The sequence below is a fragment of the Nicotiana tabacum genome, chromosome 6 (genome assembly GCF_000715075.1).
Source record: "Nicotiana tabacum cultivar K326 chromosome 6, ASM71507v2, whole genome shotgun sequence".
NCBI lineage: Eukaryota > Viridiplantae > Streptophyta > Magnoliopsida > Solanales > Solanaceae > Nicotiana > Nicotiana tabacum.
In genome coordinates this window covers 194,889,709-195,002,242 of record NC_134085.1, presented here as the reverse complement: position 1 = coordinate 195,002,242, position 112,534 = coordinate 194,889,709, and the positions used below count along the sequence as shown (strand labels likewise).

Here is a 112,534-nt window from a genome sequence, read left to right as displayed (position 1 = left end):
TATGTGGAGTTATGATCTTGTGGGTTAGATTCGTGTGTTCTATTTCTATGATGAGAGACGGGTTCTCAGCCTTGTGTTGTGATGGTATTGGTAATCTTGAGGGGTAGCTCTTTCATTAGAGTCATTTTCATGATTTGAGTATGTTCGAACCGTTGCTTATTGGTGCGTGTATTATGCAAGTTGTGGTTTAAGCCTGTATTGATGTGTCATGTAACCAGAGTAGTGTGTTGGATCAGAGGAGATCGTTGGGATCATTAATGAATACGAACAGATGCGATTTCAGCATGTTGGAAGGATAATATCGAGGTTTGGCTCAGAAATTGCTATGGTTTTTGTCAAAGGAGAAGTGACTTCATGAATGGTTGATATGAGGAATGGTTATGGCTTACTGTGTGGTTTATTTATCATTGGCAGCATATGGAAGTGTTGGGAATGAGACTTTGGTTGATAAGAGGTTTTCTACCGGTATTTGGTTGTTGTGTGCAGCTGTTGTGATTAGAAGTTATCGCTACAAGTGGTTGAGGTATGTGGTATACCATATAATTGCACCTGAGGTTGCAGGTATGGGTTATTACACCAGTTCGTGCTTATTCAGAGTATGGATGTGAGATTTTGATCTTGTGGATGATCTCAGGAGTGGAAATGTGGTTCTAAGGTTTATGGGCTAGGTCGGATTGTGAAATATCAGTTGCATTGTGTTATCGAACCTATATGAGATAGAGTGACGTGGCATCAACCCCGAGTATATGCATGGTAAAGTTATTCAGTTATTGGTTGGCTTCTAGAACAACTTTGGGTACGTTCGAGGACGAATGTGTGTTTAAGTGGGGGAGGATGTAACGACCCGACCGGTCATTTTGAGCTTTTGCACTTTGATCACCAGTTCTCGGGCATGACTTGCCCTGTGTATGGTATTATGATTGATGTAGATCGTTGGAGCATGCCGCAACAAAAGGATTTTGGTTTTCTGGAAAATCGGAATGAATTTGAAAGAACAGTCTCAGATGAAAGCTTTGAATTTGAAAGGTTTGACCAAGAGTTGACTTATTTATATATGAGCTCGGAATGGAATTTTTATGATTTGGTTAGTTTCGTTGGGTGATTTATGACGTAAGAGCGTGATCAGAATTGGTTTTGGAGGTCCGGAATAGAACTAGGCTTGAATTGGCGAAGTTGAGATTTTGGTGATTTCCGGTTGGTAGGTGAGATTTTGATCCGAGAGTCGGAATGGAATTTCGAGAGTTGTAGTAGCTTCGTTATGTCATTTGGGTTGTGTGTGCAAAATTTCAGGTCATTCGGACGTGGTTTGGATGGGTTTTTGATCGAAAACATATTTCGGAAGTTTTTAGAAAACTTAGGCTTGAATTCGATGAGTTTCGGGAAATTTAATGTAGTTTGAGGTGTTTTGATGACTGGAATAAGTTCGAATGATGTTATAGGTTATGTTGGTAGGTTTGGTTGAGGTACCGAGGGACTCGGTTATGTTTTTAAACGGATCAATTTCATGTTTTGAGAACTTCAGAAATTGCAGGTTTCAGTTGCAGGCATTTTGGCCTTCGCGTTCGAAAGGGGATCTCGCGTTCGCGAAGGGCCGGGGTTCGTAAGCATTGCATTCGCGAGGGTCCATGCCGCATTCGCGAAGGTTTGTGAGAGGACCGCATCGCATTCGCGAGGGTGTATACGCGATCACGGAGGAGGAATTGGGTCTGATGGTCAGTTAATCATCGCATTCGCGATAGAGCAAACGCGTTCGTGAAGGTCAAGGCTATGGAAGAACTGCGTTCGCGACTGGCATGTCGCGTTCGCATAGGGTAAAGTTTGTCAACACAATTTTTGTGCTACGCGTTCGTGGGTGGTTGACCGCGTCCGTGAGGAAGGTAAGTTAGGCCTAGGCATAATGTTTTTAAGTCGTCTTGTCTGCGATTTTGGGTCTAGTTTCACCCATGGGTGCTCGTTTTTGGAGATTTTTGAAGGAAATTAAAGAGGCATTCAAAAGGAATCGACTTGAGGTAAGAATCTTGATCTTAAAACTCGATTATATTGTGAAATCCACCTAGAAATTCATGGAAAACTAAGCCTAGAATTGAAGAACTAGGGCTTGAGAAATTGGACTTTTGATTTGGGATTTGAAGGACCATTTGGGGTCGGATTTGAGAAATTTTTATATGTATGCACTCGTTAGGATATAAGAAATCTAATGATGTGAAAAATTTTGAGTTTCAAGAAGTGGGCCCGGGGCTCGGGTTTTGCAAATTTCGGGATTTTTGATATTTTTCGATCGTTTTCGCTTGGGCTTTGTTCCCTTAGCATAGTATGACGTATTCATTCTGATTTTGGATAGATTCGACGCGCGTGGAGGCTGATTCGAGGGGCAAAGTCATCACGAGCTAGAGTTGTAGCCGGTTCGAGGTAAGTAATGATTGTAAATGCTGTTCAGAGGGTTTGAAACCCCGAATTACACATCGTTGTGCTATGTTGAGGTGGCTTACATGCTAGATGACGAGCGTGGGGTAGAGCACCGCTGGGGATTGTGATTTAGTCCATTCCGAACGATTATTTTAATGCGTAATTGATATTTAATTGTTTGATGTTATTATATTTTGGGTTATATACCATGTTTGGGGCCTTGTGCCGACCTGCTGAGACCCTTAGGGGAACTTCCACTATTTTTCCTCAATCTATTTGTTTTGAAAGCATATTCTCAGTCATGTTTTACCTGTTTATTGTTTAAATCTGGTTTATCACTTTATTTCTTAAAAATATGAAAACTGGTTGAGCCGAGTTCCCTGTTTTACTGATGGTCTAATTGTGAGGTTAATGACTGAGAGAGGCCGAGAGCCTGGTTGTGAGGATTATATAGTTATGGATCGGGCTGCACGCCGCAACAATATATATATATATATATATATATATATATATATATATATATATATATGTATGTATGTATATGGATCGGGCTGCACGCTGCAGCGATATGTTGGATCGGGCTGCACGCCGCAACGATATAGCGCTTGGGCCGTAGGAGCCCCTCCGGAGTCTGCACACCCCCAATGAGCGCGTCGACGAGATATATGGATTGGGCTGCACGCCGCAACGATATATGGATCGGGCTGTACGCCGCAACGATATATGGATCGGGATGCACGCCGCAGCGGTTACTATATGGTACCTATTGAGTGTGAGTGCTGATTGGTGAGTTGAGTCACGAGTGACTGAGATGCTTGACCGAGGGGCGATAGATATATACATGCACATGAGTGATGCTTTGCCTAAGGGGCATGTTTATGAACTTATTGATTTTCACTCCTCTTTAAAATGAGTTTCTATCGAATATGTTGATTTATTGACTGTTTTCACTCATCTTTATATTGAGCCTCTGTAGAAAGTGTTGAACAAATGTTTTAAAACAACTTTCATTTAAGCTGGGGTTCATGAGATGTTCAGAATTTAATCACTGATTTGACTTTGTTATTTCCACTGAGATTTTCATGTTATGAGGTGTTTATGATTCCAGTTTTACCCGAGGGGCTGTTTACGAACTATGTTTTTCCCGAGGGGCCGATTATGGTTTTTCATCTCTTTTATTATAAATGGTATTGAACTCCAACTGAAACTGTCGGAAAGCATTTTCAATTGATTTTTACCAAAAGACTGGATTTTAATAAGACGATCGACTCGTATTCTGAATTAGCAGCCAGTGTGCTTATTGAGTTATCATGAATGTGGATTCATTGTTTCCTACTGCTCAATCTTTATTTACTCTTATTACTTACTGGGTTGGAGTACTCACATTACTCCCTGCACCTCGTGTGCAGATTCAGGTATTTCAGAACCCGGTAGCGGGTATTGATTGCTCAGACGCGGAGTCATTAGAGTTAGCAAGGTGGCTGCACGACATTCGCAGCACTGTTTCTTCATCTCATTTCCATTTATGTACTTAGTACACTTGACTATTTTGTTGTATTCAGATCTTGGTAGATGCTCATGACTAGTGACACCCCGATGTCGGGCTTGTGTAATTATTCCGCATTGTTCTTTTAAATGTTCATTATGAGATTAATGGTTTATAAATGGTATAAAAATCACTTTTAAATGGAAAATGGTTGATTTGGGAATTATGTCGGCTGGCCTTGTCTTCATGAGAGGCGCCATCATGATCGGGTCCGGTTTGGGGTCGTGACACCAAAATCGCCCAAGAAACAAGCTCCAAAAATTCCAAAACGAAATGACAAAGTGAGTGATTTTTGTGATTAAATATTTCTGCCCATCCGTCACTAAAAGCCATTTTCATCACTAAAAGTCGTCACTAAAAGTCTACTAGAAATAGCTTTACCAGCCCTTATTCAATTGACTACAACTTTCTATACAAATGTCCAAATAATAAACGGTTTAATATTCTGAAAACTAGAATGCAAGGGCTACAACTTTCATGTTTTTTGCATATTTTCAGATTCCTTATATATTTTGAGACATAAGCTTTCAAAGTAGCCTCCTCGCATCAGAAAGTTCTAAAAATATTTCAATACAACATTATCAGCCTTTATTCAATCGACTATAACTTTCTGTACACATATCCAAATGATCAATGGTTTAGCTCTCCAGAAACTAGAATGCAAGAGCTACAACTTTATTGTTTTGTAAATTTACAGATTCCTTATGTATTTTGAGATATAAGCTTCCGAAATAGGCTCCATAATTGCACAGTTGCTGTACAAGACAACTTCTGCAGCAGAAAATTCCAGCAACCCTTTTTGTCTGATTTCCATTCCGTTAACCTTCCGAAATCCACCCGAGGCCCTCAGGACCTTAACCAATTATACCAACATGTCCCAAAATACTACGAACTTAATCAAGGCTTCAAATCATGTCAAACAACAATAAAATTACGAATCACTCATTGAATTGAATTATGAGTTTTCAAATCTTCCAACTTTTACTTTTTGCGCTGAAACATATCAAATCAATCCGGAATGACTTCAAATTTTGCACACAAGTCATAAATAACATAATGGATCTATTTCAATTTTCAGAATCAGATTCCGAACCCGATATAAAAAAGTCAACCCTCGGTCAAACTTTCCAAAAAACTTTTATTTTCCAACTTTCGCCAAAATGCATCAAATTGTCCTACGGACTTCCAAATCCAAATCCAAACATGCTCCTAAGTCCAAAACACCATACGAAATTATTGGAATCAACAAAATTTTATTCCGGGGCCGTTTGCTCAAAATTCAAATCTCCGGTCAAACTTAAGAAATCTTTAGCCTTAGATTTCTAGATTCTGTTAAATGACGATAATTTGAGCTAGGGACCTCCGAATTCGATTTCGGGCATATAACCAAGTCCCAAATCACGATACGGAACTACCGGAATGGTCAAAATTTGGATCCGGGTTTGTTTGCTCAAAGTGTTGACCAAAGTAAAGTCAGTTGAGTTTTAAAGCTCTAATTCACAATTTAATCCATTTTTCACATAAAAACCTTCCGAAAAATTATATGGACCGCGCACACAAGCCGAGGATTATTGATACCGCTTTTCAAGGTCTTAAAATACCAAGATAATTATTTAATCTAAAGATGACATTTTGGGTCATCACATTCTCCACCTCTAAAACAAACATTCGTCCTCGAACGTACTAAGAATTATTCTCAGGTTGCCAAATTGACGATTTTACTTTTACACAAATATTCACGATTGATCCCACATTACCGCATTCAACATAAGTCTGACAATACCATTTCAATTGAGATTATTTCCTTTATCCATATTTGTAAACTTGAATACCAAATTTCTTACACTCCAATCATTTCCCGAAAGGTCTGATTTTCACGTCAATACACGATATTAGTCTCGACCGGCTATAGCAACTCGTGCCTACGCACCCATCAAATACGGGGTATTACATTCTCCCCCACTTAGGGTCATCCGTCCTTAAATGAGAAGTAGAGCATGTCCTTAAATACATAATGTAACTTATCTCTTTCTTTGCACATCTCAATATCCTAGATTTTTCTAACTCTCAAATTTTTCAGAAATTTTGGTAGAGTCTCCCTTGTAATTGGGCCTATCCACTTGCCAGAGTAACACCAAAAGAACTCCTAACAACATGTCAACAACCCAACAAAGCACCACCAAGTATATATTAATAACACTAATCTCCGCATTACAAGCACGACATTATCACAATGATATCTTGACATGAAACACATCATATGTATGACCATAACCACATCTCTGGTCTTAATAGTTGTTCATAATAGATTACAACATCACCAATTAACCTCATGTTAATAAAATTTCGTTTCGAACCTCCAGATTAATAAAAACAAGGCATGAAGATCTCATAATTACTTATCCGAATTAACGAGTAACAATTTACATCCCTGGGTACTCACCTCGTAGTCTAAAACTCAATAATTACAATACAAATCTGGCAAATTATGCACAAAGATATTCATACAAGATTTTTTTTCCAAATAAGTCTAATAGGCATGACTCCCTATAAGTACTATAGTAAAAATTTTAATTTCACAAAGGGAGTATTTAAACAGAATTTTTTTTCTTTCACCACAAGGACCTTAGCCTTATATAACATCTATCGTAGCTTGTAGCCAGGTTTAAATATTTCTAATTATATTAAAACATAAGGATCTCATCCTCAACTCTGTACCACAAGTAATATGCACATCGTGCCAAATTGGAACATTCCATTTTCTTCTTTTGAATAATTTTTCGTTTAACAAAATTTTAACATATAATGATAGACATAACTATCTCCATCAAATCTCCCAACATGAGTATTCACATGAGCAAATTTTAGAATTAAGAAGCTCACTCATAAGTGGAGCATAATAGGAGGACTTGTCTCAATACTCAGAACCAAATCAAGTTAAGAAAATTGTTACTTTGTAATAATTCGAGAACGTACTTGTAACGACACCATCTAGTGTTGCGACCTCAGCCATACCATAGAAAATATATCAGTGGCTCGGTCTCCACTTCTAGGAGTCTCACCTCCATCTCTAACATCATGACCCCTACCTCTGGTTGGTCATGTAAGTGGAGTAGTAACTGTAATGGGGCACATAGCCTGAGTGCTTTTACAAAATATGTTTCTCCCAAGTCTAGGACAATTTTCCCATGATGTGCCTAGTACTACCACATTCATAACAATCCCTTTGAGGGTTCGGCTGCTCATACTGAGTCTATGCTAGATAACTGGAATAACCATTATACGAACCTCGTGGTGGTGGTGCATTAAAAGAAATTTCTGGAGCACCTCAAATAATCAGATATATTGACTAAGCTGCCCGGCTGCCCGAGCTCCTGTCGTAATGATTTGTAGTTGTAGAGTAGAATCCGCTGAATTCTTTAAAACCTCGAGAACTCTTGGTCTTCTTAGCTTCCTCTTTTCCTCATCCAGAACACATTCTAACATTTTGGAAATTTCTACCACTAGCCGAAATGAAGCATCAACCCATAGCTTCCCGGGTTTTTACTAAATTTCAAGATCATAATTGAGTTCTTTAATAAGTCTGGGGACTCGCTCTCTAGCTTAGGAACCAAAGTAGGAGTATGACGGCTAACTTATTGAACATGATGACATATTCTGACACTGTCATGGTAACCTGACACCACCATTCAGACCCCATATACCACATATTACGGAGAATCTATGAGACAAACTCCTTCAAAAACATTTCTGAGAACTGAGCTAAGTAGGCGGTATTGCATTGGCTAGTCTGCCCTCTTCATAGCCTTGCCACAAACACCGGCGGCTAATTTCTTCTTTTGCTATGTTGACTCAACACTGCTGAGCTAACCTATTTATTCATATACTCTTCGATTCTTCTTTGGGGTAACTCTTTCCCCTAATGATGCACAATACTCACAAAAGTATAGCTCCATCAAGATAAATCTTGGCACGAACTACATAGTCCAGAAGATCGTCAACCATTGTACTTTCTCTGAAGCACCCCAAAATTTGCAACCTTGACTTCCACACTGAGCAAACCTTCTGTAAATGTAAAGTTTTTTTTTAACTCCTTTCAAACTGAAGTATTGGATTATTAAGGAGGCAGACATACCGCAAGTCCTAACCTTATCCCCTACATGTCTCAAGCCTTAAATATGTGTAAATTATTAGGGAGCCTTTAAGTACCACCATATATATATATATATACATTTCAGGTCAAGACTGATATAACATATGACCATTCAATCCATTCATTAATAGTAGACATCCCCATTTGGCGCGAAGTCATGGGTCACAACGTCCAATAATCCATAATGTTGACCTTTGTAACTCATATAAATCAACTAGACGCCAAGGTCCATTGCACCCCTACATGATTTAATGGGTGATCTTCTCAATGCGTCCGCATCTTCAGACACAACCATAACGGGTCTAGTAAATACATAATCTTTCCACCACCTCTTGGCGAAACCCGTCATCTGAAACACAGTAAAATCAACCCCCTTTGTTTTCAACTATTCCCATGTTCTACGATACTTCATAGCAGCGGTTGAGAAAATCATATGGGTACTTAAAAGATGTACCACTGAGATAGATTGGAAATAGCTAGGTAAACTTATTCAATCTTAGCAAAGCCTCAAAAGACAAGGCCGGCCTGTCATCGGCCTATGCCATAATAACTGGTTGAGCTGCCCCAACTGGATGAGATTAAGCTAAATACTTCATAAGTTCATGCAACACAACCCATCTAATTCCTCAAACCATTTGCAAATCTCGCATTCACCCTCGTAACAGTCAATCTAACTCTCATACCCGATCCAAACTCAAACTGTAGCACATGCAATTCACTGGTAAAAGAGGACTCGCTACAAAACAACATAGGGTTGACACAAACCTCGGCACACCCCGCAGGAGGTAACCCACCTGCTTAGCCTCAAACTAGTATCTCTATACATTCTTCCATAATCATACTATTACGCAATCACTTAATCTCTCCCTTAGTCTAAACTCATAACACAACATGAAGATTTACTGCTCCACAACTAATCTACATGAGAGGTCCTTCAACACACCCATAGCTCGAGGTCATACATCAACTCAAGACGGAAGTCAAACACCCAATAGTCCTTACTACATCCCCAATTAACTCTTCTTGTCACATTCGAATAATCTAATACATCTCAAAATCAAATCATACTCGCCCCATAGTTATCCAATCACAAATCCCACCAATAAGGACATAAATGGACATATAAGTCCCAAATGCACGTGCTCACACAATCAAAATCTTAGTACTCAAGCCATAGACAAAACCTGGCCTCAAGTCCTCCAGATTGGCCCAACATCACACACAGAAATCACATCTCTCACTTCAACCAGGGAATCACAAGCTGTTAATGCATAGTAGATACTGGGTGCTCATGTGCGCAAATGAGCGTGGAAGGAATTCAAGGAATTATGCTTCAAGTTTAATCAATGTCGCACGATAAGAATTCAAGAATGTGGAATTTCCTAAAGGGTTCTGCAGCCTCTCGAAGATAAGTACAGACATCTCCGTACCAATCCGCAAGATTCTACTAAACCTGCTCATGACTCGTGAGACCTATGTAACCTAGTGCTCTGATACCAACTTGTCACGACCCAAAATCTCACCTGTAGTGATGGCGTCTATCGTGGTACAAGGCAAGCCTCAACTCAACTTCTCAGCATAGTAGAACTTTTAAATAAAGGAGGAAGCAGTTAATATTAAATAAAACCTTTAAGAATAGAATATAACTCCAAAAGCACTAAACAATCCATCCCCAAAACCCGGTGTCACTGAGTGAATGAGCATCTAAATGATAACAACATCTGACTGATAAAAACACTGTCTGGAAATATAGAACAATACAACATGAAAGGAAATGAGAGTCAAGGTCAGCGAACGCCATGCAACTACCTCAATAGTCTCCTAAGTATGACTCCTCAATCAGCAACCGCCGTGACCAGAAGTGTCTAGATCTGTACAAGAGGTACAGGGGGTAACATAAGTACACCAACTCAGTAAGTAACAGAAATAAATAAGGAATTGAGAAGTAGTGACGAGCTATACAATAGAGTTATCTCAATAACTTTCAAATAAGAGTAGTCATACTTTCAATTAACAGTTTAAGTCACATCAGTACGTATTCAATAAACCAGATATCAAATTTGACTGAGCAGTAAATAATATCTTTCAATAATTTTCAAAACAGTGATATGACGTCTACGATGCAACAGTAATGAAGTAAATATATTTTCTTAGAATAACAGTCACTCTTTCCTCCCATTTACTCCAACCTCACAATCACTCATTCCTCACATTCACTCATTCCTCGCAGTCGCTCAGCACTCGTCACTCGCACTCAGTAGGTACCTGCGCTCACTGGGGGTGTGTACAGACTCTGGAGGGGCTCCTTCAGCTCAAGCGCTACAACAAGCCACCTCGTGGCATAAATCACTCAGGCCCTCGGCCTCACTCAATCATAAATCAATAACAACATGCTGCGGCGTGCAGCCCGATCCCATAAATATCCTCACAGATCAGGCCCTCGGCCTCACTCAGTCATAAATCAGTAACAACATGTTGTGGCGTGCAGTCCGATCCCATAATCATCCTCACAATTAGGCCCTTGGCCTCACTCAGTCATCAATCTCTCCAGTCTCTCGGGCTCAAAATGTCATGAAAATCAGCCCAAAAATGATGATATAATGTATCAATAATAACAACTGAGACTGATATTAAATGAATAAATGAATATGACTGAGTATGAAATATCAATGAAATCAGTGAGATGACAGCAAGAAACAACCACTATGGGTCCCAACAATATCGGCATAAAGCCTAAACATGATTTCTAACATGAAGTACAATAAATTTCTATGAAACAGAGGGAACATGTATTAAACAGTAGGCCAATTAATTCCATAGTCTCGCGGGACGGACCAAGTCACAATCTCTACGGTGCATGCCCACACGCCCGTCACCTAGCATGTGCGTCACCTCCAAAATAGTCATACAACACAATGTCCGGGGTTTCATACCCTCAAGACCAGATTTATAACGTTACTTACCTCAATCTGAGCAAAATCTTACTCCGCAATGCCTTTTCCGCTCAAATCGGCGTCCAAACGTCCCGAATCTAGTCACAATTAACTCGATTCATTCAATACATATTATAGGAATTAATTTCATACGAAAATACTAAATTTCCAACAAAATCCGAAATTAACCCAAAAAACGCTCGTGGGGCCCACATCTTGGAATACGACAAATGTCATGGAATATGAACCCGCATCCAACCACGAGTCCAACCATACAAATTTTACAAAAATCCGACATCGGATTGGTACTCAAATCTTAAATTTTTCGTTTTTGGAAGATTTGCTAAAAATCTGATTTTTCTTCCATAAATTCATGGATTCATGATGTAAATGAGTATGGAATCATGAAATATAATCAATATAGGATAAGGAACACTTACCCCAATGTTTTCATGTGAAAATAGCCCAAAATCGCCCAAGAACCGAGCTCCAAAAATTCCAAAACGAAATGACAAAGTGACTGATTTTTGTGATTAAATGTTTCTGACCATCCGTCACTAAAAGTCGTCACTAAAAGTCTACTAGAAACAGCTTTACCATCCCTTATTCAATTGATCATAACTTTCTGTACAAATGTCCAAATGATGAACGATTTAATATTCTGAAAACTAGAATGCAAGGGCTACAACTTTCATGTTTTGGACATTTTCAGATTCCTTATATATTTCGAGATATTAGCTTCCACAGTAGCCTCCTTGCATCAGAAAGTTTTGGAAAAATTTCAATACAACATTATCAGCCTTTATTCAATCGACCATAACTTTCTGTACCCATATCCAAATGATTAATGGTTTAGCTTTCTAGAAACTAGGATGAAAGAGCTACAACTTTCATGTTTTGTAAATTTACAGATTTCTTATGTATTTTGAGATATAAGCTTCCGAAATAAGCTCCACGATTGCATAGTTGTTGTCCAAGACAACTTCTGCAGCAGAAAATTCCAGCAACCCTTTTTGTCCGATTTCCATTCCGTTAACCTTCCGAAATCCACCCGAGGCCCTCGGGACCTTAATTAATTATACCAACATATCCCAAAATACAATACGAACTTAATCAAGGTTTCAAATCACATCAAACAATACTAAAATTATGAATCACGCATTGAATTGAATTATGAGTTTTTAAATCTTCCAACTTCTACTTTATGCGCCGAAACATATCAAATCAATCCGGAATGACTTCAAATTTTGCACACAAGTCATAAATAACATAATGGAGCTATTCCAATTTTCAGAATCGGATTCCGACCCCGATATCAAAAAGTCAACCCTCGGTCAAAATTTCTAAAAACCTTCTATTTTCCAACTTTCGCCAAAATGCGTCAAATTGTCCTACGGACTTCCAAATCCAAATCCAAACATGCTCCTAAGTCCAAAATACCATACGAAACTATTGGAATCATCAAAATTCCATTCTGCGGTCGTTTGCTCAAAAGTTAAATCTCCGGTCAAACTTAAGAAATCTTTAGCCTTAGATTTCTAGATTCCGTTAAATGACGATAATTTGAGCTAGGGACCTCCGAATTTGATTTGGGGCATATGACCAAGTCCCAAAGCACGATACGGAACTACCGGAATGGTCAAAACTTGGATCCGGGTTTGTTTGCTCAAACTGTTGGACGAAGTCAACTCAATTGAGTTTTAAAGCTTTAATTCACAATTTAATCCATTTTTCACATAAAAACCTTCCGGAAAATTATATGGACTGCGCACGCAAGCCGATGAATTATTGATACTGCTTTTCAAGGTCTTAAAATACCAAGATAATTATTTAATTTAAAGATGACATTTTGGGTCATCACAACATCAAATTATAATACTTACATTTGTATTTTTTTCCCCTAAAAGTTTGTTCTTTTTTTTTTTTTGGTTTCTGTACTTATTGTTGTTGTATTATTCATTACTTAATATTGTTATATTATCATATGACTTTTTATTAGCTTACCACTTTGTTAGTATCCTTAATTGCTCCCTTTTTAGTATAATACGATGAATATAATTTTGTATTATTCCTGAAATTTTGATTTAACTTTGGCATTTTGCTCTGTAGCTCCAATTTTAAGTATTATTCATTATTTAGTATTGCTATATTGCTATGTGGCTTTTTATTAGCTTATCACTTTACTTAATATCCTTATTTATTGCTCCTCTTTTAGTATAATACGATGAATATAAGTTTGTATTACTCTTGAAATTTAATTTAACTTTGTCCTTTGTTCTGTACCTCCAATTTTTTTGTTTAAATTTATCAAAAATATTTTTTTCTTGTTTAATTATTTTATTAAACAAATTTAAAGTGTAGATACCTTCACATTATTTCTATTCTTCTCTATATACATTATGTTCTATCATATAAATATTTTAATTATTTTTGTCACATTTTGTGTTGTATCTATAATATAAAAATTATTGTATTATATTTCTAATTCTTTTGAAAATAGGCCAAAGTTTAAACGAAGAAGGTTTTTTATTATTTGTCATAAATCTACTAATACTTTTAGTAATTATTATTTAGTATTACGTGCAATAATCAATTAAACCTTTTTTTCCTTTTGTTTTCCATATAGAGTTTTGACTTTAAGTTTTTTTTAACTTAACTATATGAAAATTTTAATTACATCTTTATATTGTTAATTTGTTTCTTGGAATTATTTTATTGTAAATGTTTTAAATTTTAGTTTTATCAATTATATTTTCAATTGCGTGATATTATTCATATAATATGTTTTTTCTCGTAATAATTCAAAAAACTTTCTCATATCAAATTTAAATGTTTAATCCTTCTATATATCTACCATTATATTATCCGTTAACAAAAAAAAATCTTTATTTTTTGTTCTTTCTCTATTGTTACTGTGTTACCCATTACTTAATATGGTTACATTATTACATAACTTTTTATTAACTTGTCACCTACTTTATATCCTTATCTGCTACTTCTATTAAAATATACTATAATGAATCTAGTTTTTCTTTCTCTTAAAATAATTTTTTTATTTTAAATCTTTCACTCTACTTGAATTTATCACAATATTTTTGAGTATTAATTATTTATTTGCTTTATTTATCATTTAAATTAATTCAAAGTATAAATTCTCTCACAATATCTTTATCTCTTTAGTCACAACACATCAAAACTAATCAAATTCTGCGTCAAAGACCAGACATAAATGAACCGAGAAATGGGATGGACTATCGACTTGCCTCTCCTTCATAAACTTCCTTATTTTCCTTGATACGGAGACCAATAGCTCGTCGGAATTTTTCCATCAAAATCTTAGTTTTCTTCCGATGAATACACTTCAGAGCCAACCATTGGGCAAAATGGAACCTACAACATTGAAGTCAATGCCACCAGTTATCACACAAGCTACTATAATTTGGATTTCTAACCCTAATAAAAGTAAGTAAATTTCATACTAACAAACAAGGAATATTTACAATGCCTAATCAGCTCAAATGTTATTAATATTCATTCAATAAACTGCACCTCAACTCTAAACTAGTTGAGCTCGGCTATTTTGAATCATTGAATCCTTTATATGAATTCCACTCTGCTTGATCCCATTTCATTCCAATACTGGTAAATAAAGCTCAAAACATTATAAATATGATAAAAGAGAAGCATTAAATCCATAACTAAAGAGAGTAAAAAGAATGCACCATGCTTCCAAGTTCTTGTGATATACCAAGAGCAAGAGTTGTCTTTCCGGTACCAGGCGGACATGACCAACAAGCAAAAAAGCCCGACCCGCCATCTTCTTTTGGCGTATCATATCAACCACAAGCCCTGCAGCTTCTCTAGCTGCTGCCTGACCCACAAATCCAGCTGCCAGTGGTATTGGCATCCCATTAGGCTACAATATAATACAATGTAGTCACATTCAAGCAACCATATGTTGGCAATTTCAGTATAAACATACATAAGAATTAAACATCAAATGCAGGAAACCTCTTGGTAACTAAAGAACCAACAATAACATACTAGCACCACAAAAAAGTAATACCAAAGGCCAAAAACCCTAAAACCTAAAAAAAAAACATTAACCCAAAAATTTGTCTAAAAGATAAAAAGGGTACAAAGAGTAGACTAAGACAAACAGGGGGTTGGTTAGACCCAGCAAAAAATTAAAGCTTTACACAAACTTAATACCAAAGGTCTAAAACCCAAAACCCCAAAAAAATACATTAACCCAAAAGTTTGCTTAAACGGTAAAACAAATAGGGGGCGGTTTGTGACGACCCGACCCGTCGTCTCATGAGTTACTGTCTCGTTCGTCCCATTTTCTGCTTCCTCATATTTCATTATCGGTATTGGGTGCATTAGAATTTATTTGGAGCGATTTTGATAAGAAATGAGACATTTAGTCTCTTTTAAGGAGGTTTAAGTTGGAAAAGTCAACCGAACGTTGACTTATGTGTTAGAGGGCTCGGATTTGAATTCTGATGATTCAGTTAGCTTTGGGGGATGATTTTTTACTTAGGAGTGTGATCGGAAGTAATTTTGGAGGTCCGGTGTAGAATTAGGCTTGAATTGGCGAAGTTAGTATTTTGGCAATTTCCGGTTGATAGGTGATATTTTGATCCGAGAGTGATAATGGAATTCCAAGAGTTTATGTAGCTTTGTTATGTCATTTTGTACTTGTCTGCAAAATTTGAGGTCATTCGGACGTGGTTTGGTTGAGTTTTTGATCAAAAATGGAATTTGGAAGTTCTTGAGATTCATAGGCTTGAATCCGATGATGATTTGATGTTTTGATGTTATTTTGGGTGTTCCGAAGGTTGGGACAAGTTTGAATGATATTATGGGACATGTTGATATAATTGGTTAAGGTCCCGAGGGCCTCGGGTGGATTTCGGAAGGTTAACGGAATGGAATTCGGACCCAAAAAGAAAAGAAAAAGCTGCTGCAATTTCTGCTGCTAAGCTGTCTTTGGACAACAAATGTGCAGTCGTGGAGCATACTTCGGAGGTCTATACCTTTTGATCTACAAGGAATTTTGAGATGATTCAAAAACTAAAGTTGTATCCCTTCACGTCCAGTTTCCAGAAAGCTAAGGAAATCGTAATTCGGACATCTGTAGAGAAAGTTATGATCGATTGAAGATGACTGGTGGAGCAATTTCTCCAGAATTTTCTGATTTCATGGAACCGATTTTAGAAGCTCATATCTCGGGATATATAAAGAGTTATATGGTGTAAAACCTATCAAATTAAAGATCTTCTAGTCTATTTTCTAAATCTTCAAACCGTTTGTAATTTGGATATTTATACAAGACGTTATGGGTGTTTAAACAAAAGGTGTCCGACAAGGAAATTTTTTAATTGGATGTACAACCTGTATAGCACAAGTGCAAGGTACAACTCAACGAAGCATGGACAGATTCTTTAAACACGGATTTGGCTTATTTCTTTCATTTCTTTCATTTCTTTCATTTGGCTTGGATGATTTTGGAGAGAATTTCAAGGGGGATTTTATCAAGCATCAAAGGTGAGTTGTTTCTACTTATTTCGAAGTTAAATACAAGATTATATGTGAATTAGAACATGAAAATCAGTAGAAAAGTGGAGTTTTAGGGCTTGTGCTTTTGAGATTTTCTAGGGTCGATTTGAAGGGTCAAACGAGCTCCGATTTTTGTGTTCTTTATATGTACGAACTCGTGAGAGGACGAAGAACATTTTGGTATAAAAATTTCTGGATTTCAAGACGCGGGCTCGGGTTTTGCAAATTTCATGATTTTTGATATTTTTCGAGTCTTTTCGATTGGGTTATATTCCCTTAGCCCATTGTGATGTATTCGTCGTGGTTTTGGCCAGATTCGACACGCGAGGAGGTCGATACTAAAGGAAAGGGCATCGCGGAGTAGTATGTGGCCGGCTAGAGGTGAGTAATAGATGTAAATGATGTCTTGAGGGTTTGAAACCCCGGAATTTCACATCGTAACGCTATATTGAGGTGACTTGCACGCCGAATAATGGGCGTGGGGTAGAGAACCATTGGGGATTGTGACTTGGTCCGTCCTGAGAGATATTTTACTACATTTTTTGTTGAGACGTATACTTTATTATTGTGAATTGGGCTTGTTGCCATGCTTGGGGCCTTGTGCCGATCTATAGAACCTTTAGGGGATTTTTGACTGGTATTCCTCGCTTATTTTGTTAAAGAATTTATATACTCAGTCATGTTTCCAATTGTAGGCTTCTTGCCAATCCTTCAGGGATTGATAACACTGCTTTCGCATTTTTTGCATATCATTTGACCTCAGTCCAAGGTTTTAAATACTGTTTTGCAAACTCAGCCATCTTTCTAAGATTTGAAAACTTAAATGATATTTCTAAATGATATTTTAGGCTGAGAACTACTGTTTTACAAATGCCCAAGGGGCCTATGATGATTTCTGGACTGAGCATGGATCGGGCTGCGCGCCGCAGCAGTGACTTAAAACAGTGGTAACAATGGCACTGTGTGATGTGACTTGAAACATTATGGGTGGCTCGGGCTGCGCGCCGCAGCAGGAACTTGAAACAATGGTAACAATGACACTATATGATGTAAATGGGTCAGGTAACAATGACTGACCAGGATTTGATTGATACCACGAGATGGCTTGATATTGCGCTTGGGCTGTAGGAGACCCTCCGGAGTCTGTACACACCCCCAGTGAGCGCCGTCGATGATAAATAAATATGGATGGCTCGGGCTGCACGCTGCAGTGGGTACTAGAGGGTATTGTCATATGCATTGAATTGCACTCATGCATTTATTCCTTATCTGCATTATCTGCCATAATAATTATGTGCTCTTATTTCATTGACTGGTTGCTTCATACTGTTCTGAGCCTGAGGGGCTGATACTGTTCTGAGATACTGAGCCCGATGGGCCGATTTTTACTTATTATTTTGATACTGAGCCCGAGGGGCAGATTTCTAATTACTATTTTGATACTGAGCCCGAGGGGCAGATTTCTACTTGTTATTTTGATACTGAGCCTGAGGGGCAGATTTCTACTTGTTATTTTGATATTGAGCCCGAGAGACAGGTTTCTACTTGTCATTTTACTACCAAATTACCTGTTTTACTGGTTTAAAAGAAATTTCACATGATATTTCACTGAATTGTTATTTTAAATGATTTCACTGCTTCTGTATAGAATGTTGTGTGCCTTAACGTGTTTTCTTACCTTCAGTCATTATTTATATTTATTACTCACTGAGTCGGAGTACTCACATTACTCCCTGCACCATGTGTGCAGGTACAGGTATTCCTGAGGCATAAAGCGAGTTTTCTGCTGTTCAGTTTTTATTGGAGTTATCGAGGTAGCTGCATGGCGTTCGCAGACCCGTTTTCTCCCTTATCTTCTGTTATTTATGATATCTTCAGACTTTGTTCCTAATTTCATACTTTGTAGAATTTTAGTAAACTCTGTAGTAGCTCATGACTTGCGACATCCCGGTTAGGGCTGAGTTGGTTTGGATTTCCGTATTTTATCTATACTTTCCGCTATTGGATACTATTAAACCATGTTTATAATATAATTGTGTTAATTAATTGTCTTAAAAGGATGAATTGGGTTGAATGGCTGACCTTGTCTTCATGAGAGGCGCCATCACGACCAAGTTCGGGAATTGGGTCGTGACACGGTTAAAACCAGCACAAAGTTGAAGCTTTACACAAATTAAACACCAAAAGTTAAAATCCAAAAAAACACAAACAAATAATTAACTCAAAAAAATTGCTTAAATGGTAAAAAGAGGTATAAATAATGTACAAAGACGAGAGGAAGTTGGTGTAAAAAGACGAAGTTACCTCAAGGCCAAGGCCTTTAATGTGAATATGAGTGGCGATTCTCTATTTCTTAGTGGTCGATTAAACCTCTTCTATCTTCATATTTTTTTTCTTTAATATATCTCTTTAGCCTTCTTTTTCTTTTTCTTTGTTTGAGGTTTAAGAGTAGCTTCTCTAATGGAGGCGATGGTGGGGTTTTTGAAGGGGTAACATTTTTAATGCGCCATAAACCCCAGCATGTTCATATTATTTGAAATAAACCCTCGAAATTTTAAAAAAGTGTCACTTAAGTCCTTTTTGGCACCTTCATTATTGTTTTTCTTTCTTTCTTACTTTTCTCCTTTTTTACCTTAAGGCCAATTGTACTTTCTTAAAACAAAAGAGAATTCTCATCTTCACTCTCTAAATAATATAAAGCATTTCAACTTTTAAGTATGAGGATCAAAACATCTAATTTACATTGTGAAATTGAATGTCTAGCCTTTTCTTTGGATTAAAATCTACCTATTCAAGAACTACAAGAAAGCACAAAAGAATCAGTAACATATTATTTTTATAATTAAAGATATGGAAAATGTTTGAAAAAAGTCCTAGCTAGAGAAAGCATTTGACTTCTCAAATGATAATGATATTACATAAAATGAGATGAAAAACGTACGTAGTATTTTGTCTAATATGACCGTCTTCAATTGACAAAGTCGTACACAGTTTGACACCATTTTTTCATCTTTTGTTTTTGGTTTCCCACCCGGTGTTCGGTACCCGTATTGTAGCCCGACTATATCCGGATTCGCACCGTGTAGGTCCCCATTCGGGGGAAGCGTTCCCTACCAAGTATTTTTCCATACCCAGGGCTCGAACCCGAGACCTTTGGTTAAAGGAAGAGCAGTCCCATCCACTGCACCATATCCTTTGGTAGTTCCACAATATTTTCTGATTTGTGTCTATCTTTTCTTTCTCTTTTTCTTTCTTTTTATTCCCTCTCTCCATTACACCAAATTCTGTAAGTAAAAGAAATTGATACTACGAGATGCGATACTATACCTGTTGATATATGAAAAGGAAAGACAATTTAAATTGAGGTGCATCTAAAACGTTTGCCATCATTTGTAAGATGCAAGACACTATGAATCTTAAAAGTCAAGAAGTTCCAAATATGACTTTTACGTCGATTAGATTATTCATTACATTAAGTTACCAAATAGAAAACAATACACACATTTCGGATCCTATTTAGTAAGTGATTGCAACTTCCATAACAAAGATAAAATCAAATAAATATACACGCGAACAAATGCGTGCTTCTCAGTGTTTCTCAAGTGATTTGCACTTCAAATAGAAGCAAGAAAGTTTTCTGAAGACAGCAACGGGAGCACAATCTCGTCATGTTTTTAGGAGGCATGCTTAAAACTCAGGCACAAGTCCTACTATTCTGGTGAGCATCTTCAACTTGACAATAGCTTCCTAATCTCCAGTTCCATCTTCCAGTAAGGAGTGTCTTTCAAGGATAGCAACAGTCTCTTCCTTGGTACTGTCATAAGATTAACAATTCATCAAATTACGCACAATAGTCTTATGACTTTCTCGTCCCAATGGTCAAACACCAAGAAAATTTTCGACAATACAGTCATAGTTGTATACAACAACAACCCAGTGTAATCCCACAAGTGGGGTCCGGAGAGGATAGGATGTACGCTGTCTTACCCCTACTCTGGAAGGGCAGAGAGATCAGTTGATCAAGTCATGAACATTATTTAGAGCATTACCCCAGATAGAAATCTAGAAGGCAAAAAAAATCCAATAGCTAATATTCCATGTGAAGGCTCTGTGCTAAAAAAGGATAAAATATTATTTTGTCCCTCAAACAAGAAATGATTTGAAAATAGAATAAAAAGGGGCAAAGTCATAGCTACAACCAACAAAACAAGAACTAGAAAGCATTAAAAAAAAGGCATGACAAATATTGTATTTCTTAATCTTATTGTATCTATTGGAGAAAGGGAATTGACTATGACTAATTTAGCAAACAATATAAAAATTATCATGCACTTTCTTACTCATCAAGTATTTTCTGGTAAATTTTATTAATTTAAAAGTTAACTCCTTTGAAGCCTTCTCAGAAGGTTATGATCAGTTCAACTCGACAACAGTTACAATCCTAGATAATGGAAGCTTACCTCCCTGGTCTAAGAATCTTTTACTTTCCCAACTTGGTAAGATCCATCATAGTTAATCCTGCTTGCCAAGCCGGAAGAATTCCTCTATCATAGACATATGCACAATGCTCCCAAAGGTTCTCAAAATATTTGATGTTTATGCTACTGGGTTGTCCACTGAGGTTAGCGCTAGTAAGTGCAAGGGCACTTATAGAACCACGGGCATTTTTTCTAATGAAGTTATAGTCAGGAACTCGAACCCCTATGCTTTCTAGTCCGGGGTCTAATGACTTCTCAAGGATACTTGACTCACCTGCAAAATATCCATATTAAGCTGTTAAAACAGAAGATCACTAGTGTATTTACAGTGTCATCAATCATATCTGAAAGTCCAAAAAGAGCTCTTAAACTTCCACTAACAGCCCTCAAAATATTATCAATTTTAGTGTTTGGCTTAGAAAGTATGTTATAATAACAGTAGAAACAAGAAATTTCCCAGTTAGTTGAAACATGACAACTAAATTAATGAAGTTGAAGATTTTAGAACTGAATGGGTACAGAAGCAACCATTGCAGCTTCAATACCTAAGACAACATTCAGATCACAGCCCCATCGGAGGTCAATGTCCTTTTTTTGGGAAAACAGGAGGTGTCCCAGCTTGGCGCACTTTGACTATTCAACCGGATAGCAATTACCTATGGGTTCAATCTCTAAGCTTTTTAGCATTGAACTCATTATATTTTTAAAGTTATGGGTTCATATCTACTATTTGTTGTAACAACAACAACAACCCAGTATAATCCCATAAGTGGGGTCTGGAGAGGGTAGTGTGTACGCAGACCATACCCCTACCCTCGGGTAGAGAGGTTGTTTTTTGATAAGGTAAATTATATTAATCAAAAGGGAGAAAACTCCCGTATACAAGAAGTATACCAAAAAGTAGAGAATATACATCAGAACATGATTCTCTACAAAAGACGCCTAATCTTCTATACAAATGGGGGCTATATGAGTGCACCAAAAAGCGATCAAAGATAAAAGACTATTCTTAAGATGTGAAAAAGGAGATTCAATTCACTCAAAAGCTATCCTATTTATCTCCCCCCAAACTATCCACATGAGAGCTAACGGGGCGAACTTCCACGCCTTTTGCTTTTTTCGTCTACGGAAACCGGACCAGCTATATAGCATTTCCTTTACAGTGCTTGGCATCACCCATTGAACACCAAAAAGGTTCAGGCGCCCTCCACAAAGCTGAGGACACAGGGCAATGCAACAAAAGATGATCAACTTTTCCCCCTGAGCTTTTACACATATAGCACCAACTAACAAGTGTAATTCCCCTCATTCGCATATTCCCAGCAGTCAAAATCACTCCCCTTGCCGCTGGCCATGCAAAAAAGCACATCTTCGTGGGCGCCTTAAGAATCCATTATCTATCTAAGGGATCTGTTTACTCACTCCTCCAAATGATATACAGAATTTCACACACCCTTCAAGTGTTCAAGTGAGTTTGTTAAGACAAACTATGATCTTTGGTAATCCATTACTAAGCTATAGAAAATATTGACCATGTGGAAAAAAAGCACAGAAATCAGCTACATGCATACAATGCCAGGGTGATCTTCTATTTGCGCCATATCAAAATAAGAAATGCGACTGCATGGGAAATAAGACAAACCTAGACTATCTCCTTCTTTTTGTGAACCTCTCCTTTAGGAAGTGGAACATACTCCTCTGTCTCAAGATCAAATTCTGTGGCAAAAGCATCAGTTCTACCCACTCTTTTAACCGCTCCACTTTTTGATTCAATGTAAATGACATCACCAACAGCTACCTGCACATATATCGTGGAGACAGGAGATATCAACAGAGAAGATTAGGCTCCCTTGCAAAATAAGCGTATATGGGACAGAAGTAAATTAAAGACAAATATAATTCTCGCAATGCCTTCTGAGAACATGATTCAATAAGAATGACATGAAAGTTAATGAATTTACTCAAGAGAAAATATGCTTCAATCTAGATTCAAATGTTGGATGTTAAAATAAATTTCATTATTATCCTATTTATTGAACATATTAACAAATTGATACTTCACTGGCTTACCTTCTCTTTAATTAAGGCATCATATATTGTGGGGTTAAGCTTTAATTGTTTGGTACCTTTGACAGTTGTCAACCCAATTATAACATGGCTAATACTTTTACCATATCCGCCTGTCATGCTCTCACTCTCTTCTGGAGATAGTTTAGTCACCTGCATTAAGAATTGTTTAAAAATGAGATCAACTTCACAACGCATCAACATCGCAGAATTACTGTGTCAAGGACCGGACACAAATGAAACGAGAAATGGGATGGAGTATCGACTTGCCTATCCTTCATAAACTTCCTTATTTTCCTTGATACGAAGACCAATAGCTCGATGAAAATTTTCCACTAAAACCTCAGTTTTCTTCACTTCTGATGAATACACTTCAGATCCAACCAACGGGCAAAATGGAACCTGCAACATCGAAGTCGATGCTATCGATCACATACAAGATATATTTTGGATTACCAATCCTAATAAAAGTAAATTTTCATAACAAACAAAGAAGATTTACAATGCCCAATCAACTCAAACATTATCAATATTCAATCAATCAACTACCCTCAACCCTAAATCATTTGGTCTCGGCTATTTTGAATCATTGAATCCTTTATATGAATTCCGCTATGCTTGATCCCATTTCATTCCAATACTGGTAAATAAAGCTCAAAACATTATAAATATGATAAAAAAGAAGCATTAAATCCATAACCAAAAATAGTAAAAAGAATGCACCTTGCTTCCAAGTTCTTGTGATATACCAAGAGCAAGAGCTGTCTTCCCCCATACAAGGCATACCAGAAGCAGTAAAGCCCGACCCGCCATCTTCTTTTGGTGTATCATATCAACCACAAGACTTGCAGCTTCTCTAGCTGCTGCCTGACTCACAAATCCAGCTGCCAGTGGTATTAGCATCCCATTAGGCTACAATATAATACAATGTAGTCACATTCAAGCAACCATATGTTGGCTATTTCAGTATAAACATACATAAGAATTAAACATCAAATGCAAGAAACCACTTGGTAACTAAAGAACCAGCAATAACATAGCACCTCTACAAAAAAGTAATACCAAAGGCCAAAAACCCTAAAACCTAAAAAAAAAACATTAACCCAAAAATTTGTCTAAAAGGTAAAAAGGGTACAAAGAGTAGACTGAGACAAACATGGGGTTGGTTAGACCCAGCAAAAGATTGAAGCTTTACACAAACTTAATACCAAAGGTCTAAAACCCAAAAACCCAAAAAAATACATTAACTCAAAAGTTTGCTTAAATGGTAAAACAAATAGGGGGCGGTTAGAACCAACACAAAGTTGAAGCTTTACACAAATTAAACACCAAAAGTTAAAATCCAAAAAAACACAGACAAATAATTAACTCAAAAAATTGCTTAAATGGTTAAAAGGGTATAAACAGTGTACAACGACGAGAGGAGGTTGGTGTAAAAAGATGAAGTTACCTCAAGGCCAAGGCCTTTAATGTGAGTGTGAGTGGCGATTCTCTGCTTCTTAGTGGTCGATTGAACCTCTTCTATTTTCATATTTTTCTTCTTTAATATATCTCTTTAGCCTTCTTTTTCTTCTTCTTTGTTTGGGGTTTAAGAGTAGCTTCTCTAATGGAGTCGATGGTGGGGTTTTTGAAGGGGTAAAATGTTTAATGCACCATAAAACCCAGCATATTCATATTATTTGAAATAAACTCTCGAAATTTTAAAAACGTGTCACTTAAGTCCTTTTTTGCTCCTTCATTATTGTTTTTCTTTCTTACTTACTTTTTCCTTTTTTACCTTAAGGCCAATTGTACTTTCTCATTAAGACAAAAGAGAATTCTCATCCTTACTCTCTAAATAATATAAAGCATTTCAACTTTTAAGTATGAGGATCAAAACATTTAATTTACATTGTGAAATTGAATGTCTAGCCTTTTCTTTGGATTAAAATTTATCTATTCAAGAACTACAAGAAAAGCACAAGAAGAGTTAGTAACATATTTTTTTTATAATTAAGGATATGGAAAATGTTTGAAAAAAGTCCTAGCTAGAGAAAGCATTTGACTTCTCAAATGATAATGATATTACATAAAATGAGATGAAAAAAGTACGTAGTATTTTGTCTAATATGACCTTCTTCAATTGACAAAGTCGTACACAGTTTGACACTATTTTTTCATCTTTTGTTTTTTTGGTTTCCCACCCGCTATTCGGTACCCAAATTGGAGCCCGACTATATCCGGATTCGCGCCGTGTAGGGCCCCATTCGGGGGAAGCATTCCCTACCAAGTATTTTTTCATACCCAGGGCTCGAACCCGAGACCTCTGGTTAAAGAAAGAGCAGTCCCGTCCACTGCACCACATCCTTTGGTGATTCCACAATTTTTTCTGATTTGTGTCTATCTTTTCTTTCTCTTTTTGTTCTTTTTATTCTCTCTCTCCATTACACCAAATTCTGTAAGTAAAAGCAACTGATACTACGAGATGTGATACTATACCTGTTGATATATGAAAAGGAAAGATAATATAAATTGAGGTGCATCTAAAACGTTTGCTATCATTAGTCAGATGCAAGACACTATGAATCTTAAAAGTTAAGAAGTTCCAAATATGACGTTTATGTCGATTAGATTATTCATTACATTAAGTTACCAAATAGAAAATAGTACACACATTTCGGATCATATTTAATAAGTGATTACAACTTCCATAACAAAGATAAAATCAAATAAATATACACGCGAACAAATGCGTGCTTCTTAGAGTTTCTCAAGTGATTTACACTTCAAATAGAAGCAAGAAAGTTTTCTGAAGACAACAACAGGAGCACAATCATGTCATGTTTTTAGGAGGCATGCTTAAAACTCAGGCACAAGTCCTATTATTCTGGTGAACAACTTCAACTTGACAATAGTTTCCTAATCTCCAGTTCCGTCTTCCAGTAAAAAGTGTCTTTCAAGGATAGCAACAGTCTCTTCCTTGGGACTGTCATAATATTAGCAATTCATCAAATTACGCACAACAGTCTTATGACTTTCTTGTCCCAATGGTCAAACACCAAGAAAAGTTTCGACAATACAGTCATAGTTGTACACAACAACAACAACAACAACCTAGTGTAATCCCACAAGTGGGGTCTGGAGAGGATAGGATGTACGCTACCTTACCCCTACCCTAGAAGGACAGAAAGACCTGTTGATCAAGTCATGGACATTATTTAGAGCATTACCCCAGATAGAAATCTAGAAGGCAAAAAAATAAATCCAATAGCTAATATTCCATGTGAAGACTCTTTGCTAAAAAAGGATAAAATATTATTTTGTCCCTCAAACAAGAAATAATTTGCAAATAGAATAAAAAGGGACGAAGTCATAGCTACAACCAACAAAACAAGAACTAGAAAGCATTAAAAAAAGGAGGCATGACAAATATTGTATTTCTTAATCTTATTGTATTTATTGGGGAAAGGGAATTGACTATGACTAATTTAGCAAACAATATGAAAATTATCATGCACCTTCTTACTCATCAAGTATTTTTTAGTAAATTTCATTAATTTAAAAGTCAACTCCTTTGAAGCCTTCTTAGAAGGTTATGATCAGTTCAGACAACAGTTCCAATCCTAGATAATGGAAGCTTACCTCCCAGGTCTAAGAATCTTGTACTTTTCAAACTTGGTAAGATCCACCATAGTAGATCCTGCTTGCCCAGCTGGAAGAACTCCATCATAGACATATGCACAATGCTCCCAAAGGTTCTCAAAATCTTTGATGTTTATGCTACTGGGTTGTCCACTGAGGTTAGCACTAGTAAGTGTAAGGGCACTTCTAGAAATACGGGCAATTTCCCTGATGAAGTTATAGTCAGGAACTCGAACCCCTATGCTCTCTAATCTGGGGCTTAATGGCTTCTCAAGGATACTTGACTCACCTACAAAATATCCGTATTAACCCGTTGAAACAGAAGATTCATAATAGAAAGATAAAAGCTTCCAAAACTACTTAACATTAGCCAGATTTTGCCTAGGGGAGTGACTCTTCCTGGTCCTTATTCAAGTGTCTTACTTGAGAAGTTACATACAGTTACTATGTAAAATAAAGTAGTACTAATTTGAGATATTTAACTGTGATGATCCAAAATGTCATCACTTGTTTTAGAAATGAATTATGCATTTTGATGTCTTAGAAACCTCTCTTAGCATCACCTTGATTTGCGTGCACACTCCAGACGCATAGTCGGAACGCCTAAATGTGAAAATCTATGAAAAATAATAATTTTTGACTATAAAATTAATTAATTTGACTTTGGTAAACATACCCAGAACCGTGATTTGACGGTCCCGAAGGGTCCGTAGGAAAATATGGGACTTGGGCGTATGCCCGCAATCAAATTCCGAGGCCCCAAGCCCGAGAAATGAATTTTTGAAGAAAATTGTTTTCTGAAATTGTTTTTAAGGGTTGGAAATGAATTTTGATTAGAACACGTTGGTATCAGGCCCGTATTTTGGTTTCGGCGCCCGGTACATATCTTATGTATGATTTAAGATAATTCTATGAAGTTTGGTAAGAAACAGAATCCGTTTGACGTGATTCAGACCTTAAATGCAAATTTGATGTTTAAAGGAGTTTTGAGAAATTTCATTGATCTTGAGGTTTAATTCGATGTTCATGATGTTATTTTGGTGATTTGAGTACATGAATAAGTCCATGGGATGTTTTTGAGGTTGTGTGTATATTTGGTTTGGAGCCTCGAGGGCTCGGGTGAGTTTTGGATAGGCCACGGGGTGCATTTTGAACTTAGAAAATTGCAGGTTTTTCAGGTGTGCATGGCAGGCCTGCAGGCTTCGCATTGGCTCGCAAATGCAATATCGCAAATGCGAGCGGCTTGTCTCATTTGCGAAAGAAGCCCAGGCTAGCTCCCTCTCGCAAATGCGAGATTATCTTCGCAAATGCGAAGTTTCCCATTTGGCCAGTGATCGCAAATGCGGCCTATGTGTCGCAAATGCGACATTTTGTTCGCAAATGCGAAAGCCCAGCATTTATAAAGGGTTCGCAAATGCGAGCCCTGTTTTGCATTTCCCAACTTAGCAGAGGTCGGGGTTCGCAATTGCGAACCCTTGTTCTATGACGACCCGGTCAGTCGTCTCATGAGTTACCGCTCCGTTTCCCCCATTTCTACTTCTTTATGCTTCGTTATCCGTGTTTTATGTGGTCGAGTTGATTGGTTTGCGTTTGGTGTGGTTTTGGTAAGAAATGAGACACTTATCTCTTTTAAGAAGGCTTAAGTTGGAAAAGTCAACCGGATGTTGACTTATGAGTTGAGGGCTCGGATGTGAGTTCCGATGGTTCGGTTAGCTTCAGGAGGTGATTTGTGACTTAGGAGCGCGATCGGAATGGGTTTTGGAGTAGTAGAGAAGATTTAGGCTTAAATTGGCTAAGTTGATATTTTGGCGATTCCGGTTGATAGGAGAGATTTTGACATAGGGGTCGAAATGGAATTCCGAGGGTGACAGTATCTTCGTTGTGTCATTTGGGATGTGTGTGCAAAGTTTTAGGTCTTTCGGATGAGATTTGATAGACTTTTTGATCGAAAGCATAATTTAAGAGTTCTTGGAGTTCGTAGTCTTGAATACTATGTTAAATTGGTGATTTGATGTTGTTGTAAGCGTTCCGAAGTGTTGAACAAGTTTGAACGATATCATGGGATGTGTTGGTACAATTAGTTTGAAGTTTCGGGGGTTTCGGGATGTTTTAGGCCGAAAATCATAGCTATAGCAGGTCCAGAAGGGTTGCAGGCCTCGAAAACCACCCGCGCGGTCCGCACAAAAAGAAGTGTGGCTGCGGTATGTGCTTTTCGGACCGCACAAAAAGAAGTGCGGCCGCGGTAGGTGTCATGCGGACCGCACAAAATGGTGTGCGGCCGCGGTGGGGAATGATTCGCTGGTCCTACTTCGGAAGCTCATATCTTTTGATCTACAAGGAATTTCGAGATGATTCAAAAACAAAGTTATAGCCATTCGTGTCTAGTTTCCAAAAAGGTAATGATATCGCAATTTGGACATTTTAGAAAAAGTTATGGCCAAAATACTGTTCCCTTTCCATTCAATGACGGGTTCACCCGGAAATTGGAACCTAACCATCTTCGTACGACAGTCAACATTTGCATAGCATGAGGCCAACCAGTCCATTCCCATTATCACATCAAAATCAACCATTTCTAAATCAAATAAATTTGCCGAGGTTTGACGACTACAAATCATCACAGTGCAACCTCTATATACCCTTCTAGCAATCACAGAATCTCCTATCGGAGTAGATACCGCGAGGGGTTTACTTATCAATTCAGGTTCAATGCCAAACTTATTAGCCACAAAGGGTGTAACATATGATAATGTAGATCCCGGATCAATTAGCGCATATACATCATAAGAAAACACAGATATAATACCTGTAACAACATCTGGAGACGACTCGAGATCCTGTCGACCTACTAGAGCATAGGTTCGATTTTGAGCACCACTCGAACTCGGCACTGCACCTCTACCCCTACCACGACCTGTCGACTGCTGAAAACCCCGTGCTGGAGGTCGAACTAATGAGGAAGAACCAGACACAGATCCAGTCGGCTGAGCCATACCATCACCTCCTTTATTAGGACAATCCCGCATAATATGGCCAGGCTGTCTACACGAATAGCACGCATCAGAACCTCGACGACACAGTCCGAAGTGGGCCTTGCCGCACTGATCACAATGTGGTGTTGGGGGTCTCATCTGACTAGTATCCCTGTGATGTTGCGAGCCAGATGCCCGCGAACTCTGACCTAGACCAGAATAGGATCGATCATATCGAGGCCTCTGAAACTGTGAAGGAGCACTAGCTACAGGTGGCGCCGAACTCCTCGAAAACTGTGGCATGATGCTGCCTCTGAAGTCATCAGAATACCCTGCAAATCTCGCCCTCTTATGCTGGCCCCTATCCTGCTCCCTAACTGCCCTCTGCTGGCACTTACGATTCTCTAGGGTCTGGGCATAAGCTTGAATAGGTAAATATCCATGCCCTCCACCAAGGAGGCTATCTTACACTCATTTATCAGATGTGGTCCCAACCCATTCACGAACATATGCACCCTATCACTCATCTCGGCTACCATATGGGGAGCATACCTTGCCAAAGAATCAAACTGCATACTGTAATCTCGCACACTCATATTACCTTGTCTAAGGTTCAAGAACTTATTAGCTCTAGCTCGTCGTATCTCAACTGGCAAGTAGTGACGAAGAAAGGCCTCAGAAAATTCCTTCCACACAGCTGGAGGAGGGTTCGGACCCCTGGATCTCTCCCAACTATCATACCAGAGAACCGCTAAATCCCGTAGCCGATAAGAAGCCAACTCTACTGCCTCTGTATCACTAACATGCATAACCCGAAGTGTACGATGAACCTGGTCAATAAAAGTCTGTGGGTCCTCCTTGGGGTCTGATCCGGTAAACACTGGAGGGTCTAAATTAATAAAATCACGAACTCTTGTACTAACTGGTTTCTCAGCAGCACCTGTATTTTGCCTCTGAGCCTGAGCAGCTACCAAGCTAGTCAATAACTGCAAAGCACTCCACATATCCTGGTCTGGAGTGCCAGACGGAGGAACTGGAGGCGCTGGGTGCCTTCTAATATCCTCTGGAGGAGATGGAGTAGATGAGGTATGAGAGGGCATCTCACTTTGAGCCTCACTTTGTCCTGCTCTGACTTGGGGCACCTGACTGGTACCCTCTCCCGCTGCTGTATCAAGTTGTCTACTAATCGTTTGCTTCCTAGTCGAAGGCATCACTGAAAAAGAGGTGAATATTAGAGAAGAACACTTACGACTCAACTCTACACACGATCTAGATTCAGGAAGAAGGTAACAACCCTAGATGTCATGTAGCCTCCTGATTATAAATGTGGCGCGCTACACATCCATAATCAAGACTCTACTAGACACGGCTCATAGACAACCCCTAGGACAGACTTGCTCTGATACCAAGTTTGTCACGACCCAAACTGGAGGGCCATGACTAGCACCCGACCACACTTGCCGAGCACCAACGTACATTTCATCTAACCTTCATTATTATCTTTTAGGGCTGACGAGATCAATATAAATGGTAGACCTGGATCATGGACAACCAGCAATAAAATATGACGGCATGAACATACATAGCAGGGGATGACCAGACAATCAAGAAACTACATATAAGGTATGAGCTACCACGCTACTATGAAAGACTATACAACAAAAACTAGCCGACAAGGCATGCCAAACTATACATGAGTCGACACTTGTCTATGAGCCTCTAAAGGAACATAAGTGCTGCAACATAGCCGGAACAGGGCCCCGACATACCCATAATGTCTATAACAAAAATGCATACCAAGACCAAGGCAAGTCCGAAGAAGGGATCTCGCCAATCACCGCTGAACTAGACAGCCTACTGTGGTGGGGGAGCTGCACCTGCCTGTCTATCAGGACCTGCAGCACGACATGCAGCGTCCACAAATAAAAGGACGTTAGTACGAATAATGTACTGAGTATGTAAGGCAGGGAACCATAAATACGATCAGTAATGTAAGCAAGGATAGAGAATATACAACCTGTAACATCTTAGTACCTCTGAGGGCTACTTACATGAAATGCATGATACATATGTATAAATACATAAACCCTTAAAACATTCGCCTCTGTGGGCATCATCATCATCATATTGTCCCGGCCATCATAAAGCTCAGTAGAATCGTACCCGGCCACGTGGATCTCGGTAAAACCCAACTGATCAGTGGTTGCACAATAGGTGTCGTACCCAGCCAACTATAGTGTGGTTCGGTAGAGTAAAATAGATACATATATATAATGCATGCTCGACTTATGGAATCACATTCTAAACCTTTTGGAGTGACGTAAGGTCGGTATCCTTTGTACACGTTATTAGGACTAACTCTTCACTATGAACTTTATAAGAATCAGGAAGTACCAACAACATTGATAACATAAGAATAAGAGAAGCAACATTAACATCAATCGTTCCATAAGAGGGAAAACAATGTAAGTACTGCTAGCTTCTAAGAGTAGAGTATCTTGGAAGCTCGTTCATTACATTATGTACAATCGGAGTCGTGCAAAAGAAGGAAAGGGATAGCCTCACATACCTTGTATATACTGCCCCAATCTCAAGCTATGCAATTGTCAAAACTCCTTAGTCTACAATAAGAGAAATGATACTATCGTTATCATTTAAGCGTCATAACTATTATGTATCGACCACAACCTATTATAAGAGAAACGATACTATCCACTATATATATGACCTCACACCATTCAAAGTAGTCACAAAACAGCCCAAACAACATCAATAATAAACATATTGAGCCTCCCAAAATAGTCCACACACAGCCTAATCACTCCATACATACGACGACCACCGTAGTCGTGTCAAACAACCTGGAAATGTTACGAATAACTATCAGCCCATAACCTACATATATATGGTGTTTATCCACACCCTTCCTCCTCCAAAACTCCACAAAACAGTAGTAAAATATGCAGCACAACAACAACGCAAAACAGTCCACAAAATAATAACATTACTACCAAGCCTTTCGATATATATTTGACAAGTTCTAGCTTCAATGGCTTAGCCGCAACTTGGATAATCTTAAATACATATAGAGTAAAAGGTTACTTACCTTTATACAGAAATAACAACTCCAATTTGACCTTAAATTTCCATGAAATATCCCTCCAATGCTGCCACAACAACAAAAAAGCGAAACTAGCGATCAATTAGTATTTTTCGGCACTAGAATCACTTTAAAAGGCTTGAAATCACCTAGGATTGATATTAAGAACATGAGGGAGTATTTACAGAACATAAACCCTTTAAAAAACTTCCCACACGAGCTGGAACGACACAAAAATTAGCAACAACAAGAAGAACAAGAGACTTACTAGCGCCACGGAATTCCCGACACTTGATTTGTGTTGTTTGCCCTTTTTGGGTCTTGAATCTTGAGAGAACCTTGAGAGGATGTTCCTAGGGTTCTATGGTTTAAAAATAGTGAGAATAAATGACTTAAAACGGGTTGGAGGAATCCTATATAGGTCCAAATATCTTAAACCGCCTTAGTGGGCCCCATAGAGAGGTGTTTGGCGCAGTCTCGCGAAAACGCGAATATCTCTCTACTCCGAGATCGTATCGATGAACGGTTTAGTGAGTTGGAAACTAGACTCATAGATATTTAATTTGGTTGGTATATAACCCCGTAATTCCTTGTAAATTAGGAGAAAATATTAGAAACATTTGACCTAATATTTAAGTAAAATTATGAACCTAAGTTGCGACAACGTTTGTCAACTTTTGTTTCATAACTCGTTTGACTTCAAGACTTATGATACGGATATTATATGGTTAAAATACCTTAATAAATGAACTCCTTAGTGTATTAAGCACCGCTAGATTACCTAAAAATACGAGTTACATCAACCTTGATTCATTTAACTTCTAATACTTGTTAATCACCCTTATACACTCTTGTATCACTTAAGACCAATATGATTGACTTCTTATCATCTCAAAGATAATTCCTTCTTGGATTTATGTTAACTAATATATGGCATGAACTAACACATGTGGATATGGGTTGTAACACCCTCCCCCCTTAGGAACATTCGTCCTCGAATGTAAGGGTTTATGGGGAGTTTAAATCATCGTGGATTCCAATGGAAATTTCCGATCAATTTTCCCCTATAAAATGGTCACTAGCAAAACTTGCAAGTAATTAAGCCCAACATATGGCTTCACAAGGCTACACAAAGCATTATGCATATTTACATTATCTACATATCACCATTTTGTATTAAGGAAGAGTATTCTCAAATTATTGCTTACCTCATAGAGCCGTTTCACCTTCCAATGTATCCTGTCTTCCACCAGCATCCTTGTTATCTTCATTCTGGAATAAGTAAAGGTATTTAGACTTCATCTCCTCTTCTACTTCCCATGTCATTTCTTCCATATTTTTGTTCCTCCACAATACTTTGACGGAAGTTACATCTTTTGTTCTCAGCTTGCGGACTTGCCGATCTGATATCGCCACTGGCACTTCTTCATATGATAGGTCCTCTGTAACTTGTACATCTTTGATAGGGACGACTCGAGAAGGGTCTCCAATACATTTTCTCAACATAGATACATGGAATACCGGGTGGACAAATTCCAATTCGGATGGCAATTCTAACTCATAAGTAACCTGTCCAATTCGTCGAAGAATTTTATACGGCCCGATATACCTTGGACTCAGCTTACCTTTCTTCCCAAAACGCATAATACCCTTCATTGGTGAGATCCTCAGGAAAACCCAATCACCAACCTCAAACTCTAGATCACGACGTCGGACATTAGAATAAGATTTTTGCCTGCTTTGTGCCGTCCTCAATCGCTCCTGTATCACTTTCACCTTCTCAATAGCTTGGTGAATCAAATCTGGCCCATATAATTCTGTTTCACCGACTTCGAACCATCCAACTGGTGATCTACATCTCCTCCCGTATAGTGCCTCGTATGGGGCCATTTTAATACTGGAATGGTAGGCAAATTCTATGGGGCCATTATTGTAGGCAAATTCTATGAGTGAAAGATGATCATCCCAATTCCCCTTAAAATCTAGAACACATGCTCGTAGCATATCTTCCAGTGTCTGAATGGTACGTTCAGCCTGTCCGTCAATCTGCGGATGAAATGCAGTACTGAGATTTACTTGTGTGACTAAACCCTTCTGGAAAGACCTCCAAAAGTTAGCCATAAATTGAGTTCCTCGGTCTGATATAATAGATACAGGCACACCATGAAGCCTAACAATCTCCTTGATATACAACTTCACATAATCTTCAGTTGTGTAAGTTGTCTTCACTGGAAGAAAATGGGAACATTTTGTAAGTCGATCAATTATCACCCAGATGGAGTCAAACTTATGATAAGAGCGAGGTAATCCAATAATGAAGTCCATATTAATCACCTCCCACTTCCAGGTCAGAATCTCTATATTTTGAAGCAATCCACCGGGTTTCTGATGTTCTATCTTTACTTGTTGACAATTGGGACACTGGGCTACAAATTCTGCAATAGACTTCTTCATATTATCCCACCAATACTGCTCCTTGACATCATGATACATCTTTGTCGAGCCGGGATGGATGGAATATCGGGATTGATGAATCTCATTCATAATCTTCTCTCGCAACCCTGCCACATTAGGCACACACAATCGGCTCTGGTATCTCAGTGACCCGTCTTTTCCAATCCCAAAAGCCATACTTTTACACTGTTGAATGCTTTCTCTTAATCGTACTAAGATAGGATCGTCATATTGTCGTGCTTTTACCTCGGCTACCAAAGATGATTCTGATGTATTCTGTACAGTAACACCTCCGTCATCAGAGTCTAACAATCTGATTCTCATATTGGCTAGCTGATGAAGCTCTTTAATCAACCCCCATCTACCTGCCTCAATATGTACTAAGCTTCCCATTGATTTACGGCTGAGATCGTCTGCCACAACATTGGCTTTACCGGGATGATACAATATCTCGACGTCGTAGTCTTTCAAAAATTCAAGCCACCTACGCTGCCTCAAATTCAACTCTTTCTGCTTGAAGATGTATTATAAACTCTTGTGATCTGTGTAGATGTCATCATGGACGCCTTATAAGTAGTGCCGCCATATCTTCAAAGCATATATTACTGCAGCCAATTCCAAATCATGGGTTGGATAATTCTTTTCATGCTTCTTCAATTGTCTTGATGCATAAGCAATCACATTCCCACGCTTCATCAATACGCACCCCAAACCTATACCTTATGCATCGCAATATACCACATAACCTTTTGTTCCTTCAGGAAGAGTGAGCACTGGTGCGGATGTCAATCGATTCTTCAGCTCCTGAAAACCACGTTCACAAGTGTCAAACCACTGGAATTTGGTAGCTTTCTGTGTTAACTTAGTCAATGGTGATGATATAGAGGAAAATCCTTCTAGAAACCGCCTATAATATCCTGCTAGCCCTAGGAAGCTGCGGACTTCTGATGGTGTTGTAGGTCTCGGCCAATTCTTTACTGCATCGATCTTCTGAGTGTCGACACTAATACCCTCATCAGATATCACATGGCCAAGGAATGCTACTGAGTTCAGCCAGAATTCACATTTGGAGAGCTTAGCATATAACTTACGATCCTGAAGCATCTGTAATATTATCCGCAAGTGGCCACATGTTCCGCCTCCGAACGAGAATACACTAGAATGTCATCAATGAATACAATCACGAACACATCAAGATAGGGCCTGAATATAGTATTCATGAGATCCATAAAAGCTGCTGGGGCATTTGTTAGCCCGAACGACATCACCAAGAACTCAAAGTGCCCATATCTTGTCCGGAAGGCTGTCTTTGGAATATCCTTCTCCCTAACCCTCACCTGATGATACCCTGAACGTAAATCAATCTTGGAGATATACTTGGCACCCTGGAGTTGGTCAAACAGGTCATCAATTCTTGGAAGTGGATACTTGTTCTTTGTAGTAGACTTATTCAATTGTCGATAGTCGATACACATCCGTAACGACCCATCTTTCTTCCGCACGAATAGGGCTGGTGCACCCCAAGGTGAAGTGCTAGCCCTAATAAAGCCCTTATCCAGCAAGTCCTTCAACTGCACCTTCAACTCTCGCAACTCTGCCGGGGCCATTCTGTAGGGAGGAATAGAGATTGGTTGAGTGCCAGGCAACACATCAATGCTAAACTCAATCTCCCTTTCAAGAGGAAGGCCTGGGAGTTCAACTGGGAAAACATCTGGGAATTCGTTGACCACAAGGATTGATTGTAAAGTAGGCGGTTTTGCCTCCGCATTCCTAACGCGAACGAGATGATAAATGTAACCTTTTGAGATCATTTTCCTTGCCTTAAGATAGTAAATAAACCTACCTTTTGGTGTAGCAATGTTCCCTTTCCATTCAATGACGGGTTCACCCGGAAATTGGAACCTAACCATCTTCGTACGACAGTCAACATTTGCATAGCATGAGGCCAACCAGTCCATTCCCATTATCACATCAAAATCAACCATTTCTAACTCAAATAAATTTTCCGAGGTTTGAAGACTACAAATCATCACAGTGCAACCTCTATATACCCTTCTAGCAATCACAGAATCTCCTATCAGAGTAGATACCGCAAAGGGTTTACTTATCAATTCAGGTTCAATGCCAAACTTATTAGCCACAAAGGGGGTAACATATGATAATGTAGATCCCGGACCAATCAGCACATATACATCATAAGAAAACACATATATAATACCTGTAACAACATCTGGAGACGACTCGAGATCCTGTCGACCTACTAGAGCATAGGTTCGATTTTGAGCACCACTCGAACTCGGCACTGCACCTCTACCCCTACCACGACCTGTCGACTGCTGAAAACCCCGTATTGGAGGTCGAACTAATGAGGAAGAACCAGACACAGATCTAGTCGGCTGAGCCATACCATCACCTCCTCTATTAGGACAATCCCGCATCATATGGCCAGGCTATCCGCACGAATAGCATGCATCAGAACCTCGACGACACAGTCCAAAGTGGGCCTTGCCGCACTGATCACAATGTGGTGTTGGGGGTCTCATCTGACTAGTATCCCTGTGATGTTGCGAGCCAGATGCCCGCGAACTCTGACCTAGACCAGAATAGGATCGATCATATCGAGGCCTCTGAAACTGTGGAGGAGCACTAGCTACAGGTGGCACCGAACTCCTCGAAAACTGTGGCCTGATGCTGCCTCTGAAGTCATCAGAATACCCTGCAAATCTCGCCCTCTTATGCTGGCCCCTATCTTGCTCCCTAACTGCCCTCTGCTGGCGCTTACGATCCTCTAGGGTCTGGGCATAAGCTTGAATACAGAAATATCCATGCCCTCCACCAAAGAGGCTATCGTACACTCATTTATCAGATATGGTCCCAACCCATTCACGAACATATGCACCCTATCACTCATCTCGGCTACTATATGGGGAGCATACCTTGCCAAAGAATCAAACTGCATATTGTACTCTCGCACACTCATATTACCTTGTCTAAGGTTCAAGAACTTATCAGCTCTAGCTCGTCGTATCTCAACTGGCAAGTAGTGACGAAGAAAGGCCTCAGAAAATTTCTTCCACACAGCTGGAGGAGCGTTCGGACCCCTGGATCTCTCCCAACTACCATACCAGAGAACCGCTAAATCCCGTAGCCGATAAGAAGCCAACTCTACTGCCTCTGTATCACTAACATGCATAACCCGAAGTGTACGATGAACCTGGTCAATAAAAGTCTGTGGGTCCTCATTGGGGTCTGATCCGATAAACACTGGAGGGTCTAAATTAATAAAATCACGAACTCTTGTACTAACTGGTTTCTCAGCAGCACCTATATTCTGCCTCTGAGCAGCTACCAAGTTAGTTAATAACTGCAAAGCACTCCGTATATCCTGGTTTGGAGTGCCAGACGGAGGAACTGGAGGCGCTGGGTTCCTTCTAATATCCTCTGGAGGAGATGGAGTAGATGAGGTATGAGAGGGCATCTCACTCTGAGTCTCACTTTGTCCTGCTCTGACTTGGGGCACCTGACTGGTACCCTCTCCCGCTGCTGTATCAAGTTGTCTACTAATCGTTTGCTTCCTAGTCAAAGGCATCACTAAAAAAAACAAGGTGAATATTAGAGAAGAACACTTACGACTCAACTCTACACACGATCTAGATTCAGGAAGAAGGTAACAACCCTAGATGTCATGTAGCCTCCTGATTATAAATGTGGCGCGCTACACATCCATAATCAAGACTCTACTAGACACGGCTCATAGACAACCCCTAGGACAGACTTGCTCTGATACCAAGTTTGTCACGACCCAAACTGGAGGGCCATGACTAGCACCCGACCACACTTGCCGAGCACCAACGTACATTTCATCTAACCTTCATTATTATCTTTTAGGGCTGACGAGATCAATATAAATGGTAGACCTGGATCATGGACAACCAGCAATAAAATATGACGGCATGAACATACATAGCAGGGGATGACCAGACAATCAAGAAACTACATATAAGGTATGAGCTACCACGCTACTATGAAAGACTATACAACAAAATCTAGCTGACAAGGCATGCCAAACTATACATGAGTCGACACCTATCTATGAGCCTCTAAAGGAACATAAGTGCTGCAACATAGCCGGAACAGGGCCCCGACATACCCATAATGTCTATAACAAAAATGCATACCAAGACCAAGGCAAGTCCGGAGAAGGGATCTCGCCAATCACCGCTGAACTGGACAGCCTACTGTGGTGGGGGAGCTGTACCTGCCTGTCTATCAGGACTTGCAGCACGACATGCAGCGTCCACAAATAAAAGGACGTCAGTAAGAATAAAGTACTGAGTATGTAAGGCAGGGAACCATAAATACGATCAGTAATGTAAGCAAGGATAGAGAATATACAACCAGTAACATCTTAGTACCTCTGAGGGCTACTTACATGAAATGCATGATACATATGTATAAATACATAAACCCTTAAAACATTCGCCTCTGTGGGCATCATCATCATCATATCGTACCCGGCCATCATAAGGCTCGGTAGAATCGTACCCGGCCACGTGGAGCTCGGTAAAACCCAACTGATCAGTGGTTGCACAATAGGTGCCGTACCCGGCCAACTATAGTGTGGCTCGGTAGAGTAAAATAGATACATATATATAATGCATGCTCGACTCATGGAATCACATTCTAAACCTTTCGGAGTGACGTAAGGTCGGTATCCTCTGTACACGTTATTAGGACTAACTCTTCACTATGAACCTTATAAGAATCAGGAAGTACCAACAACATTGATAACATAAGAATAAGAGAAGCAACATTAACATCAATTGTTCCATAAGAGGGAAAACAATGTAAGTACTGCTAGCTTCTAAGAGTAGAGTATCTTGGAAGCTCGTTCATTACATTATGTACAATCGGAGTCGTGCAAAAGAAGGAAAGGGATAGCCTCACATACCTTGTATATACTTCCCCAATATCAAGCTATGCAATTGTCAAAACTCCTTAGTCTACAATAAGAGAAACGATACTATCCACTATATATATGACCTCACACCATTCAAAGTAGTCACAAAACAGCCCAAACAACATCAATAATAAACATATTGAGCCTCCCAAAATAGTCCACACACAGCCTAATCACTCCATACATACGACGACCACCGTAGTCGTGTCAAACAACCTGGAAATGTTACGAATAACTATCAGCCCATAACCTACATATATATGGTGTTTATCCACACCCTTCCTCCTCCAAAACTCCACAAAACAGTAGTAAAATATGCAGCACAACAACAACGCAAAACAGTCCACAAAATAATAACATTACTACCAAGCCTTTCGATATATATTTGACAAGTTCTAGCTTCAATGGCTTAGCCGCAACTTGGATAATCTTAAATACATATAGAGTAAAAGGTTACTTACCTTTATACAGAAATAACAACTCCAATTTGACCTTAAATTTCCATGAAATATCCCTCCAATGCTGCCACAACAACAAAAAAGCGAAACTAGCGATCAATTAGTATTTTTCGGCACTAGAATCACTTTAAAAGGCTTGAAATCACCTAGGATTGATATTAAGAACATGAGGGAGTATTTACAGAACATAAACCCTTTAAAAAACTTCCCACACGAGCTGGAACGACACAAAAATTAGCAACAACAAGAAGAACAAGAGACTTACTAGCGCCACGGAATTCCCGACACTTGATTTGTGTTGTTTGCCCTTTTTGGGTCTTGAATCTTGAGAGAACCTTGAGAGGATGTTCCTAGGGTTCTAAGGTCTGAAAATAGTGAGAATAAATGACTTAAAACGGGTTGGAGGCATCCTATATAGGTCCAAATATCTTAAACCGCCTTAGTGGGCCCCATAGAGAGGTGCTTGGTGCAGTCTCGCGAAAATGCGAATATCTCTATACTCCGAGATCGTATCGATGAACGGTTTAATGAGTTGGAAACTAGACTCATATATCTTTAATTTGGTTGGTAGATCACCCCGTAATTACTTGTAAATTAGGAGAAAAGATTAGAAACATTTGACCTAATATTTAAGTAAAATTATGAACCTAAGTTGCGACAACTTTTGTCGACTTTTGTTTCATAACTCGTTTGACTTCAAGACTTATGATACGGATATTATATGGTTAAAATACCTTAATAAATTAACTCTTGAGTGTATTAAGCACCGCTAGATTACCTAAAAATATGAGTTACAACAACCTTGATTCATTTAACTTCTAATACTTGTTAATCACCCTTATACACTCTTGTATCACTTAAGACCAATAGGATTGACTTCTTATCATCTCAAAGATTATTCCTTCTTGGATTTATGTTAACTAATATATGGCATGAACTAACACATGTGGATATGGGTTGTAGATCCACCAACTGCCCTAGCTCCGGATCAGGCTCCAGCTATGGATGCTCCAGCAGCACCAGTTCAGGCACCAGCTATGCCCATCGTGATTTCGGGTCTTTAGGAGGCCTTGGCCCAGATCTTATCAGTTTGCACTGGCCTGGCTCAGGCAGTTTCAGCCACTACAGTAGTAGCTACTTCATAGGCAGGGGGAGGCAATTAGACCCCTACTACTCGTACACCTGAGCAGGTAATGCAGGGACTACAGACACTAGGGGCACCTCCAGCTCAGCCGGTTGCACCAGCTCAGGAGTTTGTTGTGCCAGTTATGCCAGATGATGAGCAACATCGTTTTGAGAGGTTTGGTAGACTATATCCTCCGTCATTCAGTGGTGCTGAGGGCGAGACTGCCCAGGGTTTTCTTGATAAGTGTCAGCGGATGCTCCGTACAGTAGGGATTCTTGAAACTAGTGGTGTGACATTTACCACCTTTCAGTTTACTGGGGTTGCCTTCACTTGGTGGGAGGCGTATGAGAGGCGTAGGCCGGTTGGAGTAGCGCCCCTTACTTGGCATGAGTTCTCCACTATTTTCTTGGAGAAGTATGTACCGTAGTCCCGTAGAGAGGAGCTGTATAGATAGTTTGAGTGGTTGGAACAGGGGGATATGACTGTGTCACAGTATGAGTCGAGGTTTTCTGAGTTGGATCGTCATGCCATTTGGATGGTTTCGACAGATCGTGAGAAGATCAGGAGATTTGTTGATGGCCTTAACTATTATCCCCGTATTCTTATGACCCAAGAGAGGGTGTTGGGTGCTACGTTCAAGGAGGTCGTCGATATCGCTTGCAAGATTGAGACGGTTTGCCGTCAGGATCGAGAGGAGAGGGAGGCCAAGAGGCCTCGAGGATCTGGCAGTTATAGTGGTGCTCCTTCGAGGGGCCACTTTCAGTATGGTAGAGGTCGTTCTTTCAGGCCTGCTCAGTCAGCTCGCCCAGGTTATCGTGGGGCATCTTCGGGTCATGGTTATCATGGTACTTAGCAGGACCAGTAATCACTTAGTGCCCTTCCAGCCCAGAGTTCATCTCGTGCCCCATCAGCTCAGGGTTCTTTTATACCGAGTGCATCAGCTGGTCACTCCGGTGCAAGGGGTTCCCTTCATTCCCCTTCTCCAGCACCTGGGAGTCATTTTGAGTATGGATATGTGTGGATGCAGTGTCCTCTTCGTATTGCTAGTTCATCTCAGCAGAAGGGTCAGCCCTCGACTTCTGCTCCAGTTACCTCACCACCCGCCCAGCTAGCTAGGGGTGGAGGTCAGGTAGCCAGGGGTCTCCCTAGAGGGGGAGGTCGATCAGGGGGCGGTCAGGCCCATTTCTATGCACTTCCAGGCTGACCAGATGCTATTGCTTCAGATGCTGTCATTACAGGTATTGTTTCAGTCTACCACAGAGATGCCTCTGCATAATTTGATCTCAGTTCCACCTTTTCTTATGTGTCATCATACTTTGCTCGTTATTTGGGTACGCCCCATGAGTTTCTTGCTTTACTTGTTCATGTATCTACCCTAGTGGGCTATACTGTTGTTATAGACCGTGTGTACTGGTCATGTGTGGTGACTATTAGGGGTTTGAAGACCCGAGTAGATCTATTGCTATTGAGCATGGTGGATTTTGATGTCATTTTGGGCATGGATTGGCTATCTCCGTGTCGTGCTATTCTAGACTGTCATGCTAAGACAGTCACTTTGGCTATGCCGGGGTGTACCACAGATCGAGTGGCGTGGTGTGACTGGTTATGTTCCTAGTAGAGTGATATCTTTCTTGAAGGCCCAACGTATGGTTGGGAAGGGTTGTCTTTCATATCTAGCGTTTGTGAGGGATGTTGGAGCTGAGACTCCTAGTATCGATTCTATCCCAGTTGTGAGGGATTTTCCCGATGTGTTTCCTGCAGACCTATCGGGCATGCCACCAGATAGGGATATTGATTTTAGTATTGACCTAGTGCTGGGCACTCAGCCCATTTCTATTCCGCCATATCGTATGGCACCAGCAGAGTTGAAGGAATTGAAAGAACAACTTTAGGAACTCCTAGATAAGGGGTTCATTCGGCCTAGTGTGTCACCTTAGGGTGCACCAGTTTTGCTTGTGAAGAAGATGGATGGCACGATGAGAATGTGCATTGATTATAGGCAATTGAACAAAGTAAAAATTAAGAACAAGTATCCTATGCCTCGCATTGATAATTTATTTGATCAGCTTCAGGGAGCGAGGGTGTTCTCTAAGATTGATCTCTGTTCAGGCTATCACCAGTTGAAGATCAGGGATTCAGATATTCTTAAGACTGCTTTCAGGACTATATATGGTCACTATGAGTTTCTTGTCATTTCTTTCGGGCTGACTAATGCCCCAGCAACGTTCCTGTATTTGATGAACAATGTATTTCGACCTTATCTGGATTCATTCGTTATTGTATTCATTGATGATATTCTGATGTACTCACGTAGTCAGGAGGAGCACGCAGAGCATTTGAGAGTTGTATTGTAGAGATTGAGGGAGGAGAAGCTTTATGCAAAATTCTCCAAGTGTGAGTTTTGGCTCAGTTCAATGGCTTTCTTGGGGCACGTGGTGTCTAGCAAGGGTATTCAGGTTGATCCGAAGAAGATAAGGCAATTCAGAGTTGGCCTAGACCGTCCTCAGCCACAGAGATTTGTAACTTTCTTTGGTTGGCAGGCTATTATCGCCGGTTTGTTCAGAGATTCTCATCTATCGCATCACCCTTGACCAAGTTGACTTAGAAGGGTGTTCCATTTGTATGGTCGGACGAGTGTGAGGAGAGCTTTTAGAAACTCAAGATAGCCTTGACCACAACTCCAGTATTGGTTTTGCCATCAGCTTCAGGTTCATATACCGTGTATTATGATGCTTCAAGAGTTGGGATTGGTTGTGTATTGATGTAGGAGGGTAGAGTTATTGCTTATGCTTCTTGTCAGTTGAAGCCCCATAAGAAGAACTACCATGTTCATGATTTGGAGTTGGCTGCCATAGTTCATGCATTGAAGATTTGGAGGCATTATTTGTATGGTGTATCTTGTGAGGTATTCACCGATCATCACAGTATTCAGTATTTGTTCAAGTAAAAGGATCTTAATTTAAGGCAGCGGAGATGGTTGGAATTGCTTAAGGATTATGATATCACTATATTGTACCATCCGGGAAAGGTCAATGTGGTGGCCGATGCGTTGAGCCGAAAGGTAGTGAGCATGGAGAGTTTGGCATTTATTCTAGTTGGGGAGAGACCCCTTGCAGTTGATGTTCAGGCCTTGGCCAGTCGGTTCATGAGATTGAATATTTCGGAGCCTAGTCGGGTGTTGGCATGTGTGGTTTCTCGGTCTTCCTTAGATGATCGCATCAGAGAGCACCAGTATGATGATCCGCATTTGCTTGTCCTTAAGGATAAAGTTCAGCATGATGATGCCAGAGATGTGACCATCAGTGATGATGGTGTGTTGAGGATGTAGGGATGGATTTGTGTGCCCAATGTGGATGGGCTTAGAGAGTTGATTCTGGAGGAGGCCCATAGCTCGTGGTATTCTATCCATCCGGGTACCGCGAAGATGTACCAGTATTTGAGGCAGCACTATTAGTGGAGAAGAATGAAGAAAGATATTGTGGGATATGTATCTCAGTGTCTCAACTGCCAGCAGGTAAAATATGAGTATCAGAGACCGGGTGGCTTGCTTCAGCAGATGGTTATTCCCGAGTGGAAGTGGGAGAGGATCACTATGGACTTTGTGGTTGGATTTCCTCGGACTTTGAAGAAGTTTGATGCTATTTGGGTGACTGTGGATCGGCTGACCAAGTCCGCGCACTTCATCCCTGTGTGTACTACATATTGTTCAGAGCGATTGGCAGGGATTTATATCCGGGAGATTGTCCGGTTGCATGGTGTTCTGGTTTCCATCATCTCAGATAGAGGTACTCAGTTTACTTCCTAACTTTGGAAATCTATTCAGCGAGAGTTGGGTACTCAGGTGGAGTTGAGCACAACTTTTCATCCTCAGACAGATGGACAGTCCGAGCGTACGATTCAGATATTGGAGGATATGTTGTGTGCTTGTGTTATTGACCTTGGAGGTTCATGGGATGAGTTTCTACCACTTGGAGAGTTTGCTTACAACAACAGCTACCGGTCGAGTATTCAGATGGCTCCGTATGAGGCTTTGTATGGGAGGCGGTGTACATCTCCAGTTGGTTTGTTCGAGCCCGGTGAGGCTAGACTATTGGGGACAAATTTGGTTCAGGATGCCTTAGAGAAAGTGAAGGTGATTGAGGAGAGGCTTCGTATAACGCAGTCGCGTCAGAAGAGTTAAGCGGACCAGAAGGTTTGAGATGTGTCCTACATGGTCGGTGAGAAGGTCTTACTGAAGGTTTCGCCCATGAAGGGTTTTATGAGGTTTGGGAAGAAAGGGAAGTTGAGTCTGCGGTTCATTGGGCCTTTTAAGGTGCTTCGGAGGATTTGGGAGGTGGTTATGAGCTTGCTTTGCCACCCAGCCTGTCGAATGTGTATCCGGTATTTCATGTTTCTATGCTCCGGAAGTATATTGGGGATCCGTCTTATGTTTTGGACTTCAGCACAGTTCAATTGGATGATGATTTGACCTATGATGTGGAGCCAATAACTATTTTGGGTCGTCAGGTTCGGAAGTTGAGGTCAAAGAATATAGCTTCAGTGAATGTGCAGTGGAAAGGTCGGCCCATGGAGGAGGCTACCTGGGAGGCCGAGCGGGAGATGCGGAGCAGATACCCTCACCTGTTTGAGGCTTCAGGTATATTTCTTGACTCGTTTGAGGATGAACGTTTGTTTAAGTTGGGGAGTATGTGACGACCCGGTCAGTCGTCTCATGAGTTACCGCTCCGTTTCCGCCATTTCTGCTTCTTTATGCTTCGTTATCCGTGTTTTATGTGGTTGAGTTGATTGGTTTGTGTTTGGTGAGGTTTTGGTAAGAAATGAGACACTTAGTCTCTTTTAAGAAGGTTTAAGTTAGAAAAGTCAACCAGATGTTGACTTATTAGTTAGAGGGCTCGGTTGTGAGTTCCGATGGTTCAGTTAGCTTCGGGAGGTGATTTGTGACTTAGGAGCGCGATCAGAATGGATTTTGGAGTTGTAGAGAAGATTTAGGCTTAAATTGGCGAAGTTGATATTTTGGCGATTCCGGTTGATAGGCGAGATTTTGACATAGGGGTCGGAATGGAATTCCGAGTGTGACAATATCTTCATTGTATCATTTGGGATGTGTGTGCAAAATTTTCGGTCATTCGGACGAGTTTTGATAGACTTTTTGATCGAAAGCATAATTCAAGAGTTCTTGGAGTTCATAGGCTCGAATCCTATGTTAAATTGGTGATTTGATGTTGTTGTAAGCATTCCGAAGTGTTGAACAAGTTTGAACGATGTCATGGGATGTGTTGGTACAATTAGTTTGAAGTTTCGGGGGTCCCGAGTAGGTTCCGGGATGTTTTAGGCCGAAAATCATAGCTGTAGCAGGTCCAGGAGGGTTGCAGGCCTCAAAAACCACCCGCGCGGTCCACACAAAAAGAAGTGTGGCCGCGGTATGTGCTGTGCGGACCACACAAAAAGAATTGCGGCCGCGGTAGGTGTCATGCGGACCGCACAAAATGGTGTGCGGCCGCGGTGGGGAACGATTCGCTGGTCCTACTTCGGAAGCTCATATCGTTTTATCTAAAAGAAATTTCGAGATGATTCAAAAACAAAAGTTGTATCCCTTCGTGTATAGTTTTCAGAAAGGTAAAGATATCGCACTTTGGACATCTATAGAAAGAGTTATAGCCAAAATACTAAAGCCTGTCACTGTAGAGGAAGGCCTGTGTGGCCGCGGTTGTTTTTGCGCGGACCGCACTGGCTTGTGCGGACCGCGGTCGATTTGGTGCGGCCCGCAGAGGCTGAAATCTGAGGGGTACTCTATAAATACGAGGTTTTGGATTTTATTTAATATTTTGACCTAGAGAGCTCGGATTTTAGCGATATTTTGAAAGTTTTTCAAGAAATTTATCGGGGTAAGTGATTTTAACTCAGATTTGACTAGAATACATGAATCTATCACTAAATTCATCATTTGATTCATGATTTGGGATGGAATTTGGGAAGAAAATTGTGAAACCTTTCAAAAATGTAAAATGATGATTTGAAGGACCAAATGATATCGGAATTGGATAATTTTGGTATGGTAAGACTCGTGAGGGTATGAGGATTACGAAAATATAAATTTTACCCGATTCCGAGACGTGGTCACGGGGCTCGGGTTTTGCTAATTTTGGGATTTTTGATATTTTTCGAATGTTTTCGCTGGGCTTTGTTCCCTTAGCATATTGTGACGTATTCGTTCTGAGATTTAGCCGGTTTGAGGTGAGTAATGATTGTAAATGATATCCTGAGGGTTTGAAACTCCGGATTGCACATCGTAGTGCTATATTGAGGCAAGATACGCACTGGATGATGAGTGTGGGGTCTTTTACTACTGGGGATTGTGACTTGGTCCGTCCTGATTGATGATATTACCGCGTATTTGATTGAAATTCATTTGTTATCATCATGGTTTGTGCTGATTGCCATATTTGGGCTTCTTTGCCAACTATTTGAACCCTTCGGGGATTTTTATCACTATTTCCTCACTGCTTGACTTATTATTTGAACTCAGTCCTGTGGATATCTACTGTTTTACAAACTCAACAACTTTTACTCAGATTTGAAACTTAAATGATATTTCTACATCATGTTTTGGGCTAAGAACTACTGTTTTACTAATTCCCAAGGGGCTTGTGATGATTTTTGGACTGAGTGAGGCCGAGGGCCATATATGAGGATATGCTGAGTGATATAAGTCCTAGGGCCTGAGATACTTTATATGCCACGAGGTGGCTTGAGTGATGTGAGGACGAGTGCCGAGTGATGTGAGGCTGAGTGTCGAGTGATGATGCCATGAGGTGGCTTGATATAACGCTTGGGCCGTAAGGGGCCCCTCCGGAGTCTGCACACCCACAGTGAGCGCGGGTACCCATTATAATCTGAGAGTGAGCCCGAGGGACTGATACTGTTCTGATCGATTGATACTGTGCCCGAGGGGTGAATTTCTACTTGTTATTTACCTGTTAAATTACCTGTTTTACTTGTTTTAAAAAAGAATATCATTTGATTTCTTCACTGATTTACTGCTTTAAATAATTTTACTGCTTGATATGGAATTATTTTGTGCCTTTACGTGTTTTCATACTTTCAGCCATTATTTATAATTATTACTTACTGAGTCAGAGTACTCACATTACTCTCTACACCATGTGTGCAGATTCAGGCATCGCAGAGTCCGCTCCTGAGTACTGATTCTCCCAGTTTAGGTAGTGATTCGGAGACTACGAGGTAGCTGTTGGCGTTCATAACCCCGTGCCTCCCTTATCTTATCCTTTTTCATTTTTAGAACTATTGTATCAGAATTAGTGTTTAGTAGACTTGTATCAGGATTTCTTCGTTGATCATGACTTGCGACACCCCGGTTTGGGCTATGTCGGAATGTTTTCCACTGTTGTTATCGTTAAATTTTCGCAATCTATGGATATTATATTATGTTTATTACTATTTATGATAATTAACTGCTTAAAAAGGTGTTTCGTTTTGGTCTGGCTGACCTTGTCTTCACGAGATGTGCCATCACGATCGGGTTCGGGAATTGGATCGTGACATGTTCGCATTTCCCATACCTGCGATCTACAACTTTATACTTAGACGATTTTAAACCCATTTTTCATATCTTTTCAAAACACAAACTCCTTTGGGCGATTTCCCAAGAATAACTCTTCTTCCAAATCGATTATAAGTTAAATTTTACTCATTTCTTTCAATCATTAGCATCTTTTAACATGATTTTAACCCAAAATCAATGATTTTCATGGGGGAAATTGGGTGTTTTGGGTTGAACCTAAGTTTTTAAAAAATTGGAGATTTGGACCTTGATTTGAGGTCTGATTTCAAAACAAATCATATATTTGGGTTCGTGGGGGAATGGGTAATCGGATTTTGGTTCAAACCTTGGGTTTTGACCATGTGGTCCCAAGGGCAATTTTGACTTTTTGGGCAAAACTTTGGAAAACTCATTTTCATGTATTCAAATCGATTCATTTAGCATTTATTGATGTAATTAAGTAATTGGTGACTACATTCGAGCGAATTAGTGGTGGAATCAAGGGGTAAAGCTATAATTGAATTGTGAATTGTGTTTGAGGTATCGAGGTAAGTGTTTGGTCTAACCTTAGCTTGAGGGATTAGGAGTTGTGTCTATTTGCTACGTGTTAATTGTGGAGTACAATGTATAAGCATGGTGACGAGTATCTATACGTTGGTGTCAAGCATGCCCGTGAGTCTTGTGTTATAAATTGTTATGACTCTGTTGTGGTTTATTGTGCCTCACATATTATTATCATTATTGTTCCCTTGCCGGGACGTTTGTTTGATATTATCGTTCCCTTACCGGGATATTGTTGAGATATCATTGTTCCTTTGTCGGGATATTTGTTGATATTATTGTTACCTTGTTGGGATATTGTTGAGATATCATTGTTCCCTTGCCGGGATTTTTGTTGATATTATTGTTCCCTTGTTGGGATTCCTTGTGATTATTGTTGGCTTGTAACTGGGAGCAGGTGGTACACCTACCACAAGATATGATGAAAAGGGAGTGGGTGGTACGCCTACCACAAGATAAAATAAAAAGGAGCGGGTGGTACGCCTACCACAAGATAGATGAAAAGGGAGAGGGTGTTACGTCTACCACATGATATAATGAAAAGGGAGCGGGTGGTACGCCTACCACAAGATAAATGAAATGGGAGCGGGTGGTACGCCTACTACGAGATAAATGAAATGGGAGCGGGTGATACGCCTACCACAAGATATGATGAAAAAGGGAGCGGGTGGTAAGCCTACCACTAGATATAATAAAATGGGAGTGGGTGGTATGCCTACCACGAGATAAGTGAAATGGGAGCGGGTGGCACACCTGCCACAATATACATGAAATGGGAGCGGGTGGCACGTCTGCCACAAGATATGAGAAATGGGATCGGGTTGCACGCCTGCAACAAGATGTGAACTGAAAGTGAAATCTGCCTTTATTTTCCTTAGCCTTGTTAGTAGTTGGATTTTGGTTCCCTATAATTCTCTTGATATTCTGTTTTACTTGTTATTCCCCGAAGCATGTTTCCCCTTCCCATCTTTATTTGGTTATTCCTATATTTTTTTCGTTGTATATATCTTTGAACTGCACAGGTTTATTTGGTAGTTTGGTCCTAGCCTCATCACTACTTCGTCGGGGTTAGGCTGGACACTTACCAGCACATGGGGTCGGTTGTGCTGATACTACACTCTGCACTATGTGTAGATCCCGGAGCAGCTTTTGGACGGTAGCTTGGAGGCTTCCTTCAATCCATCCGGAGACCCAAGGTAGACCTGCAGGCATCCGCAGGCCCTGACGTCTCCCTCTGTCCTTATTTACTGTTTCATCTTTTTGCTTCAAAAATAGGGTATCTTTTATTCTCGGACCCTGTATTTAGCAGTCTTAGACCGTCTGTGACACTGCGACACCAGGTTTTGGGTAATTAAGGCTTAAGTAGTTGTAATAGCTACAGATTTAGATATTTTATTATTTTTCTTCCGCTTAATTAAATATTCCTGTGTTTATAAGTTATTGCTTTATGTTTGTTAGAAAGAATTAATTGAATAATGAAGTAATTAGTTTAAAGGATTGGCATGCCTAGCTCACATTAGTAGGCGCCATCATGACTCCCAAGGTTGGAAAATCCGGATCGTGACATTAACTTTGTGATCCGAACAGATCTTGAATAAGGATAGCCATCCCTGCCACATTTGTTGGACATAACATACAATAAGCTACTTTGATTAACGTTATAGGTCCTGGAAGCAGGCAATCAAGCAAGCCACGAGGCAGATGATCTGTCACAGCGTAACGTTATATATCATGAACATCACCAACACAAATTTCCAGAGGACTTGTATGCTTACGATTCACTGCCTCAACAAAACTACATCAATGCACCATATAAAATTAAACCAGACTTCCCATAAATATGACATAGAGAAATAAACAACAAATAAAATTGTCTCCTTGATTGCTAGGTCAAATGAATAAACAGTGAACGATAAGAATGTTTCTTTTTTCTAAAAGTTAAATCAATCTGGAGCCCCAATAAATTTCAATGGGAAGTATATTATCTTCTGTTTTCTAGCAACCTAGGTTCAAAAGATTCCTTTCTAGTTCACAGAACTAATCAACACTTGCAGGTTTTGAGCATATCAAGTTTTGGCAGTAATTTTAATTCAATCCGTACCAGGCTCTGCTGCTAGCTCATTCAAAGGCAACTTAGCGACATCCATTCGATGGTCTTGCCCAATGTCATTATGAAGACCTCCAAGATGAGAGATTGGATCTCTTTGTGTTCTGCAATTAACTCAAACTTCTGATTCTAAATGGGAATTAGGTTCTTCTCAATAATTTTGGTTAACCTTGAAAAGTGGATGAATGTATACAACCACAAATAGATCAAATTTTCCTAACATTTAATGGTTCATTAAGCCATTAGCCTTTACTTCAGTTACTATGTGCTTCCCTGTGGCGTAAGCTCCAAATTGCTATTATCGATAGACATGCCGTCAATCGGAACAACAATTTTGGCGGGGCCATTATAGCAATATCTATCACTAGTGTATTTACAATGGCATCAATCATATCTGAAAGTCCAAAAAGATCTCTTAAACTTCCACCAACAACCCTCAAAATAATATCAATTTTAGTGTTTGGTTTAGAAAGTATGCTATAATAACAGCAGAAGCAAAGAATTTCCCAGCTAGTTGAAACATGACAACTTAATTAATGAAGGTGAAGATTTTAGAACTGAATGGGTACAGAAGCATCCATTGCAGCATCAATACCTAAGACAATATTTAGATCACCACCCTATCGGAGGTCAATGTCCTTTTTTGGGAAAACAAGAGGTGTCCCAGCTTGGCGCAATTTTACTATTCAACCAGATACTAATTACCTATGGGTTCAATCTCTAAGATTTTTAGCATTGAACCCATTATATTTTTAAAATTATGGGTTCATATCTACTATTTGTTGTAACAACAACAACAACCTAGTATAATCCCATAAGTGGGGTCTGGAGAGGGTAGTATGTACACAGACCTTACCCCTACCCTAAGGTAGAGAGGTTATTTTTTGATAAGGTAAATTGTATTAATCAAAAGGGAGAGAACTCCCATATACAAGAAGTATACCAAAAAGTAGAGAATTACATCAGAACATGATTTTCTACAAAAGACGCCCAATCTTCTATACAAATGGGGGCTATATGAGTGCACCAAAAGCGATCAAAGATAAAAGACTATTCTTAAGATGTGAAAAAGGAGACTCAATCCTCTCAAAAGCTCTCTTATTTCTCTCCCCCCAAACTATCTACATGAGAGCTAACGGGGCGAACTTCCACGCCTTTTGCTTTCTTCTTCTATGAAAATTGGCCCAGCTATATAGCATTTTCTTAACAGTGCTTGGCATCATCCATTGAACACCAAAAAGGTTTAGGATAGCCCTCCACAAAGCCGAGGACACATGGCAATGCAACAAAAGATGATCAACTTCTTCCCCTAAGCTTTTAAACATATAACACCAACTAACAAGTGTAATTCCCCTCATTCGAAGATTCTCAGCAGTCAAAATCACTCCCCTTGCTGCTAGCCATGCAAAAAAGCACACCTTCATGGGCGTCTTAGGAATCCAGTATCTATCAAAGGGATCTGTTTCCTCACTCCTCCAAATGATATACATAGTTTCACACACCCTTCAAGTGTTCAAGTGAGTTTGTTAAGACAAACTATGATCTTTAGTATTCCATAGCTAATATATAGAAAATATTGACCATGTGGAAAAGAAACACAGAAATCAGCTACATGCATACAATGCCAGGGTAATCTTCTATTTGCGCCATAGTAAAATAAGAAATGCGATTGCATGGGAAATGAGACAAATATGGACTATCTCCTTCTTTTTGTGAACCTCTCCTTTAGGAAGTGGAACATACTCCTCTGCCTCAAGATCAAATTCTATGGCAAAAGCATCACTTTTGCCCACTCTTTTAACCGCTCCACTGTTTTATTCAATGTAAATGACATCACCAACAATTACCTGCTCATATATCGTGGAGACATGAGATATCAACAGAGAAGATTAGGCTTCCTTGCAAAATAAGCGTATATGGGACAGAAGTAAATTAAAGACAAATATAATTCTCGCAATGCCTTCTGAGAACATGATTCAATAAGAATGACATAAAAGTTAATGAATTTACTCAAGAAAAAATATGCTTCAATCTAGATTCAAATGTTGAATGTTAAAATAAATTTCATCATTATCCTATTTATTGAACATATTAACAAATTGATACTTCACTGGCTTACCTTCTCTTTAATTAAGGCATCATATATTGTGGGGTCAAGCTTCAATTATTTGGTACCTTTGAAGGTTTTCAACCCAATTATAACATGGCTAATACTTTTACCATATCCACCTGTCATGCTCTCACTCTCTTCTGGAGATAGTTCAGTCACCTACATTAAGAATTGTTTAAAAATGAGATCAACTTCACAACGCATCAACATCGCAGAATTACTGTGTCAAGGACTGGACACAAATGATACGAGAAATGGTATGGAGTATCGACTTGCCTCTCCTTCATAAACTTCCTTATTTTCCTTGATACGAAGACCAATAGCTCGACAAAAATTTTCCATTAAAACCTCAGTTTTCTTCACTTCTGATGAATACACTTCAGATCCAACCATCGGGCAAAATGGAACCTGCAACATTGAAGTCGATGCTACCGATCACAGACAAGCTATATTTTGGATTGCCAATCCTAATAAAAGTAAATTTTCATAACAAACAAAGAAGATTTACAATGCTCAATCAACTCAAACATTACCAATATTCAATCAATCAACTACCCTCAACCCTAAATCATTTGGGCTCGACTATTTTGAATCATTGAATCCTTTATAAGAATTCCACTCTGCTTGATCCCATTTCATTTCAATACTGGTAAATAAAGCTCAAAACATTATAAATATGATAAAAGAGAAGCATTAAATCCATAACCAAAAAGAGTAAAAAGAATGCACTTTGCTTCCAAGTTCTTGTGATATACCAAGAGCAAGAGCTGTCTTCCCCCGTACCAGGCAGACCAGCAAGCAGTAAAGCCCACCATCTTCTTTTTGCGTATCATATCAACCACAAGCCCTGCAACTTCTCTAGCCGCTGCATGACCCACAAATCCAGCTGCCAGTGGTATTGACATCTCATTGGGCTACAATATAATACAATGTAGTCGCATTCAAGCAACCATATGTTGGCAAATTCAGTATAAACATACATAAGAATTAAACATCAAATTCAAGAAACCTCTTAGTAACTAAAGATCTTGAAATAACATACGAGATCTACAAAAAAGTAATACAAAAGGCCAAAAACCCTAAAACCTAAAAAAATATCAACCCAAAAATTTGTCTAAAAGATAAAAAGGGTAAAAAGAGTAGACTGAGACAAACAGGGGGTTGGTTAGACCTAGCAAAAGATTGAAGCTTTACACAAACTTAATACCAAAGGTCTAAAACCCAAAACCCCAAAAAAATACATTAACCCAAAAGTTTGCTTAAATGGTAAAACAAATAGGGGCGGTTAGAACCAGCACAAGGTTGAAGCTTTACACAAATTAAACACCAAAAGTTAAAATCCAAAAAAACATAGACAAATAATTAACTCAAAAAAATTGCTTAAATGGTAAAAAAGGGTATAAACAGTGTACAAAGACAAGAGGAGGTTGGTGTAAAAAGACGAAGTTACCTCAAGTCCAAGGTCTTTAATGTGAGTATGAGTGGCGATTCTGTGCTTCTTAGTGGTCGATTGAACCTCTTCTATCTTCTTATTTTTCTTCTTTAATATATCTCTTTAGCCTTCTTTTCTTCTTCTTTGTTTGGGGTTTAAGAGTAGCTTCTCTAATGGAGGCGATGGTGGGGTTTTTGAAGGGGTAAAATTTTTAATGCGCCATAAACCCTAGCATGTTCATATTATTTGAAATAAACCCTCAAAATTTTAAAAAAGTGTCACTTAAGTCCTTTTTGGCTCCTCCATTATTGTTTTTCTTTCTTACTTACTTTTTTCCTTTTTTACCTTAAGGCCAATTGTACTTTCTCGTTAAGACAAAAGAGAATTCTCATCTTCACTCTCTAAATAATATAAAGCATTTCAACTTTTAAGTATGAGGATCAAAACATCTAATTTACATTGTGAAATTGAATGTCTAGCCATTTCTTTGGATTAAAATTTACCTATTCAAGAACTACAAGAAAAGCACAAGAAGAGTTAGTAACATATCTTTTTATAATTAAAGATATGGAAAATGTTTGAAAAAAGTCCTAGCTAGAAAACGCATTTGACTTCTCAAATGATAATGATATTACATAAAATAAGATAAAAAAAGTACGTAGTATTTTGTCTAATATGACCTTCTTCAATTGACAAAGTCGTACACAGTTTGACACCATTTTTTCATCTTTTGTTTTTTTGGCTTCCCACTCGGTGTCCGGTACCCGCATTGGAGCCCGACTATATCCGGATTCGCGCCGTGTAAGGCCCCATTCGGGGGAAGCGTTCCCTACCAAGTATTTTTCCATACCCAGAGCTCGAACCCGAGACCTTTGGTTAAAGTAAGAGCAATCCCGTCCACTGCACCACATCCTTTGGTGTTTCCACAATTTCTTCTGATTTGTGTCTATCTTTTCTTTCTCTTTTTCTTTCTTTTTATTCTCTCTCTCCATTACACCAAATTTTGTAAGTAAAAGCAACTGATACTCCAAGATGTGACACTATACCTGTTGATATATGAAAAGGAAAGATAATATAAATTGAGGTGCATCTAAAACGTTTGCCATCATTAGTCAGATGCAAGACACTATGAATCTTAAAAGATAAGAAGTTCCAAATATGACATTTACGTCAATTAGATTATTCATTACATTAAGTTACCAAATAGAAAATAGTACACACATTTCGGATTCTATTTAGTAAGTGATTGCAACTTCCATAACAAAGATAAAATCAAATAAATATACACGCGAACAAATGCGTGCTTCTCAGTGTTTCTCAGGTGATTTGCACTTCAAATAGAAGCAAGAAAGTGTTCTGAAGACAACAATGGGAGAACAATCGCGTCATGTTTTTAGGAGGCATGCTTAAAACTCAGCCACAAGTCCTACTATTCTGGTGAACAGCTTCAACTTGACAATAGCTTCCTAATCTCCAGTTCCATCTTCCAGTGAGGAGTGTCTTTCAAGTATAGCAATAGTTTCTTCCTTGGCACTGTCATAAGATTATCAATTCATCAAATTACGCACAACAGTCTTATGACTTTCTCGTCCCAATGGTCAAACACCAAGAAAACATTCGACAATACAGTCGTAGTTGTACACAACAACAACAACCCATTGTAATCCCACAAGTGGGGTCTGGAGAGGATAGGATGTACGCTGCCTTACCCCTACCCTGGAAGGGCAGAGAGACCGGTTGATCATGTTATGGACATTATTTAGAGCATTACCCCAGATAGAAATCTAGAAGGCAAAAAAAATCCAATAGCTAATATTCCATGTGAAGACTCTGTACTAAAAAAGGATAAAATATTATTTTGTCCCTCAAACAAGAAATGATTTGCAAATAGAATAAAAAGGGGCGAAGTCATAGCTACAACCAACAAAACAAGAACTAGAAAGCATTAAAAAAGGAGGCATGACAAATATTGTATTTCTTAATCTTATTGTATTTATTGGGGAAAGGGAATTGACTATGACTAATTTAGCAAACAATATAAAAATTATCATGCACCTTCTTACTCATCAAGTATTTTCTGGTAAATTTCATTAATTTAAAAGTCAACTCCTTTGAAGCCTTCTCAAAAGGTTATGATTAGTTCAACTCGACAACAGATCCAATCCTAGATAATGGAAGCTTACCTCCCAAGTCTAAGAATCTTGTACTTTCCCAACTTGGTAAGATCCACCACAGTTGATCCTGCTCGCCCAGTCGGAAGAATTCTGCCATCATAGACATTTGCACAATGCTCCCAAAGGTTGTCAAAATCTTTGATGTTTATGCTACTGGGTTGTCCATTGAGGTTAGCGCTAGTAAGTGCAAGGGCACTTCTAGAACCACATGCAATTTCCCTGATGAAGTTATAGTCAGGAACTCGAACCCCTATGCTCTCTAGTCTGGGGTTTAATAACTTCTCAAGTATACTTGACTCACCTGCAAAATATCCATATTAAGCCGTTAAAACAGAAGATTCATAAGAGAAAGATAAAAGCTTCCAAAACTACTTAACATTAGCCAGATTTTGCCTAGGGGAGTGACTCTTCCTGGTCCTTATTCAAGTGTCTTACTTGAAAAGTTACATACAGTTATTATGTAAAATAAAGTAATACTAATTTGAGATATTTAACTTTGTGATCCGAACAGATCTTGAATAAGGATACCCATCCCTGCCACATTTGTTGGACATAACATACAATAAGCTACTAACCTCGCCTTAAGACCACAGTTACAGGTCCTGGAAGTAGGCAGTCAAGCAAGCCACGAGGCAGATGATCTGTCATAGCGTAACGTTGTATATCATGAACATCACCAACACAAATCGCCAGAGGACTTGTATGCTTACGTCCTTTGATCTCATAAATACGATTCATTGCCTCAGCAGAACTACATCAATGCACCATATAAAATTAAACCAGACTTCCCATAAATATGACTTAGAGAAATAAAAAACAAATAAAATTGTCTCCTTAATTGCTAGGTCAAATGAATAAACAGTGAACGACAAGAATGTTTCTTTTTTCTGAAAGTTAAATCAATCTGGAGCCCTAATAAATTTTTCAATGGGGAGTATATTATCTTTTGTTTTCTAACAACCTAGGTTCAAAAGATTCCTCTCTAGTTCACAAAACTAATCAGCACTTGCAGGTTTTGAGCATATCAAGTTTTGGCAGTAATCTTAATTCAATTTTCGTACCAGGCTCTGCTGCTAGCTCATTCAAAGGCAACTTAGCGACACCCATTCACTGGTTTTGCCAATGTCATTATGAAGACCTCCAAGATGAGAGATTGGGTCTCTTTGTGTTCTGTAATTAACTCAAACTTCTGATTCTAAACGGGATTTAGGTTCTTCTCAATGATTTTGGTTAACCTTGAAAAGTGGATGAATGTATACAACCACAAATAGATCAGATTTTCCTAATATTTCATGGTTCTTTAAGCCATTATCCTTTACTACAATTACTATGTGCTTCCCTGTGGCTTAAGCTCCAAATTGCTATTATCGATAGACATGTCGTCAATCAGACCAACAATTTTGGCGGGGCCATTCTTGCAATATCTATCACTAGTGTATTTATCGTGTCATCAATCATATCTGAAAGTCTAAAAAGAACTCTTAAACTTCCACCAACAACCCTCAAAATATTATCAATTTTAGTGTTTGGCTTAGAAAGTATGCTATAATAACAACAAAAGCAAGGAAAGTTGAAGATTTTAGAGTTGAATGGGTACAGAAGCAGCCATTGCAGCTTCAATACCTAAGACAATATTCAGATCACCAACCTATCGGAGGTCAATGTCCTTTATTTGGGATAACATGAGGTGTCCCAGCATAGCACACTTTGACTATTCAACCGAATACCATCTACCTATGGGATCAATCTCTAAGATTTTTACCATTGAACCTATTATATTTTTAAAGTTAGAGGTTCATATCTACTATTTGTTGCAACAACAACAACAACCCAGTATAATCCCATAAATGTGGTCTGGGGATGGTAGTGTGTACGCAGACCTTACCCTTATGCTAGGGTAGAGAGGTTGTTTTTTGATAAAGTAAATTGTATTAATCAAAAGGGAGAGAACTCCCGTATATAAGAAGTATACCAAAAAGTAGTGAATTTACATCAGAACATGATTCTCTACAAAAGACGTCCAATCTTCTATACGAATGAGGGCTATATGAGTGCACCAAAAAGCGATCAACGATAAAAGACTATTCTTAAGATGTGAAAAAGGAGACTCAATCTCCTCAAAAGCTCTCCTATTTCTCTCCCCCCAAACTATCCACATGAGAGATAACGGGGCGAACTTCCAAGTCTTTTGCTTTCTTCTTCTACAAAAACCGGCCCAACTATATAGCATTTCCTTTACAGTGCTTGGCATCACCCATTGAACACCAAAAAGATTTAGGATCGTCCTCCACAAAGCTGAGGACATAGGGCAATGCAACAAAAGATGATCAACTTCTTTCCCTGAGCTTTTATACATATAGCACCAACTAACAAGTGTAATTACCCTCATTTGCAGATTCTCAGCAGTCAAAATCACTCTCCTTGCCACTAGCCATGCAAAAAAGCACACCTTCGTGGGCGTATTAGGAATCCATTATCTATCTAAGGGATCTGTTTCCTCACTCCTCCAAATGATATACAGAATTTCATACACCCTTCAAGTGTTCAAGTGAGTTTGTTAAGACAAACTATGATCTTTGGTATTCCATAGCTAGGCTATAGAAAATATTGACCATGTGGAAAAGAAGCACAGAAATCAGCTACATGCATACAATGCTAGGGTAATCTTTTATTTGCGCCATAGCAAAATAAGAAATGCAACTGCATGGGAAATAAGACAAACCTGGACTATCTCCTTCTTTTTGTGAACCTCTCCTTTAGGAAGTGGAACATACTCCTCTGCGTCAAGATCAAATTCTGTGGCAAAAGCATCACTTATGCCCACTTTTTTAATCGCTCCACTATTTGATTCAATGTAAATGACATCACCAACAGCTACCTACACATATATCGTGGAGACAGGAGATATCAACAGAGAAGATTAGGCTCCCTTGCAAAATAAATGTATATGGGATAGAAGTAAATTAAAGACAAATATAATTCTTGCAATGCCTTTTGAGAACATGATTCAATAAGAATGACATGAAAGTTAATGAATTTACTCAAGAGAAAATATATTTCAATATAGATTTAAATGTTGGATGTTAAAATAAATTTCATCATTATCCAATTTATTGAACATATTAACAAATTGATACTTCATTGGCTTACCTTCTCTTTAATTAAGGCATCATATATTGTGGGGTCAAGCTTCAATTGTTTGGTACCTTTGACAGTTTTCTTCCCAATTATAACATGGCTAATACTTTTACCATATCCACATGTCATGCTCTCACTCTCTTCTGGAGATAGTTCAGTCACCTATATTAAGAATTGTTTAAAAATGAGATCAACTTCACAACGCATCAACATCGCAGAATTATTGTGTCAAGGACCAGACACAAATGAAATGAGAAATGGCATCGAGTATCGACTTGCCTCTCCTTCATAAACTTCTTTATTTTCCTTGATACGAAGACCAATAACTCGACGAAAATTTTCCATTAATACCTCAGTTTTCTTCACTTCTGATGAATACACTTCAGATCCAACCATCGGGCAAAATGGAACCTGCAACATTGAAGTCGATGCTACCGATCACAGACAAGCTATATTTTGGATTGCCAATCCTAATAAAAGTAAATTTTCATAACAAACAAAGAAGATTTACAATGCTCAATCAACTCAAACATTACCAATATTCAATCATTGTTATAACTATGCGCCAACGATCAGTGGTACCACAAAGGGGTTATAAGGGAGCCATGATTGCTCAATCATTGTTACCACGTGTTGCCAAGATTGAAGATGCGTAAGTATTGAGAGATCACCTAGTGAATCATGTATGGGTGCAATGGGCCCTGGCATCTAGTTGACTTATATGAGCTGTGAAGGTTAACATTGTGGATTATCGGATGTTGTGACTTATGGCTTCATGCCAAGTGAGGGGAGTCCACTATCAACGATCAAATTGCGGGGTCATGTGTTATACCAATTTGGGCCTGAAATGTATTTATATGGAATTGTAAGGTTTTCCAAAACTTGTATATGATCAAGAGCTGAGATTTGAATGGGATGATGATGAGACTTGAGATATTCCCGCGTCCTTAATAATTCTACATTTCAGTATCAGCGGGGTCATGGAAACATATTCAGTATACTCGTAGTGCTTAAGTTAATCACAACACTCGCGTGGGGCAGTCATCTTTTAATGTACCAGTGGCATGGAATTTCCTGCAATGGTTATTTAAGTTATCCGGTACGGACTCAGTATGAGTAGTCGAACTGCGGATGGGTTGTTATGAATATGGTGATAGTAGGAACATCCTGAGAAATTGTCCTAGACTCGGGAGAAATCTGTTCCATCAGAGCACATGTGCCACGTACTCCATTACAGTTACTACTCTACTTACACTACCAATTTGGGGTGGAGGAAAAGCGGGTAGATGGCGCCTAAGAGGTAGAGGCTCGACCCCTTTGATATATTTGCTATGGTATAACTGAGATCGCTACACTAGATGGAATCGTTACAAGTACAAACTCGAGTTATCATAAAGGAACAATTTTCTTAACTTGATTCGGTTATGAGTATCGAGGCAAGTCCTCCTAATATGCTCCAATCATGAGTAAGTTTTGTAATCTTAAAATTTCTTATATGGATACTTCTATTGGGAGATTATATGGAGATAGCTATGTCTACCATTATGTGTTGGTCACTAAAAATAGTTGTGAGGCTAAAAGTGACTTTTGTTAATCAATTCGATGAATTTGATGTAATTTCTAAATAATTGATTTCAGTTGTAAATTATATGCCCTACCGGTATGAGGGATCATTGTATGTTATGATTTTTTTTAACGGAAATTATTTGAAAGAAGGAAGAAAGGAAATGGAAAATTTTAGTTAGCAAAATGTGCAAAATACTTGTGATTCAGAGTTAAGGACGAGATCCTCATATTTTTATATGATATGAAATATTTAAACTGGGTTACAAGCTGTGGTGGATGTTATATAATGACGAGGTCCTGGTGGTAAAAGTTTATGTGTTCAAATTCTCCTTTTACGAAATTAAAATTTATACCTTAGTACTTATAGAGAGTCATGCCTATGAGGCTTATTTGAAAATTCTTGTATGAATATCCCTGTACATAATTTATCAAATTGTAATGTAATTATTGAGTTTTAGCCTACAAGATGAGTGCCAAGGTGGCGTTGTGACTCATTAATTTGGGTAAGTTATTATGAGGTCTTCATACCTCGTTGTTAGTAAATGGAAGTTTGAAAGAAGATTTTTTTTTGACATGAGGTTAATTGGTGATTTTGTAATCGATTATGTACAACTATTAAAACCAAAGATGTGATTAAGGTCATGCATATGATGTGTTTCATGTCCAGATATCATTATGATAATATTGTACTTGTAATGCGGAGATTAGTATTATTGATATATACATTGTGGAATATTGTTGAGTTGTGTATGTGTTGTTAGAAGTTGTCTTGGCGTTACTCTGACAGGTGGATAGGCCTAATTACATGGGAGACTCTGTAGAAATTTCTGATTTGGTAGTTAGAAAGATTTAGGACATTGAGTTGTGCAAAGAAAGAGATAAGTTACATTATGTGTTTGAGGACGGACTCTACTTATTATTTGAGAACAAATGACCCTAAGTGTGGGGATAATGTAACACTCCGGATTCGAGGGGTGCAAAGGCACAAGTTGCTATAGCCAATCGAGATTAATATCATGTGTTGATGTGAAGATCGGACCTTTATGAAAATGACTGGAGTGTAAGAAATTTGGTCTTAAAGTTTGCAAATATAGATAAAGGAAATAATCTCAATTGAAATGGTGTTGTCGGACTTATTACGAATGCGGTAATATGGGATCAACCATGAGTATATGTGTAAAAGTAGAAACATCAAATTTGAAACCTCAGAACAATCTTAGTACGTTCGAGGATGAACGTTTGTTTAAGAGGTGGAGAATGTAACGACCCGATTGGTCGTTTTGAATAAGTACAACCTCGTCTCCCCACATATTGCTAAATTCATGCTTCACGGTTCTTATGTAACTTGCTGGGGAAATTGGTTCGGGTTCGGAAAAGTTTTTGAAAGGAATTGAGATACTTAATCTCCAAGAAGAGAGTTTAAGTTGAATTAAATTGACCGGTAGGAGAAATATGAGTAAACGAATCCGCAATAGATTTTTGATGATTCCAATAGCTCCGTATGGTGATTTTGGATTTAGGAGCATGCCTGAAATATTATTTGGAAGTTTGTTGTTTAATTAGGCTTGAAATGGCGAAAACGAGAAGTCGCAGTTTGGATGTTTGACAGAGGGGTTGACTTTTTGATATCGCGATCAAAATCCAACTCAAGAAGTTGGAATAGCTTCATTATGTCATTTATGCGCAAAATTTGGGGTCAATCGGACTTGATTTGATAGATTTCGGCGTTATTTGTGGAATTTGAAAGTGTCTAAGTCCTTAGGCTTGAACCCGAGGTGGATTTGGTGTTTGGAGTAATTCGAAGGCTCGACTAAATTTTGATGATGTTATGGGATGTGTTGGTACATTTGGTTGAGGTTCCGGGGGCCTCGTATGTGTTTCGTGGTGAATTTCGAGCGAGTCCGGGCATTTCGGAACTCTGAGATGGGTCTGGCACTTTTGGGAGTGCAGACCGCACCAAAAATATGCATACCACAGAGGGGAGTGCTGACTGCACTAAATGGTGTGCGGACCTCAGTGCGGACCGCACAAAATGGCGTGCGGCCGTACACCAAAAATGGTTTGCAGGATCGCTGATCAGACTTCGGAAGCTCATATCTTTTGATCTACAAGGGATTTGGGGATGATTCAAAAACGAAAGTTGTGGAATCTGGGAGGTGCACTATAAATATGAGGTTTAGGGTTTTATTTCATATTTTGACCTAGAGAGCTCGGATTTTGGTGATTTTCGAAGGTTTTTCAAGAAATTTATCGGGGTAAGTGATTCTAACTCGGATTTGGCTAGAATACATGAATCTATCATTGAATTCATCATTTGATTCGTGATTTGGGAAAAATAATTGTGAAATCTTTCAAAAATGTAAAATGATGATTTGAAAGACCAAATGGTATCGGAATTGGATAATTTTTGTATAGGTGAACTCGTATCGGAATGGGTATTCGGTTTTTGTAAATTTTATCAGGTTTCGAGGTTCGGGCCCGGGGAGTTGACTTTTGTTGACTTTTCGCAAATTGTATAAGAATCATAACTTTGTTAATTGGAATTATTTTCTCTTGCATTGTTAGATGTATTCAAGTTGTTTTGGCTAGATTGAGTCGAGCATTGATGAACTGGAAAGAGGAAAAGCTAAATTGAGTATTGAATTGGCTGGATTGACGTAAGTATCTTGCCTAACCTTGTGTGGGGGACTATCCCTTAGGATTTGAGTCCTCTATGCTAATTGTAATCCGTGCATGCGAGGTGACAAGCGTGTGCTCGGTCTTATCTATGGAAGAATTGCCCTTTAAGATTCTTAGGTCCTTATGTGGAAAGTATCCTGTTATGATTGGGTTTCCTAGTTGCTTAAATTGCCTCTATATACTCCATATGATGTTGTTAGCTTTCCTCTAATTCTTACGTGTTACATTGATCCTAAATTGCTTTAATTGAAGTGATTGCCTTCCTTATTGTTTTGATACTTCTTGGTTGTGAGTTCTTCTATGACTTCGTGCAAATAGGTTACATGTCCAATTGTTGTGGTTGCCGGTGTAGTTATCATGTGCTTATTATGTCTTGTTGTGTAGTTGAGGTTTTATTGTGAAGTTAATTGTTGGTACAAGTTTGGTTATAACTGATTCTCTTGATGGGACATATTTAATTCTTACTGTTGGTTCTCTTGCTGGGACGTGTTTATTCTTGTTGTTGACTCCCTTGCTGGGATATTGTTGTTTCCTTATTATTCCCTTGCCGAGATTCTTTTATAATTGATGATGATTTGTAAATGGGAGCAGGTTGCACGCTTGCAACAAGATGTATGAAATGGGAGCAGGTTGAATGCCTGCAACAAGATATATGAAATGGAATCAGGTTGCACACCTGCAAAGAGATATATGAAATGAGAGCGGGTTGCACGCCTGCAATAAGATATATGAAATGGACGCCTGCAATAAGATATATGAAATGGGATCGGGTTTCACGCCTGCAACGAGATATATGAAATGGGAGCGGGTTGCACGCCTGCAACAAGATATATGAAATGGGAGTGGGTTGCACGCCTGCAACAAGATACATGAAATGGGATCGGGTTGGAGTAATTCGAAGGCTCGACTAAATTTTGATGATGTTATGGGATGTGTTGGTACATTTGGTTGAGGTTCCGGGGGCCTCGTATGTGTTTCGTGGTGAATTTCGAGCGAGTCCGGGCATTTCGGAACTCTGAGATGGGTCTGGCACTTTTGGGAGTGCGGACCGCACCAAAAATATGCATACCACAGAGGGGAGTGCGGACTGCACTAAATGGTGTGCGGACCTCAGTGCGGACCGCACAAAATGGCGTGCGGCCACTCAAATTCTGTGGAAAAAGCATTACTTCTGCCCACTCTTTTAACCGCTCCACTGTTTGATTTAATGTAAATGACATCACCAACAACTACCTGCACATATATCGTGGAGACAGGAGTTATCAACAGAGAAGATTAGGCTCCTTTGAAAAATAAGTGTATATGAAATAGAAGTAAATTAAAGACAAATATAATTCTCGCAATGCCTTCTGAGAGCATGATTCAATAAGAATGACATGAAAGTTAATGAATTTACTCAAGAGAAAATATGCTTCAATCTAGATTCAAATTTTGGATGTTAAAATAAATTTCATCATTATCCTATTTATTGAACGTATTAACAAATTGATACTTCACTGGCTTACCTTCTCTTTAATTAAGGCATCATATATTGTGGGGTCAAGCTTCAATTGTTTGGTACCTTTGATAGTTTTCAACCCAATTATAACATGGCAAATACTTTTACCATAACCACCTGTCATGATCTCACTCTCTTCTGGAGATAGTTCGGTCACCTACATTAAGAATTATTTAAAAATGAGATCAACTTCACAATGCATCAACATCGCAGAATTACTGCGTCAAGGATCGAACCCAAATGAAACGAGAAATGGGATGAAGTATTGACTTGCCTCTCCGTCATAAACTTCCTTATTTTCCTTGATGCGAAGACCAATAGCTCGGCAAAAATTTTCCATTAAAACCTCAGTTTTCTTCACTTCTGATGAATACACTTCAGATCCAACCATCGGGCAAAATGGAACCTGCAACATCGAAGTCGAGCCACCGATCACATACAAGCTATATTTTGGATTGCCAATCCTAATAAAAGTATATTTTCATAACAAACGAAGAAGATTTAAAATGCCCAATCAACTCAAACATTATCAATATTCAATCAATCAACTACCCTCAACCCTAAATCATTTGGGCTCGGCTATTTTGAATCATTGAATCCTTTATATGAATTCCACTCTGCTTAATCTCATTTCATTCTAATACTGGTAAATAAATCTCAAAACATTATAAATATTATAAAATAGAAGCATTAAATCCATAACCAAAAAGAGTAAAAAGAATGCACCTTGCTTCCAAGTTCTTGTGATATACCAAGAGCACGAGTTGTCTTCCCCGTACTAGGCGGGCCAGCAAGTAGTAAAGCCCGACCCGCCATCTTCTTTTGGCATATCATATCAACCACAAGCCCTGCAGCTTCTCTATCTGCTGCCTGACCCAAAAATCCAGCTGTCAGTGGTATTTTCATCCCATTGGGCTACAATATAATACAATGTAGTCACATTAAAGCAACCATATGTTGGCAATTTCAGTATAAACATACATAAGAATTAAATATCAAATGCAAGAAATCTCTTGGTAACTAAAGAACCAACAATAACATATCATCTCTACAAAAAAGTAATACCAAAGGCCAAAAACCCTAAAACCTAAAAAAATATTAACCCAAAAATTTATCTAAAAGATAAAAAGGGTACAAAGAGTAGACTGAGACAAACAGTGGGTTGGTTAGACCCAGCAAAAGATTGAAGCTTTACAAAAACTTAATACCAAAGGTCTAAAACCCAAAACCCCCAAAAAAATACATTAACCCAAAAGTTTGCTTAAACGGTAAAACAAATAGGAGGCGGTTAGAACCAGCACAAGGTTGAAGCTTTACACAAATTAAACACCAAAAGTTAAAATCCAAAAAAAATATAGACAAATAAAAACTCAAAAAAATTGCTTAAATGGTAAAAAAAATGTATAAAAAGTGTACAAAGACGAGAGGAGGTTGGCGTAAAAAGACGAAGTTACCTCAAGGCCAAGTCCTTTAATGTGAGTATGAGTGGCAATTCTCTGCTCTTAGTGGTCGATTGAACCTCTTTTATCTTCATATTTTTATCCTTTAATATATCTCTTTAGCCTTCTTTTTCTTCTTCTTTGTTTGGGGTTTAAGAGTAGCTTCTCTAATGGAGGCGATGGTGGGGTTTTTGAAGGGGTAAAATTTTTAATGCGCCATAAACCCCAGCATGTTCATATTATTTGAAATAAACCCTCAAAATTTTAAAAAAAGTGTCACTTAAGTCCTTTTTGGCTCCTTCATTATTGTTTTTCTTTCTTACTTACTTTTTTCCTTTTTTTACCTTAAGGCCAATTGTACTTTCTCGTTAAGACAAAAGAGAATTCTCATTTTCACTCTCTAAATAATATAAAGAATTTCAACTTTAAGTATGAGGATCAAAACATTTAATTTACATTGTGAAATTGAATGTCTAGCCTTTTCTTTGGATTAAAATTTACCTACTCAAGAACTATAAGAAAAGTACAAGAAGAGTTAGTAACATATTTTTTTTATAAATAAAGATATGGAAAATGTTTGAAAAAAGTCCTAGCTAGAGAAATCATTTGACTTCTCAAATGATAACGATATTATATAAAATGAGATGAAAAAAGTACGTAGTATTTTGTCTAAAGTCGTACACAGTTTGACACAATTTTTTTTTGGTTTTCCACCCGTTGTTCGGTACCCGCATTGGAGCCCGACTATATCCCGAGACCTCTGGTTAAAGGAAGAGCAGTCCTGTCCACTGCACCACATCCTTTGGTGGTTCCACAATTTTTTCTGATTTGTGTCTGTCTTTTCTTTCTTTTTATTATCTCTGTCCATTACACCAAATTCTGTAAGTAAAATCAACTGATACTACGAGATGTGACACTATACCATTTGATATATGAAAAGGAAAAATAATATAAATTGAGGTGCATCTAAAACGTTTGCCATCATTAGTCAGATGCAAGACACTATGAATCTTAAAAGTCAAGAAGTTCCAAATATGATGTTTACGTCGATTAGATTACTCATTACATTAATTTACCAAATAGAAAATAGTACACACATTTCAGATGCTATTTAGTAAGTGATTGCAACTTCCATAACAAAGATAAAATCAAATAAATATACACGCGAACAAATGCGTGCTTCTCAGTGTTTCTCAAGTGATTTGCACTTCAAATAGAAGCAAGAAAGTGTTCTGAAGACAACAATGGGATAACAATCGCGTCATGTTTTTAGGAGGCATGCTTAAAACTCAGCCACAAGTCCTACTATTCTGGTGAACAGCTTCAACTTGACAATAGCTTCCTAATCTCCAGTTCCATCTTCCAGTGAGGAGTGTCTTTCAAGTATAGCAATAGTCTCTTCCTTGGCACTATCATAAGATTAGCAATTCATCAAATTACGCACAATAGTCTTATGACTTTCTCGTCCCAATGGTCAAACACCAAGAAAATTTTCGACAATACAGTCGTAGTTGTACACAACAACAACAACAACAACCTAGTGTAATTCTATAAGTGGGGTCTGGAGAGGATAGGATGTACGCTACATTACCCCTACCCTGGAAGGGCAGAGAGACCAGTTGATCAAGTCATGGACATTACTTAGAGCATTACCCCAGATAGAAATCTAGAAGGCAAAAAAAATCCAATAGCTAATATTCCATGTGAAGACTCTATGCTAAAAAAGGATAAAATATTATTTTGTCACTCAAACAAGAAATGATTTGCAAATAGAATAAAAAGGGGCGAAGTCATAGCTACAATCAACAAAACAATAACTAGAAAGCATTAAAAAAAAGGAGGCATGACAAATATTGTATTTCTTGATCTTATTGTATTTATTGGGGAAAGCGAATTAACTATGACTAATTTATCAAACAATATGAAAATTATCATGCACCTTCTTACTCACCAAGTATTTTTTGGTAAATTTCATTAATTTAAAAGTCAACTCCTTTGAAGCCTTCTCAGAAGGTTATGATCAGTTCAACTCAACAACAGTTCCAATCCTAGAAAATGGAAGCTTACCTCCCAGGTCTAAGAATCTTGTACTTTCCCAACTTGGTAAGATCCACCACAGTTGATCCTGCTCGCCCAGCCGAAAGAATTTCGTCATCATAGACATATGCACAATGCTCCCAAAGGTTCTCAAAATCTTTGATGTTTATGCTACTAGGTTGTCCACTGAGGTTAGCGCTAGTAAGTGCAAGGGCACTTCTAGAACCACGAGCAATTTTCCTGATGAAGTTATAGTCAGGAAGTCGAACCCCTATGTTGTCTAGTCTGTGGTTTAATGACTTCTCAAGGATACTTGACTCACATGCAAAATATCCATATTAAGCCGTTAAAACAAAAGATTCATAAGAGCCAGATTATAGCCAGATTTTTCCTAGGGGAGTGACTCTTCTTTGTCCTTATTCAAGTGTCTTACGTGAGAAGTTACACACAGTTACTATGTAAAATAAATTAGTACTAATTTGAGATATTTAACTTTGTGATCCGAACAGATCTTGAATAAGGATACCCATCCCTGCCACATTTGTTGGACATTACATACAATAAGCTACTAACATCGCCTTAAGACCACAGTTACAGGTCCTGGAAGTAGGCAGTCAAGCAAGCCACGAGGCAGATGATCTGTCACAGCGTAACGTTGTATCTCATGAACATCGCCAACACAAATCGCAAGAGGACTTGTATGCTTACGTCCTTTGATCTCATAAATACGATTCACAACCTCAGCAGAACTACATCAATGCACCATATAAAATTAAACCAGACTTCCCATAAATATGACTTAGAGAAATAAACAACAAATTAAATTGTCTCCTTGATTTCTAGGTCAAATGAATAAACAGTGAACAACAAAAATGTTTCTTTTTTCTGAAAGTTAAATCAAAGTGGAGCCCTAATAAATTTTTCAATGGGAAGTATATTATCTTCTGTTTTTTAACAACCTAAGTTCAAAAGATTCCTTTCTAGTTCACAGAACTAATCAGCACTTGCAGGTTTTGAGCATATCAAGTTTTGGGAGTAATCTTAATTCAATTTCCGTACCAGGATCTGCTGCTAGCTCATTCAAAGGCAACTTAGCGACACCCATTCGCTGGTCTTGCCCAATGTCATTATGAAGACCTCCAAGATAAGAGATTTTGTCTCTTTGTGTTCTGTAATTAACTCAAACTTTTAATTCTAAACGGGATTTAGGTTCTTCTCAATGATTTTGCTTAACCTTGAAAAGTGGATGAATGTATACAACCACAAATAGATCAGATTTTCCTAACATTTCATGGTTCTTTAAGCTATTAGCCTTTACTACAGTTACTATGTGCTTCCATGTGGCTTAAGCTCCAAATTGCTATTATCGATAGACATGTCGTCAATCGGAACAACAATTTTGGCGAGGCAATTCTAGCAATATCTATCACTAGTGTATTTATAGTGTCATCAATCATATCTGAAAGACCCAAAAGAGCTCTTAAGCTTCCACCAACAGCCCTCAAAATATTATCAATTTTAGTGTTTGGCTTAGAAAGTATGCTCTAATAACAGCAGAAGCAAGGAATTTCCCAGCTAGTTGAAACATGACAACCAAATTAATAAAGATGGAGATTTTAGAACTGAATGGGTACAGAAGAAGCCATTGCAGCTTCAATACCTAAGACAATATTCATATCACCACCCCATCGGAAGTCAATGTCATTTTTTTGGGATAACAGGAAGTGTCCCAGCTTGGCGCACTTTGACTATTCAATCGGATACCAATTACCTATGGGTTCAATCTCTATGCTTTTTAGCATTTAACCCATTATATTTTTAAAGTTATGGGTTCATATCTACTATTTGTTGCAACAACAACAAGAACAACCTAGTATAATCCTATAAGTGGGGTCTGGGGAGGGTAGTGTGTACGCAGACCTTACCCCTACCCTAGGGTAGAGAGACTATTTCCAAATGACCATCGGCATACTTCCCTCCAAGAACTCCCTACCTTGCTCTTGGAGTGACTCAAACTCACAACCTCTTGGTTGGAAGTGGAGGGTGCTTACCATCAGAGCAACCCACCTTGCTACTATTTGTTGCAATATTAATGAATATTTACACATAAATTACGCTCCACATCAAGAATACTGGGTTCAGATGAACCCGACACTATATGGCTAGATACGTCCCTGGTAACTTTGTCTACCAAGGCTTAGGCAGATAGGAAAAACACCTAGTTTTTGTTATCTCCGATAAAATTTGAATGTTTGTCTTCAAAGTTTGCACCCACTTCACTGACCACTAGGCTGTGGGGTACTCGATCCCGAGCCAATATCCATAGTGCTTTGACCTTTATAAGGTTGTGAACACGAATACTTTCTATTTTAGGTGCCAAAGTTCCCAATGATAATTTGCTGAACTTCAATGAAGTAATTCCAGGAGGTCAATAAGTTTCTAAAAGTGGTTCAATAGATTCTCTTATAATTGCCTTTCTTGCTTAGGCAATAAATGGCCACAATTTTCTCGATTGTTTGTTCAACTATTTGACCTGTTCATAAACTAGGAATAACATACATTCAAGAAAGTTATGGCTACACATTTTCTTTAGATCGTCTCTGTTGAGGGAGCCCATTAGTTTTACATCAGCTGCCTTACCGATTCGCTTGTTGTTCCTGTACCTCAAATGTCGTCAACGTATCATTAAACTGATTCCGAAGATTATCCCCATCAGAATCCAGAAATCAACCACATTCTATTTCAACCCAATTCCCTCTTTATTCTGAAAATAATAACAACGTATATGATAAATACTGAAACAACTTGCTTCTCAAACACAAAATTATTACTTCTTCCTTCATTCTTTACTCTTTTCAGGAACGATCTCCACCAAAATGGTGTTTCTTGGCATTCCCTTTCCTCCACAAAGCTTTGAGGCTAAAGAAGAAAATGTATATTACTTATTTCATTGTACAATGAAATGAACGAGGGTTGGATGATTAAGCATTACTAACTACCCCGCTCCTAAGAGTGGTCTTTCTGTTTGTTCTTCCAACAAAAATGTTTGAAACTTCCTGTTCAGTCAATATGTTATTGCAATACTCTAGGAAAGCTGGGTTTCTTAAGGTCTAATCTATTAGGTGTACTTCTTTCTTTGAGTTAGATTTTATCATTTCCAGGGAGACAGGTGGAAGGAGATACAGAATATGAGAAAGTAGCTTTCTTCACATGGTGTGGAACAGGGAATACAAACCTTATAGCACAACTGCAGATCAAGAAAAATCTGCAAGAATGGAGAGTGACTACAGATATCATTCCTTTAACTTATCTAGTTCCCACTTCAGGCACACAGTGTCCTTTTCACAAGCCAAATTTCCCAAGTACCTAAACAAATGACACTGATTCCGGGTCAAAAAAGAATAATTCCTCATTAAGTTGACATCCTATGCTCAATTAGCTTACCACGTGTTGTGATAGTTTAACTATCACGGTGAAGAAACCTCCAAAAAAATTTCCCCGAAACTTCACCTCATTTTTGGGTAGTAATAAATATGTTAACCTAACAAAGCCAAATCCCAAATAAGATAGTCTTCGCGTAACTGGTAAAGTTGCTGCCATGTGACTAGGAGGTCACGAGTTCGACCCGTGGAAACAGCCTCTTGTAGAAATGCAGGGTAAGGCTGCGTATAATAGAACCTTGTGGTCCGTCCCTTCCCCGAACCCCGCGCATGGCAGGAGCTTAGTGCACCGGGGTGCCCTTTTTTAGTATACCAAAACATCATGTTTGCCTATTTCACATCTTCCCTGTAAGCTTCTCAACTAATTTCTATTTGCTAGTGTCTAAGAAAAATCAAAGCTTTACTCCATTAAAATGTCACAGTTTAGAACTACATTGAATCGAAAGGCAAAAATATCAACAAGAAAATTTAGAATACTTTGCAACAGAATTTTGGTGTTTTACTGTACAAGCCTACTTATTAATTCAAGCCTACTCTTTCCTCTCCAATCTATTTCCTTTATCCAATACAAAATAGACCAAAACCCAAGAGTACTAACAGTGTATTAGTATAAAGTATACTCAAAATATTACATAACTATATATTTCTATGGCAGTTCATTTCTCTAGTGTGTGTGACATGTCATCAAAATTAAAGGCATATCAAGCATCACAAGCAAAACCATATAATGTATCAGTGGGCACAGTTATAACTTTTCCAGCTTTGATAGCTTTAATTGCCTCTTCGGCACAATCTTCTGTTGCAGGACTCACAGAAACTACCTTAGTCTCCACATTCCCATCACTTTTCTCCAAATTTCAAGCCATGTTTTTCACACTAAAATCCCTCCTACTTCTTGTCCACAATTTAAAAAATCCAATCTTTTCCACCCTGCCAAAAAAAGAAGGAACAAGAAGCCAAAAAGTTTAATCTTTGTTATGTCTAAGCAAAACTGGAAACAGAATTTATAATTATAAGAAGAAAAGGGAAGAAAACTAACGATGAGTGTTAATATCAAAGAGCACCTCGAAAAGGGTGAAATAGAGAGGTGAAGTAAGGGAGAGTTTGGGCTATTTTCGTGAGTGTGGTGGCGTTCATCAGTCTTCTCTCCTCTGCAACTTTGCTCTATTTATGTTCTCTGCAGCGTTTTATCTCTTCAAGAAAATACATGCCCTGTTTGGTTGGAGGCCTAAGTCTGAAATTCAGTCGCCAATTGACACTTAAGGCTACCGGGTACTCTTTTTTGTTTTTGTTTTTGTGAGTACTCTATTTATTTCCTTTTTCTTTTCTTTCTGCTTAACTAAAAATCAAATGGGAATTGGGATATTTACAACTGTTACAAATTCTATATACTAGTATTAGTACCCGCACGATGCGCGGTTGATATTAAAAAAAATTATCATAATAAATTTTATACTCAAAGTAACAAATATGTAAAATTATCACTATTGAGTTTTAAAGCTCAACTATTTGTCTGCTTGCATTGTGTTTAATTAATACAGTTTCTTGTATTAAAATTTTATCACTTAAGTTAAAAACATATTAACTTTACCGCTATAGCATTTTAACGATATGAAAACACAAAATAAATATATATAATTTGTGATACAAATAATTTGAATTGATCAATTAAAAATACATAATAATTAGATGAAAAATAGATTCAATGACGCATCAAAAAAATACAAAATTTATTTATACACCTCGTATATAGGTTCATTCTTATTTGTCTATCATCTATTATACTAAAATCTTCAGCTCTTCTATTTGTAAACTGTGAAAGAGCAACATAATATTGTGCTTCTATTAATACTGATTTCTTCAAAACCAATCCCATCTAAGACAATAATTGACCTCAATTTGTATTATGATAAGCCTCTTTTTGTTTTAGTTTTGGGTTTTTTGGGGGGTTTTCAAGCAAACCTTTTTTATTTTTGACTAAATTATTTTCTCAAGTTTGAACTTTTATGTTGTTACTACTACAAAATGCATTTTTTTTCACTGTTGTTTCTTTTTTTCTTGTTCTTTTGTTAATTTTATTTAATTTTTTATACTAATAAACTAAACATAATCGTTATTGCACCAAACATCAACTTCATTCCACTTCAAAAATATTTTTCTTGACTTTTATTTTGCTAAGATTTAAGTTATGTGATATATTATACCAATTTTCTTGTCTTGTATCAAATTATAATACTTACATTTGTATTTTTTTTCTAAAAGTTTTGTTCTTTTTTTGGTTTCCGTACTTATTGTTATTGTATTATTCATTAGATAGTATTGCTATATTACCATATAACTTTTATTAGCTTACCACTTTCTTAGTGTCCTTGATTGCTCCCTTTTTAGTTGTGACGATCCGACCAGTCGTTTCATGAATTACCGTTCCGTTTCCCCCATTTCTGCTTCTAATTGCTCTGTATTTTGGTTCTATATGTGATCGAGTTGTTTGGTTAAGGTTCGGAAAAGATTTGGTAAGAATTGAGACAATTAGTCTCTTCAGAGTGAGTTTAAGTTGGAAAAGTCAACTGGATATTGACTTGTGTGTTAGAGAGCTCGGATGTGAGTTCTGATGGTTTGGATAGCTTCGGGAGGTGATTTGGGACTTAGGAGCGTGATCAGAATGGGTTTTGGAAGTTTAGAGAAGATTTAGGCTTGAATTGGCGAAGTTGTTATTTTGGCGATTTCCGGTTGGTAGGCGAGATTTTGATATAGGGGTCAGAATGGAATTCCAAGAGTTGCAGGAGTTCCGTTGTGTCATTTGGGATGTGTGTACAAAATTTCAGGTCATTCGGACATGGTTTGGGTGGGTTTTTTTATCAAAAGCGTAATTTTGAAGATTTTGGAATTCTTAGGCTTGAATCAGATGCGATTCGGTGTTTCGATGTTGTTTTGAGCGTTCTGGAGGTTGGTACAAGTTTAAATAAGGTTTTAGGATATGTTGGTGATTTTGGTTGAGGTCCCGGGGGCCTTGGGTGAGTTTCGGATGGTCAATCGGTCCATTTCATGCTTTAGAGAAGTTGCAGAATTGCAGGTTCAGTTGTTGCAGAGATTCCTTCTCTGCGATCGCGTAGGGGTTCCTGCGATCGCATAGAAGCTTTTGAGGGGCAGTATAGTTTGATCTTTGCGTTCGCAAAGGAGGAGCTGCGATCGCATTGAGGTGGTGGAGTTGTTGATCACGAACGCGTGGAGGTGGTCACGTTCGCATATGGTTGAGTGGACCAGGGGTCTTGGATGGAGGTTGTTCATTGCGAACGAGGTAGCTAGCTTGCGATCGCATAAAGTTAGGAGCTTGAGCATTGCGTTCGCATAAAGTAAGTTTTGGGAGCTGAGAATTTGTGTTTCGCGAAGGTTGTTCCGCGATCGCATTGAAGGAAAATAGGCCTGGGCAGAAGGTTTTTAAGGTCGTCTTGTCCGCGAATGTGGGGTTTATTTCCTCCATAGTTGGTCGTTTTTGGAGCTTTTTGAATGAGGTTGAAGAGGGATTCAAGGGAAATCACTTGGAGGTAAGATTCTTGGACTTAAAACTCGATTCTATTGTGAAATCTACCTAATAAATCATGGAATCTAAGCCTAAAATTGAAGAATTAGGGCTTGAGATTTAGAGACTTAAAATGAGGATTTGAGGGGTCATTTGGACTCCGATTTCAATGTTCTTGGTATGTATGAACTCGTAGGGAGATAAGGAATCCGTTAATGTGAAAATATTTGAATTTCGAGACGTGGGCCGGGCAGTCGGATTTTGGTAATTTCGTGAATTGTATCTTATTTTGATTATTTTTGCTTGGGCTTCGTTCCCTTAGCATATTTTGAAGTCCTCATTCTGATTTTGGATAGACTTGATGCAAGTGGAGGCTGATTCGTGGGGAAGAGGCGTCGCGGGTTAGAGATTTGACCGTTCGAGGTGAGTAATAATTGTAAATGATGCTCTGAGGGTTGAAACCCCGGATTGTGCATCGTAGTGCTTTATTAAGGGGAAGTTTACGCTTGATGACGAGCGTGGAGCCGTGCACTATTGGGGATTGTGACTTAGTCCATCCCGATTGACTATTTTACCGCGTATTTGACTGAATCTATTTGCTATCATCATGATTTGGGCTGAATGCCATATTTGGGCCTTGTGCCAACTATTTGAACACTTCGGGGATTTATATTGATATTTCCTCACCATTTTGAATATTTACTTGAACTTAGTCATATAATCTTCCACTGTTTCCATACTCAGCCATGTTTTACTCAGTTTTAATACTTAAATGATATTTTAAAAAATGTTTGGGCTGAGAAACACTGATTTATTACTACCCGAGTGGCTTGTGAAGATTTGTGACTTAGTAAGGCTGATGGCCTATGTTGTGAGGAAACACTGATATTGATTTGAGGCCGAGAGCCTGTTTATGATGCCACGAGATGGCTTGATATTGATATGAGGCCGAGAGCCTATTTATGATGCCACGAGATGGCTTGATATTACTCTTGGGCCGTAAGGGGCCCCTCCCGGAGTCTGCACACCCCCAGTGAGTGCGGGTACCCATTGTGATGTGAGATTGAGCCCGAGGGGCTGGTATTATTCTGAGTTGTTGCCCAAGGGGCGGATTTGTCGATACTGTGTCCGAGGTGCGAACTTCTATGTGTTTATTTTTCTTGTCAATTATATGCTTACTTGTTGAGAAAGAATTTTACTTATCTTTTAACTGATCTACTATTTTTAAATGGTTTTTACTGCTTCATTATAGAATGCCTTGTGCCTTATGTGTTTTCTCGCTTTTAGTATTTATTTACATTTGTTACTCACTGAGCCGGAGTACTCACTTTACTCTCTCTTTCCCGTGTGCTGATTCAGGCGTAGCTGATCCCACTCCCGAGTGCTGATCCTTCCATCTTCAAGCGGACATTCGGAGTTCATGAGGTAGCTGCTTGGCATCTGCAGCCCCGTGTTTCTCCTCCTTTATTATTTCTATCTTTTATTCACACATTTGTACTAGCTTATAGACTTAACAGACTTGTATTATGACTATTAGATGCTCATGACTAGTGGCACCCCGGTTAGGGCTGTGTTCTGTTGTACTTCCGCATTCTTATGATATTAGCTGCTACTTAGTATTATTAAATCATGTTTTAGACAGTTTTCTTGTTGTTTAGATGTTTACCATCGAATTGGGAATAGTTGGCAATGCCTTGTCTTCACGAGAGGCGCCATCACGACCGGGCCCGGGTTTAGGGTCGTGACAAGTTGGTATCAGAGCCTAGGTTACATAGGTCTCACGAGTCATGAGCAGGTTTAGTGTAGTCTCGCGGATCGGTACAAAGACGTTTGTATTTATCCTCGAGAGGTTGCAGAACCTTTAGGAAAAAAACTTCATCCTCTTGAAATTCTTGTCGTGCGAATTTGTTGATCCGAGTACTGAACTTCCTTTATTCTTTCCTCTCACAAATGGTGAGGACATGCACTACCAGTCTGGATGGACGACCACTAGTACCACCAGCTGTGGCCACCAGAGGCCGAGGACACGGTCGTGGTCGTGGTAGGGGCAAAGCAGCTAGGGCAGTAACTGCAGATCCACCAGCTGCCCCAGTTCAGGATCAGGTCCTAGTTGTGGACACTCCAATAACACCAGCTCAGGCACCAGCTATGCCCATTGTGATTCCGGGTCTTCAGAAGGCCTTGGCTCAGATCTTATCAGTTTGCACTGGCCTAGCTCAGGCAATTTTAGCCACTACAGCTGCAACTACTTCTCAGGCCGGGGGAGGCAATCAGACTCCCACCGCTCGCACACCTAAGCAGGTCGTGCAGGGACTTCAGGCGTCGGGGGCACATCCAGCCCAGCCGGTTGTAGCTGCTCAGGACTATATAGTTCCTGCCATGCTAGAGGATGAGCAGCGCAGGTTGGAGAGATTTGGTAGACTTCAGCCGCCGACTTTTAGTGGTGCTAAGGGCGAGGATGCCCGGGGTTTCTTAGACAAGTGTCAGAGAATGCTTCGTACAGCGGGCATTCTAGAGACCAGCGGGGTCGCTTTCACAACTTATCAGTTTTCTGGAGCAGCCTTCACTTGGGAGGATTTTGAGAGGCGTAGGCCTATTGGTGCAGCACCCCTTACTTGGCAACAGTTCTCCGCTCTCTTTTTGGAGAAGTATGTGTCGTAGTCTCGTAGAGAGGAATTGCGCAGGCAGTTCGAGTGGTTGCGTCAGGGAGAGATGACCATGTCGCAATATGAGTTGAGGTTATCTGAGTTAGCTCGTCATGCCATTTGGTTGGTTCTGACAGATAGATAGAGGATTAGGAGGTTTGTTGATGGCCTCACTTATCAGCTTCGTATTCTCATGACCAAGCAGAGAGTGTCTGGTGCTACTTATGAGGAGGTTGTAGATATTGCCCGTGAGATTGAGTCTATTCATCGCCAGGAGCGAGAGGAGAGGGAGACCAAGAGGCCTCGAGGTTCAGATAGCTACAGTGGTACTCCTTCGAGAGGTCAGTTTCAGCACGATAAAGGCCATCCATTCAGGCCTGCTCACCCAGCTCGCCCAGGTTATCGTGGGGCGTCGTCGGGTCATGGTTCTCACAGTTCTCATTAGGGCCAGTTATCACTTAGTGCCCTTCCATCTTAGAGTTCATCCTGTGCTCCATCAGTTCAGGGCTCTTCTATGCCAAGTGCATCTGCTAGTCACTCCGGTGCGAGGGGTTCCCTTCAGTCCCCTTCTCCAACACCTGGGAGTTGTTTTGAGTGTGGAGAGATGGGTCATATGTGGAGGCAGTGTCCTCGTCATTTTTCTAGTTCATCTCAGCAGAGGGGTCAGTCATCGGCTTCAGTGCCAGTCACTTCACCACCACCAGCTCAGCTAGCTAGGGGTGGAGGTCAGTTAGCCAGAGGTCGTCCCAGAGGAGGAGGTCGATCAGGTAGCGGTCAGGCCTCTATGCACTTCTAGCTAGACCTGATGCTATTGCTCAGATATTGTCATTACATGTATTGTTTCAGTTTGCCACAAAGATGTCTCTGTATTATTTGATCCCGGTTCCACCTTTTCTTATGTGTCATCATACTTTGCTTGTTATTTGGGTATGCCCCGTGAGTCTCTTGCTTCACCCATTCATGTATCTACCGGGTTGTAGACCGTGTGTACTGGTTGTGTGTAGTGACTATGGGGGGTCTAGAGACCCATGCGGATCTATTATTATTGTGTATGGTGGATTTCGATGTCATTTTTGGGCATGGATTGGCTATCTCCGTGTCGTGCTATTCTAGACTATCATGCCAAGATAGTCACATTGGCTATATCGGGTGTGCCACGGATTGAGTGGAGAGGTGTGACTGATTACGTTCCTAGTAGAGTGATTTTATTCTTTAACGTATGGTTGGGAAGGGGTATTTTTCATATCTAGCCTTTGTGAGGGATGTCGGAGCTGAGACTCCCAGTATTGATTTTGTTCGAATTGTGAGGGATTTTCCAGATGTGTTTCCTGCAGACTTGTCGGGCATGCCACCGGACAGGGATATTGATTTTGGTATTGACCTGGTGCCGGGCACTCAGCCCATTTCTATTCTGCCATATCGTATAGCACCAGCGAAGTTGAAGGAGTTGAAGGAGCAACTTTAGGAACTCCTTGAAAAGGGGTTCATTCGACCTAGTGTGTCACCTTGGGGTGCGCCGGTTCTATTTGTGAAAAGGAAGGATGGCGCGATGAGAATGTGCATTGATTATAGGCAATTGAACAAGGTAACAGTGAAGAACAAGTATCATTTGCCTCGCATTGATGATTTATTCGACCAGCTTCAAGGAGAGAGAGTGTTCTCCAAGATTGATCTCCGTCCGGGTTATCACCAGTTGAAGATTAGGGACTCGGATATTCTCAAGACAGCCTTCAGGACCAGATATGGTCATTATGAGTTCCTTGTTATGTCTTTCGGGATAACTGATGCCCCAACAACGTTCATGCATCTTATGAACAACATGTTTTAGCCTTATCTTTATTCGTTATGATTGTCTGCATTGACGATATTCGGGTGTACTCGCGTAGTTAGGAGGAGCACGCGGGGCATTTGAGAGTTGTGTTGTAGAGATTGAGGAGGAGAAGATTTATGGAAAGTTCTCCAAATGTGAGTTCTGGTTTAGTTCAGTGGTTTTCTTGGGGCACGTGGTGTCCAGTGAGGGTATTTAGGATGATCCAAAAAAAGATAGAGGCGGTTCAGAGTTGGCCCAGACCAACCTCAGCCACAGAGATTCGCAACTTTCTTGGTTTGGTGGGTTATTATCTCCGGTTTGTTCAGGGATTTTCATCTATTACATCACCCTTAACCAAGTTGATCAGAAGGGTGCTCCATTCGTATGGTCGGGCGAGTGTGAGGAGAGCTTTCGGAAGCTCAAGACAGCTTTGACCACAGCTCTAGTGTTGGTTTTGCCATCAGCTTCAGGTTCATATACTGTGTATTGTGATGCTTCGAGAGTTGGTATTGGTTGTGTATTGATGCAGGAGGGTAGAGTTATTGCTTATGCTTCCCGTCAGTTGAAGTCCCATGAGAAGAACTACCATGTTCATGATTTGGAGTTGGCTACCATAGTTCACGTGTTGAAGATTTGGAGGCATTACTTGTATGGTGTGTCTTGTGAGGTGTTTACTGATCATCGTAGCCTCCAACACTTGTTCAAACAGAAAGATCTCAATTTGAGGCAGCGGAGATGGTTGGAGTTGCTTGAGGATTATGATATTACTATATTGTACCATCCGGGAAAGGCCAATGTGGTGGCCGATGCTTTGAGCCGAAAGGCGGTGAGTATGGAGAGTTTGGCATATATTCTAGTTGGGGAGAGACCCCTTATAGTTGATGTTCAGGCCTTGGCCAATCGGTTCATGAGGTTAGATATTTCGGAGCCCAGCCGAGTATTGGCCTGCGTGGTTTCTCGGTCTTCCTTATATGATCGTATCAGAGAGCGCCAGTATGATGACCTGCATTTGCTTGTCCTTAAGGACAGAGTTCAGCATGATGATGCTAGAGATGTGACTATTGGTGATGATGGGGTGTTGAGGATGCAAGGCCGGATTTGTGTGCCCAATGTGGATGGGCTTCGGGAGTTGATTCTGGAGAAGGCCCATAGCTCGCAGTATTCCATTCATTCGGGCACCGCGAAGATGTATCAAGATTTTAGGCAGTACTATTGGTGGAGAAGAATGAAGAAAGACATTGTAGAATTTGTAGCTCGGTGTCTCAATTGTGAGCAAGTGAAATATGAACATCAAAGACCGGGTGGCTTGCTTCAGCAGATGATATTCCAGAGTGGAAGTGGGAGAGAGTCACTATGGATTTTGTAGTTGGACTTCCTCGGATTTTGAAGAAGTTCGATGCTATTTGGGTGATTGTGGATCGGTTGGTCAAGTCCGCGCACTTCATTCCTATATGTACTGCCTATTCTTCAGAGCGGTTGGCAAGGATCTATATCCGAGAGATTGTTCGTTTGCATGGTGTTCCGGTTTCCATCATTTTAGATAGATGTACTCAATTTACTTCGTAGTTTTAGAGGGTCGTGCAACCAGGGTTGGGTACTCATGTTGAGTTGAGCATAGCTTTTCATCCTCAGACGGACAGGCAGTCCGAACGTACTATTCAGATATTGGAGTACATGTTGTGTGCTTGTGTCATTGACTTCGGAGGGTCATGGGATGGGTTTCTACCGCTTGCAGAGTTTGCTTAAAACAACAGCTACCAATCGAGTATTCAGATGGCTCCATATGAGGCTTTGTATGAGAGGCATTGTAGATCTCTAGTTGGTTGGTTCGAGCCCGGTGAGGCTAGGCTATTGGAGGCAGACTTGGTGCAGGATGTTTTATAAAAAGTGAAGGTGATTTAGGAGAGGCTTCGTACAACGCAGTCGCGGCAAAAAAGTTATTCTGACAGGAAGGTTCGGGATGTGTCCTATATGGTCAGTGAGAAGGTCCTGTTGAAGGTTTGGCCCATGAAGGGTGTTATGATATTTGGGAAGAAAGGGAAATTGAGTCCTCGATTCATTGGGCCTTTTGAGGTGCTTCGGAGGATTGGGAGGTCGCTTATGAGCTTGCTTTGCCACCCAGCTTGTCGAGTGTGCACCCGATATTTCATGTTTCTATGCTCCGGAAGTATATTGGGGATCCGTCTAATGTTCTGGATTTCAGCACGGTTAAGTTGGATGATGATTTGACCTATGATGTGGAGCCAGTAACTATTTTGGGTCGCCAGGTTCGGAAGTTGAGATCAAAAGATATAGCTTCAGTGAAAGTGCAGTGGAGAGGTCGGCTCATGGAGGAGGCTACATGGGAGACCAAGCGGGAGATGCGGAGCAGATATCCTCACTTGTTTGAGGCTTCAGGTATGTTTCTTGACTTGTTCGAGGATGAACGTTTGTTTAAGTTAGGGAGGATGTGACGACACGGCCAATCGTCTCATGAATTACCGCTCTATTTCCCTCATTTCTGCTTCTAATTATTCTTAATTATGGTTCTATATGTGATCGGGTTGTTTGGTTAGGGTTCGGAAAGGATTTGGTAAGAATTGAGACAATTAGTCTCTTTAGAGTGAGTTTAAGTTGGAAAAGCCAACTGTATGTTGACTTGTGTGTTATAGGGCTCGAATGTGAGTTCTGATGGTTCGGATAGCTTCGGGAGGTGATTTGGGACTTAGGAGCGTGATCGGAATGGGTTTTGGAGGTTTAGAGAAGATTTAGGCTTGAATTAGCGAAGTTGTTATTTTAGCGATTTCCGGTTGGTAGGCGAGATTTTGATATAGGGGTCCGAATGGAATTCTGAGAGTTGCAAGAGTTTCGTTCAGTCATTCGGGATGTGTGTGCAAAATTTCAAGTCATTCGGACGTGGTTTGGATGGGTTTTTTATCAAAAGCGTAATTTTGAAGATTTTGGAATTCTTACACTTGAATCCGATGTGATTCGGTGTTTCATTGCTGTTTTGAGCGTTCCGGAGGTTGGTACAAGTTTGAATAAGGTTTTAAGATATGTTGGTGACTTTGCTTGAGGTCCCGGGGGCCTCGGGTGAGTTTCGGATGGTCAATCGGACCATTTCATGCCTTAGAGAAGTTGCAGAATTGCAGGTTCAGTTGTTGCAAAGATTCCTTCTCTGCGATTACGTAGGGGTTCCTGCGATCGCATAGAAGCTTTTGAGGGGCAGTCCAGTTTGGTCTTTGCATTCGCAAAGGAGGAGCTGTGATCGCATTGAGGTGGTGGAGTTGTTGATCGCGAACGCGGGGAGGTGGCCACGTCCGGATAGGGTTGAGTGGACCAGGGGTCTTAGATGGAGGTTGTTCATTGCGAACGCGGTAGCTAGCTTGCGATCGCATAGAGTTAGGAGCTTGAGCATTGCGTTCACATAGAGTAAGTTTTGGGAGCTGAGAATTTGTGCTTCGCGATCGCGAAGGTTGTTCCGCGATTACATTGAAGGAAAATAGGCCTGGGCAGAAGGTTTTTAAGGTCGTCTTGTCCGTGAATGTGGGGTTTATTTCCTCCATAGTTGGTCGTTTTTGGAGCTTTTTGAAGGAGATTGAAGAGGGATTCAAGGGGAATCACTTGGAGGTAAGATTATTGGACTTACTCGATTCTATTGTGAAATCTACCTAATAAATCATGGAATCTAAGCCTAAAATTGAAGAATTAGGACTTGAAATTTAGAGACTTAAAATGAGGATTTGAGGGGTCATTTGGACTCCAATTTTAATGTTCTTGGTATGTATGAACTCGTGGGGAGATAAGAAATCCGTTGATGTGAAAATATTTGAATTTCGAGACGTGGGCCCGGGGGTCAGGTTTTGATAATTTCGTGAATTGTATCGTATTTTGATTATTTTTGCTTGGGCTTCGTTCCCTTGGCATATTTTGAAATCCTCGTGATTTTGGATAGATTCAACGTGAGTGGAGACCGATTCGAGGGGAAAAGGCATCGCAGGTTAAAGATTTGATCGGTTCGAGGTGAGTAATGATTGTAATTGATGCTCTGAGGGTTTGAAAACCCGGATTACACATCGTAGTGCTATATTGAGGGGAGGCACACACTTGATGACGAGCGTGGGGCTATGTACTATTGGGAATTATGACTTAGTCCGTACCGATTGACTATTTTATCGCGTATTTGACTTAAATCTATTTTCTATCATCGTGATTTGGGCTGAGTGTCATATTTGGGCCTTGTGCCAACTATTTGAATCCTTCGGGGATTTATATTGATATTTCCTCACCGTTTTGATTATTTACTTGAACTCAGTCATGTTATTTTCCACCGTTTCCATACTCAGCCTTGTTTTACTCAGTTTTAATACTTAAATGATATTTTAAAAAATGTTTAGGCTAAGAAACACTGTTTTATTACTACCCGAGTGGCTTGTGAGGATTTGTGACTGAGTAAGGCCGAAGGCCTATGTTGTGAGGAAACACTGATATTGATTGGAGGCCGAGGGCCTGAGATATGTACGCCACGAGGTGGCTTGATATTGATATGAGGCTGAGAGCCTATTTATGATGCCACAAGATGGCTTGATATTGCGCTTGGGCCGTAAGGGGCCCCTCCCGGAGTCTGCACGCCCCCAGTGAGCACGGGTACCCATTGTGATGTGAGATTGGGCCCGAAGGGCTGGTATTATTCTGAGTTGTTGCCCGAGGGGCGGATTTATCGATACTATGCCCGAGGGGCAAACTTCTATGTGCTTATTTTTCCTGTCAATTATATGCTTACTTGTTGAGAAAGGATTTTACTTATCTTTTAACTGATCTGTTGTTTTTAAATGGTTTTTACTGCTTCATTATAGAATGCCTTGTGCCTTACATGTTTGCTCGCTTTCTGTCTTTATTTACATTTGTTACTCATTGAGTCGGAGTACTCACTTTACTCCCTGCACCCCGTATGCAGATTCAGGCGTAGCTGGTCCCGCTCCCGAGTGTTGATCCTTCCAACTTCAGACGGACATTCGGAGTTCACGAGGTAGCTGCTTGGCGTCCGTCGCCCCATGTTTCTCCTCCTTTATCACTTCCATCTTTTATTCAGACATTTGTACTAGCTTATAGACTTATCATACTTGTATTATGATTATTAGATGCTCATGACTAGTGACACCCCGATTATGGTTGTGTTGGGTTGTACTTCCGCATTCTTATGATATTACCTGCTACTTAGTATTATTAAATCATATTTTAGACTGTTTTCTTGTTGTTTAGATGTTTACCATCGAATTAGGAATAGTTGGATGGCCTACTCTTCACGAGAGACACCATCACGACCGGGTCCGGATTTAGGGTCATGACAATAGTATAATACGATGAATATAATTTTGTATTATTCCTGAAATTTTAATTTAACTTTGGCATTATGTTCCGTAGCTCCAATTTTAAGTATTATTCATTACTTAGTATTGCTATATTGCTATGTGACTTTTTATTAGCTTATTACTTTACTTAATATCCTTATTTATTGCTCCACTTTTAGTATAATACGATGAATATATGTTTGTATTACTCGTGAAATTTAATTTAACTTTGTCCTTTGTTTTGTACCTCCAATATTTTTGTTTAAATTTATCAATAATATTTTTTTTCTTATTTAATTATTTTATTAAACAAATTTAAAGTTTAGATACTTTCATATTATTTTTATTCTTCTCTATATACATTATTTTCTATCATGTAGATATTTTAATTATTTTTTCACATTTCGTATGGTATCTATAATATAAAAATTATCGTATTATCCTTCTAATTCTTTTGAAAATAGACCAAAGTTTAAACGAAGAAGTTCTTTATTATTTGTCATAAATCTACTGATACTTTTAGTAATTATTATTTAGTATTACGTGCAATAAGCAATTAAACTTTTTTTCCTTTTATTTTCCATGTATAGTTTTGACTTTAATTTTTTTTTTTAACTTAACCACATGAAAGTTTTAATTACATCTTTATATTGTTAATTTGTTTCTTGGAATTATTTTATTTTAAAAGTTTTAAATTTTAGTTTTATCAATTATATTTTCAATTGCGTGATATTATTCATATAATATGTTTTTTCTCGTAATAATTCAAAAATCTTTCTCATATCAAATTTAAATGTTTAATCCTTATATATATCTACAATTATATTATCCGTTAAAAAAATTCTTTATTTTCTGTTCTTTATCTATTGTTATTGTGTTACCCGTTACTTAATATGATTATATTATTACGTAACTTTTTATTAGCTTGTCACCTACTTTATATCCTTATCTGCTACTTCTATTAAAATAAACTATAATGAATATAGTTTTTCTTTCTCTTAAAATAATTTTTTTATTTGTTTTTAATCTTTCACTCTATTTGAATTTATCATAATATTTTTTAGTATTAATTATTTATTTGCTTTATTTTATCATTTAAATTAATTTAAAATATAAATTCTCTCACACTATCTTTATCTCTCTCTTTCTAAATTATTTTCCCTGGTAAGAATAATATTTTATTTTATTTTTTTATTTAGTATTTTATTCAATAATAGACAAAAATAAAAGTGCTTATGATCAAACTGTATAGTATTCACCAAATAATCAAGGTATTTTTATTATTAAACATTCAACAATTATTATTTTGTTGAAACTCTTGCCCTTTAAAAAATTATTTTAATTGTATACTTGTTTAAAATTAAGAAAGCTTAGTCTAAAACAGACACTTTGGATTATCAATTATGAAATAAATAATTTACTAATAGAGTTACATTCTGAACTTTTATCTTCAACTCATTAAAAAGTATTGAATTTTTAAAATAAATTAAAATTGCACATTAGATTACGGTAGGATATATTCTTCTCACTTGATATTAGAAAAGGAATTCAAATACTATGGATGTTACGATCCAAGTTCTCCCTCCGTGAACTGTCGTGACATCACCTAGTTTCTACGACTAGGTAAGTCTAACTAGCTGCGAAAAATAGGAATTTAAAAGTACAACTAGCCATCTAACAGGTAAATATAGATAAAATATTTAAAATATCGCTCGGCATATACAATAATAACACTCTCGACCAATAATAACACTCCCAAAATCCGAAATTTCATGAATCACAAACTAGAGAAAATACATAGTGTTCTAACTCTAGAAGTCTAAACAAAAGTAACTACATAAGGTTTATAGCTAAAAGGGAGAATAGAGAGGGACTTCTCGGTCTGCGGACGCGGTAGATATACCTCGAAGTCTCTGTAATCACCTCACCTCACTGATAGTATGGCTGAGCAAAAGAACCTAGATCTGCACACGAAAAACATGTGCAGGAAAGGGCATGAGTACACCACAGCGGTACCCAGTAAATGCTAAGCGTAACCTCGGTCGAGTAGTGACGAGGAAGGTCAGGACCCTACTGGTTATATACATATAACAAGGTAAAATAGTATGACATGTGACAGTATAATTAAAATACCAACAGTCGATAAAAAATAAAAATCACAGAAGAATATAACTCAGTACACCAAGATAGCAACAGGGGATCTCTCACGAAATCGTCCTGTAGTCCCGACCGTAAATGTGCAGAGGATCTCCCAGGATATCCCATAGTCCGAATCATAAATATGCAGGGAAATCTCCCGGAATACCGATCCGTAGTCCCAAGTAAATATCCAGTACATGGGGATCTCCCGGAATCTCGTCCCGTAGTCCCAATTATAAATGTGCAGGGGGATCTCTCAAAATACCGATCCATAGTCCCAAATTAAACATGCAGGGGGATCTCCTGGAATACCGATCTGTTTTCCCAAAGTAAACACAACAGTATTAAGAAGGAAATCTACAGTTCTATGCGAGAATAAACAGGAATTTCTACTCTAAACATGCTGCACATAATCCAAATACGCAGTTAAAGCAGATACGGCAGTTAAGTCATATAGTCATGCTTTCCTAAGCTAAATAGAAACTTCAAGTACAAGTACTGCTCAATTAGAAGAAAACACGGATATTTACTTAATGAAAATTGTGTTTTTCAAAAATTAACACGTGTATGCACTCGTTACCTCACGTACACGGCACTCATATAATAACAGTACCAAAATCCTAAAGGGAGTTCCCCTACGCAAGGTTAGGCAAGCCACTTACCTCGAACCAGCTCAATCAATCCGAAATCACACTCATGCCACAAGTATCCAACTCCGAGTTGCCCAAATATAATCAAATCAATTTCATAATGTAAATATAACTACAAACAACAAGTTTAGCTAAAGGGATCGAAGCTAAAGCAAGAAAATAGAAAAACACTCAAAAATCCTACCGGGGCCCACATCTCGGAATCGGGTAAAAGTTACCAATTTAGAACACTCATTCATTCACGAGAACACTCGTCCAAAAATCACTCAATTCTGACAACTAAAACCCAAAAACTTGGTTGGGGAACTTTTCTCAATTCTTCCTAAATTTTCACCCCAAATCCGAAATTAAAGGATAAAACTAAGCTTAGATTAATGGGATATAATCAAAAAGGAGTTATGAATCAATACCCACTGATCTTCTCTTCAAACCCCCCACAAAATCGCCTTCCACCGAGCTCCAATTTGATTTTTTTTTTTGAAGTTATGAATTTCAAACCCTCGATTTTCTCTTTTCTGCCCAGCGAAATCCGCTTCTGCGAGGGGTTAACCGCACTTGCAGTCCCGCTTCTGAGGCCAATAATCCGCACCTGCGAAATTTCATTAAATCTCCAGATCCCGCACCTGCCCCTCTTCACACAGATACGGTTCTGCTTCTGCGGTCCTTGATCCGCATCTGCAACCCACTACCTTATGCCTCAGACCGCATCTGCGGTGCCGCACCTACGGTCCAAACTCCACAGGTGCGAAACCAACAGGTTCAGCAAAGTTCAGCAATAACTAAGTCCATTTCAACTTCCGTTAAGCATCAGAAACTCACCCGAGGCCCCGGGGATCTCAACCAAATATGTCAACCAATCCTAAAACATCATACGAACTTATTCCAACCCTCGGATCACATCAAACAACTCTAAAACCAAGATTCACCCTCCAATCCAAGCCTAATGAATTTGAAATCTCAAGAATTCTACAACCGATGCCGAAACCAACCAAACCATGTCCGATTGACCCCAAAGTTTGCACACAAGTCACATTTAACACTACGGAGCTATCCCAACTTTCGGAATCGAATTCCGACCCCGATATCAAAATCTCACTATCGATCCAGAAACTTCAAAATTTCAACTTTCATAATTTCAAGCCTAAATAAGCTAGGGACCTCCAAAACACAATTCGAACATGCCCTTAAGCCCGAAATCATTTAACAGAGCTAACAAATTTGACAAAATTCCATTCTGAAGCTATCTTCACATTGTTTCGACTACGGTCCAAATTCTAAAGCTTAAGCTCTCGTTTAGGGACTAAGTGTCCCAAAACACTCCGAAACTCAAAACGAATCTTCCCGGCAACTCACAATAGCGGAAACAAATACGGGGAAAGCAGTTAATAAGGGATCGGGGCGTTAATTCTCAAAACTACCGGTCGGGTCGTTACATCCTCCCACTCTTAAAACATTCGTTCCTCCTCGAACTAGCATAGAGACATACCTGAAGTGATGAAAAGTTGAGGGTAACGGCTGTGCATATCCTACTTGGTCCCCCGCGTCGCCTCCTCGATCGGCTGACCCCGCCATTGAACCTTCACTAATGCAATGTTCTTTGACCTCAGCTTTTGAACCTGCCTATCCAATATCGCCACTGACTCCTCAACATAAGAAAGATCCTTGTCCAAATGGACTGAACTGAAATCCAACACGTGTGACGGATCACCGTGGTACTTCCGGAGCATTGAAACATGAAATATCGGATGAACTCCTGCCAAGCTGGGAGGTAAGGCAAGCTCATAAGCAACCTCCTCAACACGTCGCAATACCTTAAAACAATAAACCTCGGACTCAATTTCCCTTCTTCCCAAATCTCATAACGCCCTTCATAGGCTAAACCCAAATCAAGACCTGCTCCAACCATATAGGAAACATCACGAACCTTTCGGTCCGTATAAGTCTTCTGTCTGGACTGGGTTGTGTGAAGTCTATCCCGAATCACCTTAACCCTCTAAAAGGCGTCCTGAACCAAGTCTGTGCCCAATAATCTAGTCTTTCCCGGCTCGAACCAACCCACCGGGGATCTACATCCTACCATACAAAGCCTCATACGGTGCCATCTGAATGCTAGACTGATAACTGTTGTTGTAGGCAAACTCCACAGTGGCAAGAACCGATCCCAAGAACCTCCAAACTCCATCACACACGCATGGAGAATATCCTCAAGAATTTGAATAGTGCGTTCGGACTATCCGTCCGTCTGGGGGTGAAACGTTATGCTCAACTCCACCCGAGTACCCAACTCATGCTGTACGGCCCTCCATAACTGTGATGTGAACTGGGTACCTCTATCTGAAATGATAGAAACTGAAATACCATGCAAATGAACAATCTCCCGGATATAAATCCCAGCCAACCGCTCTGAAGAGTAGGTAGTACACACAGGAATGAAGTGTGCAGACTTGGTTAGCCGATCCACAATCACCCAAATGGCATCGAACTTCCTCAAAGTTCGTGGGAGTCTAACTACGAAGTCCATGGTGATCCGCTCCCACTTCCACTCCGGAATCTCTATCTGCTGAAGCAAGCCACCCGGTCTCTGGTGCCTATACTTTACTTGCTGACAATTAAGGAACCAAGCTACAAACCCAACTATATCTTTTTTCATCTGCCTCCACCAATAGTGTTGCCTCAAATCCTGGTACATCTTCGAGGCACCCGGATGGATGGAGTACTGTGAACTGTGGGCCTCTTCAAGAATTAACTCCCGAAGGCCATCAACATTGGGTACACATATCCAACCCTGCATTCTTAATACCCCGTCATCATCAATGGTCACATCTCTGGCATCACCATGCAGAACCTTGTCCTTGAGGACGAGCAAATGATGGTCATCATACTGACACTCTCTAATACAATCAAACAAGGAAGATCGAGAAATCACACAAGCTAGAACCCGACTGGGCTCCGAAAGATCCAATCTCACAAACTGGCTGGCTAAGGCCTGAACATCCATCGCCATGGGACTCTCTGCTGCTGGTAGATAAGCCAAACTCCCCAAACTCTCCACCCGGTGACTCAAAGCATCGGCCACCACATTGGTCTTGCCAGGTGATAGAAGATAGTAATATCATAGTCCTTCAGCAGCTCTAACCACCTCCTCTAGCACAAATTAAGGTCCTTCTACTTGAGCAGATGCTGCAAACTCCAATGATCAGTATAAATCTCACAATACAAATAATGACGCCAGATCTTCAAGGCGTGAACATTAGCAGCTAACTCGAGATCATGGACAGGATAATTCTTCTCATGTACCTTCAACTGTCTGGATGCGTAGGCAATCACCCTACCATCTTGTATTAATACGCTCCAAAGCCAATCCTCGAGGCATCACAATAGATAGTATAAGACCCCGAATCTGTAGGCAATATCAATACTGGGGTTGTAGTAAAAGCTGTCTTGAGCTTTTGGAAGCTCTCCTCACACTCTTCCATCCACTTGAATGAAGCACCCTTCTAGGTCATCCTGGTTATATGTGTTTCAAAAGATGAAAATCCCTCAACAAATCGACGGTAATAACCCACCAAGCTAAGAAAACTACGGATCTCTGCAGCTGAGGATGGTCTGGGCCAACTCTGCACTGCTTCCACTTTCTTCAGATCCACCTTGATCCCTTCATTCGATACCACATGACCCAAGAATGCCACGGAATCCAACCAAAACTCATATTACGAGAACTTCACATATAATTTCTTTTCTCTCAAAGTCTGAAGCACTGTCCTCAGGTGTCGCTCATGATCTTCCCGACTCCGGGAGTATACTAGAATGTCATCAATAAAGACAATGATGAACGAGTCAAGATAGGGTCGGAACACACTGTGCGTCAAATGCATAAATGTTGTTGGGGCATTGTTCAGCCCAAATGACATAACAAGGAACTCGTAATGACCATACCGAGTCTTGAAAGCAGTCTTCGGGATATTTGGCTCCCGAATCTTAAACTGATGATAACTTGAATGCAAGTCAATCTTATAAAACACTCGAGCACCCTATAACTGGTCAAACAGATCATCAATACGAGGGAAAAGATATCGGTTCTTCACTGTAACTTTGTTCAACTGGCAATAATCAATGCATATACGATAGAACCATCTTTTTTCTTCACAAACAAGACAAGAGCACCCCAATGTGACACACTGGGCCGAATAAAGCCCTTATCAAGAAATTCTTGTAACTAATCCTTTAACTCCTTCAACTCAGGAGGAGTCATACGATAAGGAGGAATAGAAATGGGCTGAGTGACCGACAACAAATCAATGGCGAAATCAATATATTTGTCGGGCGGCATACCCGGAAGATCAGTTGGAAACACATCAGGGAAATCCCGTACTAGTGGGACTGAATCAACCGTAGGGGTATCAATACAGACATCTCTCACATAGGCTAGATACGCGTCACACCCCTTCTCAACCATTCACTGAGCCTTAAGGAATGAAATAACTCTACTAGGAGTGTGATCTAAAGCACCCCTCCACTCTACTCGCGGTACACCTGGAATAGTCAGCATCATGGTTTTGGCGTGACAATCAAGAATAGCATATTGGGCCGACAACCAGTCCATGCCCAAGATAACATCAAAATCTACCATGCTGAGTAATAACAAGTCGGCTCTGGTCTCAAAAGTACTAAGAGCAATCAAACACGACCGATAAATGCAGTCCATAATAAGATAATCTCCCACAGGAGTAGAAACATAAATAGGGGAACTCAAAGAATCCCTATATTCGCCCAAATGAGGGGTAAAATAAGAGGACACATAAGAATAAGTGGAGCCTGGATCAAATAAAATCGATGCATCTTTATGATAAACCAGGACAATACCTGTGATGACAGAATCAGAGGCGAAGCCTCAGTACAGGCAGGAAGGGCATAGTATCTGGCATGGCATCCCCCTATAGGGAGACCTCTACCTCCCCGACCACCATCTATAGCTAGCTGGGCAGGTGGGGTAGCAATTGGTGTTGTTATCATAGCCTGGGAACTTTGCAGAGCACGCTGTGGCTGAGAAGTCTGTAGAGGTGCACCCGTCCTAAGTCTGGGGCAATCTCTCACCATGTGACATGTGTCGCCACACTCAAAACAAGCACTGGGAGGACGTGGCGGCTGTGACTAACTCAAGCCAGGTCTGCTGGACTGACCACTGAAAGCACCTCGTGTAGGAGGCACACTAGATACTAGAGGTGCATAATAAGGCTCCTGAGGTCTAGGAGGAGTTGGAATACTACTGGCTTCTGGAAGAGCAGAATAAACGAGGCAACTCACATAACCCCTACCATGACGAACTGCAACTGGGGCACAGGCACTAGATAAATGGCCCGACTCTCGAAACCTCTTAGCCTCCCTCTCCTCTCTATCCCGAGCAAGCATGCCCTCTATTATCCTAGCAATTCTCACCACCTGCTGATAAGATATATATCCATCTCCAACTCCCGGGCCATGCTGGACCTGATGCTGGGAATGAGCCCCTCAATAAACCGGCAAACTCTCTCACAAATTGTAGAAACCAATGTCGGTGCATGCCTAGACAAGTCAGTGAAACCGACAATATACTCTGAAACAGCCACAGTACCCTAGCGCAAATGCTCAAACTCTGCGCGACATGCGTCCCTGAGGCTATGAGGAATATACTCCCTCAAAAACATATCTGAAAATTGGGTCTATGTAAGGGAATCTGCCTCAACTAGACTGTCCAACTCAAAAGTATGCCACCACTGATAGCCTGCTCCTCGAAGCTAGAAGGCAGTGAAAGAAACCCCACTCGATCCTGATATACCCATAGTGCAGAGAGTACGGTAGCACTCCTCCAGAAATCCCAGGGCATCATCTGATGCTAGACCACTGAATGTAGGAGGCTTTTACTTCTTGAACCTCTCAAGTCTTCGCTGCTCATCCTTCGAAGCTTCTGCCTTGTCCTCGGGCCAAACTAGGGCTACAGACGATACCGGTATAACCTCTAGGATCTGATCAACATAGACTTATTACTCTAGGGTGCAGGCAGCGGGAGTCTGTGCTCCTCCCCCGGTCTGGGATGTGGTTACATCAAGGGGAACCAACCCTGCTTGAGCTAGAATGGTGTACATGCTCACGAACTGTGCAAGGGTCTCCTGAAGAGCTGAAGTAGTAGTAGCAATAGGCGTATTAGGTTCTTGGGCTCCGGCTAGAGATGCTGGTGGCTCCTCTGTGGTAGCTTGTGCGGGTGCTCTGGCTGCACCACGTGCACGTCCTCGACCTCTCCCCCGGCCCGGACCTCTAGTGGCTCTAGAAGGGGGCACGGGTGCCTGGTCATCTCTGTTAGCACGTGTCCTTGACACCTATGAGAGAATAGAAGACAGAGGTTTAGAATTTTGATATAAAAAAATCTTGCACGACAAGGAAATCAATTGAAATAGAATTTTCCTAACAGTTACATAGCCCCTCGAAGATAAGTATAGATGTCTCCATACCGATCCACGAGACTCTAATAAACCGGCTTGTGATTCATGAATTTTATGAACCTAGAGCTCTGATACCAACTTGTCACGACCCCAGTTCTCCCTCCGTGAACTGTCGTGACGACACCTAGTCTCTACGACTAGGTAAGCCTAACCAGTTGTGGAAAATAGGAATTTAAAAGTACAACTAGCCATCTAACAGGTAAATATAGATAAAATGTTTGAAATGTCGCTCGGCATATACAATAATAACACTCTCGGCTAATAATAACACTCCCAAAACCAGGAATCTCATGAATTACAAACTAGAGAAAATATATAGTGTTCTGACTCCAGTAGTCTAAACAAAAGTAACTACAGAAGTTTTATAGCTAAAAGGGAGAATAGATAGGGACTTCTCGGTCTGTGGACGCGGCAGATATACCTCGAAGTCTCTGTAATCACCTCGCCTCACTGATAATATGGCTGAGCAGAAGAACCTATATCTGCACACGAAAAACATGTGCAGGAAAGGGCATGAGTACACCACAGCGGTACCTAGTAAGTGCCAAGCCTAACCTCGATCGAGTATTGACAAGGAAGGTTAGGGCCCTACTGGTATATACATATAACAAGGTAAAACAGTATGAAATGTGACAGTATAATTAAAATACTAACAGTCTATAAAGAATAAAAATCACAAAAGAATATAACTCAGTACACAGAGATAGCAACAGGGGATCTCCCAGTATATCGTCCCGTAGTCCCAAACGTAAATGTGTAGATGATCTCCCAGGATATCGTCTCATAGTCCGAATCATAAATATGCAGGGAAATCTCCCGGAATACCGATTCGTAGTCCCAACGGAAATATCCAGTACAGGGGGATCTCCCGGAATACTGATCCGTAGTCCCTAAGTAAACATGCAGGGGGATCTCCCAAAATACCTATCCGTAGTCCCAAAGTAAACACAACAGTCTTAAGAAGGAAATCTATAGTTCTATTCGAGAATAAACAGGAGTTTCTACTCTAAACATGCTGCACATAATCCAAATAGGCAGTTAAAGCAGATACGGTAGTTAAGTCATAGAGTCATGCTTTCCTAAGCTAAATAGAAACTTCAAGTACAAGTACTGCTTAATTAGAAGAAAACACGGATATTTACTTAATGAAAATGGGGTTTTTCAATAATTAACACGTGTATGCACTCGTCACCTCACGTACACGGCACTCATATAATAACAGTACCAAAATCCTAAAGGGAGTTCTCCTACGCAAGGTTAGGCAAGCCACTTACCTCGAACCTACTCAATCAATCCGAAATCACGCTCTTGCCACGAGTATCCAACTCCGAGTGGCCCAAATCTAATCAAATAAATTTCATAATGTAAATATAACTACAAACAACTAGTATAGCTAAAGGGATCAAAGCTAAGGTAAGAAAATATAAAAACACCCAAAACCCCTCCTCGGGACCACATCTCAGAATCGGGTAAAAGTTACCAATTTAGAACACCCATTCACTCACGAGAACACTCGTCCAAAAATCACTCAATTCCGACAACTAAAACCGATTCAAAACCCAAAAACTTGATTGGGGAACTTTTCTCAATTCTTCCCCATTTTTCACCCCAAATCCGAAATTAAATAATAAAACTAAGCTTAGATTAATGGTATATAATCAAAAAGGAGTTAGGAATCAATACCCACTGATCTTCTCTTCAAAAACTCCACAAAATCGCCTTCCACCGAGCTCGAATTTGATTTTTTTTTTTTGAAATTATGAATTTCAAACCCTCAATTTTTTCTTTTCTGTCCAGCAAAATCCGCTTCTGCGAGGGGTTAACTGCACCTGCAGTCCCGCTTCTGTGGCCAATAATCCGCACCTACGAAATTTTATTATATCTCCAGACCCCGCACTTGCGCCCCTCTTCACGCAGATGTGGTTCCGTTTCTGCGGTCCTTGAGCCGCATCTGTACCAACTGCCTTATGCCTCAGACTGCATCTACGGTTGCCTAACCGCTTCTGCGGCGCCGCACTTGCAGTCCAAACTCCGCAGGTGCGAAACCAACTAGTTCAGCAAAGTTCAGCAATTCCTAAGTCCATTTCAACTTCCGTTAAGCATCCGAAACTCACCTGAGGCCCCTATGACCTCAACCAAACATGAAAACCAATCCTAAAACATCATACGAACTTAATCCAACCCTCGGATCACAACAAACAACTCTAAAACCACGATTCACCCTCCAATCCAAGCCTAATGAACTTGAAATCTCAAAAATTCTACAACAGATGCCGAAACCAACCAAACCATGTCCGATTGACCCTAAATTTTGCACATAAGTCACATTCAACACTACAGAGCTATTCCAACTTTCGTAATCAGATTCCGACCCCGATATCAAAATCTCACTATCGATCCGAAAACTTCAAAAATTCAACTTTCGGCATTTCAAGACAAAATAAGCTACGGACCTCCAAAACACAATTCGAACACGCCCCTAAGCCCGAAATTACTCAACAGAGCTAACAGAGTCGACGGTATTCCATTTAGAAGATGTCTTCGCTCTATTCCAACTACTGTCCAAATTCTAAAGCTTAAGCTCTCATTTAGGGACTAAGTGTCCCAAAACACTCCGAAACTCAAAATGAATATTCCCGGCAATTCACAATAGCAAAACAAACACGAAAAAATCACTTAATAGGAGATCGGAGCGCTAATTCTCAAAACGACTGGCCGGGTCGTTACAATTGATATCAAAATACTTATTTTCCAAATAAAAAATTTCAGTTAGAAAATATTAGTACAGTAGCTGAGCTTTATTTTTAGATAAAGAATTCTTATTTTAATTTAATTTCAATAAATGAGATTTCATATATAGTTCTTAAGTGATACTTCCTTTTTTGACAATCTCCCATAAACTCTCCTTAAGATTGCCAATTGTCTTTATTATTGTCACGACCCAAAATCCACTAAGGGTCATGATAGCGCCCAATGCCATCGCCAGGCAAGCCAATGCGGAAAGTACTAAATAAACTTTCATTTACCTTTACTCGAACATAGTTGAAATAATTCCTTAAGTTGAAGTAAAAATCGAAAATGGTTAATAAAGTCATAATAATCATACAACCCCAAAATGATACAGTCTACTAATGTGTGTGCCAAGACCTGGTGTCACAAGTTGTGGGCAACTAGTAGAATATACAAAAGAATCACACTATCCTACTATCCGAAATAGAGTAGACAGAAAAAATACATTAGGAAGACTTCTTCAGGCTGCTGAACGGCATGGGAGTGAAGCAGCTCACCATAGAAGTCTCGAGTCCGCTCAGGAATGCGCACCAGACTGATAGCCAGATACACCTGCCTAAAATCCTGTACAATTAAGTACAGAAGTGTAGTATGAGTACATAAATAATAGGTACCCAGTAAGTATCCCATCTAATCTCAAAGAAGCAGAGATGAGAGGTCGACTTGATACTTACTATGGCCAAATAATGTGAGAAAGAATATGTAATAAGCATGGATAGCACAATTTATTAGCATTGCATGGCAAGGATTAACAATTCTTTTTCCAAATAAATTCATGGGTATCCATTTACGTCTCAAGGCATATAAGAAGTTCAGTCTACAGAGAAAACTAAGTAAAGCATGTGCAAGCAATACCGAGGGACGTACGGCCCGATCCAACATAAAAGTAAATTGTGCACTGCCGAGGGTCGAACGGCTCTAACCATAGATAGATCTATTACCCCGCTCACGAATCAAACATGCGACGCGGTCAAATATAAATAACATAACAACAAGCAGACAATAGTGTATATCTGGGAAGCAGTTACTCACAGAAGTAATCAATTTCTCTTTAAAAGGCCAAGAAAGATAATGTTCCTCTTACTAGTCTCATTTAACATAATCAACATGATTTAAACAATCCAAATTAAACATAAAGTTACAAGAATATCACATAAAGCATGCTTTTGGGTCCTAGACTACCCGGACTTAGCATAATAGTAGCTACGCACGGACTCTCGTCACCTAGTGCGTACGTAGCCCCCCGCATATAGAAGCAATTTATTCAATTATTACACCTATGGGGACAATTCCCTCTTACAAGGTTAGAAATGAGACTCACCTCGCTCTAAAGTGCACTTCCAATACCAAGAACGAGTCCAAGCCCTCAATTCGGAACCGAATGATCCTAAACTAGTTAAATGAGGTAAGAACTAGTCAATATGGGTTCACATGATCGAATTCTAGCTATTTAAGCAATTTTCCAACCCTTAACACAAGTTTCCTAAAATTCGACCCACGACCCATGTGCCCGGATTCCGAAATTTTTCGAAGGAAGTTGTTCTCTACAACCTAAGGATCAATAATATATGATTTCTAATTTATTCCATAACAAATTTCGTGGTTAAATCTAACTTTATTCAAACCATAAGTTTTTGCTCTAACCCCATGATTTCACCCTAATACTAGTGTTAAATCTACCTAAGACAATGATATTAAACTAGAAATGGGTAGAACACACTTACCTCAAGATGTTAGGTGAAGGTCCTCTTTCAAAAGCTCTAAAATCGCCTAATGGAGGAATGAAATATAGCAAAAATGAACTTAGAACCTGTAATAAATGAACTCACTGCCTCAACGATTTCTGTATCTGCGGTCAGGGGACCGCATCTGCGAGAAATGGACCGCACCTACAAAATGGGCCAAAAGAGTTGGGACAACTTTTGCGGTCTCAAGGCCGCATCTGCGGAGCCGCTTATGCGGTTCCTGGTCTGGCCTGCCCTGGGCCGCTTCTGCGATGGGAGGACCGTATCTGCGGTCTTGCACCTGCATTCCACCAACCGCAGGTGCAGTTATGACAAAAGCAGCAACTTCAGCTCTTCCCAAAATTTTGCACTTCACTCGAGTCTCGTCCGATTGACGCTCGGGACTCCCGGGCCCCGCTCATACATACCGACAAGTCTGAAATCATGAGACGGACCTACTAGAACATTCGGAACACCCGAAGTAACTCTAAATCTAGGAAGCACCCCTCTAAAACCAAATTAATCAAACTTATGAACTTCAAGTTCTTAATTTTCCTCTAACGGGCCAAAACACCCTTAAACTACTCGGATTGACTCCAAATGAGCCATATTTCAACCTAAACTCTTCCAAATCCCGAACCAACCATCCCCACAGGTCATAAATTAGTTAAAGCAAGCACGGGAAGTTTTTATTTAGGGAATGGGGTTCTAAAAGGCAAAACGACCAGACGGGTCATTACATTCTCCTCCTCTTAAACAAATGTTCTTCCTTGAACGGACATAGAAAAGTACCTGAGCTGCTGAATAAATGTGGATATCTGCTCTGCATGTCCTCCTCGGACTCCCAGGTCGCCTCCTCGACTGGTTGGCCCCTCCACTGGACCCTTACCGCAGAAATCCTCTTGTACCTCAACTGGCGATCCTGTCTATCAATGATGGCAACTGGCTCCTCCTCATAACCCAAACTCTCATCCAGCTGAATAGTACTGAAGTCTAACACATGGTACAAGTCGGCATGATACTTCCTAAGCATCGATACATGAAGAATTTGGTGAACTCTCGATAAGTTGGGGGTAAAGCAAGCTCGTAAGCAACCTCCCCAACTCGTCTCAACACCTCAAAGGGGCCAATAAACCTGGGGCTCAACTTTCCCTTCTTCCCGAACCTCATAATGCCTTTCATTGGCGAGACTTTTAAGAGAACTTTCTCGCCAACCATGAATGATACATCACGTGCATTCTGATCTGCGTAACTCTTCTTTCTGGACTGAACTGTGCTAAGCCACTCCTGGATCAACTTCACCTTGTCTAAGGCATCCTGTACCAAATCTGTACTGTATAACTTAGCCTCACCAGGCTCAAACCACCCGATAGAAGAACGACAATGGCGACCATATAAAGCCTCGTATGGAGCCATCTCTATGCTGGACTGATAGCTGTGGTTGTATGCAAATTCCGCCAAGGGCAAGAACTGATCCCACTACCCTCCAAAGTCAATCACACATGCCCTGAGCATGTCCTCCAAAATCTGAACTGTCTGCTCCGACTGCCCGTCAGTCTAAGGATGGAATGTAGTGTTGAGCTCTACACGGGTCCCTAACTCACTCTGAACCGCTCTCTAGAAATGGGAAGTGAACTGAGGGCCTCTATATGATATGATGGAGAAAGGCACACCATGCAACCGGACTATCTCTCGAATGTAAATCTGAGCTTACCTCTCTGCTGTGTAATTAGTCCCCACTAGGATAAAGTGGGCCGACTTGGTCAACCTATCAACAATGAACCATACTGAATCAAACTTCTGCAAGGTCCGCGGCAACCCAACTACGAAATCCATGGTGATGCGCTCCCACTTCCACTCAGGTATAGGCATCTGCTGAAGGAGCCCACCCGGCCTCTGGTGTTCATACTTGACCTTCTAGCAATCCAAACACCTGGCTACATACTCCACTATGTCTTTGTTCATCCTCCGCCACCAATAATGTTGCCTCAAGTCACGGTACATCTTCATAGCACCCGGATGAATGGAATATCGCGAACCGTGCACCTCCTCTAGAATCCTCTCCCTTAGGCCATCAACATTAGGAATACATAAACGACCCTGGAGTAACAAAACACCATCCTTGCCAATAGAAACCTCCTTGGCACATCCCTGAAGTACCGTCTCTCTGAGAACTGCCAAATGTGGATCATCAAATTGCCGGGCCTTGATCTTCCCCAATAATGAAGACTGAGCAACCACACACGTAAGAACTCGGTTGGGCTCTAAAATGTCCAACCTCACAAGTCTATTAGCCAAGGACTGAATGTCCAAAGCTAGTGGCCTCTCCGCTGCTGGAATGAATGCCAAGCTACCCATACTCTCCGCCTTTCTGCTCTAGGCAACCGCGACCACATTTGCCTTGCCCTGATGATAAAGAATGATGATGTTATAATCCTTCAGTAACTCAAGCCACCTGCGCTACCTTAAATTAAGATCCCTCTACTTGAATATATGCTGCAAGGTACGATGATTAGTGTAAACCTCACATGACACCCCATACAGATAATGCCTCAATATCTTGAGAGCATGAACAATCGCGGTCAACTCTACATCGTGTACAGGATAATTCTTCTCATGAACCTTCAGTTGACGCGAAGCATATGCAATAACGCGCCCCTTCTGCATCAACACACATCCCAAGCCAACGCGTGAAGCATCGCAATATATCATGTACATCCCCGAACCGGAAGGCAACACAAGAACTGGTGTTGTAGTCAAAGATGTCTTGAGCTTCTGAAAGCTCTCCTCACAATTATCGGACCAACATAAAGGAGCACCCTTCTAGGTCAATCTAGTCAAAGGTGATGCAATAGATGAAAACCCCTGCACGAATCGCCGGTAGTAACTTGCTAACCCTAGGATACTCCTAATCTCGGTCATTGAGGTAGGATGTGGCCAACTCTGAACTGCTTCAATCTTCTTGGGATCCACCTTAATACCCTCTCCTGACATAACATGCCCTAAGAATGCCACTGACTCTAGCCAAAATTCACACTTGGAGAACTTAGCATATAGTTTCTGCTCTCGCAAGGTCCGAAGGACTACTCTCAAATGTTGCTCGTGCTCCCTCAGGCTACAGGAGTATATCAAGATGTCGTCAATGAAGACGACGACAAATGAATCAATGTAAGGCCTGAATACCCTATTCATCAAGTACATGAATGATGTTGGGGCATTAGTCAAGCCAAAGGATATCCAGGAACTCATAATGGCCATATCTAGTCCGGAATGCAGTCTTCGGAGCATCCGAGTCCCGAATATTCAGCTGATGATACCCTGACCTCAAGTTAATCTTGGAGAACACCCTAGTACCTTGCAACTGGTTGAACAAATCATCGATACGGGGCAATGGATACTTGTTCTTGATGGTGACTTTGTTCAACTGGCGGTAATCAATGCACATCCGCATAGTCATATCCTTATTCTTCAAAAATAACATGGGTGCACCCCAAGATGATACATTGGGTCTAACAAACCCATTTGCTAACAATTCCTCAAGCTGCTCCTTCAATTCCTTCGGAGCCATACGGTACGGTGGGATAGATAGAGGCTGGGTGTTTGGGGCCAAATCAATATAAAAATCAATATCACGATCCGGTGGCATGCCACAAAGATCAGAAGGAAATACATTGGCGAACTCTCGAACTACTGGAACTGAATTAATCATCGAAAACTCTGCGGTGGTATCCCGAACATAAGCTAGATATGCCAAACACCCCTTCTCGATCATATGCCGAGCCCTCAAGAAGGAAATAACCCGACTAGGTGTATCAACGGTGGACCCCTTCCACTCCAACCTCGGCAACCCTGGCATCACTAGTGAAACAGTTTTGGCATGGCAATCTAGGACGGCGTGATATGGAGATAACTAATCCATGCCCAGGATGACCTCAAAATCGATTATATCAAGTAACATGAGATCTTCTCTAGTCTCAAAACCACATAATGTGACCACACAGGACCGGTAGATCCGATCCACAACCACAGAATCACCCACGGGAGTGGACACATGAACAGGAGCGCCCAAAGGCTCAGGAGAAATAATCGGAAAACGAGCAAATAGAGATGATACATATGAATAAGTAGACCCCGGGTCAAATAATACCAAAGCATCTCTACTGTCGACAGAGATAATACCTGTGATGACGGCGTTTGAGGCCAATGCATCTGGCCTGGCCGGAAGGGCGTAGAATCTGGCTGGAGCACCGGCTGGCTGGCCTCCACCTAACTGAGCAAAAGTTGTCTAACCTCTCCCTGCCTGGCCTCCACCTCTAGGATGGCCCCTACCAGCCTGCCCTCCACCTCTAGGTAGCGGGGCAGCTGGTGTTGAACTCATAGGCTACTGACCCTGCTGCACTGCCTTGCCCCGAATTCTAGGGCAGGTACTCTTCATGTGACCCGGATCTCCACACTCGAAGCACACTCTCGGTACCATAGACTGCTTCCCTGAAGTCTGAGCATGCTGACCCGAATACCAACTGGAAGAGCCCTGGATGGCTGGTGGGCGATATGAACTCTCTGGCACGGCATTGAAGTGAGCACTAGAAGAATACTAATGACCAGAATACCCGCCGAAGGATCCCTGAATAGCTAAGGGGAGGTAAGAACTCTCTGGTATCACAGTGAAATAAGGTCTCACTGGAGCACCTCGGGGAGGGGGGCTGGTTTTGAATATAGGGGCCTGCTAGGCTGACCCCTTCCGAAGTGACCTTTACCCCTAACTGGGGAACCTCTAAACTTTCCCGAAAATCGGGCCCTCTTGTCCTGCTGAATTTGCTCTCTACCCCTCTGGAGATACCCCTCAATCCTGCGAGCAATCTCTACCACTAGATGGTACTCAGTACCCATCTCCACCTCTCGGGCCATGCCAGCTCGAATACTGGGGTGCAACCCCGCAACAAATCTCTGCACTCTCTCTGCATTTGTGGGAAGTATCATGAGTGCATGGCGAGACAACTCAGAAAACCTCGCCTCATAATCGGTCACAGACATCTGACCCTGCTCAAGATGCACAAACTGATACCGTAGCTCTTCCCTCTCAGAGGGTGGAATGTATCTATCCAAGAACAACTATGCAAACTGACCCCCAAGTGAGGGGAGGAGAACCTGTTGGCCTGCCTAGAACATAGGACTACCACCATCTATGGGCCCTGCCCTCAACCTGAAAAGTAGTGAAGTCAACTCCATGCGACTCCAATATCCTCATATTGTGCAGTCTATACCTGCACCTATCTATGAAGTCCTTGGCATCCTCATGACACTCGCCCCCGAAGATAGGAGGGTGAAGCCTAGTCCACCTATCCAATAACTTCTACGGATCGCTATCCGCAGCTGGTCTGGGCTGGGGTGCCACTGCAGCAACTGGTGGAGCCCCGTTTGTGGCTAGTGCACCAGGAGTCTGATACACTGCAACTGCATGACCAGGAACCTGAGTAGTAAGGGTCTGTGCTCCCCCTCCTACCTATGACATAGCTGGATCTGCTGGAAATAAACCAGCCTGAGTCATAGAATCCATGAACCGCAGTATATGGCCCATGACCTCCTGGAATCCCGGTGCTGTCATAACGCCCGCCAGGGTGGGCTCAGCTATAGGCACCTCGCCTTGCTCCTCGATAATAGGATCTCCTACGGGATCTACTGGTGGTACTACAGGGATAACTCTGGGACGCCCCCGTCCCCTACCTCGGGTCGGTGCCCTCCCCCAGACTCTACCTTGACCTCTAGCAATAGGGGGAGCAGCTCCACCTGGGTCTGGATCATCAGTCGTGCGTGTCCTTACCATCTGTGAGAGAACAGAAGAGGGAAATTTAGCATAAAAACCACAGCACGATAGGAAATGAATAAGGAGTAGTTTTCCTAACACCCTATAGTCTCTCAAAGATAAATACAGACGTCTCCGTACCGATCCGCAAGACTCTATTAGGTTTGCCCATGACTTGTGAGACCTACATAAACCTAGTGCTCTAATACCATGTTGTCACGACCCAAAATCTACTAAGGGTCGTGATGGTGCCCAACGCCATCTCCAGGCAAGCCAACGCGGAAAGTACTAAATAAACTTTCATTTACCTTTACCCAAACATAGTTGAAATAATTCCTTAAGTTGAAGTAAAAATCAGAAATGGTTAATAAAGTCATAATAATCATACAACCCCAAAATGATACAGTCTACTAATGTGTGTGCCAAGACCTGGTGTCACAAGCTGTGGGCAACTAGTAGAATATACAAAAGAATCACACTATCCTACTGTCCGAAACAGAGTAGACAACAAAAATACATAATGAAGACTTCTTCAGGCTGCTGAACGGCATGGGAGGGAAGCAGCTCACCGTAGAAGTCTCGAGTCTGCTCAGGGATGTGCACCAGACTGATAGCCAGATACACCTGCCTCAGATCCTGTACAATTAAGTACAGAAGTGTAGTATGAGTACATAAACAATATGTACCCAGTAAGTATCCCATCTAATCTCAAAGAAGTAGAGACGAGAGGTCGACTTGATACTTACTAGGGTCAAATAATGTGAGAAAGAATTTGTAATAAGCATGGATAGCACAATTTATTAGCATTACATGGAAAGGATTAACAGTTCATTTTCCAAATAAATTCATGGGTATCCATTTACGTCTCAAGGCATATAAGAAGTTTAGTCCACAGAGAAATACTAAGTAAAGCACGCGCAAGCAATACCGAGGGACGTACGGCCCGATCCAACATAAAAGTAAATTGTGCACTGCCGAGAGTCGAACGGCTCGAACCATAGATGCATCTATTATCCCGCTCGCAAATCAAACATGCGACGCGGTCAAATATAAATAACACAACAACAAGCAGACAATAGTGTATATCTGGGAAATAGTTACTCACTGAAGTAATCAATTTCTCTTTAAAAGGCCAAGAAGGATAATGTTCCTCTTACTAGTATCATTTACCCTAATCAACATGATTTATATAAATCCGAATTAGACATAAAGTTATAAGAATTTCACATAAAGCATACTTTTGGGTCCAAGACTACCCGGACTTAGCATAATAGTAGCTACGCACGGACTCTCGTCACCTAGTGCGTACATAGCCTCCGCATATAGAAGCAATTTATTTAATTATTATACCTATGGGGACAATTCTCTCTTACAAGGTTAGAAAAGAGACTCACCTCGCTCCAAAGTGCACTTCCAATACCAAGAACGAGTCCAAACCCTCAATTCGGAGCCGAACGATCCCAAACTAGTTAAATGAGGTAAAAACTAGTCAATATAGGTTCACAAGATCGAATTTTAGCTATTTAAGCAATTTCCCAACCCTTGACACAAGTTTCCTAAAATTCGACCCCGGGCCCACGTGTCCGGATTCCGAAATCTTTCGAAGAAAGTTGTTCTCTACAACCTAAGGATCAATAATATATGATTTCTAATTTATTCCATAAAACATTTCGTGGTTAAATCTAACTTTTATTAAAACCCTAGGTTTTTGCTCTAACCCCATGATTTCACCCTAATACTAGTGTTTAATCTACCTAAGAAATATTTGTCCAAGCAGTTAGCCAAGCTTACCATGAATAGTGATCCCGTCACTATTCATCGGCCATAATTCCGGAATCCGGCAAGGTAAGATCAAAATATTGGTACCAAAAGAACAGTCTTCTCATTGTGAACAATCTCCTTTTGATTTTTTCCTAAAATCTATCACCATTCAAAACAGATCTTAATTTTACTTTTAAGAGTTACTGTAGCAACGAGCTCCCATTAGCCAATTTCAACATTGCTGCCAGTGATAGCTACTGCTTATGTAACGTGAAGCTTGGATGGTTGAAGAACAACTTGGATGGTTTGTTTTTAAGCGTGATTCTCAGTTTTGAAGCTAAAAGCAACAATAGATTAAAAACAGATCTTATTTTGCTTTGAAGAGTTACTGTAGCATCGAATTAGCAAAAACTGTGCTTTTCTTGTCATAAGTATTAACGTGGAAAAGAGTTTTCATTGGTGCAAGAGAGTATTGACGCGAAAATCTAGGTTGATCTATGTTGTCTCAAGCTTTTTGAAAAAACACTTTACAGTTGGAAGTTCCTTCACGGAGTGCTACCATGGCCACTATGGCTAGTGGCCAGCTACCCGCAAACACTGGGACACCTCCCCAGCCTCCCCTTAACATCACCCAGCCTTGCATGACAACAATAAATGTTCCAAAAACTATGGATTATGCAAACGCTGTAAAACCCATGACCAGTACTTCGACAATACAAGATCGAGCAGCAGTAGTTGATCCAATCCCCCCTAGACAAGCCCAATTCTTTCAAGAACAACCAACGGTATGCTTTACAGAATCAGAAGTTGAACGTATGAACTATATTGAAGGACTGCAACAAACAGTTGTGTGCAAATATTCAAACTGATGGCCAGACATCAATGAAATACGTCGAATTGTTCCTATGCAGTGTGGTATCAAAGCTTATTGCAACATTGGATAACTTCATGACAGGCACATTTTGATTCGATTTTCATTATGGCAATATTACGTATATTTCTCGTCAAAAGAAGTGTACTATGTTAAGGATAAGTATGGGGATGAATATCAACTAAGAACTTTGATCTATGATGCAAAATTTAAAGTTGGAGAGGAGACACCTAAGGTAATGGCTTGGATTTCATTCCCTAATTTGTTGCCTACCTATTTTGTCAGAGAATGCTTGTTCTCTCTAGCTTCTGCTGTAGGTAAACCCCTTCACTTGGATTTGGCTACTGTCAAGAAAACTAGACCTAGTTGTGCTCGTGTTAAAGTGTTGGTGGATCTGCTAGCTAACCTCCCCAAGAAAGTTCGGATGGACATTGTCAATGAAGTAAATGGGGATGTTAGAATTGAATGGGTAACCATTAACTATGATTATTTTCCAAAGTACTGTAAAGAGTGCAAGTTACAAGGCCATGACATACTTGAATGTTGGAGAATTAATCCTGATTTAAGGGAAAGCAAAAATGTCCAGCAGCAGGAAAATGTCGAAAATGTGAAACAAGGCACAAAGAAACCGGCAAAACATGATGCTCCTTTGATGATCCTTACTAGTGGTAAGGTAGTTGGTAATGCAGGCCCTCGATGGAAAGAAGTTCGAGACAATAGGGGACTAAATAAAGGCAAACAATTTGAAGGTACTACTGCAGAAGGGAAAGAAATAGTTCTTGTTAACAATACAGCTGTGACAAAATAAATACGAACAACCAACCAATTTGCAGTGCTAGAAATTCAGCAAAATAATTCCATAGCAGGTGTAGAGAATGAGTCAGAGGAGCAGGAATTTGATTTTTCAACTACACAAATAGTACAAAAGGTAACTTCTCCTAGCTCATCTAGGAGACAATCATCCAAGACACAACCCAAGAAATTGAACCCTGGAGCACCTACTTTCAATCCTACAGCAATAAAAAATCATGCATCAAATAGGGAAGCAACAGCTCATGGTGTACAAAAAGATTTGGGGAATGAGCATCATTTTTACAATGAGTCAACTGCCCATTGGGTCCAAAAAGCATTCAAAAATAATGTAGTTCAAGTCAATACTACATGTCAAGACATTCCTTCACAGAACACCAAAGTTGAACAACAATTAGCAAACAACAAAGAAAATGAATTTGTTGAAGATACAGATTTTGAGAAATTCATGACCAATGAAAAAGAAAAATGGGTAGGAGGGAGATTATGGCTCAACCAAACAGAGGAAGACCTAGCAGATGGTCAGATTCCAGATACAATGCATAGTGAGGAAGAAGTTGGAGGAAATGAAGTGGAAGATGAGGATCAAAGTTTTAATTGTAATGCCAATGCAATCAATATTCAAAGCATCAGCGAATGCATAAATGCAGCAACAGAAAAGACAAAAGAGGGGAACATTAATATTATAGATCCAGGAGGGACTTCACATAATTCTGTTAGTAATGTCTTGAAAGAAGCTGAAAATGCAGACAAGAAACAAGACAAGAATGCAGACAAGAACCGAGCTATGACAGTGTAGGTTTATGCAAGAAGTACTGTTCCATTGAGCACCGTGCAGGATGTAGCAGGAAGTAACGTTCCACTAAACAATACAATGTTGTTGACCAATGAACATGCTGCAAAAGATGTTGAACTTATCAACCAGGCAGAGGATATTGTTACATCAAAAGAAGAAGTAGAAACACATGATCAAGTTAACCACGCAGAACTTAAAGGTGGAGACATGGATGAGGAATCCACTGCACGAAATTTCCTTAATGTTTCCAAGCAGGGAGATCTATCGCCAAGGCTTATTGAACTAGTAAAATCTGCAGCAAAGGGAAAAAAGAAACAGTCAAAAGAGACTTCTACTGTCCCATTTAGTGGAGTACAAATAAGGAGAACACTGTCCAAATCCCAAAACATTTAATGGATGCCATTATATGGAATGTCAGGTCAGTAAACACAATGCAAGCATTTGAAAGACTGATTACAATGCACAGAAAACATCATTTTGAGTTCATAGGAATCCTTGAGCCTATGCAACAGTCTTATAAAATGGAGAGGTATATAGCAAGAATTGGTTTGGCACAGGTTGTGGTGAATGTGTCAAACAAGATTTGGGCTTTTATTGATGAAATTTTTGAGGTTACTATTTTATATAACATGACTCAACAGCTGACTTTGAGATTAATGCACTCTGAAACACATGTTGAGCCCATCCTTACACTAGTCTATGCCAAATGTGATCGCACTGAAAGAATAGAACTATGGGATTCGTTGTATGCAATGGCATCAGATATGACAGTACCTTGGCTAGATGGAGGCGACTTTAATGTGATATGGGATGAGGAAGAGAAATATGGGGGATTGTCAGTTTCCCTCATTGAAGTACCTGCAACTTGACAGACTTGGGTTTTAAAGGAAGCATATTTACATGGTGGAATGGAAGATCAGAGGAGGACTGTATTTTTAAAAGATTGACAGATGTTTTGGCAATAATGAATTTCAACAGACCTTTCCTGGATTGGAGATAACACACCTATCCAAAATCGGGTCTGATCATTGCCCAATGCTGCTGAAATGTGATATAGTAACTCCTCCAATTAATAAGTCATTCAGATTTTTTAACTTCTGGACAAAGCATGAAACCTTCAAAGATATAGTAAAGGAGAATTGGAATGTTGATTTTAGTGCTAACCCTTTCTGCATTTTTAACTACAAGTTAAAGAAACTTAAACAAGCACTATCTACCTGGAGCAGAGCTACATATGGGGATATATTTCAGAAGATTGCAAGCCTTAAGGAGGTGGTCTTGGTTCATGAAAAACAATTTGAAGTCAATCCTACACAGATGAATAGACAAAGATTACAACAGGTCCAAGCTGAAATGATTAAATATCTTGCATTAGAAGAAGAATTCTGGAGACAAAAAGCAGGCATGTTATGGTTCAAAGATGGCGATAGAAACACTAAATTCTTCCATGCTCAAGTTAATGGGAGAAGGAAGAGACTGAAATTATCAAGGATCCAGAATAGCCTTGGTAACTGGATTGAAGAAGATCACTTAATAGCAGAAAAAGCAGTAAAGTTCTACAAGGATCAATTTATAGAGAGTGCAGTTCCAAATGATTTTGATATTCTAAATCATGTACCTTCAATAGTAGATAGTGATCAACATGAAAGACTGATGGCTTTGCCTTCCAATGAAGAAGTGAAGAGAGCAATTATGGGGTTGAATGGGGACTCAGCTGGTGGACCGAACGGATTCACTGGAGCCTTTTACCAAACATGCTGGGAAATTATTGAAGAAGATGTAGTCCGCATGGTCAAGGCTTTCTTTTGCGGTCAGCAGTTGCCAAAGAGTG

At 39.9% G+C, this 112,534-nt stretch overlaps 1 protein-coding gene, 1 long non-coding RNA gene and 6 pseudogenes across 2 annotated transcripts in view; all 8 read right to left on the bottom strand.

Moving 5' to 3' along the window:
* Positions 1–22,720: 22,720 nt before the first annotated feature.
* Positions 22,721–24,676, bottom strand: LOC107761823 (ruvB-like protein 1; annotated as a pseudogene).
* Positions 24,677–26,043: 1,367 nt separating this feature from the next.
* LOC107761824 (uncharacterized) lies at positions 26,044–53,555 on the bottom strand (annotated as a pseudogene).
* A 147-nt stretch (positions 53,556–53,702) lies between these two features.
* Positions 53,703–56,713, bottom strand: LOC107761825 (ruvB-like protein 1; annotated as a pseudogene).
* A 360-nt stretch (positions 56,714–57,073) lies between these two features.
* LOC142182262 (uncharacterized) lies at positions 57,074–58,888 on the bottom strand. Its single transcript, XM_075256427.1, has 4 exons — positions 58,788–58,888; positions 58,357–58,532; positions 57,791–58,082; positions 57,074–57,140 (listed from the first exon to the last, which is right to left on the bottom strand). Exons 1-4 carry the CDS (start codon positions 58,886–58,888, stop codon positions 57,074–57,076), a joined length of 636 nt encoding a protein of 211 aa, XP_075112528.1.
* A 472-nt stretch (positions 58,889–59,360) lies between these two features.
* LOC107761826 (ruvB-like protein 1) lies at positions 59,361–68,196 on the bottom strand (annotated as a pseudogene).
* Positions 68,197–69,443: 1,247 nt separating this feature from the next.
* On the bottom strand, positions 69,444–74,504 carry LOC107761827 (uncharacterized; annotated as a pseudogene).
* LOC142181492 (calcium-dependent lipid-binding protein-like) lies at positions 71,136–72,851 on the bottom strand (annotated as a pseudogene).
* Positions 74,505–112,268: 37,764 nt separating the features above from the next.
* LOC142181533 (uncharacterized) overlaps positions 112,269–112,534 on the bottom strand; it is a 1,203-nt gene continuing 937 nt past the window's right edge. The window contains exon 3 of the long non-coding RNA XR_012710183.1: positions 112,269–112,534. This exon is cut by the window's right edge and continues 14 nt beyond it. This is a non-coding gene — a long non-coding RNA (uncharacterized LOC142181533).

Bases quoted from the DNA above. Each gene is read 5' to 3' on its own strand.
- LOC142182262 (XM_075256427.1), bottom strand. From the start codon at position 58,888: ATGGGTGTCGCTAAGTTGCCTTTGAATGAGCTAGCAGCAGAGCCTGGT. The intron at 58,533-58,787 runs GTGCTGATTAGT...GCATTGATGTAG, and splicing joins GATATGCTCAAAACCTGCAA to TTCTGCTGAGGCAATGAATC. The intron at 57,141-57,790 runs GTAAGCTTCCAT...ATCTTATGACAG, and splicing joins AAGATTCTTAGACTTGGGAG to TGCCAAGGAAGAAACTATTG.